General features: G+C 52.4%; 3 protein-coding genes across 4 annotated transcripts in view; all 3 read left to right on the forward strand.

The window, feature by feature from the left end:
• The first annotated feature begins 2,816 nt into the window (after nt 1–2,816).
• On the forward strand, nt 2,817–79,680 carry Brd4 (bromodomain containing 4). Of its 2 annotated transcripts, XM_045139114.1 has the most exons (20): nt 2,817–2,893; nt 46,500–46,818; nt 50,569–50,706; nt 51,982–52,117; nt 53,876–54,165; nt 54,585–54,953; nt 55,642–55,770; nt 60,943–61,152; nt 61,826–62,025; nt 62,303–62,598; nt 63,746–63,856; nt 72,563–72,615; nt 72,739–73,114; nt 73,419–73,946; nt 76,617–76,729; nt 76,829–76,991; nt 77,088–77,218; nt 77,310–77,515; nt 77,598–77,835; nt 78,066–79,680. In XM_045139114.1, the coding sequence occupies exons 2-20, from the start codon at nt 46,534–46,536 to the stop codon at nt 78,132–78,134; spliced, it is 4,041 nt and encodes a 1,346-aa protein (XP_044995049.1). In that variant the 5' UTR covers nt 2,817–2,893; nt 46,500–46,533; the 3' UTR covers nt 78,135–79,680. The 2 variants fall into 2 exon arrangements, with proteins under 2 accessions (XP_044995049.1, XP_044995050.1); XM_045139115.1 differs by lacking the exons at nt 72,563–72,615; nt 72,739–73,114; nt 73,419–73,946; ... (4 more) ...; nt 77,598–77,835; nt 78,066–79,680 and adding an exon at nt 68,256–70,104.
• Nucleotides 79,681–83,852: 4,172 nt separating this feature from the next.
• On the forward strand, nt 83,853–89,203 carry Ephx3 (epoxide hydrolase 3). Its single transcript, XM_045139386.1, has 7 exons — nt 83,853–84,104; nt 84,927–85,012; nt 85,568–85,725; nt 86,566–86,694; nt 88,549–88,652; nt 88,745–88,881; nt 88,978–89,203. Exons 1-7 carry the CDS (start codon nt 83,862–83,864, stop codon nt 89,201–89,203), a joined length of 1,083 nt encoding a protein of 360 aa, XP_044995321.1. The 5' UTR covers nt 83,853–83,861.
• A 17,484-nt stretch (nt 89,204–106,687) lies between these two features.
• Notch3 (notch receptor 3) overlaps nt 106,688–121,230 on the forward strand; it is a 48,046-nt gene continuing 33,503 nt past the window's right edge. Inside the window, exons 1-8 of the mRNA XM_045139164.1 lie at nt 106,688–106,805; nt 110,126–110,204; nt 116,326–116,468; nt 116,553–116,891; nt 116,975–117,097; nt 117,200–117,433; nt 120,494–120,649; nt 120,756–120,941. Coding sequence (XP_044995099.1) covers nt 106,688–106,805; nt 110,126–110,204; nt 116,326–116,468; nt 116,553–116,891; nt 116,975–117,097; nt 117,200–117,433; nt 120,494–120,649; nt 120,756–120,941 — 1,378 coding nt within the window. The remainder of the gene's footprint in view (nt 106,806–110,125; nt 110,205–116,325; nt 116,469–116,552; nt 116,892–116,974; nt 117,098–117,199; nt 117,434–120,493; nt 120,650–120,755; nt 120,942–121,230) is intronic.

Consider the following 121,230-nt stretch of genomic DNA (forward strand, 5'->3'; position numbering starts at 1 on the left):
GAAAGAAAGAAAGAAAGAAAGAAAGAAATAGAATATTCTAGAAATAGAATGGGTGTGCCAGGGCTTCCAGTCATGGAAAACAAACTGCAGATGCATGGGTCAGCTTGTGCATTCTTATGTGGTTCCTGGGGAATCGAACCTGGGTCCTTCGGCTTTGCTGACAAGCACCTTAACAGCTAAGCCACCTGACTGTGCAGCCTACAAAGTAGGATCCTTCTGCTTCAGTCTCCTGTGTGCTGGGAATACATACATGTTTAACTATATATAGGAAATCTTTACAATGTTTGCTTTTTCTTTGTGGAGATGGAACTCATGACCTTCCATAGACATGCCAGTCAAGATCTCTACCACCTACATTACATCCCTAGTGTGCTTTCTATTCTTAAGAGATGAGACTAAGCCGGGCGTGGTGGTGCACGCCTTTAATCCCAGCACTCGGAAGGCAGAGGTAGGAGGATCATGGTGAGTTCAAGGCCACCCTGGGGCTACACAGTGAATTCCAGGTCAGCCTGGGCTAGAATGAAACCCTACCTTGAAAAACCAAAAATAAAAAAAGAGATGAGACTAAAAATGCTGGGTGAAGACAACGGCAAAAGGTGGAGTGGTTATGTTTACAGGTCTGAAAACCTTTACAGAAGAATCATATTAAGCTACAAGAGACCTAAGCCTAGCCTTGTAAAGATCACAAAAATACCCAGTGTCAAGCTCAGTGTGGTAATGCACACCTTTAATTCTACCCCTGGGGAGGCACAGATAGGATAGCCATGAGTTTGAGGCCACCCTGAGACTTCGTAGTGAATTCCAGGTCAGCTTGGGCTAGAGAGAGAGCCTACCTCGAAAACAAACAAACAGAAACCCAAACCCAATGTCTAGTAAGTGCTTCTGTGTTCCAGGCCAGCATGCTCTGCAAGCCCCCCATGGGTCTGTGACTGTGTCAGGCACATGTCTGCTCTAAGCTCATAGCAGGAGTTAGCTGAAGAATGAGGTCACCTGAGAGCGACCAGGAGGAGCACCCTAGGCTTGGAGATAAGCACTAACCAGTCTGTAGATCCTCTGCCGAGGCCAGCCTGGCTGTGCTGGTACACACCTGTAACCCCATCACTCAGCCGAGTTGTAAAGATTGTAAATTAAAAATCAAACTAAATTAAGAGTTGAGATTTCAATAGTGTTCTCAAGACCCTACCTTGAAATGAAATTTTTTTTTCCCCAAACAGCTCCTTACTACAGAAGAAAAAAAATAACTCTTTTCTTTTTTAAAAATATATTTTATTTTTTATTTGTTTGAGAGAGAAAGAAGCAGAGAGTGAGGGACAGGGAGAGAATGGTAGCGCCAGGGCTTCCTGCCACTGCAAATGAACTCCAGAAGCATGCGCCACCCTGTGCATCTGGCTTACATGGGTCCTGGGGAATCGAACTTGCGTCCTTTGGCTTTGCAGACAAGAGCCTTAACCGCTAAGCCATCTCTCCAGCCTTTTTGTTTTTTAAAAAAATACTACTTTATTTTTATTTATTCATTTGAGAGAGAGAGAGAGAGAGGGAGAGAATGGGCACGCCAAGGCTTCCAGCCACCGCAAACGAACTCCAGACGCGTGCACCCCCTTGTGCATCTGGCTAACGTGGGCCCTGGCGAATCGAACCTGGGTCCTTCTGGCTATGCAGGCAATTGCCTTAAGCGATAAGCCATCTCTCCAGCCCCGCTTTTCTTTCTTTGAGGTAGGGTGTCACTCGAGCCTAGGGTGACATGGAATTCACTACGTAGTCTCAGGCTGGCCTTGAACTTGTAGTGATCCTACCTCTGCCTCTCGAGTGCTGGGACTAAAGGCGAGCGCCACCACGCCGGGCTCCCCCTCCTATGGGCAAGGTGTGCGGGTCCGCTGCTAGGTGTGAACAGCTCCCGGGTTCAGACCAGTCCTACTTTCAGGGGGGTGCCCTCGGCCTCCTCCCTAGTTTTGTTGTTCGCGGGGGGGGGGCGGGGGGGATTGTCGTCTCCCGACTGTCCGATCCCCCCGCGTTCGCCCAGCTCCCTTACCTGCGCTTTCGGGGGTCCTCTGAGCCTGTCCAGTCGTCCGGCGGGATCCCCCCCACACACCCCCCGCGCCGCCACCTCCGCTCCACCTGCCAGCACCCGCGCGCGCCGCGGGGACGCGCACGCCGGGCGGCGGCGGGGCGGGGCCGCGCCCGTAAGCGCGCGCGGTGACGTCAGTGCGCTGGCGGCGGCGGCGGCGGCGGCGGCGGAGCTGTTTGTTCTGCTCTCCCGCAGCCGAGGAAGCCGAAGCATTGGCGGCCGTGGTGAGCGCGGCGGCGGCGGCGGCGGCGGGGGCTGCCGGCGGTGCCCGCGGTGGAGCGCGGCGTGTGAGCGCGGAGGAGCGGCGGGCGGGCCCCGGCTCGGCGCAGGTTAGCCGGAGGCTGGTGACGGCGGGGCGGGAGGGCGGCGGCGGCGGCCGGGCGCGCGGCCTAGCGTCGCAGGTGAAGGAGGACGGCGGCGGTGTGCGCGGTCGTTCCCGGTGCCCTTCGGGGGGCGGGGGACGGCGGGGCGCGTCGCCGGGGAGCCCGCGTAACCTGCATTGCGTAATGGGCCCGGTGCGCCGCCACCTACGCCACGGGCGCGGGGAGCGCAGGCCCGCGGGGGGGGGGGGAAGCCCGCGCCTGCGTACGGCGGCGGGGAGGGGACACGCCGGGTGTGTCGAAGCCGTCGTTGCGTGCGTGGTTCGGGTCGCCGCTCGCCGTGGGCCGCCGCCGCCGCCGGTGGCGGTGGTGGTGGGGGGCGACGACGACGACGCGGGCGGCGGGGGGCGGGCCTAAGGCGCCGGGCACTTCCTGCCGCCGCCATTTTGTCGGAGGAGGAGGGAGCGGCGGCATCTGCGGCGGGATCCGCGGCGCGCCGGAGGCCTGGGTGAGTCCCGGCCTCGGGGGCGACGCGTGCGCCCGCCGCGGTCTCCTCCGCCCGTGCGCCCCGATCCTGCGGCCCGGGCCGGGCATGGGCCCCCTCCCCGTCCCGCGCGCACACACACACACACACACGCACACACACACACACACCCGGGCCGCTCACGTGGGCAGTGCCCTGGCGCTCTTCTTCCGCCACCCGGGCCCTTCCGCCGGGGCTCCCGCTCCCCTTCCCCACTTCCCCCGCCGGTTCCTTCCCGCCGCCGTGCGCCGGGCTTGGCCTGCACGCGAGCTCGCGGCCTCCCCGGGGCCGGAGGGGCGCTAGGCCCGTTCCCCGGGGCGAGGGTAAGGCGGGCCCGGCGCTCGGCCCAGCCGCCGCCGCGTTCCCCTGGGCCTGCGGGCCCCCTCCGCCCGGTCTCCGGGGCGCTTTGTTGTGCCCGGGCCCGTGCTGCCCCGCTTCCCCCTTCCTCGGCCCGTGTGCATCGAGGGGTGTGTGGCGCTCTGGGGTGGGGATGCGGGGGAGTTGTGATTCAGCGAAATAATATGACCCCCCCCCCGTGCATGCACACACACACACACACACACACACACACACACAGGCGCGCGCGGACGTAGCACAACTTGGCCGGGCTGTCCCCGAGGCCCCGGTGCCCGGGGTGAAGACGGGGAGTCCCACGCGCACTCTGCAGTGTGCACGGTGGGAAGGCCTCCGCTTCTGGCCCGGGCCTGAGTCATGTGCTTGCTTGCATGGAGTAGGACTGACCTCCTTCTTTTGCACAATTCCGGACACCGGGGTTTTTTGTTGTTGTTGTTGTTGTTATTTGCTTGCTTGCTTGTTTATAAAGGTTGGTTTGTTTTTTTAAACCTGCTTGTCTACTTACTGTGGTTTGTGTGATGTGGTGAAATTTGTGTTCCTGGGCGTTTCTAAGTGACTTCTTGGAGTCTGCCTTGTGAGAATTGAAATGTCTTTGCTAGTCCTCAGTTACCGACGTGGGGGGGGGGGGGTGTCTCAGCCAATGTGTGCTCTTCGGTGCTGGAATAATGGTTGGGGGATTTTTTTCCTTATTTTTTAATAATCTGTGGGACTGTCAAGTATCCAAAAAGTTTTGGTCCCTGGACTTGGTAGATCCTGGGAGTTGTAAACCAAGTCGTGTTCAAAAAGGATTTGTTAATGTGCTTACAATTTCGAGAAGGCTTAGGATGGTACGTCCTATTTCATGATCTTACCAATAATTTAATCTCTTTCAGTTTGATTTGGGCAGGATTATCTTTACAGTCAACGCGTGGTACATAACCCCTTCCACAAGTTTCAACTGAGGGAGGAGAAACCCGTCAAGTGACCTATACTGAGCAAATCGGAAGGAAAAGTAGTCTCATCTAATCCGTTAGCTACTCTAGGAGACAGCGTCCAGCTCACCCAGGAGTCAGTCCCATGAACCCACCGGTCTTAGTTGGTCTTAGCTGGAAATAATCCACCACCTTGTGTCTTTTCTAGCATTCTGTATGCGCAGATGGTTTAAGATAAAACTGTGCCGAATGATGAAAGTTAGAATGAAAAAGTGGCTAAGGACAGTTTGTACTGAATGTCTACCCGAGTAGAAAAACAGCAAAGTTGTGAGAGAATCTTGGACCACTTAGTAAAATTTCCACCAAATTTATTGAATTGTTTAAAGGAATTTAGACTTTGTTTCCAAAAGTTGCCTTTTTGAGCCAGTTGTTTTGATCTTTGTACTAAAATGCTCTTTTACTTTTGGAGGTCAGGGAGAATGAAATATTTTTCAAGTTACACAATTCAGGTTATTCAATGACTTGAGTTACAAATTTTGTAGAATGGAGGTTTGGAGTTTTGTTTTGTCTTGTTTTTGACAGTTTCACTGTAACCCACGCTCACCCCAGACTTGGTAATTCTGCAGCCTTAGTTCTGAGATTGACGTCCTTAGCCACTAGTTCTTTTTCGGAGTTTCTTGTTTTTATTATTTAATTTGTCAGAGAGGTGGTAGATAGAGAATGGTCACACCAGAGCCTGCAGCCACTGCAAAAGAACACCAGATACTTGCAAGTCTGGCTTTATGTGGGTACTGGGGAAACGAACCTGGGTCCTTACACTTTGCAGGCAAGTACCTTAACTGCTGAGCAATCCCTCCAGCTTGCTTATTTTTCTAAAAAAAAAAATTATTTAATCTATTTGGTAGTAGAGAATGGGCATGCCTGGCCTCTTGCCACTTGAAACAAACTCCAGATACATCTTTGCATCTGGACTTATGGTTGGTACTGAGAATCTAACCTGGGATGTTAGGCTTTGCAAGAAAATGCAGAGCCATCTCACCAGCTTTCTGGAATTGTTTAAGCAAAAACTGTTAGATTAGATTTAATGTTTAAGTGACTTGAAGATCCAGGGTGTTAAATCTGCTTCTGTCAGCCCGCTGTTGTCATTTGTCAAGATTGTATGAATGTAAAATATTTTAATTATTATTTTTTTTTTTTGAGAGAGGGAGGTGAGTTTGGCACACCTGAGCCTCTGCTGCTGCAAACTCCAGGTGCATGCGCCACTTTGTGCACCTGGCTTTATGTGGGCATTGGAGAATTGAACCCTGGGCTGTCAGGCATTGCAAGCAAGTGCTTTTAACCACTGAGCCATCTCTCTCTGAATCATCTTGTCATTTGACTTTTGGGTTTATATAAGGAGAGTTGCTGGGAGAGGAGGCGGGTTTGAGGCCTGGGTTGTGTGCACATTTCCTATTCAGAAAGAAGCTTGTCATGGTAAGTTAGTCCTGGTGCTTCGCAGACTTCTGTGCTCGCTAGTGTTTAGAAAAGACTGCACATTCGCAAAGTGAGAATTGCTGTCTGTCTTCTGTTTAATATATGACATGCTTGTAAAAATAAAATTTTCTGGAGCTAGGGAGATTGCTCACTGTTTGAGGGTACTTGCTTGCCTACCCAGGTTCAATTCCCCAGCCACCCACATAAGCCAGAGGCAAAACTTGGTGCTCTTCAGTGGGGGTTGGGGTGGCGCGTGTGCATGGGGGAAGGGTTCTTGCTGCTGCAGACACATGCCCCCTGTGCTGGGCTTTATGGCTCTGGAGAGTGGAGCCCAGGACGCCATGCTCGGCAAGCAGGCGCCTCCAACCCCGTTTAGCCATCTCCGCAGCCCGCTACTGTAAGCCTGCGCTGGTGGGCTGGAGGAGGGGTCAGTAGTTAGGGTGCTTGCCTGCGAAGCCCAGCAACCCAGACTTGACCACCCAGCACCACATAAAGCCAGAAGCACGAAGTGAGTTTGCAGCAGCTAGAGGCACTGGCATGCCCATTCTCCCTCCCTCCTTCTCAGTGTCTGTCTCTATCTGTCTCTCCCTCTCTGTGTTTGCCAACAATTAACAAATACTAAAAACCGTAATGGAGTTCCACAAGAGAGGGTATGCTTTTCTTATTCTGTTACACTCAGCTCCTAGAGAGCGTTTTTGTTCCTGTTTTTTTTCAAGGTAGGTATTCTAGCCCAGGCTGTCTTCAAACTTAAGCCATCCTCTTTAACATTGGTCAGCCAGATGGTGCTGCAGTTAAGGCATGCCTGTGCGCCCAACCTAGGAGAGCATCTTAAAATCCTTGAGGTTTGGAGAGGGCACAGAGAGGTCTTGCCAATGAGAAGGCCAGTGGGTTAAGCCTTTGAGTTTTGGTTTTCAGAGGTAGGGTCTGTAGCCCAGGCTGGCCTGGACCGTGCTGTAGCCCAGGCTGGCCTCAGGTTCACAGCCCTCGTGGAGGCCAAGCACTCACAGCCAGGCCTGGCTTCGAGTCTCTGAAGGAGTAAGATGGGGCAGGGTTTTTCCAGGGTCTCACTCTAGCCCAGGCTGACCAGGCATGCACTGTGCCTGGCCCTGATCTCATAGACCCTCCTCCCCCTTCGCCTTGCTTGTGCTGGGATTAATAGACGTGAGCCAGCACTCCTGGTTACGTGATTATTTTTATTTATTTTTTGAGGTAGGGTCTCACTCTAGCTCAGGCTGACCTGGAATTCGCTTTGTAGTCTTTAGGGTGCCCTTGAACTCTTGCAGTCCTCCTACCTCTGCCTCCCGAGTGCTGGGATTAAAGGCGTGCGCCACTACACCCGGCAAATATTTGCAAATATCTTTAAAACATTATCAGTGAACAAAATTGGTCAATAGTGACTTCTAAGAAGTAGGCTTCTTTCTTTTTCCTCTCTCAAGATAGGGTCTCGCTCTAGCCCAGGCTACGTGGAATTCATTACATAGTCTCAGGATGGCCTCGAACTCACAGCGGTCTTCCCCCAAACCTACCACCTTGGCTGCCCGAGTGCTGGGATTAAAGGTATTCACAGCCACATCTGGCAAGTTTCTTTTATTTAAAAAAAAAAAAAAAATTGAGGGTTTAGTGGGTAAGATGCTTGCCTGTGAAGCCCAAGGGCTCAGGTTCAATTTCCCGATACCCACATAAGCCAGATGCACAAGGTGCCCATGTGTCTGGAGTTCATTTGTAGTCCCCCTGCATGCCCATATTTATCATTCATTCACTCTGTCTCTCTCTCTCTCAAATAAGTCAAACATGTTTAAAAGTACTTGAAGTCCAGACATCTGTCCAGGCTTTTTGTAATTTTTGAGGTAGGGACTTGCTCTAGCCCAACCTGTCCTGGAACTATGTAGTCTCAGGCTGGTCTCAAACTCAGCGATCCTCCTGCCTCTGTTTCCTGAGTGCATGCCACCAAACATGCCCCCCCCCATTTTTAATATTTTCAGCTGGGCGTGTTGGTGCATGCTTTAATAATCCCAGCGCTTGGGAGGCAGAGGTAGGAGAATCGCTATGAGTTCGAGGCCACCCTAAGACTACATAGTGAATTTTAGGACAGCCTGAACTACAGTGAGACCCTGCCTTCAAAAAAAAAAAATACTTTTTTCATTCAGTTATTTATTTGGCAAACAGAGAGGGAAAAAATCTGAATGAATGAGAACTCCAGGTGCACCCACCCGTTTGCAGACAAGTGCCTTAATCTCTGAGTCTCTCTTCAACCCAAAGGATGATTTTAAAAGAAATTATTTGTACATGTGTTTTTGTGCACGCCAGGTTTTTTTTTTCCTGCTATAGAGAAAGGCCAGATGCACAGGCTACTGTTTGTGTCTGGCTTTCCGTGGGTGTTGGGGACGCAAACCCGGGCTGGCAGGCTTTATGAGCAGCCCTCCAGGATGGTTTCCTAACAGCCCGTCATCTTTTCTCTTCCAGCCTGTACAGTGTCTGCCACACTCCTTTCAAACTGCATCCACATGTCCCAGCACAAGGTGTGGTGGGATAGATTCCATTCTGAACACAGAAGAGAGTCTGAGTTAGCGTGCCTCCTCTTAGCGCCTGGCAGGAGATGGAAGCCAGGCCTCACACAGTCCACACACCTTTGTCCGTGACCTTGCCTGCTCTTGTTGCTTCCATGAAGGGCTTTACTTTCAGTCCATCGCCTTAACCCACCACGCCACCTCATCCATCCCATCCCATCCCATGTGTCTTTATTGCTGCTGCTGTTTGGTTTTGTTTTCTGAGGTACCGTCTTGCTTTAGCCCAGGCTAAACTAGATGCACAAAGTGGTGCGTGTGTCTGGAGTTCCTTTACAGTGGCTGGAGGCCCTCGTGTGCCCATTGTATCTCTGTATATGCCCGCCCCTCCCTCCCTCCCTCCCTCCCTCCCTCCCTCCCTCCCTCCCAAGTAACAATAAAATATTTAAAAATGATTAATTACTTGAGAGAGAGAAAGGCAGATAGAGAACCTGGGCCTGCAGGAATTGCAAGCAAGTGCCTTTAGCTATTGAGCCGTCTTTCCGGTCTCACAATTTTTCTTAAAAAGTGTGTGTGTGTCAGTGTCAGAACCTCCTGCCACTGTAAACAAACTCCAGACTCATTTACCACTTTATGTCTCTGGCTTTATGTGGGTACCAAGGAATGGCACCCAGGCCATAAGGCTTTGCAAGCAAGTGCCTTTAACTGCTGAGCTGTCTCTCCAGCTTGCCCATCTTTTAAGTTTGTTGTTTTGAGGTAGGTTCTCTAGCCCAGGCTGAACTGGAATTCACTATGTAGTCTCAGGATGGCCTTGAACTCATGGCATGATCCTCCTACCTCTGCCTCCCAAGTGCCAAGATTAAAGGTTTATGTCACTGATCAGCCAGTCTTTTTTTTTTTTGAGGTAGGTTCTCACTCTAGCCCAAGCTGACCTGGAATTCACTATGTTGTCCCAGGGTAGCCCCAAACTCACAGCGATCCTCCTACCTTTGCCTCCCAAGTACTGGGATCAAATGCATGCGCCACCACACCCTGCTGATCAGCCATTCTCGATCCCCAAATTCTTACTGTGTACAAGAAAATAAAAAGGGGGCTGGAGAGATGGCTTAGCGGTTAAGTGCTTGCCTGTGAAGCCTAAGGACCCCGGTTCGAGGCTCAGTTCCCCAGGTCCCACGTTAGCCAGATGCACAAGGGGGCGCACGCGTCTGGAGTTCGTTTGCAGAGGCTGGAAGCCCTGGCGCCCCCATTCTCTCTCTCTCCCTCTATCTGTCTTTCTCTCTGTGTCTGTCGCTCTCAAATAAATAAATAAAAAATTTAAAAAAAAAAAAGAAAAGAAAAAGGCATTTTCTGTTGTGATGTTACTTTGGTATAGATGTAGCATATTACTGTGTTCATCTCCCAGGAGTTTGAGTATCACTTATAGGTTATTTGAGAATGGCACTATTATAAAATATCAGTTGGGGATCTTGGGGGGAGGTTCCAAGGTAGGGTCTCACAGTGATCTTGCTACCTCTGCCTCCCTAATGCTGGGATTAAGGGATTGAAGCTACCAATGCTGTGTTTTCAAGAAACTATGTATGTAGCCGGGCGTGGTGGTGCACACCTTTAATCCCACACTCTAGGAGGTAGAAGGAGGAGGATTGCTGTGAGTTTAGGTCACCGAGACTACATAGTGAATTCCAAGTCATCCTGGACTAGAGCAAGACCTTACCTTGAAAAATCAAAGATAAAATAAGAATGAGGTATGTACGTAAGGTAGAATTAAGAATAGCCATACCTGAACCTCCTGCCGCTGCAAACAAATGCCACACATGAGGCATTATAGGTACCAGGGTATTGAATCCAGGCCATCAGGCTTTTGCAAACAAGCACTTTTAACCACTGAGCCAACTTTCTCACTGCGCGTGTGGGGTGGTGGGGTTTGGGGGGATTGGTATGCCAATGCCTTCAGCCACAGCAAAGGGAACTCCGCATGCGTCACATTGTCCTTAGGTTCCATGGGCAAGTACCTTAACTGGTGAGTTGTCTCTCCAGCCTGGATGTGTGTGTTTAAATTTTTTAATTAATTAATTTATTTGAGAGAGAGAGAATGGGCACGCTAGGGCCTCTAGCCACTGCAAACAAACTCCAGATGCATGTGTCCCATCAAGCATTTGTGCATCTGGCTTTAGAGGGTCTTGGAGAATCAAACTGGGATCCTTTAGCTTTGCAGGCAAATAACGTAACTGCTAAGCCACCTCTCCAGCCTCCAAAGTGTATCTTTTTGATTTTTTGAAGTAGGATCTCACTCTACCCCTGACTGACCTGGAATTCACCATGTCATCTCAGGGTGGCCTCGAACTTATGGCGATCCTTCTACCTCTGCCTCCTGAATGCTGGGATTAAAGGTGTTGCCACCACACCTGGCCAAAGTGTACTTATTTGTTGCTGTTGCTGTTGGTTTTTCGAGGTAGGGTCTCACTCTAGCCCAGGCTGACCTGGAGTTCACTATGTAGTCTCAGGGAAAAGTGTACTTTTTAAGATGGTCTCGATGAAGAATTGCTTTCTCCAGTAACTTGGTCTTGCTAATTTGTAAGGAAAAACCCCAAGCTCAAGCATACCATGAAGTAATTTCCTAATATCTTTTAACCTTAGGAACTCTAGCTTATACGGACATGTGGTTTGCTGGTGTGAGACAAATGGACGCTTCCTTTTAAAATCTGTGGGTACAACTGACAAGCGCTGTGTTCTGAGAACAGTGGTCTAACACCATCCTCAGTTGATAGGCAAGCATGCATAGTTCATGTGAATGAGTGCCTAGGAAGACTATCTTTATTTGGTTTTTTTTGTTTGTTTGTTTTTTGTTTTTGTTTTTTTTCTAGGTAGGGTCTTACTCTAGCCCAGGCTGACCTGGAATTCACTATGGAGTCTCTCAGGGTGGCCTCGAACTCACGGCGATCCTCCTACCTCTGCCTCCCAAGTGCTGGGATTAAAGGCGTGCGCCACCACGCCTGGCTTGTTTTTTTTTTAGGTAGGGTCTCAATCTAGCCCATGCTGACCTGGAATTCACAATGTAGTCTCAGGTTGGTCTCAAACTCACAGCAGTCCCTATCTCTGCCTCCCCAGTGCTGGGACTAACGGTGTTTGCCTGCAAGAGTGGTGCACCAGTAACTAGAAACACAATATTAGTGTTACAAAGGTGCAGGTGTGTGGGCTGCGGGAAAACTTGGTTTTGGAGGGGAGTTTTGCATTGAAGGCCCAGAGAAGTAAAGGAAACAGGAAAATTTATTCCACAGTATCCAGGAGAGCCTGTATTCTGTCTCTATGGCCTTACAACATTGATCATACAAGATAATGTAAAGCATTCAAGATTAAAGTACAAAGATCAGGGCTGAAGGGATGGCTTAGCTGTTAAGACTCTTGCCTGCAAAGCCAGAGGACCCAGGTTCGATGCCCCAGGACCCACGTAAGTCAGATGTACAAGGTGGCGCATGTGTCTGGAGTTTGTTTGCAGTGGCTGGAGGCCCTAGCACATCCTTTCTTTTTCTATCTGCCTTTTTCCTCTCCTCCCCGCCCCCAAATAATAAAATAAATTTTAAAAGAAAGGGCAAAGATGACATTTTTCTGTGAGCATAGTGAAATGAAGAGGTGGTTTATTGTGTTAAAAGCTTGACTTTGAGGGCTGGAGAGATGGCTTAGCGGTTAAGCGCTTGCCTGTGAAGCTTAAGGACCCCGGTTCGAGGCTCGGTTCCCCAGGTCCCACGTTAGCCAGATGCACAAGGGGGCGCACGCGTCTGGAGTTCGTTTGCAGAGGCTGGAAGCCCTGGCGCGCCCATTCTCTCTCTCTCCCTCTATCTGTCTTTCTCTCTGCGCCTGTCGTACTCAAATAAATAAATAATTAATTAATTTAAAAAAAAAAGCTTGACTTTGAGGTAAGGCAGACCTAACTTTGAATTTCTGTTCTGCCACTGCTAGTGTAGCCCTAAGACTTTGTGGGGGTTTTGTTTGTTTGTTTTTGTTTCTCGAAGTAGCATCTCACTCTAGCCCAGAGTGACCTGGAATTCACTATGTATGTAGTCTTATGGTGGCCTCTAACTCACAGGAGATCCTCCTACCTCTGCTGGATTAAAGGCGTGCACCACCACGCCTGGTTACCTCCCCCCCCCTTTTTTTTAAAAATTCTTTTGAGCTAGAAAATAGGCATTCCAGGGCCTCTAGCCACTGCAAATGAACAGCAAGGGAGTGAAGTGAAGATGATGACGAACATGTGTGTCGGAAATCTGAAAGGCATGGTCAGGTCCGCTGTGGGGACTCTGCTCTGAAGGAGGGCTGTGACGCCGTCTTGAGTGGCTGGTGGGCTGGAGGACTCTGGCTCTGGTAATAGGGCTCAGTTTGAAAGGCAGTAGCCCTCAGAGAGCCCAAAGATGAGGTTAGTTTAAACCAGGCATTGCAGCCGAGTCCTGGGCCAGGTAGATACTGTGTTCCAGCAAGCGCCTGTATGACAGTGTGCTGGGGGACGTTTCAGTGCTTTCGATCGAGAGGGAGTGGGTGAGGTGTGTTAGGGACGTGCAGTCTGAAAACAAAGAAAGGCCTGGTTCTGGTTCTGTTCCCTGAGCTCCTGTCCTCAGTGTAACTGCCGGCAGTGTTGGCCTGGAGTGAAGCTTTGCCGCCGAAGGGAACGCAGTGGCCCTGGCCAGCCAGTCTGGTGTTTGTGTGGTGCTCTTGGCGGGGGGGGGGGGGGGGGGGGGGTGGACTCAGAAACTTGGAATTTACGACCTGTGGTCTCTTAAGTTGCCTAGTGCCTGCTCTCGACGAAAGGACAGTTAGTCAAGCACTCTACTAACATGGCAGCTGGAACAGGTAGCTTGTGGAAAGTAGTGTGTGCACGTGTGCGTAAGGAAGCCAGAGGATGTCCCTGCACATCCTCAGGTGTCACGGTTCCTATCAATGCTGCTCACCTTTTTTAGTCATGCCTGGAACTTGCCTGTTTTGGCTAAAGTGGTTGTCCTGTAAGTACGTCTCCATCTCCCTAGTACTGGGGTTTACAAGTGCTTTCCACCTCACCCACTTTTCTATGTGGGTTATGGGAATCAAACTCGGGTCCTCGTGCTTACAAGGCAAGCACTTTACTAACTGAGCTCTCTCCAGCCCAAAAGTAACAGGCTGCTCAATAGCATTGGCTATGTTTGAGAAAATGAACAGCTAGTCGAGGTGCCACATGCCTTTAACCCTAGCACCTAGGAGATGGGTGGGAAGACCACCTTGAGTGCAGTGTTAGCCGAGTCTGGAGTGAGACCCTACCTCAACCCCTCCAGAAAAGCGACGTCTTTGCTCACCACCCAGGGTAGTGCGTTTATTACTTTCTTTTTTGTTGTTTTTCCAAGTAGGGTCTCACTGAAACCCAAGGCTGGCCTTGAACTTGCAGTGGTCCTCCTGCCTCTGCCTGCTGAGTACTGGGATTAAAGGCGTTTAATCTTTAAATTTAGCCTTACCTGGCTCAGTTTCCCTTTTCTAGTCTGGAAGAGACATAAGATGGTCTACCATGTGCAGGTTGCTTTCAGTTATGGAACCTTGTGAGAGCATGTGTGTTCGTGTGTGTGAATCACTTGTTTCCTATTTGACAGTAGGAAAATATTGCCATCTTACTCATCTGTTTCAAGGTAATAGCTGTGTGTGGTCCCAGGAAGGTGGCTTTGCATTTCCATTGCCTGAGCTGGTCCTCTTACACCCTAGACCCTTTCCACTTGAAATGTGCATACGGCCTGCACCTTCGCTACTTCAGTGATGTCTCACGGGGGTCTCGTGGCCTCTTTGTTCTGCTAAGTTCTTGTTTGAGAGCTTTGTGCCCCCTTTGGCCCGCTGCTCTTTCTGCCTGCTTTCCTTCCTACCCGTGCCATCTTTCACCTTAATGTGGACTCAGCAACACTCAGGGCATGTGTTCAGCAAGCTGCTTTCCTGTAAAGATTACAACTACATTTTCTCAGTGGTGCTTGACATCTCACTTTATTTTTTATTTGTTTAGTGGAGAGAGAATGGGGACTCCAGCCACTGCAAACGAACTCCAGAAGTATGCACCCCTTTGTGCATCTGGTTTTACGTAAGTACTGGAGAATTGAACCCAGGTTGTTAGGTTTTGCAGGCAAGTGCCTTAACCACTCTCTCTAGACCCTCCCTTTATTTATTTATTTTTTTTTTTTTAAGTTTTTTGGGGTTTTTGAGATAGGGTTTCACTCTAGCCCAGGCTGACCTGGAATTCACTATGTAGTGTCAGGATGGCCTCAAACTCAAGGCAATCCTCCTACTTCTGCCTCCCTCCTGAGTGCTGGGATTAAAGGTGTGGGCTACCACACCCTGCTTAAAGATTTACCTTTATTTACTTATTTTTGAGACAGAGGAGGGGAAGAGAGACATGGGCACACCAGGGCCCTCTAACCACTGAAGATGAACTCCATGTGTGTCTGGCTTACATGGGACCTGAAGAATTAAACCTGGGTCCTTAGGCTTCACAGGCATGTGCCTTAACCGCTAAGTCATCTCTCCAGCCCCCTCCCTTTATTATTGATTATGTCTTATTTATTTATTTTTTTGAGTTAAGGTCTCACTCTTAACAGTGAATCCGCATGGTAATCCTACTTCTTTTTGCCTCCCAAGTGCTGGGATTAAAGGTGTGCACCACCTCGTCCAAGCTCTCCTTCATTTTTATTACTTTGTGCCTGTCCGAAATGGCAATACCACATACAGCCACTCTGATTTCCAGGTTAAATTCTAGTTCATGGGTGCTTTCTCCACCCACTTAAGAACACTCTCATTAAAAAGGAATTTCCTGGGCTGGAGAAATGGTCCAGTGGTTAAGGTGCTTGCCTGCAAAGCCAGCAACGTGGGTTCAATTCCCCAAGACCCACATGAACCAGGTATACAAGGTGGCATGTGCATGTGGAGTTCCTTTGCAGTGGCGGGAGGCCCTGGCGTGCCCATTTTCTGCCTCTCCCCCCTCAAATAGATTAGTTAAGAAAAGAAAGGAAGAAAATGACTGAGAGAAGCCAGGCATGCTCTTGGGAGGCAGAGGATGGAGAAGTGTGATTTCAGTGCCATACTTGGCGGCATCAGTTCAGGCAAGCCTGGATTAACATGAGTGAGGCCTTGTCTCAAAACACACCAAACGGCAGCGGAAGTGCCTAGCTGCAGAGTGAACCCCTATCTCAATGTAGTGGTTGATTCGCTCTGTGTCGGTGGAAGCTGGCTCCTTAGGGTTGAGGCAGAGCGGTCGTTAGGAGAGCAGAGCTGCTGTGAAGTTGTATCTAAAGTGTGTGGGTCAGTTGAGTAGGCTTCTCAGCAAATGCCCCTGAGTGGAGTTTGGGCCAGCAGGGACGTTGAAATCCGTGAAGTTTCAAAGCAGTTGTAGCAGTTTGCTGTATCTTAAAATGTTTAGCCCCATTTTCACTGTCAACAAATCAATAGTTTTTGCCAGTCTTTACAGATCTGAAATGCCGTCATGACTTTACTTACAGAGAAGTGGATAGTAATGAGGCTGCACATCCGTTCTTGTATTGATTCGTTGTCTTTATCCAGACAGCTGTTCCTCACTTTCATGTATTTTCGTTTAGGCTGTCACAGTTGTCATAATCGATTTGTAGTTCCTTGTAGGGTCTGAGGATCAGGTCTTTGTGTGTCATACTTAGTTAGGTCTGTAGTGAACTCAAGGGCATCTTCCCACGTAGCCTCCTGAGTTCTGGAATTAAAGGTGGGTACATTATACCCAGCTTGAGTAACAAATTTTGCAAATACTTTCCCATAATTTGGTGTTCCCCTTCCCACTATTAAGGATTTTTTTTTTAAATCAAAATACTTTATGAGCTTTAAATTTGTGCTTACTTAGGGGGGGAACTACCATGTTATCAATTATATTTTGTATCAAAAAAATTAAGTTCTACCTTTCAGGTTTATTCCTGTGATCTCTCTGGAAATAGATTTTTAGGTGTGAGGGGTCATGCAGACTTCAAATCTCTTAGGGGCTATATGACATCATATAAGTTCCCCCCTCCCCCCCCCATATAAGCTTGGCTGGCTATAAAACTTGAGATCCTAGACCTTGTCAAGTTGAAGTTCCTCGTGAGGTTGCATTCCACCCCAAGGTATACAGTTAGTAATTACATCTTGGTTCAGCTGCATTTCCCAAGTTTGTGAAGACTCAAGAAAAGTTACACTTAAACTGAGAAAATTGCTGCTAGTGCATGATTGCCAATGCAGCTATCCTGGGCAAATTCCCCACTGTGGCACTTGTGGCCTGCAGAATGTGTGGCTGCTTTCAGAGCGTTCTTGGTGAGTGAAAACATAGGTAGTCAGTCAGTCAGTCCTAGAGCTGGTTTTGTGTAATATAGCTATGCAATCTAAAAATGCAAGTGTACGAATATCCTCTTGTTTCCTGTGCCCCTGCTTGGGTCATAAGGCTGTGTCTGCTTCAAGTTGTGGGAAGCCTGAAGACATTGAGTGGAGCGAGGTGCTGCCGTAGACCATGTGGGTGGAGACGCTGTGTGCTCCTCTGGGACCCAGACAGACCTCGAGGCATCTGGTGCTTGTCTGGCATTTGTGTCACAGCATGTAGAACGGGTGGAATTGTGAGGTAGGTTTAAAGATGCATAAGCAGTGAGAAAGGATGAGGGGATGTGTTTGCTCTGAGTTCTTTCTTAACCACCATTTGTGCTGCATGTTCTCGCTACCTTGGGTTTATTTGGAGACTGGGTCTTGTGATGTTACCCAGATCGCCCTTAAATTTCTGTCATCTGGCTTTCATGTAGACACATGCCACTGTGTCTAATCTTGCTGCATCTTTCGGTTTACAAGGTAGGGTCTCACTGTAGCCCAGGCTAACCTGGAATTCACTGTGTAGTCTCAGGATGGCCTCCAACTACTCATGATGATTCTCCTCCCTCTGGCACCTGAATGCTGGGATTAAAGATGTGCGCCACCAAACCCGGCTTTCATTTGCTTCTTTTTTAAAAATACTTTCATTTATTTATGTGACAGAGAAAGAGAAAGAGAATGGGCATGCCAGGGCCTCCAGCCACTGTAAATGAATTCCAGGTGCATGTGCCCCCTTGTGCATCTGGCTAACTTGGGATCTGGGGAATTGAACCAGGGTCCTTTGGTTTTGCAGGCAAATACCTGAACTGCTAAGCCATCCCTCCAGCCCTCGTTTGTTTGTTTATTATTGCTGGAGTTTCATTTCATTTCTTCATGTTGGATGACTAAACCCAGATGATAGTAAAGATGGAAGACAGTAAGCACGGCATTTGCTCGGCCTTGGAGCAGATGAACTTTCAGCTGCTTTTGTCTCTTTGCCATCTTGTGGTTTCGGGTTTTCTGGGCGTCTGCCTTGGTAATTGAAGTTGTGTTGGTACTGAGGCTGAGGTGGTGGGGAACCATTGCCTTTCTTTAGGAGCGCTCTTGGCTCCTTTGTTCTTGACCCACTCTCGCTGTTGTGGTAACTCTAGTAATTAGCGGAGGACCCCCGCGATGCGGGCGGCGTCTCTAATGGAGTCTGCTGCGTGTGCTGCCCTGGCCTGGGACCGGTGCTGCCACCTCAGCAGCATCAAACTCCAGTCTCTCCATCTCCTGCACTGCCCAGGTACTTACTGGGGTTACTCTTCCCCGTGGTGGTCAGTGTGCAAATGCTTCTTCCTTGGTGGTGTTCCGGTATATGAAGCCATGTCAGAACATACCCACTGCTAACCTTGAGTCCTGTACTGTCCCCAGACCCTCCATTGCTATGGCCTTGGTGCCCAGCTCAGTGTTGGCAGCGCTGGGGTTGGGGGCGAGGGTGCGGCTGCCCAGGGCTCTGCGCTCATCCTCCCAGCTGCCAACCGAGCGGTTCTGGTTTGATGCTGGCATTTCCCTCCTGCTGGTCGCGTGTTGGTCGTGTCGGGCACTGGGAGGTCGTGGACATCCAGGCCGCTTCGTGTCTGCAGGACTGCGCAGGCCATTTTTGAGTCACCCCAGTGGTCACTGCCACCTGCAAAGAAGCTTCTCTAGCCAAAAGTGAGAGTAAGCATTAATATATGGGCATAAGCAGGTGTTCAGAGGGCAGAATATGTCTGTTTAGCCAGACGGTTGTATTTGTTTCCCCCTTAGGGATTATGACCTCCTTAGCAATAGGTTTTTGACTAGGTTTTCAATACTGGACATGAATTCCCTCCCACTGGCCTCAAATCCAATTAGGTAGCAGTTGTTTTTCCGAAATGGACATGCCACTATTGCACCAGTGGCTACACTGGGCCTGGCTGGCCAGCTGTAAAGCTTGCAGGTCCACTGCTGGTTAAGACCTTCCATGACTTCCTTCTCCCAAAGGCCGTGCGCTGCCCAGCTCCGCTCCAGCTCACTTTCTCAGTGATCTGCAGCCCACGCATGCGCATGGGAAGTCTTCAGCAGTAGGGTCTTCCAGTTCTGGTGGGCCACCAAGAGCTTTGGCCTATAATGTTTTCAGGACTCCCTGGCCAGCAACTTGCTGGAAGGTATCCCACTCCTGGCACTGCAAATTTTCTCGTCTGTGGCTGTGTCTGTCTGAACTGTAGTGATCGCGGGGTTTTGTTCTTCTGTGTTGAGGACGGAGCCAGGATCTGGGCGTGCTAGGCGAGTGCTTTGTCGCTGAGCCACATCAGCACCCTTTCACTGGTAGTCTTCTAGGAGGTGGGGAGCCGCCTCCTGGTAAGGCACACGCGTCCCTCCCGCAGCCCCTGGCCACAGAGCCTTCTCTCTCTCTGCCAGTGTCATGTGATGCTGAGGCGGGGAAGGGCTCTGGCAGCACAGGTGGGATGTCTGTCACATTTAAGAGCGTGACCCAGGAAATGCCATCAAAATGTACCAGGGGTTAGCTGGTGCCGGGATCTTAGGAAGGTAACCAGGAATGCTTGGATATTTCTTGATGTGAGATTCATTTCTTTTCTTCCTGTTTTTGAGACAGGGTCTTAATGTAGTCCACTCTAGTTTTGAAGTATTGATCCTTCTGAGTGAAAATCCGTTCGTTCTTTAGGCCTCAAGAGATCACTGAATTACTTTGTGAGGGAAAGAGGATTGGCCATTGTTTCTGTTAATTTTTGAGTCAGTGTCTCATTCCCAGCTGTGCTGGCCTTGAACTCATCTTGATCCTGTTACAATCTCGTCAAGAGTGCTGGCTCTTTTTTTTTTAAAAAAAAAGATTTATTTATTTATTTGGGAAGGAGAAGGATTGACAGAGAATGGGCACCTCAGGTCCTCTAGCCACTGCAGAGGAACTCCAGACGCATGCGGCATCTTGTGTGTATGATTTATGTGGGCCCTGGGGAATCAAACCTGGGTCCTTAGGCTTCGCAGGCAAGAGCCTTAACTGCTAACGCATCTGTCTCTCCAGTCCCTACGTCAACTTTCACCATCATCCCCCTACTAGACCTGAGCCCTGAGCAAAGGCAGGGCGAGAGCATTGACACGCCGGAAAGAGAACGGCAGCCGAGCATGCATAAAGTTCCTTGTACTTGCCCGTCCCAGACACCGCAGAGGCAGCTGTGGTACTGAAGGCTTGACAGGCCACGCCCCCATATGTAGTCCTCGGTGTTCTGTGTTTATCTGGGAAGGTTAGAGAGCAGTGCATCGCGCCTGCCGAAAAAGCAGCGTGGGGGGCCGGCGGCTGTGCTGCTTGTCAGGTGGGGGGCCCAGTAGAGATCCTGCACTGCATGTCCTGGGATGGTGCCGTCCTGTCTCGGCACTCGCTAGCTGACTGTTTTCTGCTTTAGGCATCCGCACCCCAACTCGGCTTAAGTGACTGACAAGGCAAAGGGTCAGGGTCTGTACCAAGCTCTTGCTGGTTCTGAAGTGTGTATTTCCTCTGGGGTGGGTGGGGGGTGAAGGGATCCACTGTCAAGAGGGGCACCGCTGCAACCGAGGCGGCACGGCATCTTAGAAACCAGAGAAGCAGATGTGTCTTGAGAATGGGGAGGTCTCCACAGCCACCTTCTTTGTGAATTGGGGTTAAAGAGGATTTAAAGATTTTGCTTGTTTTCCTTTATGCCAGAACTTTTTAAACTCAAAACTGATTAAATAGAGTAGTGCTTCAAAAACTGGTCAGAATGTTTGCAGACTTGGTATGTTAGGTTAAACCAAATACCGTGCATTAGTTCTCTCTCTCTTTGGTTTTTTGAGGTAGGGTCTCACTCTAGCCCAGACTGACCTGGAACTCACTGTGTAGTCTCAGGTGTCCTCGAACTCATGGCGATCCTCCTACCTCTGTTGGGATTAAAGGCGTGCACCACCATGCCTGGCATTCTCTTGTGTCTTCCCTTCCATTTATTTATTTCCTATGTTACCGTTCTATTTGTCACTTTGTTTCTTAGTTCCAGAAGTTTTCTGTTGGCTCTTTAGTATCTTGTAGGAAATCATGTTGTCTGCAAAGTTTTTTTTTTCCTGCCCAAATAGTGTCCCTTTGATTTCAAACTTGTTGTATTAGTTACAATTTTGAACATAATTTAGGAGACATCTTTGCTTCTTCCAGATAATAGCAAAGCACCTGGTTTCTGAGTGCTGGGTGGGTCTTGTGATTCTGAGATGATAAAAATCTAGCCACAGGAACAGCTGGAAAGACCACTTGAGGTGGGTAGGCGAGGCTCTGCAAGGGCAGAGTATTTTAGGCAGAGGAAGCCTCGTAGTGTATTCAGAAGGGGAAAAGTCTTACAGGGTGAGAGAGAACGAGCTGACTGGAGCCTGGGCTCCTACTGTGTATCAGGTGTAGCCCTGATGTGCCAGGGATATCGTCTGGAAGATACCAGACCCGAGGCTGGCGTCCCTGGGTGCTGTAGAATGATAGCGCCTCCCTCGGCCCGCTGGTTCTTGTGGGTGGGTTGTTTGTTGAGGTGCAGTTGATTGGTGCCTTTGACTGTGGTCCCCTCCCGGGACCTCTAATGGACAGCAGAGTAGGAAACTACAAAGAGAAGGATGGCACGGAGTGTGGAGACGTGAAGCATGATTTTACCTCCGTTTTAGAGGTGGACGGGGTAGTGTGTTCTGTGAATCACCCTTTGAGCATGGAGTTTGTGGGGGCCTGTTCACCTCCCTAAACGTGATTGCCATGTCAGGTCACCACTCAGGGCCCAGTGCCCAGCCTTCCCAGGGTCTTGGATGTCAGCCAGGCTGGGGCCCTGGGCTCCAAGGGGACTGGTGGTTCTGCTCATTTCAGAGCAGTCTTGGCATCCATAGCTAGCTGTGTTCTTCCCTGGGAACCAAGCAGAGAAGGCTCAGGAACTGGTTCAGTGTGCTCTGGGGGAGGGGGGGTAGAGAGGGGGAAGTAATTACCTCTGGATCGCCAAGCAGCTTGACAGTTTGTTACGTCATCGTGCACCGTCCGTTCCCCTCCGCCCCATCCTGACCAGGTGGTAATGTTTTAGTTAGAGCCAGTTCTGGTAGCAAAACTCAGCATTCATTATGCCTCCTTTTTTTTTTTTTTTTTTAAGAGAACCAGTGGCTGATTCAAGAAATGGGTTTGTGAAGGGCGTTTATATGTATATGCCCTTACGTGCTATGCAGAGCCTCCTGTAAACTGCACACCCAGGCCTTTATCAGTTATTGCTGCAGAAATGCAAAGAAAGCAATCCTTATTCTTTATCATTTCCATATATGTTTTACTTAATACAGAAATATTGAACTTCATAATATGAGAAAATTGTTCCATTTGTGAAAACTCATAGGCTAGCCAGGATTGGTGGCACACACCTTTCATCCTAGTGTTGGAACGCAGAGGTAGGAGTATCACCATGGGTTTGAGGCTCCCCTGAGACTGCATAGTGAATTCTGGGCTAGAATGAGACCCTACCTAAAAAAAAAAAAACAAAAAACAAACCGTGGACTTGTGATTTGTCTTGACATGACGCTTTGTTTAATGTTCTCAATTGTAGAGTGTTTCAAAAATCATGCCTTGAAACACCAGGGAACGATGACAATTTTTCTTAACCACCCACTATGGACCTTTACCTTTGGAATCTCAGTGGAGAGGGTCCCAAGCAAGTTTAGGGATATGGCTCAGCAGTTAAAGGTCTTGTTTGCAAAGCCTAGGTTCAATTTCCAAACACCCATGCAAAATCCAGACACCAAATTTAGCACAAGCATTTGGTGTTTGCTTGCAGTGCTAAGAAACTACAGTGCATGCATGCAGATAATTTTTTACTTTTATTTATTTATTTAAATTTTTTTGCTGTTTATTTTCATTTATTTATTTGAGAGCAACAGACAGAGAAAGAGGCAGATAGAGAACAGTGCGCCCACCAGGGCCTCCAGCCACTGCAAATGACTCCAGATGTGTGTGCCCCCTTGTGCATCTGGCTAACATGGGTCCTGGGGAATCAAGCCTTGAACCAGGGTCCTTAGGCTTCACAGGCAAGTGCTTAACCACTAAGCCATCTCTCCAGCCCCTTTTATTTATTTTTATTATCGGTTTCACACTCTAGTCCAGGCTGACCTGAAATTCACTATGTAGTGTTAGGGAGGCCTTGAACTCACCGCCATCCTCCTACCTCAGCCTTCCAAGTGGTGGGATGAAAGGCGTGCGCCACCACGCCCGGCTGTGAGCTGTGCAGTTCTGTACACTGCTGCTTTGTGCTAGATCTGACCCCCTGGGTCAGAAGCCTGGTCCTGATTCCAAGAGCCATCCAGTCTTGTGAGGCAAGACACATACCATACTGGAAAAGTTGTAGACTGCTGAATTTGCTTGGCTAAACATTTTCTGGTGCTTTTTTTGCTTTTTCCCAAGGTAGGGTCTTACTCTAGCTCAGGCTGACCTGGCACTCACTCTGTAGACCCAGCCTAGCCTCAAACTCACAGTGATCCTCCTGTCTCCACCTTCTGTGTGCCACTTTCTGCATTCAGTGTGTGGCTTGGAAATTGAACTTGGGCCTGCAAGCTTCACAGATAGGCATCTGTACCCATCAAGCCATCTGATCTTCCCAGCCTCTTGTTAAGGTTTATCCTTAATTTGTTGTTGCTTTTTGGTTTAATAATTTTATTTATTTTATTTTATTTTTATTTACTTATTTGAGAGATACAGACAGAGAGAGAAAGAGTCAGAGAGAGAGAAAGAGAGATAGGATGGGCGTGCCAGGGCTTCCAGCCTCTGCAAACTACAGATACGTGGGCCCCTTGTGCATCTGGCTAATGTGGGTCCTGGGGAATCGAGCCTTGAACCGGGGTCCTTAGGCTCCACAGGCAAGCACTTAACCTCTAAGCCATCTCACCAGCCCGGCTTAATAATTTTAAAAAGTTATTTATATATTAGAGAGAGAGAATGGGTGCGTCAGGTCCTCCAGCCAATGCAGATGAGCTCCAGACATGTGCACCACCTTGTGCATCTGGCTTATGTAGGTCCTTGGGAATCAAACCTGGGTGTTTTGGCATTAGAGGTATGCTCCTTAATCTCTGAGCCATCTGTCCAGCCCTGCTTTTTTTTTTTTTCAATACTTTATTTTTATTTATTTGATAAAGAGGGAGGGGGAGAGTGTGAATGAATGGGTGCACCAGGGTCTCCAGACACTGCAAATGAACTCCGGCCGCATGTGCCCCCTTGTGCATCTGGCTAATGTAGGTCCTGGGGAATCGAACTTGGGTCCTTAGGCTTTGCGGGCCACTGCCTTAACCGTTAAGCCGTCCCACCAATCAGCTTTTTTATTTTTGAGACAGAATCCTGTATGTACTGAGGCTGTCTTTAAACTTGAGGTCTTCCTACCTTAATCTTATTTACCTTTGAGAGCCAGATGCTGTGTACCACAAGTGCCTTTTCAGACGGACTAACGGAAACCAGTTAGGTCTGAGATGGCTGTCAAGGTGACTGTCAGACGACCTCTAGCTTCTTCGTTGTAATTCCATCTTTATGCTAAGTGGCTGACATACACACACACCCTAGTGCCGTGACAGTTGATGGTTGTTATGGGCTCTTTACTAGACAGATGGGTGAATTCCCAGAAAATTTCTACCTGCTTCCAGGAAAGATAGGAATATTCCTTCCCAGGCTGGAGAGATGGCTTAGCGGTTTAAGGTGCTTTCTGGAAAAGCCAAAGGACCCAGGTTCCATTCCCCAGGACCCGTGCAAGCCAGATGCACAAGGTGGTGCATGCATCTAGAGTTTGTAGATAAGTAAGTCAATAAATGAATAAATAAAGTAGAATATTTCTTCTCATTATTGACCTATCCACCCCCATCATTTCTTTTTCCCGACATCTGTAACTTTCCTATCCCCGAGGGTTGAGAACTTGATTTGGGAGTCCCTTCTGTTCTTAGTCAACAATCAGTCTTGCTGGCATGGTGGCACCTGCCTTTCATCACCGCACAGTGGGGTGGGTAGGAGGAGGGCTGTGAGTTTGAGGCCACCCTGAAGCTGCAATAGTGAATTCCAGGTCAGCCAGGGCCCAAGGGAGACTCCACCTGGGAAGGCTGGTGGTCTGCACTGCTCCACCGATGCTTGGCCTTGTGACTGGCCCCACGGGGTCCAGAGGGCCGCTGAAGTGCAGGCATATTTACAGCCCGTGGTTCTTGGGGCAGAGAACAGGCGTGCAGGCACCACTTTGTGCGCCCAGCTGTGTGTGGGTACTGGAATCAAACTGGGGTCGTTAGGCTTTGCAGGATCCCTACCTTTCTCTGCCTCCCAGCTCTGGGCTGACAGCTCATTTACCACCACATTTACATTTTAACAGATGATGGGGGCCCAAACACAGGCCCACATGCTGGTGTGGCAAACGCTTTGCCCACTGAACCACCTCCCTGTGCCTGTATTGGTTGTTTTTTATTCCTTATTGTTTGTCCCCGTGAACCCACAGGTGTAGATCTTTGTGTTCAGTCCCAAGCCCTGTATTGTTGGAAGATGCTTAGAAGACTGTCGCATGGGTCAGAAAAGTCCCCCACCTGATCCAGGGCAAGCACCTGGGACAGGTGACAGTGAGGGGCTGCTGAGGCGTCACGGTCAGAAGCAGGCCCAGTAGCCATTTGCTACTGATCAAGAGTCTGTGAGCAACAGCAGCTTACAGGATGTCGTGGGAAATTTTTCCCCTTGGAAGATGGGGACACACTTTCTCTTTTCTCCCTCCCCCCCCCCCCAGGTAGGGTCTCATTCTATAGCTCAGAGTGGCCTCGAACTCATGGCTATCCTCCTACTTCTGCCTCCCAAATGCTGGGACTAAAGCGTGTGCCACCACACTCGGCTTGTTTTCATCCCAAATATAGCTTAGGTGGCAGACCAAACTGATCACACCAATATCAGTTCATTGAACCAGTGAGTTTGATAGAGGGGGGGGTCACTTACAGAGCATAAAGAGGGGTTACTTGCAGGAACATGAGACCCCCAAAGCAGCCACTTCACTGAAGATTACTGTAAAATACTCCCTGGATGCTTCTCCCTCCTCGGGATGAGGGCTTACTTACAGAACATGGGGACCCCAGAGACACCACCTCAGTGAAGCTCACTGTTCCTACATCTTTTACTCTCTTTGTACTCTGTCATCCCCCTGCGGTGACAAGATCCTGTATACTATTGTATCCAATTGGCTCTGGGGTACCTGAATCTCTGGAGGGTGTCTGTTGACCCTCCCCACGCCTTTGCAATAGTTGTTTATACCCCTCAGTACTGAGGAAATTTGCCACACAACACAGGAACAAAAATACAACCAAGTTTTTACCATAACTCTCTGATTATGCAGGGGTCGTGCAGGGTCTGCAGTGCTGGAGACCTGGGTGGCTTTGCTAGCGCTGGCACTTCTTTTGGCCCTTGGCTGGGCTCTAGCCCAGGAGTTAGGGCGCCGGACTGCCAGTCACACAAAACTTCCACTGACGCAGTTGCATTTGGGGGTTTGACGTTCACAGGACAGAAGGGTAAAGTTTAGAGTAAAAATGTCAAGGCAGGGCTGGAGAGATGGCTTAGCGGTTAAGTGCTTGCCTGTGAAGCCTAAGGACCCCGGTTCGAGGCTTGGTTCCCCAGGTCCCACGTTAGCTAGATGCACAAGGGGGCGCACGCGTCTGGAGTTCGTTTGCAGAGGCTGGAAGCCCTGGCGCGCCCATTCTCTCTCTCTCCCTCTATCTGACTTTCTCTCTGTGTCTGTCGCTCTCAAATAAATAAATTAAAAAAAAATTAAAAATAAAAAAAAATGTCAAGGCAAAGCTCCTGTACTGCAGGAAGCATCTTCCAGAAATGGAGAATCCCACCTGGAGACCTAGACTGGAGTCTTTTTTAGGCTCCAGGTACTGGCTAGCAATGCCCACCGTTTCCCCTCTTGCCTGGTGTCTACTTAGGGGTTCAGGTTTAGTCTTTCCAGGTATCTTAATCCCCCAGAAAAGGTGGCTCTTTTCTAGGGTGGAACAGGTGGGAAGAAGCTGTACTCTTCTCTGACCTCTAGAACAGTGTAGGCTGCAAGGCCCTGCCACCTCCTAACTGCCTCACCGTCATGCTGGCTTCTCATTTACTATCTCAGTAGACTGCTTCTTCCCTCCGCCGCCTCTGATTTTTGAGGTGGGATCTCATTTTAGCCCCAGGCTGGCCTTGAACTCCCAGAGTTATCCTCCTACCTCTACCTCCCAAGTGCTGGGATTAAAGGTGTGTACCACCATGCTGGCAACTTCTTTTTCTTTTGGGGACGTGGGGAGGGTTGGGGTTTTCAAGGTAGGGTCTCACTTTAGCCCAGGGTGGCCTTGAACTTATGGCGCTCCTCCTACCTCTGCCTTCCAAGTGTTGTTACTAAAGGTGTGCTCCCTCATGCCTGGCATTGTTTTTTTTTTTTTTTTTAATTTATTTTGAGAGAGAGAGACTGAAAACGAATTGAAGCACCAGGGCCTCTAGCCACTGTTATCCAAATCCAACTCCAGACGTGTGTGCCTCCTTGTGCACATGGCTCACGTGGGTTCTGGGGAGTTGAACCTGGGTCCTTAGGCTTTGCAAGCATCTTAACCGCTAAGCCATCTCTCCAACTTTCTTTCTTAATTCATTCTCATTCACCCTCCTCCCAATAAGTGTTTTGTTTTTTTTTTTAAAGAGGAAGCCAAATCTAAGAGAAGTTAGATCAATGGGTCACGGTGAGAAAGGAGCAAGCCGGAAAAAAAGAAAACTGTATGCTTGATGAGGGGAAGGAGTTATGTGTTCTGTCAGCTGGGTCCCCCAGAGCTAAAGCCAAGAAGGTGTGGACAATATGGTTCACCTTGGAGGGGAGGGCAACCCCACTGAGCCATGTATTTGCCTAGTCTAGTCTTCAAGAGTTGGTGTTTTATATATTAACATATATTAGGCTTAGAGCGTGTATTTTTTGTTATGGGTTGTATGTGCAACCATTGCTTACTACTATTCCAAACATCTTCGTTTATTTGCAGAGAGAAGAGAGAGAATGGGGACACCCGTGCCTCTTGCCTCTGACAAGCTCCACTTGTGCAGCTGGTTTACATGGCTACTGGGGAATTAAACCCAAGCCAGCTGGCTCTGCAGGCAAGTGCCTTAAACTGCTGAGCCATCTCCCTGTTTATTATTAAATGGGTGTGAGTTTTGGATGGAGAGATGGTTTAGCTAAATTAAGGGCTTAACCTGCAGAGCCTAACGACCTGGGTTGGATTCCCCAATACCCACGTAAAAGCAGATGCATGAAGTAGCAGATGCACAAAGTGGTGCATGCGTCTGGAGTCCATTTGCAAATAAATAAATAAGTGGGAGGGATAAGGTTGTGTGTGTGTGTGTGTGTGTGTGTGTGTGTATTTTAAGGCAGGGCCTCTATTTTACATCTGTCCTCCTACTTGGGCCTCCCAAGTGCTAGGATTGCATGGGAGAGCCAGCACGCCTGGCTACAGGGTGTAAGTTTATGCTAGATTTAATAAGGTTTTTCTTCAGCACCCTAGTACATTTTTTCACCTGGAAAGTATAATGCATTTTTATGCCATTTCTATGGCAACCAGTGAACTCCAAGGGAACAAATTCTATTTTTGTGACTAACATGGTAACAGGATTAGTGAAGGCACATTTAAAATTCCATTATCAGTCAGTACTACTTTTCAAACAAAATTAGCTCATTCGGAACTCAGCTTTTTACATTAGCTCTGTTTATGTATCCTCCTAATTATGTATGCATATATCTTCATTGTCATTAAGGGCTTAGGCTGAGCGCCTTGATGGGAGGGTGAATTTTTTTTTAGACACCCCTCCCCCAGTCAATTTTCAGTAAATCATTAGTGACTTCATTTTCTGGGTTTCAGAGGTATTCAAATCTTGGTGCATTGGATGTCTCCAAAAACCCAGGGCTAGAAAGGGTCCGGAGTTTGCCGCCGTGGGAGGGGAGGAGATGGGTCGGGAAGGAGCACGCACTTCTCCTTGTGTGCTCACGTACCCGGGCGCTTCCTCCCCCAGTGCATTAGTAGAGAGGGCAAGGTTTTGTTTTGGGGTTAAGCGCTTACTTGCAGCCTGCTAAGGCTGGCCTGGATCCCTTCACCATTTCTTCAGTCTGGGATGACAGCTGTGTGCTGCATGCAGGACCCAGCGCAAGAGGTCAGTTTGTCTTCTGGCTTACCCTTGGGGTAGGGTCTCACTCTAGCCCAGGCTGGCCTTGAATTCAGTGGTGATTCTCCTACCTCTGGAGAGCTGGGATGGAAGGCCTGGCTTTGTCTGCCCCCAGCCCCTTAAGTAAGCGCTCGGCCTCAGTAGTCCTCCTTGGGTAGCTGAGGCTGACCTGGGCTTTTGTTCCTCCTGCCTCCTCCTGCAGAGCGCTGCGATTATAAGTGCCAGCACCGCCATGCCCCGCTAAAACCCCCGTTTTGGAGATTACACTTAGTTCTCATTGGGGCCTGGCTGGTTCTGGATGTGGAACTAGTCCAGTAGCTGAGGGGGAGCAGAAGCGCACTGAGGTGGAAGTTCTTGGCTTGTGCTCCCCGGGCTGTGAACAGGTCGGGGACGGCTTCCTGTTGCACTTGCTTTGGCAGAGGTCCCGGACTTGCTCAGTTACTTTTGCCTGACTGGATCGCCCAGGGCTCAGTACCTAGTCTCCCTGCGTAGATGGTGCTGTATGTAGCATGTTTTCCAGCAATGGAAGAACTCAGTTGTGCCATTCATTGAGCAGTGTATGCTCAGAGTTCTGTCCTCAGTCTTTCGGGGAGAAGCGCCTTAATGGTCACGCAGGCACTGAATGCTCCCGCGTCCATGACTGAGTACTGGCTTGTCTAGCACCAGCTGCTGGGGCCCAAATGGAATGCTGTAAAGTGGGTCCTGGATCTGCCCTCTTAAGCCATCTGTGTGAAGAATTTCAACTCAGTGTAAGTAGTTTAGGATAATTCTGTGTGTGCCTTATGAATAGCAGTGAGCAAGTTTTTATGGTATTTTACTTACAAGGAAAAAAGCTGAGTTAACAGAAAACTATCTTGGGCTGGAGAGATGGCTTAGTGCCTAAGGCACTTGCCTGTGAAGGCTAAGGACCCAGGTTTGACTCCCCAGTACCTACATAAGGTGGTACATATATCTGGTGTTTGCTTGCAGTGGGTAGATGCCCTGCTGTGCCCACTCGCTCTGCACCTCCCGCTATTCATAAATGACATTTTTTTAAAAACTATCTTGCATCTGTTTCATTACCATGCTCTACTCTGAATTTTCTCTCACACTATGTGTGTGCATGCATGTGCCCACATGCCAGGGCCTCTGACTCTGCAAATGAACCCCATGCACTTGTGCCACTTCTTGCTTTTGGCTCATATGGGTGGCTTGGGAATTGAATCCAGGAAGTTATGCTTTGCAGGCACGCGCCTTTAACCACTGATTCATCTCCATGCCCCTCTCTTAATTCTTCAGTAATGCATGCTCCCACCCATTTCATTGAAGGAAGTCTTCACACGGGCTATTTTATCTTTATCCTTCAGCAAGCATCTCCTTGGAGAATAAAGGCATTCTGAGCTGAAGACAAGCATAGTGTTTAAGGTGCTTGCCTGCAAAGCCTAACAGTCTGGGTTCAGTTCCCCAGTACCCACATAAAGACAGCTTTACTTCTGCATTAGGGCAGGTGTGTTGGATCTCAAGGGCAAGGCACCAAGCCCATCCAGCATGTGGTCTTCTGTCCCAAACACAAGGTGTGTGGGGGGAGGAGGGGAATCTGACTCCTGAGAATTTAAGCAATTCTTAGAATTCCCCTGCACAGGGCTGGAGAGGTGACTTAGCAGTTAGGGCACTTGCCTGCAAAGCCAAAGGACCTAGTTTCTATTCCCCAGGACCCACGTAAGCCAGATGCACAAGATGGCGTATGCGTCTGGAGTTCATTTGCAGTGGCTGGATGCTCTGGCGCACCCATTCTCACTCTCCTGTCCCTCTGTCTGACTCTTTCTCTCTCAAATAAATAAATAAAGAATTCCCCTGCACAAAATGGAGAATGGTTATACTCCAAACTAGAGCTACTCACGCTGGAGAGATGGCTTAGCAGTTAAGGGGCTTGCCTCCAAAGCCAAAGGACCCAGATTCAATTCCCCAGGACCAAGTTAAAACCAGATGCACAATGTGGCACATGCATCTGGAGTTTCTTTAAAAAAAAAAAAAAGCCAGGCATTGTGGTGCCCGCCTTTAATCCCAGCACTCGGGAAGCAAAGGGTAGGAGAGATCCTCAACACCACCACCAGACTAATGTCCAGGTTAGTCCAGCTCCTCAAAGGTTTTAGTGTATGGTGCCACGCTCTCAGTGAACTCTTGGTTGTCCAGATAGAGGGTTGTCGTGCAGTTCATGCCACCAGGCTCAGAACCACTCCGCTGGGAATGGAACCACTTGATTTCCAGTCTTACTGCACTAGTGTAACAGTGGCTCCTATTTAATGTGCCAACAGAATATTTGATCCGCTCCAGCCAGATGTTCTATCCTTGTATCCTGTCTTTACCTCCGTCGTCTGCCTTAGTTCTTTGAGTTCAGCTTTTGTGATCTGGGTGGAGTTGTTAGCAGTGTAAGAAAGGGTTTCTAGGACTGGAGAGATGGCTTAGTGATTAAGGTGTTTGTCTGAGAAGGACCCAGATTCGGTCTCCAGGACCCATACACAAGGTGGCGCATGTATCTGGAGTTTGTTTACAGTGGCTGAAAGCTCTGACATGCCCATTCCCTCCCTCCTTCCCCCTCGTCCTTTCTCTCCCTCCCCCTTCTCTCAAAATAAAATAAAATAAAATAAAATAAAATGAAAAGAGTTTCTAAGCATCATGTGAGATTGGTCAAGGGCTGGAGAGGCAAGTAGGGTCAGGGTGGATATGGCAAGAGTGCAGGTCTTGGTGAAGCAACTAGTTAATTCAGAGATCCCGGTAGGATCTGAGTTAGGTACATGAGCCTGAACCTGTATTATTTCCTGACCACCCAGGATGGGTGGGTCTTGGTCGAGGAGCCATCGATAACCAGTAGGATAGGGTTACATTGTAAAGTCTGACAGTTTGGAACAAGGAATCTCTACTGATGCGAATTAGCTGGGCAACTCTTATCAAACTCTTTATCCTCTGGGGAGGTCCACCATAATATTGTGTATCTAATCAATTACAGCAAATGTAACTGGCATAATACGCGACAAAAGTGGGACCAGAGTATGGATATGTGGACATACCATAAGTCTGTAGCTACCATTGCTTGTGTAGGCTAACACCAGATAAGACATGACTGGAATCAAACTTGGTACTTTGAGGAGCTTGAGAGATGGCTCATTGGTTAAGGCACTTGCCTGCAAAGCCTAAGGACCCATGTTCCACTTCAGATCCCAAGGAAGCCAGGCGCAGGGGTGAGGCAAGCACAAGGTCGGATATGGCCACTAGGTGGCGCAAGTGTCTGGAGTTCAGTTGTAGTCTCTGAGGCCCTGGAATGACAATTGTCTCTTTCTCTCTCTTGCTCTCTAAAATAAAATTAAAAAGCCTAGTACTTGGAGTGATATGAATAACAAGGTGGCAGGTTGCGAAGGGAAACAGAACAAGAAACAGGTTTGCTAAAGGTAGGTGAGTGTGCTGTCTGGTGCTCCAGAGTGCATTACCCACTGTTGTCCTGGCTTGGTGTGGACTGGCTTTATTTACATGGGTGTGATGAGTCCAGCCTTGTTGCACTGCTCTGACTGCAGCCTATGTGCTCCGGGGGACTGGGTGGGGGGTGTTTCCAGTGTGCACAAGTTTCTCTTCCTCCTGTGCTTTGATCATCTGTCATCTCGGGCCTTGAGGGGATGGACTGGGAACTCAAGGAGTGAGACCTGTGCTAGAATGCAGAAGACAAACCAAGTGTGGGACTCTTCAGAAGACTGTCCTTGATCTCAGGGGTTGGCACTTGAGGAGTCAGACCATAGAATGGCAGTCTACTTAACATTTCAGGTGGGGAGGCACCATTGTTTTAAATTGTCTAGGACTTGAATTCTCCATGTGTTAATCACTGTCCTTTGCTGTGATCAGTCCCCGTTGTGCCTAAAGTTTTCCAAAGGTGTGGATGACCCCAAAGTTACAGCTGGAGTTGTGGTCACCTCTTTCTTCCTTAGGTGTTTGGAGTAGTCTACCAGGCTCTACAATAGAAAGGGCTTCCGCATTTTCAAGGGAATATCCATTGTGCTTTTCTATGATGCTAGGTGACCCATCTATAGAAAGGTGAGATCTTGTTGAAAGGTGAGATCCTGTTGGCCTAATGTTGCTTTGATAGTCAATAGTATTTAGGCACTAGTGATCAGGAATCTGGGGTGGCTCCTCCCCTTCCCTCCCCTAGTAAGGACAGTGCCTGGGTCTAAAAGCCTGTCTCTGGTTACGCTTGTCACCTCATTCAAATAGGATAGCATCATATTGAGGTCCTAACATCTTCAGCCACCCTTCTGGATGAGATAGTCCTGGCTTGACGAGGGGCATGGTTGGTTGTCCCACCAAGGGTTGGTTTTGAACTTGCTTCAGTCAGGAGAGTGGTGGTTGCTATCGATTGAATGCATCCTGGCCACCACCTAGTTGGCAGGGTCTAGGAGTTTAGATAGGAAAACAACAGGTTGGTGTTTCCTTCGTGTTCTTGAATTAAGACTTCAAAACTACTCCCTTATTTATGTTGACAAACAGGTGGAAGAGTTGTAAGGCTAAAACAGGTAATTAGATCATGTTTGAGGGCAGGGGAGACGGGTCTGTAATCAAGAGCTTTTACATTCTGCCAGTGCCTACCTAAAGTCGCATGCACAAAGTGGGCCATGTTTCTGGAGTTTGCTTGGAGTGTCCCCAGGGCCTGTTGCCAGCGTCCATTTTCACTCCGTGCCCTCCCCTCAATTGAGAGATACTTAAGTCTAGGTTACTGTAACCTAAAGGCACTGGAGGCAGGGATGTAGACGGATACCCACACAGCTACACCCGTTTATAACAGCGCGGTTTACAGTGACCACACAGCGGGAGAGACTCAACGAACGGTGCTGTAACTGATGACAGGACAGGTCAGATGTGGCGCACACGCACGTGCACGGAGCCGGAAAGTAGTGAGCCTTACATGTTACAACGTGAGTCATGCTAGGTAACACAGGCCAGTCATAAAGGACAAGCACCATGAGCTCAGTCTCACTGGGGTGAGCTCTCTAGACTGCTCAGAAGCACATCTCAGTGGCCGAGTACTTGCCCAGCATGCAGGAGGCCCTTGGCCTAGGCTGGATCGCCAGCCTCACAGACTTGGCCGGGTGTGATGGTGGGGTGTGATGGTGGTGCACGCCTTGGCAGAGATAGGATGATCTATGTGAGTTTGAGATGGTCCTGGTCTGGAGTGAGAGAGAGCCCACCACCACAAGGAAGGAGAAGCGGCCTAAGGATGTAAAAGTGGTCGCCAGGGGAGTGGAAGTGATGAGTGTGCACTTGACACGGTGGAAGCTTCAGAAGCTGTCTGGAGGTGGAGGCTGCGCGGCAGAACGAGTGCCCCTCCAGCTGTCAGCGCTTCGGAGGCCAGTGGACTTGGCATGACACGTGCCTGTAGTGCCAGTCACTGCTGCGGCTGGAGCAGAAGAATCCCAGTTTGCGGCCCAGGTTGTGCTGTGTGGGGACAGTGTCCCAGAAGGGCAGGAGGTGGGCCTTGTCCTCTGAACCTGTGACATTCCGAGAAAACCCAGTAATTGCTTCCATATCAAGATTTTCCATGCTGACGCCCTCATTCATGCAGCCTCACACCTTACAGATCGTTTGTCTCCTTTAAATGTGCGTGCTCCTGGGGCTGGCAAGATGGCTCAATGGTTAGAACAGACCCTGTTCGCTGAGGAGTCTGGGGAAGGGAAGGGAAGGCTGCAGGTTCCACTGGATGTCAGTCCTGTGCCTTGAGTTTTAGTTTCCTTTGAGCTGAAACCTCCCCACCAATGGATAACTCTTTTCCTTAATTCAACTCACCAGACAAGGGTAGTCTGTGCATTATTGAGTTGGGGTGACAGCGTGGCTGCCCCTGGTGTTGAGGCCTAGCTTGTGAAGAGCAGAGGGAAGAGCTGGTAGGTAAAACCCCATAAGGAAACGAGGCACACCTTGAACTGTTTAATTTTTTGTTGTTTGTTTATTTAAGAGCGACAGACAGACAGAGAGAGGCAGAGAGAATGGGTGCTCCAGGGCCTCCAGCCACTGCATACAAACTCCAGACACATGCGCCCCCTTGTGCATCTGGATAATGTGGGTCCTGGGGAATGAACCCGGGTCCTTAGGCTTCACAGGCAAGCAAGTGCTTAAATGCTAAGCCATCTCTCCAGCTCTGAACTGTTTGTATCTGTCTCTGCCACCACCATCTCCCCTTGATAGTATCAGAAGTTAGACTGTTGACTTCTGTGGATTACTTTGTGAAGGTAGAATTAATGGTAAATAGCAACATAATTTCTTACAAAGTGATAGGTCTTGGTCAAGTGCTTATCTTTCACCTGACATAGTGTGGGGCTTGTCCCCCATTCAGTTTCTGCACTCTAGAAATTGCAGAGGTTGAAAGGGTGTTAGGCTGTGTTGGATTGTCTGCGCATTAAACCTCAGGGCATCCTTGTGCTATATAGATATGCTTGTGTGCGTGCTTAGGAAGTCGGGACTCCTTGACCTCTTTTCCTAGGGCCTACCAGTTGTTAAAGGCTTCTGTGAAAATGTGTGCCTGCCTTTTCTTTTATTTATTTACTTTGAGAGGGAGAAAGAGGAAAGAGGCAGACAGAATGGGTGTGCGTCTAGCCTCTACAAACGGAAGATGCCCGTGCCACCTTGTCTATCCAGCTGTATGTAGGTACTGGGGATTTGAACCTTGCACCTTTGTCTTTTGAGGTCCAGGGTGGCCTCAAACTCACAGTGATCCTCTAAATCAGCCTCCCGAGTGCTGGGATTAAAGGCGTGTACCTGCAATGCCCTGCATGGGTCTGGCTTGTTCTCTACCTTGGGGTTTGTGTTGAATGTCAAGCTCACGTTTCAGACACTGTCGGGCGACTGGAACCTTAGCGCCTTTTGTCGGGTCTGTCATCATTCCTGCTTTGTGAACTGGGGCTTGGGTCCCTTTCTGGCTCTGTTCTCTTATTTTTATTTTTTTATTGACAACTTCCATAATTGTAGACGACAAACCATGATGATTCCCTCCCTTTCTCAGTCAGTCTCTCTCTTATTTTGATGTCATCATCTTTCCCTCATATTATGATGATCTTGTGTAGGTAGTGCCAGGCACCGCAAGGTCATGGATATCCAGGCCATTTTGTATCTGGGGAGGAAGAATGCATTGAGGAGTCCTACCCTTCCTTTGGCTCCTACATTCTCGTGATAGATGTTTCAGTGCTGAGCATCCTCTGTCACGTCTCAGCACTTTGGTGCCTTTTGAGTCATCCCAGAGGTCACTGTTATCTGAAAAGAGAAGCTTCTCTAACCAAAAGTGACAGTAGCAGCATTAATATATGAGCAGAAACATCACCAGGCAGTTTGGTGAGTGCAATATATGCATGTAGTCAGACACCAGCAGGTGTAACACCCCTAGGGTTCATGACTTCCACTGTCACAGGTTTTCAGTGCCAGGGATGTGTTCCCTCCCAGGGATCAGGCCTCTGGTTCAGGCTGTGTTCCCTTTGAGAAGAGCGCTACGCTTCCTCCCCCACCTTCAGTGGAGAGGAGATACCTCTGCCCCGTGAAAGAGGAGGCAAGGAGGACGGAAGAGGTCTCTTTCCTGGAGCCACTGTACAGCCTGGAAACCGGTCCGTGTAACCAGTTTCTGCTGATGTGTCTGAAATAGCAAACAACTTTATCACATACCTTTTCTTTGGTTTCAGCAGTGTAGGAATCTGTGGAAAAGAGTCTACAGACAGTGGTTCTCGGGCCAGTCAGGTTTTTAAAAACATATTTATTCATTTGAGAAAGAGAAAGGCAGATAGAGAGAACGGGCACACCAAGCCTAGCAGCCACTGCAGATGAACTCTAGGTGCATGTGCCACCTCGTGTATCAGGCTTGACATGGGTATTGGAGAAATGTACTTAGGGGAGAGTGGAGGGAAAACAGACAGGAGTGTGGTGCACCAGAGCCTGTTGCTGCTGCAAATGAACTTCAGTCTTCATCTTGTCCACATTAGTGTTAGGTTTGGTTTAGTTTCTACTTAATCTTCTCCAGTAAACATTTTGTGTATTGTTTTTTCTTTATTTCAACCAGAAACATTTCAGATTGATCCTACTGCCCAAAATTAGCACTCAGTACCAAGATGTGCTCTGTATATAACAGCAGAACCTTTTATTTCACCCGAGCTGCTCATTACTCCTGGCCTGCTAACTCACTCCTCTCGCGGGGAGGAGCATGGGTGTGGCGTGTGGCCTGCTCGTGTCCAGAACGTGTGGCTTAGTGTGGCTTACCGTTGACTTGTAAAGGACAGGTGTGCACAGCCAGCCTAGGTAGACCTGATTCCTGGTCTTCCTGGCTGCGAGATCTGTGTGGGCTTGTGTCCCCTCCAGTGTGGAGACACAGCATGAATGTGTCGCACTCCCCTAGCCAGAAGGTTGGCTCCTCTCCCCCTGGCTTGTCCAGCTCCAGGGAAGCTGCAGAGTCTGAGGTAACGGGCCCCAGCTTGGCAGGTCCAGGAGGGAAGAAGCAGTACTGCCAAGCTGCGCAGAGAGGGTTGGCTCCCGAGCGCCGCCTCGGCACTGCTGCCGGCCTGGCTCCAGGCACAGGGAGAAGTGATCCTGCTTGTGCTTCCCACTGACAGGGCAGCTGTTACGAGTGGAGTAACCACTGTCACACGTTCTCTCAAGTAAGAAAAAGTGTTTGCGATAGATAAATCATGCCACTAACTGACTCATATTAAGAAATTACCTTTTTCAAAAATCGTTCATTTATTTAAGAGAGAGAGAGAGAGAGAGAGAATGGGCATGCCAGGGCCTCCAGTTGCTGCAAACGAACTCCAGACACGTGCAGCACCACCTTGTGCATCCTTTGACTTTGTAAGCAGGCGCCTCAACTGCTAAACCATCCCTCCAGTCCTAGAAATTACCTTCAAAAACATAATAATGCAGGCCAGGCATGGTGGCTTGTGCCTTTATTCTCAGCACTCGGGAGGCAGAGGTAGGAGGATCTCTGTGAGTTTGAGGCCACCCTGAGACTATATAGTGAATTGCAGCTCAGCCTGGTGTAGGGGATCTTAAATTAGGGGGAAAAAAAAAAACCTAAAAAAGTGGCAATGTCCTCCACCCCTCCTTTTTGTTCCTGAGTGGAAAACTCTGATTGCCTCAGGTGCTTTATGCAAGAACCTTGAAGTGACAGAAGATGACTTCTTGTGTGTGAACCACAGGCTGGGGGCCAGCCACAGTGCCGTGGAGGAAGCCAGTGCACGCCTTGCCCCGCAGGCCTCTTCCTGCGTCCCATGCTTGGCTGCACACTTCGCAGTCTCAGCTTGTGCGCTCCTGCAGTTGGTCGCAGTTGGCAGCTGACCGGAGCCACGTGGCCTTTCGGTAGCTCTTGCAGGGAGGGTGGACAGGGCTCTGCCCTCATGGGGCTTTCCTCGTGCTTGGTGAGGGAGCCAAGCAGGCCGCTTCCTACGCCGCTGCTGATTTTTAATTGTGTGTGTGTGCGCGCGTGTGTGGTTTGTGAGAGCGAGAATTTGAGTTGGAGGCCAGAATCTCCAGCGCTGCGGTGGAGCGGCAGACGAGTGCGCCGTCGTGAGCACACGCGCCACCTCATGCACGCGGCTTGCGTGGGTTTCGGGAGCCAGACTCGGGCCCTTAGGCTTCGCAGGTAAGCCCCCTAACCGCTAAGCCCTCTCTCCGGCTCTCTTTTTTTTTTAAAAATTTGTTTGGTTTATTCTTATTTATGGCTCGACATTGAAATGATTGTTTGCTTTGTGGTAAAAGTGACTGCCATGTCCTCTGTTTACTACGGCATCATGGGACACCTTGGCACTAGCTACCACAGTGTGCCCTTGCCATCTTTTTCTCTTTCACGTCGTTGCCGTCAGAGGAGGGTTAGATACCGAAAGTTGTCTGTGCTGCTGCTGACTCCGCATTGCTTGGAGCTGTCCCGTTCAGTCAGCGCGGGTCCTTCTCTCCCCGGTCATGACCGGGCCAGCTGCCAGCCCTCCCCTTCTTCATGGGGTTGTGTCGCCACTCGGGAGGCTGGCGTGCCCACTGCTACATCCCATGGCCTGCTCTGGGTAGAGATGCCATCAAGACCGACTTGCTGTTCTCAGATGTGCGCCTTCAAGGCTCACGGGAAGCCAACGAGGTGGAGATGGAGGAAACCTCTTTATGTGTATTGTTTTAGCAAGAGTAGCAAATAAAAGGCCTAAGGAAGCCCAGCGTGGTGGCGCACGCCTTTAATCCCAGCACTTGGGTGGGAGGCAGTAGAAGGGTCGCTGTGAGTTCAAGGCCACCCTGAAACTCCATAGTGAATTCCCGGTCAGCCTGAGCTGGAGTGAGAACCAACCTCGATAAACCAAATAGAATACTAATCCCAGCACTTGGGTGGGAGGCAGTAGAAGGATCGCTGTGAGTTCAAGGTCAGCCTGAGCTAGAGTGAGAACCCACCTCAAAAAACAAATAAAATACAAGGCCCAAAGAGTTGCGTGCTCGGCAGAGGATTGGGGCAGCACGGGGTGAAAGTGACACTTGGCGAAGAACTCGCCCAAGGAAGCCGACCCTGGTCCTCTGCGGACTTCGGAAGAGTCGAGGTATCCGCGGCACCCACTGGCCTCACCTCCTTGCCAGGTGATAAATTGGAAAGGTGATTGGGTTGTATAGGAAGGTTCTTGAGGTGATGCCCAGGCCAGAGAATGAGTCTTTGGCATCTTGTGGTGACTCTTGGCCTGGGTCGTTATTACCTAATGATCTTTTTCATGGGGACTATGAGTGACAGTTCTGTTGCTGGCTGTCCTCAGGGATTCCTAAACAGTTTGAAGTACCAGTGCTTTCTCTGCTGACTGTCATGCTTGTGTAAGGGTCTGAAGACCACTGAGACCCTGGACTGAAACTGTATGTACAAGCCAAGCGCATTCATTCTGCAGAATCAGCCGGCGTGCAGGGGTCAAGCATTCATGCAAAATGGTGCCCCCGAGAGGAGCATGCAGGCCCCTTTTAAGCACAGCTAGGGGAATCCCAGGTGGGTTAGGTAATCTTAGTGATTGGCTAGGCAGGCAGCAGTTAGTTACAGTTGTCCATCTCTGATTGGTTGGGGTGAAAAGCATGAAAGGGACATGTTTGGGCAACTTTGGCAGCAGGGGCGGAGCAACCTGGGATGCTGCCTCTCGTGCCGCATTGTCGGCCTGTGAGGTAGGTTTGCTCTGGTGCCAGGCAACTCGTGATTGATTCCCCTCAGGTAGCCATGTGGCTTGCAGGAGGTCCAAAATCTCCTGTTTGTTTTTAATGGTTTTTCCTTCTGCTGTCAGTGGTCCCCTTTCTTTATAAGTGGCCCCATGAACTTGTACTGTTGCAAAGGCATAACAGCTATCAGGATAGATACTAAGTCTCTTTCCTTGGCCTAGTTTTAAGGCCTTGGTCAGGGCTGTCAGTTCAGCTTTCTGGGCAGATGTACCTGGAGGGGAGGGCACCTGACCACACAGTTGCTTCCATCTGTAAACCAGGTCTGGTTGGGTCCCTTGTAAACTGCTCAAGATCTCTGAGCAGTTGTGTATGGGACTGTCCAGATCCGGATCAGGTAACAGCGTTGCGGGATTGAGGGTCTGACTGGTGACAACTTGGACCTGTGGAGGGTTGAGAAGAGTCTGATAATGAGTCAGTGTGGCGTTGATCCTCCACCTGTCGGAGGCTGCTTTAGCACTCCCTCAATAGCATGAGGAGTAGTCACTGTCGGGGTTTGGCCCAAAGACAGTTTATCTGAATCTTTGACCGATAAATTGGTGGCTGCTATTATTTGGATCCCATTGCCACTGGGTCTAATTTCTTTGATTGTTAAGCAGTTGTCCTCTTCCAAGGGCCAAGAGTTTGAGTCAGTACACCTTTAGCTGTGCCGGGGCTTCAATCAGAGGAAGGCTGCCTCCATTTCTGGGGCCCATTTTAGGGAGCACTCTTGTCCCCTCATGGCCTCATAGAGAGGCTTGGCAATCTCTGTGAATCTGGGTATCCAGAGTCTACACAACCCCGCTGACCCCAAGAACTCACGTATCTGTCTGGGTTCTAGGGTGGGGGTTGTTGAGGATTGTCTCTTTGCGGGCTTGAGACAACAGGCGTTGGCCCCCCCCTTGAGCATGTACCCAAGGTAAGTTACATCCCTCTGGCAGAGCTGCGCCTTTCTGGCTGTCCAGTTCTCACAGCACGTCCTCTGTGGCTGAGTGGCAGCCTTCTTCATCTGTGGCTGCCATGAGAAGGTCATCTACGTACTGCAAGCAGGTTATTTTGAGGATGGGCTGGGGCGTCCTCACCCCAATCCTGATGGAGTGCCTCGTCAAAAATGGTGGGTGAGTTCTTGAATCCTTGTGGCAATCTGGTCCATGTTAATTGTCCATTGAATCCATGTTCTGGATCATTCCATTCAAAGGCAAACAGAGGCTGGCTGGCCAGGGCCAGCCACAGACTGAAGACCGCATCCCTAAGGTCCAGCACTGTGTATACATTGTGTTCAGGTGTTGAAGCGCTCAGCGGTGTGTGCGGGTTCAGCACCAAGGGGTGGATGTCTTCCACCCTTTTAGTTTCCCTCAGGTCCTGTATGGGTCTGCAGCCATTGGAGTGGGGCTTCCTTATTGGCAGAAGGGGGTACTCGGGGCTGGAGAGATGGCTTAGCGGTTAAGGCACTTGCCTGCAAAGCCAAAGGACCTCGGTTCCTTTCCCCAGTACCCATGTAAGCCAGATGCACAAGGTGGTGCATGCATCTGGAGTTTGTTTGCAGTGGCTGGGAGCAGTGGAAGCCCTGGTCTCCCATTCTCTCTCTCCCGCTCTTTCCTCTCTCAAATAAATAAAAACAAAAATAGTTAAGAAGAAGGGGTAACCCAGCAGACTGACAAGGTACTAATATCCCTTGTTCCCAAAGTTGGTTTAAGTGAGGTGTTAAACTTTGGGGTATAGGGTATTGGCAGACTTGGATTTGGCTGCCATTAGCCCTCAGATGGACCTCAGTTCGGGCCTGATGCTTGGCCAGCCCAGTCTGACTTCTTTATGCCCATACACCTGGAATCCTTTTCTATAATTCCCTCAGATAAGGGCTTTCAGGGGTAGTGCGGTAGGGTGAGGTATAGAGTTTATATTCTTCTCCAGGGACACAGCCAACACATGCACAGGACCATACTGATTAGAATCTCTACTCCCTTGGGACTGAAATGGATATGGGCACCCAGAGATGGCTAACGGTGGCCGATCCTGTGAACGGGCTCTGCCAGACAGGAGCAATCTGTCAGTATTCATCAAAACTGCAGTCAAGCTGGAGCTCTCAGGCTCCAGCAGATGGGGGTCCAGGGTGTCCTCAGAAATCACATCTGGAAGGAGGCTGGAGAGGGGCCTATGGATACAGACTACTGAATCTGTTGGACTAGAGGCAAAGAAGAGGCTAACTGGGTGTGGGCACTCTTATCATATAGGGGAATAAATTACATGTCAGAGACAGAATAGGTTTAATTTAACTTGAAGGGAATAGAGCTGTGAGATTTCTTAACTTACAGCAATGTATCTTAGCTGGTCACAGAGACATCAGATCATATACAGAAAAATAATATTTATTGGCCATTAAAAAGGCTAATATAGGGTTGGGGAGATGGCTTAGTGGTTAAGGAACTTGTCTGTGAAGCCTAAGGACCCAGGTTCTATTCCCCAGAACCCACATAAGCCAGATGCTCAAAGTGGTTCATACATCTGGAGTTCATTTGCTGTAGTGCGCCTATTCTCACACTTCTCTCTCTCAAGTAAATAAAACATTTAAAAAAAACTAATATAGCCCAAAATATTACTGGCTCTGGACTGTTAACATTTATTTCTCCACAATTGCTGCAGTCCATAGTCTTATGGATGAGATTGAATCAGGCCTTGAAGAAGCCTCTTCAGGAGAGTGGTGGTAACCAAAGCTTTATGAAGAAACTCCTAGTGTGTAATAAATCTACTGGCCGTTGTGATCTGGTCACGTGTCTGCATGAATTTTCTTCTATGTGACATGACTGTTAACAGATGACACACGAGTGTTATATCCAATATTGAAAAATACTAATATAGGTGGTAGGCAAGGAAATAAGGAATGCTGTCTGCAAAAGTAAGGAAGAAAGAATTGTTAACTTGGATGGGGAGTTAAAAGTTTTTTTGCAAGTCTTAATATAGAAGGCTCATAGGGTATTTTTGTTTTGTTTCGGTTTTGTTTTTTAAGAGAAAAAACTGGTGCATCAGGGCCTCAAGGCACTGAAATCGAACTCTGGGCTCTTGCGCCACCTGGTGGGCGTGTGTGACCTTACCCTTGCCTCGCTTTTGTGCATCTTTTTTGTGGGATCTGGAGAGTTGAACCTTGCTTAGGCTTCGCAGGCCAGCGCCTTAACCACTAGTCTGACTTAGAGTTTTCGTTTATGTAATGCAGGGATCAAAAGATCTTAGCTTTAGAAGAATTAATGAAAGTATGCTCGGCTGAAAAGGTAAAAATTTGATTATTCTTGATGATTTGTTATTGTCAGTTACTCATTTTACAAATGCTGAAATTTTATGTAGTTTTAATCTATTAGATAGAATAAGTTTATAGGAAAACAAGAATTGAACACTTAAGAACTGCCTTACAAATAAAATGCCTAGACATGACGGTGACTTGGCCCACTGTCTCGGGAAACTTTCCCTGCCACGATGCACAGGGCACATACAGACCGACCGACCATCCAGAGAACAGTTACACTGAAAACAGTTTGGCAAACCAGTGGCTTTATTGGGGTTAGAGATTGGTGATGGGTTACTACAGGAAAATGGGCGACTGAAGCCCGGCTGCACTCCCACAGAATCTGCTCTGAGCTAACTTCCTACTTCCTGTAAACAGTCTGGTTCAAAGCTCGAGGAGGGCAGTCAGGAGCAATTGCTGTAACTGCTGGTGAAGGTCTTCTGACTCTCCAGGCCTTCCCTCTGTACTTGGGGGTTGTTCATAGTTTTATTACCATTACTAGAGACGTTGTATTCAGTGTTGTGATTCAAAATTGCCTTAGCTACTGGGCCAACAATCTCACAATGGTAAACGCCATACTACAGGATCTTCCTTAACTTGTCCCTCTGCCTAACTTGTAATGGGAGTTGGGGTTCTTTGCCAATATTCCAACGTACCAATAAATTTGGCGTGCCCATGGATCCATGTCTTACGAATTTGAAGGATTAAAATCCATAGATGAAGAAGATAAGAGTACAGAGGACAGTGTAGGTAGATCTGCCGTGCGGAAGGAAGAAGGGTTAGAACCCGATGGGAATAGGAGTGCTTGCCAGAGGAGGGCCTAGAGGTCCAGGGGAGATTAGCAGCCTCAGAAGCTGGGGTCCCCACGTGCTGCGCAGCTGCTTATGAACTTACTGTGGTGGGCTGATTCTGCGAGCTGCTTGGTGTGTACCCAGGCGCAGGCCCAGGAAAGAGGCCATGGCACCGAGTCTTGGGGATGAGCTTAACCTACCAGAATGCCAGAATCAGATTTAAACTTTAATGATAGGGCAGGGGATCACTCCATCCTAGGGAGGGCTTAGGTTGTCTATGGAAAACAGATCTCGGTGATGCAGTTGCCGAGCTTGCACAAAACCCCAGGTTCAGTCCCAATATTTATCTTCCTAACCACCCCCTCTCAAAGGAAAGGGAAGCCTGGAAACTGGCCCTCTGGCAGGGAAAAGGAGGGCACCTACAGACAACCCGGATGCGGTGTGAAGTGAGCCAGACCACATCTGAACAGCCACTCTTCTAGTCGACTGAGTGTCGGCTGCGGCAACGCAGAAGGGGCTGGTCACTGTTTCTGGAGGGCAGTGGGCAATTAAAAAACAATAGGTCACGTAGTTTGGAGCTTGTTCCAGTGGAATAACTCAGTGAGCACAGCGCAGGGTTTGCGGGTGCTGAGGGGGTGTTTCCAGTGAAGCGGCCTTGAGGGCTTGTAGTAAGTGTCCTGTGTGGGCGCTCCCAGAGTCGCCGGCGAGCCTGCTCTCCCTGCTCCTCCCTGGCCCTGCGACTCCCTCTGCAAGCACCAAGTGTTCAGCCACGGTCTGGAACTGGAATGTGGTGTCGAGTACGGTGGAGAGGGGGTGCGCAGTGCCGCGGTCTGGAACTGGAATGTGGGTGCCGAGTACGGTGGGGAGGGGCTGCGCAGTGCCGCGGTCTGGAACTGGAATGTGGTGTCGAGTACGGTGGAGAGGGGCTGCGCAGTGCCGCGGTCTGGAACTGGAATGTGGTGTCGAGTACGGTGGAGAGGGGCTGCGCAGTGCCGCGGTCTGGAACTGGAATGTGGTGTCGAGTACGGTGGGGAGGGGCTGCGCAGTGCCGCGGTCTGGAACTGGAATGTGGTGTCGAGTACGGTGGGGAGGGGGCTGCGCAGTGCCGCGGTCTGGAACTGGAATGTGGTGTCGAGTACGGTGGAGAGGGGCTGCGCAGTGCCGCGGTCTGGAACTGGAATGTGGTGTCGAGTACGGTGGGGAGGGGCTGCGCAGTGCCGCGGTCTGGAACTGGAATGTGGTGTCGAGTACGGTGGGGAGGGGATGCGCAGTGCCGCGGTCTGGAACTGGAATGTGGTGGCGAGTACGGTGGAGAGGGGGCTGCGCAGTGCCGCGGTCTGGAACTGGAATGTGGTGCCGAGTACGATGGAGAGGGGCTGCGCAGTGCCGCGGTCTGGAACTGGAATGTGGTGCCGAGTACGATGGAGAGGGGCTGCGCAGTGCCGCGGTCTGGAACTGGAATGTGGGTGTCGAGTACGGTGGGGAGGGGCTGCGCAGTGCCGCGGTCTGGAACTGGAATGTGGTGCCGAGTACGATGGAGAGGGGCTGCGCAGTGCCGCGGTCTGGAACTGGAATGTAGTGTCGAGTACGGTGGGGAGGGGGTGCGCAGTGCCGCGGTCTGGAACTGGAATGTGGGTGTCGAGTACGGTGGAGAGGGGCTGCGCAGTGCCGCGGTCTGGAACTGGAATGTGGGTGCCGAGTACGGTGGAGAGGGCCTGCGCAGTGCCGCGGTCTGGAACTGGAATGTGGTGTCGAGTACGGTGGAGAGGGGCTGCGCAGTGCCGCGGTCTGGAACTGGAATGTGGGTGCCGAGTACGGTGGAGAGGGGCTGCGCAGTGCCGCGGTCTGGAACTGGAATGTGGGTGCCGAGTACGGTGGAGAGGGCCTGCGCAGTGCCGCGGTCTGGAACTGGAATGTGGGTGCCGAGTACGGTGGAGAGGGGCTGCGCAGTGCCGCGGTCTGGAACTGGAATGTGGGTGCCGAGTACGGTGGAGAGGGCCTGCGCAGTGCCGCGGTAGGGAGCATGCCGTCTTGCGCCTCCTCCTGCGGGCCCTAGCGCTGGAGCCTCTGCTGGCTCCTGGTCATGGTGACGCCCTTCCCTGGCTGTTGGTGGGTGATCTAGGCTTTCTCTGAATTGTCTGTCTGTGGGATTGAGCTTAGAGCTTTGCTCACACGAGGCAAGCACCCTACCACCACGGTGTACTGCTGAGTACTCTCAGTTTTCCTTTGAGAACAGGACCGCCTTGAGTTGTCCAGCTAGGTTCAACTAAGCAGCCAGTCTTGGAGGCCAGTGGATGCTGAGTCTACTTATTTGCAGAGAGAGAGGATGGGCACTCCAGTGCCTCCAATCACTGCAAATAAAGCCGAGACGCACACACCGCTTTGTACATCTTTGTGTGGTTACTGAGGAATCGAACCCAGGTTGTTTGACTTTGCATGCAAGCGCCTTAACTGCTGAGCCAGCTCTCTGGACTTTTTTTCATTTAGGGCATAAAGTGGCTTCACTGACCAGTTTTGATGAAGGAATGTGACCGTTGGCGTGCATCGGGGAGGACTTACCTGCGCCCTGGTCTTTAACGGACTCTCCGTTTCCCTTGTAGAGTGCCTGGCGAAGAATGTGATGGGATCTTTAGAATGTCTGCGGAGAGCGGCCCTGGGACGAGATTGAGAAATCTGCCAGTAATGGGGGATGGACTAGAAACCTCCCAAATGTCTACAACGCAGGCCCAGGCCCAACCCCAGCCAGCCAATGCAGCCAGCACCAATCCCCCACCTCCAGAGACCTCCAACCCCAATAAGCCCAAGAGGCAGACTAACCAACTGCAATATCTGCTCAGAGTGGTGCTCAAGACACTATGGAAACACCAGTTTGCATGGCCTTTCCAGCAGCCTGTGGACGCTGTCAAGCTGAACCTCCCTGTGAGTAGCTTGGGCCCAGCCTGTGGCCACCACCCGTCCTCGTTGCTCCCGGTGTGGGCAGAGTGAGGGAGAGTAGAGGTGGTTTGGACCTGTGCTAAGAACCGCCTGCAAAGGGCTTTCAGTGCAAAGCCGCGTGCAGAAAGAACAAACCAAGTGGTTGCTTAGGTGCTCGGGGTCCCAAGGACAGCTCTATAGAGAGCTGTGCAACAAGTGGGGGCGTCTGCTTACATATTTTCCTCAGGCGCAAGGTGAGCTGAAGTCAGCCCCGACCAGAGACCCCAGCCCACAGGAAGGAGACTGGTGTACTGCATGGGCCAGTGTCTCCTGGGGAGCTGCTTTGCACCCTCCCCATGACTACATGGTACTTGCTGCCGTTTATTTTCTCTGGACATTTTCCCATTTGTCCACATCTTGAGCAGCAAGCTCTGAGGGCTGGGCTCCTTAGCCTCGGGAGACAGTTGGAATGTGTTTGCCCTGGTCTAGCTGGGATAGAGACCCAGGGTCCACAGATAAGGGTGGCTTTCTTGGAGTAAATGTGAGGTGCCCTGGGACCGAGGAGACTGGGGGTAGACACAGGGCTCCTCTTGTCACTGTGGACGGCAGGCGAGGAGGTAGAAAAATGACAAGCAGAGCGTGCTTCTGTATCAGACGGCGAGGCCAAGGACAGGTTCCTACCTGCCCGCCCCGTCAGTAACCTGGGTTCGATTCCCCAGTACTTACATAAAGCCAGATGCACAAAATGCCTTAAGCGTCTAGAGGTGGTTTGCAGCTGCAAGAGGCATGGCTTTCCCCTCCCTTTAAATAAATAAAATATGTCCTTTTACCATCTTGTGCATCTGGCTTACATGAGTCCAGGAGAATGGAGCCCGGACCCTTTGGCTTTACAGGCAAATGCCTTAACTGCTAAGCCATCTCTCCAGCCCATAATTTTTTTTTTTTTTTAATGACCCAAGAAAGCTTTGACACAGAAGTACAGACCCATGGGCTAGGGAGATCTCTCCGCAATGAAAGTCACTTGCTTGCAAAGCCTGCCAGCTCAGTCTAGATTTCCCCAGTATCCACATCAGACCAGAGTGTGTTTCTGGAAATCACTGCGGCTGCTTGAGGTCTGGTATGTCCGTATTTATTCGTATTCCTATTCCCCCACAAATAAATTAAAAAATTGTTTCGGTTCTTTTGAGGTAGGGTCTCACTCTGGCTCATAGAATTCACTGTAGTCTCCAGGTGGCCTTGAACTCAAAGCGATCCTCCTACGTCTGCCTCCCTAATGCTGGGATTAAAGGCATGTGCCACCACACCTGGCTTTTTTTTTTTAAGTAGAGATGCTGGTTGTGGTGGTACATGCGGGTACAAAGTTGCTGAAGAGGTGGAGACAGGAGGGTCAGTAGTTCAAGGCCAGCCTTGGCTACATATTTAAATTTTTTTTTTTAAAGGTAGGGCTGGAGAGATGGCTTAGCGGTTAAGGCACTTGCCTGCAAAGCCAAAGGGCCCAGGTTCAATTCCCCAGGACTGACATAAGCCAGATGCACAAGCTTTAGCATACGTCTGGAATTCGTTTGCAGTAGCTGGAAGCTCTAGTGTGCCCATTCTCTCTCTCCCATCTCTCATGTCTCTCAATAAATAAAGATGAAATATTACAAAAAAACAAACAGTGGAGACCAGATTTGTGAAGGTATGAATGAGATGGTAAGGATGTGAGGCCACCATTTGAAGAAACTTGGCTTTAAAGGGGGAAAGTATGTCAAGGGCAGAATAGAGGAAGGATCACTTTGTTTAGGAAGTTTCAGGGGTTGAGGGGCAGAGGCTGAGAGGGTTGCCTGGGGGACATGAAGCCTCTGTGCAGACAACGTCTCAGGGGAAATTGAGGGAGCAGGCTGTCAGCGAGTCTCTTGTGAAGTTGAGACTAGGCTTCAGAAGGTTGTCGGGAGCCTGCTCTGGGCTGTGTCAGCCCTCCTGTGTCCGTGAACAGCTTTTTGTTTGCATGTGTGCCTTGTTCCTGCTGGCTCTGAATTCCTGGTCCTGTTGATCAGGTGGCTCGTACCACCCACCCAGGTACTGGGGCAGCTGATTGCTGAAAACACTGCCCCTTGTCCTTCACAGTGAAGACGGTACTTGTCTCCTGGCCCCTTAGCTTGTGTGGACCCAAAGAATCTGGTCAACTGGCAGGATTTTCTGTTAGCTGAAAAGAAAAGTACCTGCTTTTCAGGAGCTATTACAGAGTTACCTTCCAGAATGTCTCCCTTTTTGTTTTCTGATGCTTTCCAGATCTTCTCGTGTTGGCGTCTTGTCGTAGCCTAAACCCGCCACCGCTCAGGGCTCCTCCTGCCTCCCTCCTGCATGAGCCCTCGGCTGTCATTCTGGTTGACCTGAGTGACTTGACACTGGCCAGCGTTGTTTGTGGAGAACTTTGGCCATAGAGTAAAATCTTAGGTTTCTGGGATGGAGAGATGGCTCAGTGAAAGGTTAAAGGCATTTGCTTGCAAAGCCTGATGACCTAGGTTCGATTCCTCCCCCACTTCTCCAGTTGTGATGGCACTGAAATAGGAGACTACATAGTGAATTCCAGGTCAGCCTAGGCTAAAGAGTTGAGGCCCTACCTTGGAAAAAAAATTTTTTTTTAATTTATTTGAGAGAGAAAGAAACAGAATGGGCACACATGGGCCACATTGTGCATCTGACTTACATGTGTCCTGGAGAATTGAACTTGGTTCCTTTGGTTTTACAGGCAAGTGCTTTAACTAGTGATCCATCTCTCCAGCCCCAGATAGTTGGATTTTTGTTTTTCATGGGAGATTTTGAAGGATGTCAGGACTTTGCATTTGATTGTTTGCTTTGTTGTTCAACCATTTCGGTATACTGAGGAATTCTTTATGGTAGAATGGATACAAGTGAAGGAAATAGAAACCCAGTGGACTTGCCTAAGGGTGTAGTTTTTATGTGATGGAGCAGAGGGTACAGTTATTAAAGGGATGTTTGACACTGGTGCCGTGAGAATTTCTAAGTTTAAAATGGTGACTGTTCTCACCCGCTGTGACTGGTAAATGGATTTTGAGTGGGTAGGGTTCCTGGAGTTGGAACCCAAGGCCTTCAACTTTACTCCCAGCCCAACTAGTTATTTTATTTAGTAAACACTGGCTTCTTGTTATTACTGTTGGTGTACAAGATAAAAGATTTCATTGCTGCTTTCATACATGTATATCATTGTTCTTTTCCCGTGTTGCCCTTCTCATTATCCGCCTCTCCTCTCCTAAGAACTGCTTTTTATTTATTAATTTTTACTTTTTGTGTGGTTTGGGGAGGCCAGGCAGAGATGGGGTAGGGGAGTAGATATAGGCACACCAGGGCTTCCCATCATTCCAAACTCCGGGCACTGGGGAATCACACCTAAGCTACCAAGCTTTGCAAGCAAGTGCCTTTAACTACTGAGCCATCTCTCCAGCCCAATAACTGCTTTTTCAAGCGCTGTGTGCTTTCCTCGTATTCATTTGAAGTGAAAGGATGCGTTAACATTGGAAAAGAAAGAATGAATTTCTGTAGAGAATATGTTCTGAGCCAAGAGCAATTGGAAATTTGTGTCCTTTCCCTCCAAATTGCCACCCAGTACTTGGGAATCTGTTCCTCGCCCACTTTATCTTGGTTTGCCTATGGGATTGCAAGGATCCAGACCCACAGACATAGCCATCCGTCCAGCTGCCCAGCACGGCTCCTCTGGTGACACAGTGGCCTTGGCTCTCTTTCCTCCCTCCGCAGGATTACTATAAGATCATAAAGACGCCTATGGATATGGGAACAATAAAAAAGCGCTTGGAGAACAACTATTACTGGAACGCTCAGGAATGTATCCAGGACTTCAACACTATGTTTACAAACTGTTACATCTACAACAAGGTGAGATGTAGGGCAGCTGCCTAGCTGCTGGGGGGAAGTACAAATTGCAAGGCTCACGGGCCTCTCAGGACCCAAGGGGCAGAATTGCTGGGAGCAGCTGAGCTGTTAAGTGTGTCGACGGGACTGGAGGTGGGGAGATGGGGCCTACGGCTGTGCCTGGGATTGGGTGCGTCTCTTCTGCGGGGAGGAGGGTGCTGGCCACAGTAAGCTGTCCTTACTGTCCTGGAGCGTCTGCTTCTAATGCCCTTGGGGTTTTAGTTCTTTAATGCCTAGTTGAGAAGGTGTGAGGACATTGGGACGGTGCAAGTTGTCAGGAAAGAGTCTACAGCAGCTGGAGTCTTACAGGGAAGTCTGCTCAGACAGAAGCCTTGATGTGAGAGGGTGCAGTGGGGCTGGCTGCAGACCCCGCTGCTCTGTGGGTCACGGTCTCCTGGAACTGTGGACATGACCGTCAATAAATCTTGGCCACAGAATCGAGTGTTCCCCTGGTCATACACAATAGACCCAAGGGTCGCTTCCTAACCCCGTAGCCAAACCTTTCGGCTCGGCTGTGCCATGAAGCCAGATCATTTGTTTACAGTTCAGACCACAGATGTGATTAAAACCAACCCTTTCAAATAGAACGACTCTGGAGGGAGACACTATACAGAACTCAGCTTTTGACCTCTGCTGGTGTAGTGGGTAAAATTGCCCAGAAGAGATGGGTAGGTGAGTTTCTTGAAGTTTACTGTGTTTTGTAAAGCCTTAGTTTTCACCACTTAGGTGGAAGTGAAATGTTCAGTCCAGGCCCTCAGCTTAGAGCTGAATGGGGACAGCATGTTCTGGATGAGATGACAGTGTGGGGACCCACAAGGCAGTGTGAAGTGGGCTTTCTCCAGACCCTGCTGAGCTGCCTTAGGGTACGTTGGGGAGCATTGATGGAGCCCTACTAAAGTATTCATTGTGAGAAATGCTGAATAATTGAATTCAGTTGACTTTTGTCCATGGAGGCCCTAAAGAAAAGAGGGCCCCTGTCAGAGATTGGCTGCATTGGTAGATACTTGAGGCACAAGGATCTTTTTTCAGTGGAGCTTAAACAAGGAGAGGGAGGTGCAGGTAGACAGGTCTTGTTAGGGACACCTCGTAGCATAACTGCTGTGGCCCCTTGGTGTCCAGATCTGGAAAGGCGCCTGGATACGATGCTCCATGTGCTGGGGCAGGGGGTGGCCTGGGTTCCCGTCCACGGAGGCGGGGAGGGGGGACTCCCAGCTCTACCCCAACTGTCTCCTCATCCAGCCTGGAGACGACATCGTGTTAATGGCAGAAGCTCTGGAGAAGCTCTTCTTGCAAAAAATCAACGAACTGCCGACAGAAGAGACTGAGATCATGATCGTCCAGGCGAAAGGTCGAGGACGGGGGAGGAAGGAAGCAGGTAGAGTATCGACGCTGGGCGCCGGCGGTGCCGCTCCGGGGCTGCCCGCTTCCCAGGCGGCGTGGGGGCCGGGCTCCGCGTACTGCAGCGCCGTGTTCCTGAGCACGATGGGACCAGTTTCGGAACTGACTGCCTGCAGGACCTGGGACTCAGGGGTGTCTCAGGTCGAAATCATTGGACCCTAGATGGTTCATACGCTTAAGTCAAAAAGAAACTGAGGTCGGGGAGCTAGCACAGTAAGTAAAGCACTTGTCACATACGCTTATAAGGCACCTGAGTTTGGATCCTCATCACCCATGAAAGAGGCAGGGTGTGTTGTTGTGATCCTGGTGCTGGGGAGTCAGAGGCAGATGGGCAAGCAGCTCCCTGTGTCCTGCTGGCTAATTTGGGTTGAGTAAGAGATCCTTGTCTCCCCACCACCATCAAAAAGTGACTTTTCCAAGTACTTTACTGTTTTCTGCTGAGTTACGTGGCTGCTGGGTGATCAGACCTAGACTGCCAGGTTTGCAAGCCAGTGTCTTCCAGCACTGAGTCCTTTTCTCAGCCCCTCCTGTGAGCTCTTAATCCCATCGGTGTTTTCGGAGCTCTGCTCGTTTGTTTGGTAGTACTAGGGCTCAGACCCAGCCTGAGGCGCATGCTGCACGCCCAGCTTGAATCTCAGGGAATGAAGTTGGTCTGGCCCGTGCAGTGGTAGTACGCAGATTCGGACCCTTAAGAGCTGTTACCTGAATTGACTCAGGTCCATACCCACCTTTCTGCTGCTCTGAAGCCAGGACCCACCCTTGTCTGTCACTGCCTGTGGCGCCTGCCCCACTCAATCACTGCTGACAGGATTCCAGCGAGCAGCTGGCAGGGCTGCCCACAGAAGAGATTCCTGCCTGGGAAAGTGTCTGTTTTATCTTATTTATTGTTACTGTTAGTTTTTTGGTTTTTGTGGTTTTTTTGAGGTTAGAGTTTTACTCTAACCCACGGCAGTCCTCCTGCTTCTGGCTCCCCGGTGCTGAGATTGAAGGCATGCACCATCACGCCTGACTGGGAAAGTCTCTTTAATGGGTGCTTTCATTACCTCGTCCTTGGTGACACGCTGGCTGTGGAGGCTGGTATCATTGGGTGTTGATGGTGTTTCCTTTCCATGGCAGCTAGCAGGCTTCATGAAGAGTATGGGTATGGACTGCCGGGTCCCTGGTCTACCAAGTCACGTCAGAGCTCTGGCCAAAATGACCCTTTCTTTAGAGCTCTTGGGTATGGCACGTGGACATTATCTGTTTGGCACACTGTACAGAGGCTGCATTGGCTGTGCTTAGGAAAGGCAGCCAGCGTGCGTGCCCATCCACAGTGACTCTTGAGAGGTGGGACCACAGAGACCTTGGCTTATAAGGTAGCCATGGCCAGACCCTGCCAAAAGTAGTTACTCAGAAATTTAAAACTCTGGGTCGTACTTCAAGGAATGTTCTTGTAATGCCTGCAGTCCTGGTGCTGACATTCAGCATGGATTTCCCACCCTATTTTAGCCTAGTCCTCCCCTTCTCACAGAGAGAGGGGGGGAAAAAAGCCCTCGTGTCCAAGGAGCTATAGCCAAGACACCTCAGGAAATGCAAAGTGTGGCGTACCCTTCCTCCTGAACTCTTGGAACACACGGATGAGTTGGGTGTGTGAGGTGCTGCATCTGAAGTGAGTGTGCCACACAGGTGTATGCTGGTGTCCTGGCAAGGGTGTCAGCACAGCCTCCTAAGTCCCTGTCCTTTTTATGACTGGCAGGGACTGCCAAGCCTGGTGTTTCCACGGTACCCAGCACAACTCAAGCATCAACTCCTCCGCAGACGCAGACCCCTCAGCAGAACCCTCCACCTGTGCAGGCCACGCCTCACCCCTTCCCCGCCGTCACCCCCGACCTCATCGTCCAGACCCCTGTCATGACAGTGGTGCCGCCCCAGCCACTACAGACGCCGCCACCAGCGCCCCCCCAGCCACCCCTCCCGCCGGTTCCAGCTCCGCAGCCTGTGCAGAGCCACCCGCCCATCATTGCAGCCACCCCGCAGCCCGTGAAGGTGAGCGTGCTGGCACGTAGCAGACCGTGCCGCCAGCAATGGGGGTGGCCTTGTTCAGGCCAGTCTCTGGTCCTGTCAGGTAACCGTAGCCCAGAAGCAGGTGTCCTGCTGGCCCGAAGATTTCATTACCTTGCCAGGTGCCCAGTGAGTGTCCGTGATCTGGCCAGTGCGTGTCTGCAGGCCATCTGAGTAGTCTTCTGTGGGAGGGGTCTTCTGGGGAGGGGTCTTGGCAGTAGACGGAAGCGACCTGACCTCAGGAGCTTCTTTGGCCTCTGCAGAATGCCCTGGTGAGGCAGGCTGTCCTGTCCTCCATCCTCTACCGCCCCTTTGGGAGTCCCTGTCACGGGGCAGCACGGAAGAGCAGGTGCTCTGCTGCACAGGCACCTCGGGTTGAGCCTTTGTGTCTGTGTTCATGGCAGACAAAGAAAGGAGTGAAAAGGAAAGCAGACACCACCACCCCCACCACAATCGACCCCATTCACGAGCCGCCCTCACTGGCCCCAGAGCCCAAGACCACCAAGCTGGGTCCCCGGCGGGAGAGCAGCCGGCCTGTGAAGCCCCCCAAGAAGGACGTGCCCGACTCTCAGCAGCACCCGAACCCGGCTCCAGAGAAGGGCAGCAAGGTCTCCGAGCAGCTTAAGTGCTGCAGCGGCATCCTCAAGGAGATGTTCGCCAAGAAGCACGCCGCCTACGCCTGGCCCTTCTACAAGCCTGTGGACGTGGAGGCTCTGGGCCTGCACGACTACTGCGACATCATCAAGCACCCCATGGACATGAGCACCATCAAGGTTAGACTGCGTGTACCTGGCGCAGGGCCCGTCGGCAGAGGCGACACCCTCCGCCCTTAGGCCCTTCCTTCCGGTTCTGCCTGGGCACCCCGCAGGGCCCCGTGGGACATGCACCAGTGCAGGGTGCCGGCCTGCTTTGAGTCCACACCGTGCTTCCCAGCTCCTCACAGTGCCCTGTGGCACCTTGAGTGTGACCCATGCGTAGGAGCTGCTGGCTCCCGTGGGAAGGGGCTCCCTCGTCATAAATGCGAACATCCCAGCAGGGTGTCCTGGAGGCCTTTTTCAACTTAAGACTTTTTCTTTCAATTTTCCTCTGGAAATAGGCCAAGCAGGAGACAGTACGGTGTCTCTTCACCAGGAGTCTTGTGTGACCCCAGTACAGTTGTATGCAAAATCAGGCCTGGACCCACACTGTCCTCTTCTCTGCCTGAGGCCTCTGTTCCCTTTCCCTTTAGCCTTCATAGTGGCTTCAGTAGGTAAGCTTGGCGTGCCAGCAGGACAGTGCCCAGCCCGACACCTAGTGTCCTTACCTGTCCTGCGACCCGCACCCAGATTTGAGCGAAGCTGAGAGCCCTTGATGAGGCCAGCCGACTTTTCCCCAGCAGTCCTCGCCGCGCGGGTCCCGTACCACGCCCACTGCCGGCTGTTGGCACGGCGTTGCTAACGGGGACCTTTCTTGCTCTTCCAGTCTAAACTAGAGTCCCGTGAGTACCGAGATGCTCAGGAATTTGGTGCCGATGTGCGATTGATGTTCTCCAACTGCTACAAGTACAACCCCCCTGACCACGAGGTGGTAGCCATGGCTCGGAAGCTGCAGGTGAGGCCCGGGGAGGCAGGACAGGCCTCCTGCAGTCATGTCCCGTCGAAATACGGCGTATGACTTTAGGAAAGTGAAAATTACTCAGGTGGCTGGTTTTGTTCTGGGTTCTCCTACTAAATGCCCACTCTTGCTGCCTGGTAAGCACAAGAATCTAATCTCTTTTCCAAAATGGACCTATCTCAAGGGAGAAGGGGACACTTGCTAGTAGACAAATAAATGGGCATGCTTGTGAGCACATGTAACTGCTCACCTGTGTTTATCAGAGCCTTGAATACTTTGTTTGCCTTCCAGCTGCATCGTGGTTGTTTCTAGACTGTCACGTGACCACACTCCCTAGTGCACAGAGCTCTTGGGCTCTGCTGAGAGCCTTGGGTATGGTGCACAATGTAAATACGAAGCTCAATGCGAATGTGCAAACTATTTTCACATTTTTGATGCATTTATGTATGGCCAGAGGAGTCTTAGGTGTCTCCCTCAAGAATGCTGGCCACCTCCTTTGAGATGGGGTCTCTCACTATCCTGGAGCTCACCAACTATGTTATACTGCTGTCCATTGATCCTAGTGATCCTCCTGTGTCCACCTCGCCAGTGTTGGAATTACGGATAGACACACACACACACCCCTCACTGAGTGAGCCTGGGGCCTGCCATTTCTGGTTGAGCTCAGGATGAGTCAGGCTTTCTTTCATGCTTACTCTCCGGTGCTCTGGCCTGCTTGGCCATTTCCCCATCCCTTTATTTTAAAGAAGGGAAAGCATGCCTGACTTTAAAATAGGGTTGCTGATTGAGTGGGTAGTTAACAGATTAATAAGGTTAACGTTGAATATCTTTGTGACCTGCTTTTCTAATTCTTTGAAAGGAGATACATAAGGTCATAAACATCGCTAATTATTTCTCCCAAAATGATAGGTTGCTTCTGCTGTCAGATCTAAGTGTTCTTAGGTACTAGGAGACGTGGATGTGGTCTTGTGGGCTCAGGCTTTCTCCCTCCTGCCTGCCTGCCTGCCCAGCAGTCTGTAGGTGCTTCCACGGCAGACCTGACGACTTGCAAAAAGCCGTTAGGACCTGGGGTTCTGTGCCAGACTCACTCTGGAGTGAGGTCACTGTCTTGTCTACCTGTCGCACCATTTGGCCTCTAATCCTGGGCTGAATTCCATAAAGACATGTCGGAGTAGGTGGTCAAAACATTTTTTATTTCAAGTGCTTGTTCCTGGGTTTTGTTTTTCTCTGGCTGATTAGTGAAAGAGGAGTTCCCTCTCAGTTTGTTGTTGCCTGTCCTGTGTCTTCATGAATGAGGCTGGCTTTGAACTCACAGCAGTCCTAATTCTACTCTTCCCAGGACTGGGAGCCTCCACGCCCTGCTGGAATTCAGCTGCATAACTGTTTGTTGCAGTTCTTGCACAAGTCCACTCCGTGGCACTGTGTCTTCAAACTCGAGCATTAGGTTGCACCCTCTCCCAGTTTCTTGTGAAGGAAGCCAGGGCGGCCTTTGCTCACACTGTCCACAGTTGATGCTCACGCCCCTTATGTGCCCTCGTGGAAACTGCGCTGTCCATGCTGTCTGCAGCGTGAGGGCATGGCCTTGAGCTGCTCACTTACAGAAGGGGGGGAGCCTGTGTTCTCGCTCGTCGTCTGCTCTCCCTTTGGCTTTGGCACGTGTGTGGGTGCACATAGGGTGCAGGGTCCAGAGGTCAGAATGGTGGGCTGGGAGATGACTCCACAGTTAAAGGCACTTGTTTGCATAGTCTGCTGGCCTAGGCTCATTTCCCCAGTACCCAAGTAAAGCCAGATGCACAAGGTGATGCCTGTGTCTGGAGTGTGTGTGCAGCTGTAAGAGGGCCCCGGAATAACCTTTTTTTCTCTTTCCTCAAATTTCAATATTCATTTGTTTCTTGTAAAGGATGGGTACACTAGAGCCTTCTGTCTCTCCTAAATGAACTGTAGATGCATGTGCCGCTTGGTGCATCTGGCTTCATGTGGGCACTGGTGAACTGAACCCTGGCCATCGAATTTTGCAAGCAGGTAACTTAGTCGCTGAGCCATTGCTCCAGCCCTCCAGGGTGGGGGGTAATTATGGGTTGTCTCCATCGAAGTCCAAAGCAAGCCCGACCCCCTTAGCTTGCGAGGTCAGACGAGGGTGGTGCTGTGGCCTTCGGCTCCTCAGTCACTCTGTACTTGTCTCACTCAACCAAGAGCCCACCGGCTTGCTAGAGTGGCTGTCACGTAAGCCCTGGGGACATCCTGTCTCTTCTTCCCCAGCTCGGGGACTACAGGTATTTACCATCATACCCAGCATCTTAATGTGGGTGTTGGGAATCCAGACCTTGGATCCCCATTGAGCCAGCCCATTTCTTCATTGGTGAATCTGATTGTCCATCCTCCACTGGTATCTTGTAGCCTTCTCTGGAAGTGGCCAATCCTCCGTTTTCACCTATACTGTGGCCACCAAGATGTCTGACGCACAGCAATCTCTTGAGCTGAGTTCTTCCTCCTAATCATTATCTGGTGCCAGGCTGGACTTAGATAAGGCTCCCACCCTGAAGAGGGGTGAGTTCAGGCAAGGTCAGCAGGTTATGCCATGGGGGGGGGAGGTCAGCACGTTTCCAAACCTCAATGCCACTTCTGTTTGGCAGGCATATCTTCTGGAAAGAAGTTACGTTATTTTGTGTCTTGTGCTTTTTTTTTCTCCAAATGCTCATGATAAAGGCACATCCAGTCTGTCCAACATCCCACCACCACCTCTTAGAAACACTGGTCTGCACGTTGCACAGCCTAACAGCCATAGTCACGGAGGGGCCATTGCTGCGGATTGTCTGCCCGCTTCGCGGGACATTTGGTAGTGATTGCAGCTCACCTGACCAGCACAGTTATATTTCATGGGGTGGGGTTGTGAAGCATAACTGCCCAGGCCGATTCCCCAGGACCCATGTAAAGCAGATGCACAAGGTGGAGCATGCGTCTGGAGTTAGTGTGCAGTGGCTGGAGGTTCTGGTGCGCCCATTTCTCCCCCATCCCCTCCCCACCTGTTGCTCTTAAATAAAGGGATGAAGGGTGTGAACACATTTAAGGTAGCTGTTTGGTTTTTTCGAGGTAGGATCTCAGTCTAGCCCAGGCTGGCCTCAAACTCAATCCTCCTACATCTACCTTTGGAGTACTGGGGTTAAAGGCGTGCACACCACACCTGGCGATTGTTTTTACGTGGAGAAAAATGAACTGTAAAGCATACTGGGAACCACCATGGGAAGCCCAAAGGTCTTGAGGTAGATGGGCGAGTGTCTCTGTCTTCTGCTGCGGCTCTGTCCGCAGTGCGCGGCAGCACCCGCTGAGCTTCCTCGGTCCTGTGTCCCCCGGCCCAGCTGGGCTCCAGGCCGGTGCCTCCTGGTCTGGCTTACCTGAATGTTAAAGGGAAGGGGGGACAGCTTTCCTGGTGGATCAAATACTGTGTGCGGTAGGTAAGACTGGGCCGCACTGTCACAAGAAAAGAGAACTTACTCTGGCCGCAGTGGGCAGCCATGACGCGGAGGAGCTGACCGTGACCTGCAGGCGCCGTCAGCCTAACAGCGGAAGGGGTCCTCACTGTTGCTCTGGGAAACCTCCTGGAGTAAGAACATGGTTCTAAAGTCTTGCCACAGAGAGAGGAGAAGAAAGGAGTCACACCACTGGACATAGAAAGTCAGTAGCTCCAGCCTACGCCTGATGTTGCTTTCCCATCTCAACTGCCTTCCTGTCTTGTAATCATGCCTGGTCTTGGCCATACTAGAGCTGGGAGCACTCATGAGTGAAGGAGGCAACAGTATCTCAAGTGTAAATGCTTCTTCCCCCACCCCCCTCCCCCTGCACCACCACCACCAACTCAACATGTCTGCTGGGGAGACGGAGCAGGAATGTCCTCATGGGCACAGGGTAGAGCTGTCTCAACGCTGGGCGTGGACACGGAGCCTCAGGCAGCTCCTGCCTTGAGCCTCCCAAGGAGAGTTGGTCACCTCCTTTCGTGATGTCCTGACATTTCTCAGGCATGCTTCTCCACTATCCTGCCCTCTCCTGCTTGGCTATAGGCGTGCCTCTTACAGAAGCCCGAGGTTCTGGCTGCCTTCTGGGGAGGCTGAACCTCCCTCCATGTAATGCACTGTGCTAGTAACTTAGGGTTGTCCTGGCACATGTCATGTGCTTGTGAAGCTAGAGGCTCAACTGCTGTCCTCCTGGGGACATCTGCTGCTGTGTGAAGCTCTTTTCTTACTGGTCCACTCTTCCCGGCACATGTTAGTCATTCCCTCCTGTGTACATTTACTGAGATCTGCTCTTAGATCTATTTTCTGAGTAAATTAGAACTAGCGCTTGATTAGCCAAACAACTTGAATGGAGCAGAGTCCAGGGGAAGGCCTTGGTATAGGGGAAGGAAGCTAAGTGATGCAGACTGTTATTTGGGGTTGGAAAGCCACACCAGTTACATAGGCTGCCTGTTGTAAACGGCGCATTCTCTTAGCTGCCTGTTTCCTGAGTTGGGAGAGCAATTTCAGTCCTCAGCCACCACACCATACCCCAACCCTGACGACGCGTGCTGCCGTCGAAAGCATTGACTCACAGTAGAGGGGAGTGTTCCTTCTAGTGTATGCAGCGCAGCGTTGATCGTTTCATTCCCTTCTTAAAGGGAGTCATCCCTGCATTGATCGTGGCGTCCGTGCGGTAGGGGACTCGCCAGCTGGGTGGCTACGTGGCGGCCTGATGCTAGGAGCACTGGCACGGCTGCTGCTCCCGCCACCACCTGGCTCTGTCTGATCTCTGGATCTGAACGGTCAGGAGGTGTGGGGTCTGCTCAAGTTGATGACACCTCAGTTTGGTATTCCGTGACCAACCCAAGGGGCATGGGCCTGACAGGTGCCTCAGGTCATTGTTTCTTAGGGGTATTAACCCCTGGCAAGTTACTGACTAAGCCCTCTCAGAGCAGTGTTTTTAGTGAGCCAGCCATGTGGGGACGATGGTGCTCTTGGAAGTGAGGTTTGAGAAAGCAATGTTGGAAGACCCAGATCAATAAAATAGTGCTGTAGGTCCACACAGGCAGAGAGGGGACCCATCCTTGGAGCTGTCTCTGTCCTCTGGCTCGTTTTGTTGATTGGCTCCAGCAGTTGCTGAGGCCAAGGCAGTCCTCATGGGCACGGCTCCCCTCCCTAGGACGTGTTTGAAATGCGCTTTGCCAAGATGCCGGATGAGCCTGAGGAGCCGGTGGTGGCCGTGTCTTCTCCTGCAGTGCCACCCCCTACCAAGGTGGTGGCCCCACCCTCGTCCAGCGACAGCAGTAGTGACAGCTCCTCGGACAGCGACAGCTCCACCGACGACTCTGAGGAAGAGCGAGCCCAGCGGCTGGCTGAGCTCCAGGAGCAGGTGAGGGCGCCTGTGGCTCCGTTCCCATCCCTGGAACTCCCGACTGGGCAGTCAGGGCAGTCCCCAGAGCTTTGCTCACCTCTGTGCCCATGGGGCCTCTTGTGGGCTGCTGGCCTTTCCCTTTGCCAGGCCAACTTCATGTGGTCATACACGGTATATGCTGTGGGTTTGGGTGTTGGGGGAGACTACAGTAATTATGTGGGCAGATTACAGGCCTTTGAGCCCTTACAATATCTGGAGGAGCCCAAGCCCAGTGTCCCTCTCCTGCTGCTGTTGCCTGGTCCTTCCCTCTGCGCTGCTCGTGCAGTCCTTGTGCCCAGTGTCTGATGTGCCCTCTTGCCCAGCCTCCTAAGACCTTCCTTGGGAATATCCTGGGACTAGGGTGGCCCAGAAGATTGACTGTCTTATCCATTTGTGCAGCTCTTCTGGTGTGGAGGACACTGGCAATCACTGGAGTTAGGGCAGTGGGTGGACATGACCGCTTTAGGTCTCTTGCTAGTAACGGGTCAGTGGCTAACGGCCAGCCCACCCTTTGCCTTCCTCCTAGTCACACCTGCTGCCTGGGCTTTGGCATTGTCCTGCTTGACGCAGAGCCTTGCTCAGACTCAGGTGATGGAGGGCAGGGCAGGGCAGGGCAGCCTGGTAGGAACTTTCTCCCTCGTCTGCTCAACAGCTCAAAGCCGTGCATGAGCAGCTTGCAGCCCTGTCGCAGCCCCAGCAGAACAAACCAAAGAAAAAGGAGAAAGATAAGAAGGAAAAGAAGAAGGAGAAGCACAAAAAGAAAGAGGAGGCAGAGGAGAACAAGAAGAACAAAGCCAAGGAACTTCCTCCCAAAAAGACAAAGAAAAACAGCAGCAGCAACAGCAATGTGAGGTCTGTGCTTCCTGAGTCTGCCTTGGGGCGGGGGGGACCTTTATCCCAGACACGCTTGGAGGGCCAGGTCAGTGCATGCCAGTGTCCAGGGCAGAGCCACGCTTTCTGCTCTTGCGAGTTTACTGCCAGTGCTGGTGGGTGATACTGGGGTGAAGTTGGCTTGAGTCCTGTTTCAGAGTGAGTGTGGGAAGATGGTCGCACTGCATCTCCCCATCTTCGCACACCACACACCCCTTAGGGGACCCACCCTTGACCATGTCTACACCATCCCTCATAGCAAGAAGGAGGCAGCACCCTTGAAGAGCAAGCCCCCTCCTGCCTATGAGTCGGAGGAGGAGGACAAATGCAAGCCCATGTCCTACGAGGAGAAGCGGCAGCTGAGCCTGGACATCAACAAGCTCCCTGGTGAGAAGCTGGGCCGCGTGGTGCACATCATCCAGTCCAGGGAGCCCTCGCTCAAGAACTCCAACCCTGATGAGATTGAGATTGACTTTGAGACCCTGAAGCCGTCCACGCTCCGGGAGCTGGAGCGCTATGTCACCTCCTGTTTGCGGAAGAAAAGGAAGCCTCAAGGTACATTTGAGCCTTGGGGGGGGGGTGTCAGTCCTATGGTTACCTTCAGGTACTTTCTGTTCTTGAGTCAGCCCTGGCCCTCTGTAGACTTTCTGCTCCCCCCATTATAAAAGCTGTGCCCTTGACATAGGACCCCCAAGAAGTTAGGTTACAAAAACTGGCCTTGGAGCCTGATGTGGTGGTGCACACCTTTAATCCCAGCACTGGGGAGGCAGAGGTAGAAGGATCGCCGTGAGTTCAAGGCCATCCTGAGACCACAGAGTGAATTCCAGGTCATCCTGAGCTAGAGTGAGACCCTACCTCGAAAAACAAACTGGCCTGGGATTGTCAGCGCCCCTCTCGACCTTGCTGTCTTGTGGTGTCTGGAACACGCCTGCCCTCGTGTTTAAGCCTAGCTGCCCTGTTTTCGAGGCTGCCACTCAAGTGTGCCAGCACCTGGCATACCTCTTCTTCGGCAGCTAGGGTGGCACCCTGCCCCTCTGGCCACAGTCTCTCAAACTGCCTGTTCGTGTAACATGTGCCTCGCCTGGCACAAAACTTTACCCTTACCTTTGGTTTTTTTTGTTGTTGTTGTTGTTTTGTTTTTAAGTTTTTCAAGGCAGGGTCTCACTCTAACTGGAATTAAGGTGTCCACCACCATGTCCAGCTCTCCCCTTAGTTTTATAATCCAGAGGACTTGGGATCTAAGTGAGCATTTTGCACACTGCCTTCTCGGCCCATCCTAACTCTTGGTGCCCTCAGGTCCCCCTTAGATGGGTTGCTGAGAAGACACTGGAGCACCCCATTTGTCTTGCTGTGTCTCTGAGCATGAAACATTCTCTACCGCAGCCAGGAGGGCCTTGTACTAGGAATCTGCCCTGCTGGCTCTCCCGAGGCCTTGCGGTTTCAGGACAAGTCGCATTTTGACTTTGTGTGTGTGTGTGTGTGTGTGTGTGTGTGTGTGTGTGTGTCTGTCTGTCTGTCTCATAGGCTACCAGTGGGAAGCTTTGAACCACTAAGGGCTTGAGCCGGTTGGTGGTGACTGCCAGTTAGGAGCAGCCCTTAGGCTTCGCAGCGGTCCGGCCGCTAGGCAGTCGGGACACACCATGACATGAGCAGCCTCTGGGACTGAAGCTGCCTGACACTGTTCTTGTCGTTTGGGTTGTAGCTGAAAAGACCGATGTGATTGCTGGCTCCTCCAAGATGAAGGGCTTCTCATCCTCCGACTCGGAGAGCACCAGCGAGTCCAGCTCCTCTGACAGCGAAGACTCCGAAACAGGTTAGCTAACTCCTCCTCAAGGGTCCTGTCAAGCTGTCCCACACTGTGCCTGGGCTCAGCCCAGTCCTGGGTCCAGGCTGCTTGAGAACCTAGAGACAGTGGTCATGAGAACTTCTGTCTGCCCATCAGGTGTGTTGGCTCTGTTCCTGGGGTGGTGAGGGTCCCATGCACCTGCAGTCTGTTCTCTGTATGTCCTCCACACTGAAACTACCCAGGCTTGACGTCCGGAGGCTGGGTGGGTGGGAGGGAGGCAGGCCGGCCTTGGATGACTGTCACCAACAGTCACGCATCTATGGAAACCAATTGGTGTTGAGGCCCCAAGTAGTGTTTTTGGTCGTGGTGTGGCACACTCTACCCCCCCCCCCCAAAGTACCCAGAAACAGTGTGTTTCAAGGGAGTTTCATAAGGTGTTGGGCTGCTTCTGGCTCTGTTCTAGCTGCGTGCACCTGGGCAGGTGTGCTGCCCGCTCGCCGTTTCTTCTCCAGGCCTCCCCCCTCCCACAGTCTGTCCGGCCCCAGCTGCTCCAGAACTCCACGGCGCTCCTCCCACCTCTGCCCCGAGGGCTGGGATGAAGGGCGCGCCACTGCACCCGTTCTGCTCTGTCTGACACGCTCTGCCAGCTGGGCTGGGGCTATGAGGGTCCACGGGGAGGGGAGTGGGTGGACAGAAAGGTTTCTGCGCAGTCATCTTGATGGATGTCTTCACGTCTGCAGTGGCGTCTCACTGGAGAGAAACGCGCAGTGGACACATGGAAACGGTGTCCTTTCCTGTCCATGGAAGGTCAAAGCTTCCTCAGCAGCTGACAGTTGCCACCTTGGAAGGTGGACTCAGGGCCACCTGGGTTCCAGGGAAAGTGCACATGGGGGAGGTGTGGTGCTGGGGCTGTCCCCACGACTGCCATCCTGGACTGCCTTGTTGTTGAGAGACCAGGACGAGCAAGAAACCCACTGCAGAAGCTGCCTGGGTCGAGGTTGGCCGGCCCTTTCCATTTCCCTGGCCTTTCTAACACTGCCCTGCTCTCTCACCCCATCAGCCAGCAGGGGGCACTCCTCCCCCGCCTGCAGGGAGAGGCTGGCCTGAGCAGGGGCCGCAGTGAGGCTTCCTCTCAGGACGCTAGCGTTCTCTCTCTGCCTTTCCCCCGGGCCTTCTTCCTGAGCCTCCTGTGCTTTCCGCGACGTTCCGGGTGAGCTCGGCAGCCTTCCCCTGTGGAGCACGAAGGAAGAAAGGGCGCCCCACGGCAACGTGCCAAGGGACGTGGTGCTAAAACAACTTAGCTTGCTGTGTTGGGGGCTGTGACAGTCGGCTTGGCTGTGGGTCTGTGACATCGGGCTTTCAGTCCCTGGGTTCCCCTCCTGCCACCACGTCCGCCACAGCAGCCTTTCCCGCGTCTGTGCTGCTGCTGTTACAGAGCCGTGTGGCGCGTGTGTGCCCACTGGGCAGACCGCCCCAGCGCTTTGTTGCTTTTCCAAGGTCTCCTGTAGCCCAGGCTGACCTGGAATTCACTGTGGAGTCTCAGGGTGGCCTTGAGCTCACGGTGATCCTCCAATCTCTGCCTCTCAAGGGCTAGAATTAAAGGTGTGCCCCACCATGCCTGACTTTTTTTTTTTAATTGCATTTTCTGTTTGTTTATTATTCATTAGGGAGAGAAAGCGACAGAGAATGAGTATGCAGGGCCTCCAGCCACTGCAAATGAACTTCAGGCACATGTGCCACCCTGAGCATCTGGCCTACATGGGGTCCTGGGGAATCGAACCTGGGTCCTTAGGCTTTGCAGGCAAGCACTTTAATCTTTGAGGCATCTCTCCAGACCTTGAGGCCTTGAGGGAGCTCTGAAGTCTTGGGTCTCTGCCCTCCTTTAGGAGTAGGTGTACAGGCGTGCGAGGCAACACCTACCTGGACAATCTCAGGCCGTCATTCTTGTGCAGAAAGTACACTTAACCACTTCATCTTTTGTTGGGGGTGTTGTGGGTTGTTTGTGAACCAGGGTTTCCCTGTAGCCCAGGCTGAACTTGAACTCACTGTAATTCTACGTCAGCCTCCTGAGTTCCAGGACTACAGGTATTCAGCGCCATACCCAGCTTTTGTTTTTAGACCCCGTCACCACCACCCAGAAAAGAAAGAGAGCGGAAAGATTGTGCAACTAGTAACGTGAGAGTCCTGGGAACCGCGGCCGTGGCCAGCAGGAAGGAGAGGGACGAGAGCTGGCGGGCTGCGGCCTGGCCCTGAATAGCTGCTGGCCCGCCGCTCCTCAGCTGCCCGCTGCCCAGGCCGGCCCTCTTTCCCCTTGTTCCTTTTGGTGGCTGTGAAGTTGTCCTTTGCCTCTGCATGCAGTGAGCATGACGACCTCAAAGCTGGGTGGGCACGCACCAGTGAACTTCCCACGGTGAAGTACGGCTTCTGCCGCCCCATGCCACCCAGACGCTGCTAGAGATGGGCTGCAGGGTGGGTGCCTAACGGGAGGGAGGGCAGCGAAGGTGTTCCCTTCGGTCGGTTAGGCCTTAACTGTGTTTGCCTTCCTAGTTCTCCCATTTGAATTGGAGCTAAAATTCCCCAAATCATCTATTTTTGTCATTTGTACTAAGGATCAGTTCTGCTGGAATGACCCCAAGACATGAGTCTCTAAGAGAAACTGCAGAGAAGCGGCAAAACTGGGGCTGGAAGGGGTGGGACAAGAAACCTTCCACTGGCAGCTCCATGACAGGCGTGGGGTACGCAGTGTTGACCAGGGCAGTTTGTGGAGGCCATGGCCAGATGAGTACATGGGGTCACAGCCACCGTGTGTGGTGTTCCCATCCTTGTCGGCACCTCTTCCTCTCAGCCTAGCTGTTGGTTATGCTTGATACTCATTCGTTGAGCTTGGATTATACCTCGAGTCTGGAGCTGCTCAAGGGCTTAGTATTTGGGTGGGTTGAGTAGAGCCCAAGTGCCATCTCTTCACCCCAGCTGCTCAGGAGTGTGCAGACGTAGGTTGGACAGGCCCAAGGAAGGGTAATGTGTTCCCTTCACTGTTCTCACCAGCAAAGACCCCGGGTCTGGCACGTGGAGTGAAGGATGTCTGAAGGATGTCTGTCCCAGCGCTCTCCTCCTCACCGTACTGCTAATGCCTGCCTCTTTGCCGCGGGTCTCCAGGCCGCAGGGGCTGCACAGCTCATGCCCCTTTCCCCACCCATGTGCAGCTTCCTAGCCTGGAGTGAGTCTGCAGAGGTGCAGCAAGGAGATTTTCTCAGACTTTGGCCTTCTGTTCACACAAGAGCACAGTCCAGCTATTTTAGTCTCCTGGTTTCCTTTTCCCAGGATTGAACATGTGGGTGTTCCTTAATAGCTCCAGGGGAAAGAGGAATGCTTAATGTTTTGGAAAGGCTAGGGCTAGAGACTGCAGAGGCCATGGGACACTGAGCCCCGGCCAAAAAGCCAGTTTCATTTCCCTGGCCCCAGGGTCTTTGGGGGATTCATACCAATCCCAGCTCTGGGGCCCTGGCCTGACTGCCAGGGTGTGGTGCTTACCTAGAAAGGAGTGCAGCTCCTGGAAGGACCTGGAGTCGCAAGGCCAGGTGACACGTCTTGGAGAGATAGGAGCTTTCTTGGGGTGAGGGCCAGCTTTGTGGAATGTGGCCCCAGCATGAGGCATGGTGGGCGGAGTTTTCCCAGGCCGGGTTGCATGCATGTCTCCCGCGGCCCTGTCCTGCGACCATGTGTTAGCAGCCAGCCCAGCATACCTCCCTGGTCCACGGGCTATGTTGAACCCTAGAAAAGGACAGAGAGGTCAAGGCTTTTCCTCTTGGGTCCGTTCCCATCAGTGTGTGTCTGTCTGGCTTTCTCCCCGCCTCCCCCGCCCCCAACAAATCTTGTCACAGATTCTTCCTTTTATATAGTTGATGTTTTCTGCTTGGGGGCTGCACAAGAATTCAGAGACGGTCCTGCTCTTAGCCTCTCTGCAGGAAGTTCTGTCTTCCACCCCTCCCTTCTTAGGGCTTTTCTTGCGGGCCGCACTGTGAGAGGGCTGGCACTGCCTGAGACACAAGTCGCTGGTGCCTGGTGAGCGTGATACACCTCCCTGCAGTGAGAGGCCATGGACACTGGGAGTAACAAGAACATAGAGCCAGGCCGGGCGGGCACACCCGAGAACTGGCTGGCAGAGGCATTTCAGTTAGCCTGTGAGACGGCCGGAGAGAGTTTTGGAGATTTGTACACATAGTAGACCTGTGATCTCTCTAAGGCGTAGGTCAGTTTGTCCCCACTGAGGCAGGCCAGGGCTCCTGGTCTCCACCTAGGCTCTCTTGTGCCCTCTTAGCCTCCAGGGCACAAAGTCTGGCTTGGTCTGCAGTTCTTCTGTTCTTGTGACTTGAACGGTACATTCCACACCATTCTCTCACACTGGTTTCTCTTTCCCTCTATGTAGGTCCTGCCTAATCATTGGACACGGACTCTTAATAAAACGGTCTTCAGTTCCAGATTCCTTCCCAGCAAGCTATAGCTTAAGTCCCATTTTCTACTGTGAAAGGGACAGGACTCCATCAAGTTATGGAATTGCTCAGAGCTCTGGGCCTATCCCCCGGGTGGATAGTCATTTCCAGCAGCACATGCCTAGCCCCACCTTCGGGAAGGCTGCCTGCCTGGTCGACTACCTGGGCCTCCCTGTGCAAAGACTGCCTGGCTGTCATACCCAGCCTCTCTGGTCCTCTGGGTGGGTGGTGTCTCCGACAGGGTGAGGACAGTCCCACTCCACGTGCGCCCGTGAGGTGCTGCTTCCCGGACACAGCCCGGTCCCGCTGCGTCTGCCCCCCCCCCCCCCAAGACTCCCAGTCCTGACTGCTTTGCCCTTAGACTTTGTGGTGACTTTAGCACAAGGACTGCCTTGGTGGTACCTGAGGAAGAATGGATACTCTGACCTTCCAAGTGGGGCTCAGAGGAAAGGTCAGCTAGGCCCGAGGCTGTGGGGTGGTAGCCGAGTGTAGTGGTGTAGTGGTGCACTTGCCCTTGGAAGGCTGAAATAGGAGGGTCACTAGGAGTTCAAGGCCAGCCTGCGTTGGGGTAAGACCCTGTCTGCAAAACGAAGTAGCCTGGGAGACATTCCCTGAGTTCTTGGGTCTTTTCTCCTCAGGTTAGATGGGAAGGGAGACATGCAGGAGCAGCAGCCCATCCCCAGCGTCCCGGGCAGGACAGCCACTTCGTGGCTCCCCACCATGCATCTCTGGGGGCCGCCCTCCTCCGCATCGGCAGCCACCTAGAATGACAGCAGCAGCTAGGGCAGGCAAGACTGGGGCCACGTCATCCAAACCCTTCAAGGGTTCACCAAGGCGGCCCTTTGGCTCTAAAAATAAGTACCAGCCCTTTTTTGGTCATAAATCTAGCATCTCACCAGAAAACTGCCTGACATGAAAAATCCTCTAAGGAATTGCATCTGCATTTTAGGGGGCTCTTTTGCTCTTCTAAAGCATTCTTTGTGTGCGCTTCTGACAAGCCTGGCTTTCTCCTGTGACCTTGGAGCCTGCCTCCTGGTACTGAAATCGTGCCACAAACATACCACCTCTCTTAGGCTAGGGAGACCTGGGAGCCCTCCTCACATCCCCGAGTTCTTCCTCAGGGCTGCTCACTGCCATAGACTTGCCGTGGCTTTAGGGTCCCGGGCTCCCCAGAACATCTCACGGCCATGAGGACAGGCTGCTGAGCTCCTAGAGCCTTTCAAGTTCTCTCTGGGCATCCGTCTTCCAGTCAGCTCCGTTTACCAGACTATTCTGAGCTGCCCTTTGGCCTGCGCCTGACCTGTCCCCAGTGAACTTGTCTAGGCAGGGGGCTCTGTGCCCAGAGATTCCCATAGGACAGTTGGGAAGCTGCTTGGCATTATTTTCCTGGGAAGATTGTGCTATCTTGGACCAAATGGCATTCTAGATTCCCAGTGTCTTCTCCTCCCCGAACCTCCCTCCACACCCGAGTGCCCACAGCCTGACTGTCCTGCAGAGTGCTCTCGTCCTTGCTGTCTGAGGACCCTGACCCTAGCTCTGTGACAGAGGACACTCACACCTGCTGGACTTGAAAGCTCTGTGTTTAAACCATCATTTGTACAAGTGAACACAGCCCAGAGAGGACAGTGCCACCCATCCTTCCTGGCTAACCACTCCCTGTTCCTGGGCACTGGGGGTACCACCCGGGAGGGTCTCTGTGCACCAGCGGACTCTGGGTTCTGTGGGGTCGCCAACCAGGGTAGTGGAGGGTTCCTCTCTACACTCATTAACCCTGTCTGTCTCCTTTCCTCAAGTGGGGGTGGGTTGGGTTGGGGTGAAAAAACAATCAGTGTTTTAATCAGATTTTACAGAAACATTTTATTTCTTTGTACAATTACCATCCTGTGTAAAGATGAAATTTGTGTTGAGTTGAAGATTGTCGTGGAATAAAGATACACAGTTCTTGAGGCCATCTCCATGTAACCCTTTCTAGAGAGTTGTGTGTGGGTATCTGGGGACCGGTGTGTCGCAAAGCTGTGCACTCACTGTCTTGTTGTCTTGCTGGGCTTGGGCCACACAAGCCAGACAGGGCTGCGCCACCACATGCTCTGCTCCCTCTGTGTCACTTCCTCCCGGTGCTCTGCCTCATACCTCTCCCTTCTCTTTCCCTCTCTGGAGGTGAACCCAGGATAACTTCTGTGACGTTCCTTTCCTGGAGTCCCACTGCACTGGGCCCCAGGGCTGCTCTTGTGGGCCTTGGCTCACAGCCTGCAGGCAAGTGAGGAGCTGGAGCCGCCGCCCTGCGTCACGGAGAAGCAGTAACCAGGCATCTCCAGCCCTCCTAGCGCCTCCTCGCCACTCATTCAGCTGACATCTGGGGCTCCTCCCTGAGGCGTCACATGTCGCGTTGGACCCCTAGCTTTGTCTCCATGGCCAGGTCCCCTCAAGAGTGCACCCAGCGTTTGATTTGAGCAGCCATACTCCTCCCTGGCCCACCTCCTCCCACTGGGATAGTTGCTGGGAGAAGAGCCCGTTCCCCGGCTGCCCTTGCCATCCCCACCACATAAGTCCCTCTGCTTGTGAGGTCAGCCATTGCTCCTCCCTCACCCTTACTCCACAGCAGCCGAAGGGACTGTTCTGGTCCTGCAGATCTTCACACGTTTGTGTGTGGCTTGCCAGCAAAAGGTCCCTCGGCAGGTTTTTTTTGTTGTTGTTATTTTTACTTATTTGAGAGCGACACAGAGAGAAAGGCAGATAGACAGTGGGCATGCCAGGGCCTCCAGCCACTGCAGATGAACTCCAGATGCGTGCGCCCCCTTGTGCATCTGGCTAACGTGGGTCCTGGGGAATGGAGCCTCGAACCAGGGTCCTCAGGCTCCGCAGGCAAGCGCTAAGCCACCTCTCCAGCCCCTTCACAGGTTTTTTATCCAGCTCAGAGTGATCTATAGCCCTGGACCTAAGCATTGAGGCTTGAGGCCTGCTCTTATTCCCTGCGTCCACACGGGCTGCCTTCTCTGTGTGCGTGTCAGTGTTACCTGAAGCAGTGAGCTCCTACAGAGCACAAAGTCCCTTCTCATCCCTGTTGGTGTCGTGTTCTGTCTCAAGGACCATGCGTCCTAAAAAAATGCGTGGCACAGTCCTCAGTGAACAGCCATGCGCAGAGAGGTAGGCTCGGTTTGGATAAGGCTATGCTCTCAGCGCTCCCCAGCAAAGCCAGTAGGTGCCTCCGGGCATCAGGAGTCCGGAAGTCCAGCTTCCCACCTGATAGCAGACGCGGTATTGTCTGTCAGCCCTCGACCACTGGCCAGGGTCTTCTCCCTCCCTCCCCCCCCAGTCCTTACACCCCCATCCTGTTTGTCAGGGGAGGCGTCCAGCTGGCAAACGTTGTTGGGTGTGAACCTCTGAGGTGAGAGCAAAGGTCGCCAGCCAGGTTTTTACGCACCTCTCGCAGAAGCAGACATGCTGACGTACTGCAGCACCAGCAGGCCGCACAGCAGAAAGGCTCCTGAGGAGCCAAGGCACCTGCTGCCCTGCCCCCGCAGAAAGGGGTCTTTCTGAGGTCCGTCTCCACACGCGGAGACGGTAGCCAGTGTCATCCCCGGGTGGCAGTGAGTACCTGCCTTTCTGCTCACGGGCCTTTGGTGTGAGGCATACTTTCTTCACCAGTACTAATGCCAAGGCCCTTGACTGCGTTGGCATGCTTACAGTTTTCTTAGCCTTCCTGTGGCTCTGGCTCAGTAATCAGGCTGTATCCCGTGCCAACATCACTAGTTTCTGAGGTGAAAACCTCGGTATGCCACGTCGTGCCACCAGAGATCCCAACTAGTAGTGTCTTAGTTGAGTGTAACCCTGAATCTTCAGAGGCATCTTGCTCTTCTCAACTGTCCAACAAATTGGGATTATCTGAAACTTCCCAGGTGGTTCCAAAACCACAGGTTGTCATCCAGAGCATGTGTTGACCCTCCGTTTTACCCAAGGCCTAACCCTTGAAATGGGCACGTACTGGGCAAGGTCTCCGCAGCTTAATTAGCCAGTGACCGGAACCTTGCTCGGAGGCACCTTCCAGGCGTAGCTCTGGGAAGAGCCGCGGGCAGATGGGGAGGTAACCCCTGCTCATCTCCCTCCCGTGTGGCGACCCAGCCCAGGCACCCTTGCCCACTGTCACCAGTCCTTGTCCCCAGCTAATATGCCCTCTTTCTCTTCGGCACCCACGGCTGGTTTTTAACGTCCCCTGGAGCCTCACCACCTTCTCTTTTCTCTGTAGAGATGGCTCCAAAGGCAAAGAAGAAGGGGCACCCTGGGAGGGACCAAAAAAAGGTGCGTGTCTGGTGCCTTGGCGGTGCCCCTCTTCTAGATGGCGGCCGTTCTTGAAGCTCCGTGGTGGGTTCCCCTTGCCCTGCAGCAGCCTAAATGTCCTTCTGTCTGTCTGCCTGCCTGCAGCACCATCACCACCACCATCCGCAGATGCAGCCAGCCCCGACTCCAGTGCCCCAGCAGCCACCTCCACCTCCCCAACAGCCTCCACCGCCCCCACCGCCGCAGCAGCAGCAGCAGCAGCAGCCCCCGGCCCCTCCAGCACCGCCCTCCATGCCACCGCAGACTGCCCCAGCGATGAAGTCTTCTCCCCCGGCCTTCATCACCGCCCAGGTGCCTGTCCTGGAGCCTCAGCTGCCAGGCAGTGTCTTCGACCCCATCGGCCACTTCACCCAGCCCATCCTGCACCTGCCGCAGCCTGAGCTGCCCCCTCACCTGCCCCAGCCGCCTGAGCACAGCACTCCGCCCCATCTCAACCAGCACGCCGTGGTCTCTCCTCCAGGTGAGCTGTGGCCATTGACCAACCTGTCGGCACTAAAGGCCAGGTCGTGTTAGGTCAGAATCGTTCAGAGGAAGTCAGTCCGTGGGCTGAGGGCTGAGGACTGGCTGCAAGAACAGGGAACAAGAAGGGACAGGAGCAGACTAGACGGCAGCGCCCTCCCATAGTTCTCACTGGAAGTTGTCCTTGCGGTGGAGGTTGTGGCCCCCGCTGGAGCGTGAGGGAAGACTGCTCGCTGGAGACCCCTGAGGTGGTCCCCGGGCGACGCGGGGCGCTCGGCCTCAGCTCCGTGTTTGTGTCGTTGCAGCCCTGCACAACGCCCTGCCCCAGCAGCCTTCGCGGCCCAGCAACCGAGCCGCTGCCCTTCCCCCGAAGCCGGCCCGTCCCCCAGCCGTGTCCCCTGCCCTAGCCCAGCCACCCCTGCTCCCACAGCCCCCCATGGCTCAGCCCCCCCAGGTGCTGCTGGAGGATGAAGAGCCACCTACCCCGCCCCTCACGTCCATGCAGATGCAGCTGTACCTGCAGCAGCTGCAGAAGGCGCAGCCCCCCACGCCGCTCCTCCCTTCCGTGAAGGTGCAGCCCCCGCCCCCGCCGCCACCCCACCCTCCTGCGCAGCCGCCGTTGCAGCCACCACCGCCACCGCCTCCCCAAGCCCAGCCCCCACCACGGCCCGTGCACTTACAGTACATCCAGCAGCCACCACCAGCCCCGGGACAGCAGCCCTCCCATCCCGCCCCGGGACAGCAGCCCCCTCCACCCCAGCCTGCCAAGCCTCAGCAAGTCATCCAGCATCACCCTTCTCCCCGACACCACAAGTCAGACCCCTACGCAGCCGGTAAGTGGTCCTGGACGAAGGAAAGCTGGGGCCTACTGTGCTTCAGGCTATGGTGGGTTCATGGGCAAGCCCCACGGGCCTTTGGAGAAAAGCTGGCTCCCAGAAAGCATTGTTACTGCTTGGCTTGCAAGTCAAGATGGCCCAGAATGACCTTCCTGGCCCTTCCTTTAGAATATGTAGTAAGAAGCACATTGCAGTGCACAGTGCCTCCTGCTGGTGGGCGCCTGGGAAACACAGAGTGCACCCTCTGGAGGTCAGGGTGGGCCTCTCTGAGGTCAGCAGGAGCTAATTCAGTGGACAGAGAGATGGCCTCGCGGTTAAGGCACTTGCCGGTGAAGCTGAAAGACCCATGGTTCAACTCTCCAGATCCCACGTAAGCCTTACAAAGGTGAGGCGAGCACAGGGTTGCACGTGGCCACTAGGCAGCACAGGCGTCTGCAACTCAGGGACTGAGGCCCAGGCGTGCCAGTTCATTCTCATTCTCTCTCGCAAAAACATACATATATATATTTTTTAATAATGGGAACTGTGCTTATTTAAGTGGAAATGCTTGGAGTGTGGGCAGGGTCTAGAAAGCAATTTGGGAGTTTTCAGGGGTCTTGCCACTGCAAATGAACTCCAGATGCAAGTGCTGCTTTGGAAGCAAGGGCCTTTTGTGTTTTGTTTTGTTTTCGAGGTAGGGTCTCACTCTAGCCCAGACTGACCTGGAATTCACTATGTAGTCTCAGGGTGGACTTTAACTCACAGCCTCCCAAGTGCTGGAAATAAAGATGTGCACCACCACGCCCAGCTCTTTCTTAAAGTGTTTTAATTGTCCAGGAGAGAAAGAAGAAAGGGGGAGATAGGGAATGAGCGTGCCAGAGCCCCCAGCCTCCACAAACGAACCCCACGTGCACTCGCCGCTCTGTGCACCTGGCTCTACATGAGAACTGGTCAGTCCGACCTGGGTCCTTAGGCTTTATAAGCAAGGGCCTAGCCATTAAGCCACCGCTCCAGCCCTGACATTGGACTTTTAAAAGTCTTGACCAGTGTTGTGGCCTGCTGCATCTGGAGAATGTCCCATCGAGCCCATATGGCATGCGGTGACATTTGGGGGTCGGTGTGGAGTGCCTCGGTTCAGAGGTGCAGACATGCGCTTGGCTGTGGGGCACACCTAAGTTCTGTCTGCAGACTGAGCAGCAGAGCAGGGCCGTGACTGCCCTGGAGCCCCTGTCTGGCCTCCCATGTGGCTGTGCTGGTCTTGGCTGAGGGAAGGAGATGTTAGCACAGGTCCTCTGTCCATCCCCACTTCTAGTACCCATCCGCAGTCCCATCCAAGTTCCTGTGCTCTGGGATGACATAAAGGAAAGTGGTTTGGGACCCGGGTATTCGACCTCTCAACTTTCCAAGGCCATCCCTTGACGGCCGAGCCAGCCCTCGAAAGCCACCAGCATGGGGGAAGGGGGCTTGACAGCCAGGCCTGAGGGTCGTCTTTTGTCCGGATCAGCCTCAGCAGGTGCCCTTAAGGATACAGCCACAGATAAGAGGCTGTTACTGGCATGGGCCTGTGCCCTGCTGGCAAGCTGGAGTGAGCGTGGTGTCTTCCAAAGGGTCCTGACATGCCAGGACAGGAGGAAGGCCAGCTCTGCACAGCCCACGGGGCTGCGCGTCTGAGAGGCCTTGCCACCCTGCTAGCTCCCTGACCGACCTGCTCTTGGACCTGGCGGTGGTGAGGCCTGCCACACCTACGGCTGCCTTCGTGCTGCCAGAGTAGGCGCCTTTGGCTAGAGGTGGTCAGGGCTACCCGTGCCGGTCCACAGTTGCTTAGAAGTGGGACTTGATGAGCCAGCAGAAGTTGTGAGGTGGGCCTGGAGCAAAGGCTCTGTAGAGACACCCTGTGGGAGCATGTGACTAGTCCTCAGTGGAAGCTAGGCCGGCTGGCGAGTCCTCCGCCAGGGAGTCAAGCAGGGGAGCATCTGTGTGCTGGCAGGGACAGGACAGCTGCTCCTGTGGACTCCGTCTCTTCCGTGGTGCAGTTTAGAGTCAGAATTAGGTAGTCTGCAGTTCCCCAGCTCCTCTGGCCAAACTGAGTGCTTCAAAGTCCTGTGGGTGACTGTGAGCCCCAGGGTCTACTGTGCTTTGTTTGCCCTGCTGGGAGCCAGTCCTGAGCTTCTGTCTACTGTAGGCTGGGCCCTGAGAATTACCATTCTCCCCACTTCCTCTGCTGCCATTCTTGAGGCAGCCTATAAGCTACAAGGAAACAAAGTGTTTTCCCTGCGTTGAGTCTTTGGAGTGATGTTGCCATATTTAACCCAAGTGAACTTGAGGGCCTGTGCAAAGCTTGTGTAAAATACTGGTGCGCAGGCCTCGTGTGACATTGAGTGCGTCACACTAAGTTTCCTGTCTGATTCCGATGTGTGTAAGGATCAAGCACCATGGGGCTCCACAAAGCTGTGTTCAGGGGCATGACTGACTGGACTCCACATACTGGGGCTGGGGGCATTCTGCATCCAAGGTCGGGGTCACTTCTCTGCTAGGCTCAGTAAGGTTCTGTGCATCTTCACCCTTTCAGGCCTGGTTGGACCACATGACTCCACACCCAGACTAACGGCTTCTCCGTGACAGTCTTCTCGTGGCCCAGGGCTGGTGGCCTCTACCTCAGCCCCTTGACACACTACTTGTCCCTTCTAGGTCACCTTCGTGAAGCCCCCTCCCCGCTTATGATACATTCCCCCCAGATGCCACAGTTCCAGAGCCTGACTCATCAGTCTCCACCCCAGCAAAATGTCCAGCCTAAGAAGCAGGTAAAGGGCAGGGCTGGGCCTTGATCCTCAGCACCAGGCATGGGCTAGGGCTGGGAACGCCTGCTCGCCTCACGGGCCACCATGCCTGTCCTGTCCCAGGAGCTGCGTCCGCCCTCGGTGGTCCAGCCGCAGCCCCTGGTGGTGGTGAAGGAGGAGAAGATTCACTCGCCCATCGTCCGCAGTGAGCCCTTCAGCCCCTCGCTGCGGCCAGAGCCCCCCAAGCACCCTGAGAGCATCAAGGCCCCGATCCATCTGGCCCAGCGTGAGTGCCCTCCCCCCCCCCCAGCCCATGGGCTGCGAGTCACACCCCCCCACCCCAGTGTGCAGCCCAGCCAGACCCCCTGGTGTTGCATTCCAGGGCCTGAGATGAAGCCCGTTGATGTCGGGAGGCCTGTGATCCGGCCGCCTGAGCAGAGTGCGCCCCCGCCGGGAGCCCCCGACAAGGACAAGCAGAAACAGGAGCCCAAAACGCCAGTAGCACCAAAAAAGGTAGGGGCACCTAAGTCACCTCCTGGCGGTGAGGACCGGCCGTGCTTTGCAGGATCAGCGGGCCCTCATGGTGGCCCCTTGTGCCCTGCAGGACCTGAAAATCAAGAACATGGGCTCCTGGGCCAGCCTGGTGCAGAAGCATCCCACCACCCCGTCCTCCACAGCCAAGTCATCAAGCGACAGCTTTGAGCAGTTCCGCCGCGCCGCTCGCGAGAAGGAGGAGCGGGAGAAAGCCCTGAAGGCCCAGGCCGAGCACGCTGAGAAGGAGAAAGAACGGCTGCGGCAGGAGCGCATGAGGTGGGCTGGGGTCCAAGCAGGGCACTGAGGCTCCCAGGGCCACCCGGTCCAGGCTGACCTGGGCACCCTCCGCTCTGCCCAGGAGCCGAGAGGATGAGGACGCACTGGAACAGGCACGGCGCGCCCACGAGGAGGCACGGCGGCGCCAGGAGCAGCAGCAGCAGAGGCAGGAGCAGCAGCAGCAGCAGCAGCAGCAGCAGGCCGCCGCTGTGGCCGCAGCCGCCGCCCCCCAGGCACAGAGCTCCCAGCCCCAGTCCATGTTGGACCAGCAGAGGGAGTTGGCCCGGAAGCGGGAGCAAGAGCGGAGGCGCCGGGAGGCAGTGAGTCAGGGTCCCGGGTGGGCAGGAGTGCCCCTGGGGGAAAGGACCTGTGGTCTCAGAAGGAAAGGGTAGACTTGGGCCTGTGCTCTGCACCAGGATGTGCTCCGAGTTCACGTGGCTCCGTTTGGATGTAAAAAGGCCCAAGCGGCTGTAGGGTGGGCATTGAGGGCCGAGTGCGACAGGTGAGACAGGGTGCCCCATTCACCCCTCCTCTTTCTCTTTCTTCCTAGATGGCAGCTACAATTGACATGAATTTCCAGAGTGATCTTCTGTCAATATTTGAAGAAAATCTTTTCTGAGAGCACCTAGGTGACTTCTGGCTTTGATTTTCTGGCAAAGCGTTGACTCGGTAGTGTTAGGGCTGCAGTGAGGTGGGAGCCGCGGCCAGCTCTCTGCTCCTGGCTCTCCTGCATGCTATGCCCGGGGCAGGCCTGACGGGCAACGGAGGACCGCAGAGCCCATCTGCCTTATAGCCAGCCGGACCGACGTCCCTCCCCACCACGCTCTCGCAGGACGTCAGCTCAGAGCACGCCGCGATAAGAGCAGGTGCCGGCCGGACCCAAGGCCTGTGTCCCTGCGTGTGAGGCAGAGACCCTCCTCTGCGCCAAATGTCTACACAGTATACACAGGACGTGGCTGCCGCCGCCGCCGTGACTGGTTCTGTCCTGAGAACGTGACGTTCCTGCCCTGCTCGTTGGGAGTCTTTCCCCACACCCCAGCCCAGGAGACCAGGGCCAGCCGGCGTGAGCTGGAGCAGCAGGGCACCGGCCCACCCCTTTTCCGGCACTGACTTTGCCTTGAACAGACCCCTCTCCTCCCCCACAAGCCTTTAATTGAGAGCTGCTCTCTATAAGTGTTCGCTTGTGCAAAAGGGAATAGTGCCATGGAAGTGTGTGTGTGTCCGTGGCAATTCGGATTAAGGCGACTGTCCACGTGTGGGCAGGCCTCAACTGGGGAGTAAGGCCACCAACCAAAGTCAGTTCCTTCCCGCCTGTGTTTCTGGGGTTTTTTGTTGTTCTCGTTGTTCGTTTGTTTTGTTTTGTTTTGGGGGTTATGTTTGTTTAGTTTTTTCCCCTATATATATATAAATATATATATATTTTTGTTGTTGTTGTTGAAATTCTATTTTATTTTTGATTCTCTCTTTTCCTCCAGACACAATGGCACTGCTTATCTCCAAAATGGTGTGATCGTCTCATTGAGCAGCGGCTCCCACCGATGCCGTGGGTAGTGTGTGACCGTGGCTGTACTGTATAGTGAACATAGTTGGCATATCTTTCTTTGAAGTTTGTTGGTGTTTAAAAAAAAAACCCACAAAACTTAATCCACAAAACACACACAAAAAGAAAACATACACACACACACAAAAAAAAAAAAAAACCTGCCTATATGCAGTTACAAACTTTATTAGTCTATTTTTTAATTATAAATCCAGAAAGATGCAATATCTTTCCCTCCTTCCCCCTTATTTGTTGGCCTTTGTTTTTTAATGTCAATCCGTTTGTTTTTACATGAAAGGAAGAGCTTGGGGATGAGGTGGGTGCCAGGCACTGGGGAGGGGCCAAACAGAGCCTCCCCCGCGCCCCTCCCCACACACACACGGCACCTGGTCTAACCAGCCAGCTGCTCCTTCCTTTCCATCCTTTTTTTTTTTTTTTTTTTTTTTTGAGTTCATCATGGGGCCCTTGGTGAGGTTATACGTGCCATGAGAACCCATTCTACACCACAATGCTGGTGCCTCAGTGTTGGCCAAACTCTGGAGTCACTGACTGGTTTGACTTTCATACGGTGAATATGCATTTGGTCTGTACTGATCATGGAATAAACACATCTCTCTTTTTTTAATGCTGGTGTCTCCCGGACATTTCTTTGTGAAACACTTTGGCTTGCTGAGGGTGAGCCCAAGGTCCTAGGCCACCTTTGTGCAGGGGCTACCCACGGTGGCCGCAGAACCCCCTCTCTGGTCCTAGTGTAGCCTCTCCTGGGCAGGAACCGCGGCAGGGAGCCCAGATGCCCACGTCCCCCTGTACCCAAGGCGGTTGACGTGCGGAACCGCAGCCCCCACGTTCTCGCTGGATGCCATCGAACGCGCTTCTCCCACCCAAGGCCTGGGGCCACTGCTCCCTCCTTGCTTGCGTCTGGTTCCTCATTTCATTTAAGCTCAGGGGTTAGCCACACACTCTTAGGTAAGTGTGTATTTCCCGCCCCACCCCACCCCCGCTCCCCGAAAATATCCCTGTATCTTCACACATGGGCACATTTTTACCAAGAAAGCCCCATGGGGCTTCCCTCCTGTGTGCCCAGCAGTGTGTGCAGGGACGGGCAGAAACACGGGTGGCACGGACTGACAACCCACATTCCCGTTTCAATCCAGAAGGACCCTATTCCTGTCTCGCGTTGGACAATTGCCATACCTCCCAAAGAAGGTGTAGGTAGTCAGAGCGCCCCCCCCCCCCCCCCCCCCCCCCCCCCGGCCCACGGTCCCATCCTGCCCCAGCACTTGACCGGCCTCTGCGGGAGCCGTGGTGTTCTAGAACTCATCCTCCCTCCCTGTATTTGCTTCCCGCTCGGTTCAGAAACTTCCCCAGGCTGCGTCCTCCTACAGAGCTATAGAGGGGTTTCCCCCGAACCTTCCCACTCAAGACTGAATCCCACCATGTGGGCCTCCTGCACAGCTTCCTCGTGGGCGTTTCTCTAACTGGGTTGTCATTAGACCTGAGGGTTTATTTAATTTTCCTGGCCACTTCCACACCCTTCCTGCAGAACTAGAGGTAGTCCTATATGGAGGCGTGCGAGCCCCCACTATACGGATCGCTTGGCCAGTAATGATGTCAGTGAACGTGAGACTTGTATTAAAACACATGGTCATCTGTAGAGGGGATTGGTAGACTTTTCACTTATATACTAAAGGTTCTTTTTTTTTGTGCAGTTCTCATTGCAAAAAAATAAACATTTGTACTGAATATGAAAGAAATTCCCCTCCTGTGATTACTGCTGTCTTTTTTGAGGATAGAGTCGGTGGGGGCGGGGGTTCTGAGGCAGGGCCTGTATAGTGGACTTCAAAGAAAGGAGGTTCTCCGACGCCCACCAGATCTTCAGCCAGAGACCAGAACATATATAAAGTACACGGTGTTTGGCGCCTGGGGTCCATACAAGGCGTTGGAAGCCACCAAAACAGTAATAATAACAGTGCTTGCTGGCTAATCATGCAAGAAAAGAAAGGCTAAGTGCTGGGAGAAGGAGCTAGCACCATCCAGTCTTTGAAGTGCTATGCTGATGGTATCGCTCACTGGGGTAGGAAGATGCACCACGGGTTTCATGAGGGCCCCTGGACAAGCGCTGTGTTTATTGGCCTGTTACGGTCCAGTGGGAAGAGGCAGGAGGATGAGTGATGTGCTCAGAGGCCACAAACCAGAGGAGATCCGATGTTCCCAGTGGCGGTGGTGTGACTCCATAGTTGGCAAATCAAATGTCTTCTTGGCCAGGCTACTACTCCCAAGGCAGGAGCAGGGAGTTTAAGGCCAGCCTGGGCAATTTAGCAAGATGACATTCTTCCCCCTCCCCTCAAAAAAGAAAAGCAGCCCTTCTGAAAAGCCAGCACTGAAGAAGGTTCCTATGAGTTCAGAGAGGGCTTGGAGTCCCGAGATACTTAACCCTACCATGCACAATTCCCTGGAGTCTCCCTAGTGCGGTAATAGACCCACGGACACGTGAGAAGATGTCTGCTTAGAAACTTGCAGATGACGCGGCTGGAGAGACTGCTAAGCAGAGAAGGCACTTGCCTGCGAAGCCAAAGGACCCAGGTTCAATTCCACGTAAGCCAGATGCACGTGGTGGCACATGCGTCTGGAGTTCACTGGCAGTGGCTGGAGGCCCTGGTGTGCCCATAAATAAATAAACGAAAGTATTCTTTCAAAAAAAAATACCAGGTAAGGCCAGGTGTGGTGGCACACGTCTTGAATCCCAGCGCTTGGGAGGCAGAGGTAGGAGGATCGACATGGATTCGAAGCCACCCTGAGACTCAGTAAATTCCAGGTTAGCCTGAGCTAGAGACTACCTCGAAAAACTAGAAGAAGAAAAAAAAAAAAAAAAAAGTTGAAAACGCCCCAGTGACAATAGGGATGAGTCACAGATGGTCGGGGAAATGGTCCTGAATTCCTTGTTCGTCCAGATGAATGACTTCAGGCCAATGACTACGTCCTCGAATTTCAGGTTCATGGGCCGGCAGCGCGAGGATGTGATAAAGCTACCCAGATACACTTTGCAAAGTTACTTATGGGTTAAATATTGGGTGTCCCTAAAATGGCTGAAAAGGGGTTGCCAAAGCAGCAGCAGCTGTCTTTCAGGACCAGATCTCACGATGATGAGAACAGCTTCCAGTATTCTGGTATTCACGCCTTTCCTGTTTCCCCTTTGGACCAGAGAGCCCTGGTGACCCAATTTGTCTGCTCTTCACCCCACAAGTCATGGTCTCCCTCTACCCCCACCAGCACACAGCCACCAAACACCGGAGCCCCCTTCCCCAGCACACCCGCGATGGGGCGCCCCGGCTAAGACCAGTGGCTCGCACATCATTGGCAGGCAGAAAGGGGCGGTCCGTGGTCCCACTACAGTGACCAACGCAGGGCTTGGGAGGCCCGGGGACGACCGCCCCAGGTCAGTCCTGGTGGAGGTGCGGATGGATGGACTCGCAGCCTGGTCCGGGACAGCGTGGTGTGCTCCGAGACAGGAGGCATTGCCTCTCGCTTCCGGGCGCAGCAGACATTAGGTTGCCCTGCCACCCACCACCCCCCCCTTCCCACACACACACACACACACCCCACTTCATGGCCCAGCCTCCACATTCGGGTTCCACCCACTTCCAGGCCTTTGGCATGAGCCACACCCCGAGCTCTTGCTAGCCATGTACACTCCCTAGATCGCAGGCCGCGCCTACTTTGCACCCCGCACCACCACCACCCAAGGTTTCAACTGTCCTTCCCACGGTGTTTTTTGGTTGGTTGTTTTTTGTCAGGTTCCAGCTCTCCTTTAGTTCCTTTATTATTTTATTTTACATATTTTTATTTACCTCTTTGCAAACAGAGATAAGATAGAAGAGAGAAAGACACAGAGAAGGAATGCGCCAGGGCCTCCAGCCACTGCCGAAGATCTCCAGATGCACGCGCCCCCTTGTGCATCTGGCTGATGTGCGTCCTGGGGAATCAAGCCTGAGTCCTTGGGCTTTGCAGACAAACGCCTTAACCACCAAACCATCTCTCCAGCCCTGATTGGGCTTTTCGATGTACGGTCTCACTTTGGGTCCATTCTCTCTGCAGTCTCAGGCTGGCCTCGAACTCACACAGCAATCCTGAGTGCTGGGATTAAAAGCATGCGCCAGCCACCGCGCCCCGGCTTTTTTATTTTATTTTTATCTACTTATTCGAAAGAGAGAGAAAATGCGCGCGAGCTGCGAAGGAACTCCAGACGCCTGTGTGCCGCCTTGTGCGTCTTGGCTTTACGTGGCTCCTGGGGAATCGAACCTGAGTCCTTTGACTTTGCAGGCAAGCGCCTTAACCGCTGAGCCATCTCTCCAGCCCCTCTACTCAGCCCCTCCGCGCTCTCTCTCCTTTAAAACCCCCCACCCATCATCATCATCACCTGCTGCTGGAATCCTCTTATCTCTTATCTCCCTGTCTCAAGCCCCACCCGGGTCTTCCCAGGGCCCGGCCCACAGGTCCAGCCGTCTCCTCCCCACCCATCCCCCAGCATCCTAGACCTGTTCCCCCACGTCCCCGTCGCGCCCAGGTGTGTTTACCTGCCACTTTGGGGCTGAGTCAGTCATGTGCGGCTGCAGGTGCTGCTGCGGGCGGCCGTCGGCTCCGTCGGACGCGGACGCTGGCAGCGCCCGGGGCACGGCGGGCGGTGGCCAGGGCAAGCAGGACGGTGCGCTCCCGGGGCCGGACCCCGTCACCCCGCTGCTGCCGCCGCCGTCCCCCCAGACCCACCTCGCCGTCGACGTGCCCCCGCCACCGCCGCAGCAGGAGGCCATGCCCGAGCTGGTGGTGACGGCGCTGCTGGCGCCGTCGCGCGCCTCGCTGCGGCTGCTGCGCGCCCTGGTGCGGGGCCTCGTGCTGGCCGCCGCGCTGCTGGCCGCCGCCGTCTACGGGTGCGGGGCGCTCGCGCGCGCGCTCTGCCGCCCGAGCCGGGGCTGCTGCGGACGCCCGCGGCCCTCGGCGCCCGCCTGCCTGCGAGACCCGGAGCTGGGCGAGCACGCCTTCCTCCGCCTGGCCGTGAGTGCGCGCTGCTGCGGGCGCGGAGGGATGGAGGGAGGGAGGGCACCCCAGCCCATGGCTTGACGCCTTCGTTTGGGGGTCTTGGGGGTCTGGGGGAGGGAGGCTGTCGCTGTAGCCCAGGCTGACCTGGAGCTTACAATGTAGTCTCAGGCTGGCCTGTCGAACTCACGGAGATCCTCCCGCCTCCTTCGTGTGCGTGTGCGTGTGCGTGTGCGTGTGCGTGTGCGTGTGTGTGTGCGTGTGTGTGTGTGTGTGTGTGTGTGTTGAGGTAGGGTCTCCCTCTAGCTCCGGCTGACTCTGTAGTCTCAGGGTGGCCTCCAACTCACAGTGATCCTCCTACCTCTGCCTCCCAAGTGCTGGGATTAAAGGCGTGCACCATCATACTCCATCCCCCCCCCCAAGTGGTATGTACATACGTATGTATGTATGTATGTATGTATGTATGTATGTAAGTAAGTAAGTATATTTTGGTTTTTCAAGGTAGGGTCTCCCTCTAGCCCAGGCTGACCTGCAACTCACTCTGTAGTCTCAGACTGGCTTCAAACTCATGGAGATCCTCCTGCCTCTGCCTCCTGAGTCCTGGGATTAAAGGCGTGCGCCACCACGCTCCGAATCCCCCCCCACACACCACCATCGGTGAGTGTGAGTGTGTATGTATGTGTGTGTGTGTGTATTTTGGTTTTTCAAGGTAGGGTCTCCCTCTAGCCCAGGCTGACCTGGAACTCACCCTGTAGTCTCAGGCTGGGCTCGAACTGGCGGCGATCCTCCTGCCTCTGCCTCCCCAGCGCTGCTTTTGACACTTGCCTCCCATGCCCGCAGAGCTCAGGCCTGCGTCTGCACTATGTTTCTGCTGGACGAGGCAACGGGCCCCTCATGCTGTTTCTTCATGGCTTTCCCGAGAACTGGTAATGTTGGCATCGCGTGTTCCTGGTGCTTGCCCCGGGAGTGGCGGGTGAGAAGTGGAGCTCTGCGCGCTAGGATTAACCTGAGGGGGTGAGGATAGACAGGCCTGTAGATGGCAGAGCATTATCGGGCCCAAGTAATGTGCAAAAAGAGACAGGGGGCTGGAGATAGATGGCTGAGTGGTCAAGGCACTTGCCGACAAAGCCAAAGGACCCAGGTTCGGTTCCCCAGGACCCACTTAAGCCAGATGCACAGGGTGGCGCAGGCGTCTGGAGGTCTTTGCACGAGCATTAAAGGTAAAGAAAAGGCACATTGGCTACAGCCTGCCTGGTATCCGTAGGGGCTCCAAGGGATGGGACCGAGGAGGGGCTGTGGAGATGGACGTGGTCCTGGATCTAAGGTGAACCCTGCCTCGCCTGAGGCTCCTCTCTCCTCCCTTCTGGTAAACCCGGGGCGGAGAGGCAGAGTCAGCCAAGGCTCTGGCTGGGTGTGGGAGGTGCAAGCCTGGGGGGCTCTGACTCGACTGCCCCCCACCCACCCCCACTCCCACTGGACAGGTTCTCCTGGCGTTACCAGCTGCGGGAGTTCCAGAGCCGCTTCCACGTGGTGGCCGTGGACCTTCGAGGCTACGGCCCCTCCGATGCGCCCACGGACGTGGACTGCTATACCACTGACCTGCTGGTGGCTGACGTCCGGGATATCATCCTGGGCCTTGGTACTGAACGAGCCCTTCCCCATTCTGTACACACCCCATCTGCTCACGCTTGTTTTGGGTTGGGTAGGACCCACTCCTCCACCCGGACCTCAAACTTACTGGTAACCTTTTTTTTTTTTTTTTTTTGGTTTTTCGAGGTAGGGTCTCACTCTAGCCCAGGCTGACCTGGAATTCACTATGGAGTCTCAGGGTGGCCTCGAACTCACGGCGATCCTCCTACCTCTGCCTCTCCCGAGTGCCGGGATTAAAGGCGTGCACCACCACGCCCGGCTTGGTAACCATTTTTTAAATATTTATTTATTTACTTATCTAAGAGAGAGAGAGAGAGAGAGAGAGAGAATGGGCAGGACTCTAGCCACTGCAAATGAACTCCAGATGCATACGCCCCCCCCTTTGTTTAGCTGGCTTACATATGGGTCCTGGAGAATCGAACCTGGGTCCTTATGCTTTGCAGGCAAATGCTTTAACCGCTAAGCCATCTCTCCAGCCCTACCTTAGGAAAGTTTTAAGGGACACCCACCCCTTCTAGTCTCTGGGGCTTCCTGGACCTTGTCTATGCACTTGAGGTGGGAACTTAGGCTCAAGCCTGCATAACTTTTCTCATTTATTTATTTGAGACAGAGAAAGGGAGGGAGAGAGAGAGAGAGTGAGAATGGGTGTGCCAGGGCCTTCAGCCCCTGCAAACGAACTCTAGATGCCCTCTTGTGCATCTGGCTAACGTTAGGTCCTGGGGAATCGAACCTGGGTCCTTTGGCTTTTATGGAAAATGCCTTAACCACTGAGCCATTGCTCCAGCCGCCCCCCCCATAACCATTTCGCACCGGGGTGTCTGCTCCCCAGGTTACTCCAACTGCATCCTTGTAAGCCATGACTGGGGGGCTCTCATCGCCTGGAATCTCTCCATCTACTTCCCATCCCTAGTGGAGCGGATGGTTGTGATCAGTGGAGCGCCTATGTCAGTGTACCAAGGTGTGTTGAGCATACCGGGGTGTGTCTTCAGAGCTTGGATGTGTGTGTGTGTGCGCGTGTGCGCGTTTCTCCACTCACCTGGCAGGGCAACAGGTCCTGAAGGCACTCCTTCATCTAGACTCACTGTGGGTACACTTACGAGTGACCCCCCATTTGCTGAGGACTTCATAGATACAAGGTCAGCCCTGGGTGTGCAGTTTGGTTGCAGAGAGTGGGCTTGGGCTTTTTCTTGTTTTTTTGAGACAGGGTCTCACTCTAGGCCAGGCTGACCTGGAATTCACTATGTAAATATGAGTTAAAGGCGCGTGCCACCACGGCCTGCGCATGTCTTGTCTCTCCTTTATTTTGGGATATTTGTACATACAGCGGGGATATCTGGCGGATGGAACCTGTGTAAACGTGAAGTTAGCTTCTGTTTCGCATGCCCTTGTACACACAGACTGAAGGCAATCTAATATTTTGTTTGTAAAATAAAATTTAAAAAAAAAAAAAAGTTTGCGCCGGGCGTGGTGGCGCACGCCTTTCATCCCAGCCCTCGGGAGGCAGAGGTAGGAGGATCGCCGTGAGTTCGAGGCCATCCTGAGACTACAGAATGAATTCCAGTTCAGCCTGAGCTACTGGGAGACCCTACCTTAAAGAACCAAAAAAAAAAAAAAAAATAGTTTGTGAGGTTGGGCATGGTAGAATACAGCTATAATCTCAAGAATTGTGAAGTTGAGACCAAGAACCTAGAGTCTCATAATGCTAACCACGCTCTCTGCCACTGAGCTACGCACCCAAGGCTTGATGTGGTCATGTAGTATTGAGGCAGCATTGTAATCTTCATTGTACTCAATCTCTCCCTGTCTCCCCCTCTTCTGGTTCTTGTCTGCCTTTCCCCGTAAACTGTCAGCCAGCTCCCTAAGAGCGGCAGTTTTCTTTCCCGTGAACTCACTGCTGTAGCTGCAGGGTCTAGAACTGGGCCTGGCAGAGAATAGGTGCTTAAGAAACGTTTATTGCCGGGCGGGCGTGGTGGCTCACGCCTTTAACGCCAGCACTTGGGAGGCCAAGATAGGAGGACTGCCCTGAGTTTCATTGCCATCCTGAGACCACAGAGTGAATTCAAGGTTTGCCTGGACTAGAGCAAGACCCTACCTCAGAAAGAAAGCAAGAAAGAAAGAGAGAGATGGGCTGGAGAGATGGCTTAGCGGTTAAGCGCTTGCCTGTGAAGCCTAAGGACCCTGGTTCGAGGCTCGGTTCCCCAGGTCCCACGTTAGCCAGATGCACAAGGGGGCGCACGCGTCTGGAGTTCGTTTGCAGAGGCTGGAAGCCCTGGCGCGCCCATTCTCTCTCTCTCCCTCTATCTGTCTTTCTCTCTCTGTGTCTGTCGCTCTCAAATAAATAAATAAAAATTTAAAAAAAAAAGAGAGAGAGGAAGGAAGGAAGGAAGGGAGAAAGAGAAGAGAAAGGAAGAGAAAGGGAGGGAGGGAGAAGAGAGAAGAGAAAGGGAAAGAGGGAGGGAGGAAGGAAGGAAAGGAAAGAAGGAAGGAGAGAGGGAAGGAGAAAGAAATGTTTATTGAATGAAGCAGGGAAATACATCTGGATTTGGGCAGGAGAAGTACAATGGTAGCTATAGCGTTTTCTAGAAGCTGCAGAGGGAGCCATCCCCCATCCCCCCCATCCAATAGCTACAGAGCAACGTGGTGGGAAGGGCCGCTGGAGGCCAGCCAACAGGTGGCCAGTGTCTCCACAGACTGACAGTGACAACATTGCAGAGGCTGATGTGCCCTCAGCTGGGTGTGTGCAGGGAACGCAGGGGCGCAGGGCCACCGCGGCTCCCGGCCTCACGCTCCCGTCCCCTTGTGCTCTTTCCAGAATATTCAATCCACCACGTCGGTCAGTTGTTCCAGTCAAACTACATGTTCCTCTTCCAGCTTCCCTGGCTGCCGGAGAAGCTGCTGTCCATGTCTGACTTCCAAGTGCGGTGTGGGGCGAGGGTGTTGGGGGTGGCAGTGGGACCCGGGCACCCTGGGGCTGGGCCACTGAAGCCGGCACCGTCCTGTGTCCGCAGATCCTCAAGTCCACCCTGTCCAACCGCAAGACTGGCATCCCACACCTGACCCCCAGTGAGCTAGAGGCCTTCCTCTATCACTTCTCTCAGCCTGGTGGCCTCAGGGGGCCCATCAACTACTACCGGAACATCTTCAGGTGAGGTCACAGCCGCCGGTCAGAGCGCCCAGGGGCTGGGAGTCGTGGTCATGGCAGCCATCCTTCCTTCCCTCTGCCCGTCTGTCTTGGCCACAGGAACTTCCCTCTGGAGCCCCAGGAGCTGGCCACACCCACGCTGCTGCTGTGGGGGGAGAAAGACCCCTACCTGCAACACGGACTGGTGGGGGCCATCAGCAGCCGATTTGTCCCCGACCGGCTGGAGGCCCACATCCTGCCCGGTGCTGGCCACTGGATCCCACAGAGCCATCCGCGGGAGCTGCACCGGTACATGTGGACCTTCCTGCGAGACCTGCTGGACTAGTGGCCCGGGTGGATTGCCTGGCTCACCCCATGAGCATGTGACTCATGGCACCAAAGTCACACCCCCCCCCCCCCAAACACACACATCATGGCCGCTTAAACCAGAAGCTGACATTCCTGCCCCCATTTGTCACTTACATCTGCAACTTGGCTTCTCCAGTGGCATGTTCAATGTGGCATTTCCACCTACATAGAATACTTTTAATTTGAATAGAAATGAAATACTAAGCTGTACGCCTTTAATCACATAGAGAGAGAGAGAGAGAGAGAGGATGGGCGTGCCAGGGCTTCCAGCCACTGCAAATGAACTCCAGACGCGTGCGCCCCCTTGTGCATCTGGCTTATGTGGGTCCCGGGGAATCGAACCGGGTGGGGTCCTTAGGCTTTGCAGGCAAACGCCTTAACCGCTCAGCCGTTTCACCAGGCCCTACATTTTTGTCTTCTGAGATAGAGTCTTGTCTGCATGCTCACATTGCTCATCACCGCATTGCATTCGCCTTCCTTTTTTAAAACAATTATTTTTATTTTTATTTATTTATTTGAGAGCAACAGACAGAGAGAGAAAAAGGCAGATTGATTGAGAGAGAATGGGCGCACCAGGGCCTCCAGCCACTGCAAAGGACCTCCAGATGCGTGTTCCCCTTTGTGCATCTGGCTAACGTGGATCCTGGGGAATCAAGCCTTGAACCGGGGTCCTTAGGCTTCTCAGGCAAGCGCTTAATCGCTAAGCCATCTCTCTAGCCTGCTTCCCTTCTTGATTAGGCATGCTGGAATTACAGATGCTACAGTGCTTTTAAAGCGCCTGGCTTTACCCAGCAAGCCCTTTTGTTGTGTGTGTGTGGTGGCGCACATTTTTAGTCCCAGCACTCAGGAGGCAGAGGTAGGAGAATCACTGTGAGTTGGAGGTCAGCCCTGGGGATACAGAATGAATTCTAACTCCATCTGAGGTAGAGTGAGATGGTTCCTTGAAAATGCACCTCCCCCTCACCGAAAAAAGCAAGCCCCCTGAGCCATTTTGACAGTCCTTAGTGGCGTTTGTTTGTTTAAAGGAAGGATCTTGGGCTGGAAGGATGGCTTAGTGGTTAACGTGTTTGCCTGCAAAGCCAAAGGACCCAGGTTCGATTCCCCAGGACCCACGTAAGCCAGATGCACAAGGGGGCACATGCGTCTGGAGTTCCTTTGCAGTGGCTGGAGGCCCTGGCACACCCATTCATTCCCTCTCTCTGTCTTTCTGACTCTCTCAAATAAATTAAGTAAAAAAAACTTAAAAAACAAAGGAAGGATCTTGCTGTGTACCCCATAAGTGGCCTGGAACTCCTAAGCATCCCATGTGCTGGGGTTACATGGGTGTGTCCCCAATGTCCTGGCTTTTGCTCATCCCTTGAGGACCTGCCACGTGAGGGTTTAGGGGTTCTACTTTGGGGGTGTGCCTGCCAGACCAAAGCTTGGTCTGCTGGTCATCACCCTCTGCCCTCCCTTTGTCTCCAAAAAGACACAGGTACTAGCCACTGTTGTGGGTCCTGGGGATGTGAACCAGGAGGTAATCTTGTAGCTCTGGAGTTCAGACAGGAGAGGAGAATGGGGTGAGGGGGCGGGGGGAACTCTGCAAGTGAGTGACAGAGCTCAGCTAAGGCTTCCCAGAGGAACCACAGTGGCTGAACTTTTCCTGAGACTGGGAAACAGACACCAACGGTCCAAGGAGGGAATGAGCTTGGGCTATTGGCATAAGGATGCGGAGCCAGTAGCTGCTAACCAGACGAAGGCTGTGAGCAGTGTGAACTAGATCCTCAAAGGGCAGGAGGGGTTTTCAGCAGGGGAGGGACATGGCTTGAATTTTGAAGAGCTCCCTGTGGTGGCTGGGCAGTTCAGGAGACAGGCAGCCGGCTTTTAGAGCACAGCGCAGTCTCTGGCCTCTCTGCAAAGCCCGGACCCGCCCCTCTCAAGGGTGAGGGGGCGGGGAGGGGGTAGGAGCCAGACGGGCCTCCCTGGATGGAAGTCTCAGGAGGGGACAGAGTCTGGGCTGAGGGATGGGTGGGATCCAGGTCTGTCTCCCCGGATGGAGGTCTCAGGAGGGGACAGAGTCTGGGCTGAGGGATGGGTGGGATCCAGGACTGTCTCCCCGGATGGAGGTCTCAGGAGGGAACAGAGTCTGGGCTGAGGGATGGGTGGGATCCAGGTCTGTCTCCCCGGATGGAGGTCTCAGGAGGGGACAGATTCTGGGCTGAGGGATGGGTGGGATCCAGGTCTGTCTCCCCAGATGGAGGTCTCAGGAGGGGACAGAGTCTGGGACGAGGGATGGGTGGGATCCAGGCCTGTCTCCCCGGATGGAGGTCTCAGGAGGGGACAGAGTCTGGGCTGAGGGATGGGTGGAATCCAGGCCTGTCTCCCCGGATGGAGGTCTCAGGAGGGGACAGAGTCTGGGCTGAGGGATGGGTGGGATCCAGGCCTGTCTCCCTGGATGGAGGTCTCAGGAGGGATCAGAGTCTGGGCTGAGGGATGGGTGGGATCCAGGTCTGTCTCCCCGGATGGAGGTCTCAGGAGGGGACAGAGTCTGGGCTGAGGGATGGGTGGGATCCAGGCCTGTCTCCCTGGATGGAGGTCTCAGGAGGGATCAGAGTCTGGGCTGAGGGATGGGTGGGATCCAGGCCTGTCTCCCTAGATGGAGGTCTCAGGAGGGACCAGAGTCTGGGATGCGGGATGGGTGGGATCCAGGCCTATCTCCCCGGATGGAGGTCTCAGGAGGGGACAGAGTCTGGGCTGAGGGATGCGTGGGATCCAGGCCTGTCTCCCCGGATGGAGGTCTCAGGAGGGGACAGAGTCTGGGCTGAGGGATGCGTGGGATCCAGGCCTGTCTCCCTGGATGGAGGTCTCAGAAGGGGACCAGAGTCTGGGATGAGGGATGCGTAGGGGGATTATGCGGGCGGATAAGCACCGAGTCCAGGGGAAGATGGGTCTGTGGTAGGTTACCAGGGTGACGGAAGGAGGGTTTGATGGTTGTCTAGAGCGGGTAGCGGTTGTCCGGGTGACTTGAGGGGCCCAGGCCAAGGCTGACCAGAGGCATTGGGGGCAGTTGCCCCGGGCGACTGGGTCGGTTGGCTGACGGTTGCCAGGGTAACAAGAGGCTGGGCTGCGCGCTGGCGGCGGGATGGGGGGAAGGGAGGATGTCTTCCGAAGGAAACCCTCTGGTTTGGGGGTACGGTCCTGGCCAATGGGATGCCCGGAGCTAGATGAGGCCGGCCTTCTGCGACTAGCCTGAGTTTATCCAGGAGCTAGTTTCTTGAGGGCTGCAGGGCAGGCGGAGCGCATCACCCCGGGGAGCGAGCCGGCTCCCCCTTGGGCGGGTACCCCTGCATTCCATTGTCCCCAGCCCCTGTCGCCAGCATTATTTCTTTCTTTTTTTTTCATTATTATTTATTTGTTTGTTTATTTTGGTTTTTGAGGTAGGGTCTCACTGTAGTCCGGGCTGACCTGGAATTCACTATGGAGTCTCAGGGTGACCTCGAACTCATGGCGATCCTCCTACCTCTGCCTCCCCAGTGCTGAGATTAAAGGCGTGTGCCACCACACGCCCGTCTTTTTTTTTTTTTTAATTACTTATTAGCAAGCAGGGAGGGAGAGAGACAGACAGACAGACTGAATGGGGACAACAGGACCACTTTTAAAAAATATGTTTATCAGGCTGGAGAGATGGCTTAGTGGTTAAGGCGAAGTCTAAGAACCCGGGTTCGAATCCCCAGAACCGACGGTAAGACAGATAGATGCACAAGATGGCCCATGTGTCTGGATTTAATCTGCACTGGCTAAGGCCCTGGTGCATCCAGCCCATTCTCTCTCTCTCTCTCTCTCTCTGTTCACCCCCCTCACTCTCTCTTTTGGTATTGTATATATGTAAGTACAATGATTGAGATGGGGAGGTAATATGATGGAGAATGGAATCTCAAAGGGGAAAGTGCGGGAGGGCGGAGGGTATTATCATGGGATATTTTTTATAATCATGGAAAATGTCAATAAAAATTGTGAAAAGATAAAAAATAAAAGTAAATAAAAATATTTTGAGGAAGTTACTTATCTGTTTTTTAAAGATTTATTTTTATTTATTTATTGGAGACAGAGAGAGGCGGGGGGAGAGAGTGAGAGACGGAATGGGTGCACCAGGTCCTCCAGCCACTGCAAACCAACTCCAGATGCATGCGCCCCCTTGTGCATCTGGCTCACGTGGGTCCTGCGGAATCGAACCTGGGTCCTTAGGCTTCCCAGGCAAGTCTCACACGCTCACCCACCGTTCATCCATCCACGCACTCATCTGTGATCGGTCTCCAATGGAATGAGGAACTGGGGAGGAAGAGAGCAATGACTGGGGAGGGACGGCTTCAAGTCTTCCTGGAAGAGGCAGTCCACAGGCACACATCGCTCCCACGCATGATTCCCGAGTGCCGGGATTAAAGGCGTGCACCACCACGCCCAGCTTCCAATCCTAACTATTGATTCATCCAATGGACACTCACAAGGACTTGACGGTGTAACTCAGTGGCCGAGTGCTTACCTAGCATGTGTAAAACCCCACATTCCACCCCAACATGGAACCCCCAAATAAGAAAGTCATATCACCTCCTTTGCACTAGGGCTTCACCGCTGAGCAAGATGGACGCCGACAGAGCTCCTAATCTCACGGGGGATCCACGTGGGATCATATTGAAGGGGGAGACCATGGAGGTTCAGAGGAGCCAAGGCAGAACTTCAGAGTGGTCAGACCAGTTTATTCAACTAAAAGCCCTCTGGTAGCCGTGTGTGGTGGCGCGCACCTTTAATCCCAGCACTCGGGAGGCAGAGGTAGGAGGATCGCCATGAGTTCGAGGCCACCCTGAGACTCCATAGTGAATCCCAGGTCAGCCTGGGCTAGAGTGAGACCCTACCTCGAAACACCAAAGAAACAAAAAACAAAAACCGCCCTCTGATGACTTCACATTCTTGGGGTAAAATCCCAAACTCTGTTGGCCCCTTGGGACTCAGCCAGACAGTTTCCCTGACCTCTTGCTAACTACCCATGAAGTCCCGCCTCCTCACCATCCTCTTCCCCATCCTCCTCCAGTACAATCCGTTCCCTCGTTCCCTCCGTGCAGAATGCCCTTCCCCTTGCTGAGTACCTCACCGACTTATTTGCCTTAGCTATACATAGCATTAGCAATAATGAATGTTTCCTCTTCAGGAGGAAATTCGTAGTTTCTCCCCACTCTATCACACTCAACTGTCTTTTCTCAATAGCTGTTGCGTCACTGGCCCCGCCCCCTCCCCTCACCAACACACACTGATGATTGGACACATGACTAGGCAAATGCTCTGCCAGTGAAGCTACAATCCCAGATCCCTTTTTTTATTCCTTTGGTTTTTCGAGGTAGGGTCTCACCGTGGCCCAGGCTAACCTGGAATTCATTCATTGATTGTGTCGTCTCAGGGTGGCCTTGAATTCATGGGGATCTTCCTGCCTCTGCTTCCTGGGTGCTGGGATTAAAGGCGTGAGCCACCACACCCAGCCTCCCAGCCCTTTTAATTATTATTATTTTTGAAAAATTTGAAACCTGGGTCCTTTGGCTTTGCAAGAAAATGCCTTAACTGCTAAGCCATCCTTCCAGCCTTCTTCCTTCTTTCTTGAGAAGGAGTCAGGTAGCTCTTTTAGGCAGTTAGGATGACCCCTAAAGTTAAAAAGTTAAAAGGTGCTTGTTAGAAATCAAAGGGTGGGGGCTGGGGAGATGGCTTAGCAGTTAAGGAGCTTGCCTACAAAGCCAAAGGACCCAGGTTCAATTCCTCAGGACCCACATAAGCCAGATGTACAAGGGGGTGCACATGTCTGGCCACCAAAGGCCTTGATGTGCCCATTCTCTCTCACTCTCTTTTCTTGCCTATTTCTTTCTCTTTCTCAAATAAATAGAAATTTAAAAAAAAAATAATTGAGAAAAAGAAACTCCTTGCTTTTATTCTTTCTCCTCAACACTTTCTTCCAAGATGATCTTCCTGTACTCCATAAATACACTTTTCCCTTCTTTCTTTCTTTTTTTTTTTTTTTTTGAGGTAGGGTCTTGCTGTAGTATAGGCTGACCTGGAATTCACTATGTAGTCTCAGTGTGGCCTCCAACTCACAGCGATCCTCCTACCTCTGCCTTCTGAGTCCTCCTGGGTCTATACGCTTTCTTGATTCCCCAGGGCCTACATAAACCAGGTGCACAAGGTGGTACATGTGTTTGGAGTTTGATTGTAGTGGCTAGAAACCCTGGAGTGCGCATTTTCTCTTTCTCTCTTTTTTCCCTCTCTCTGCCTCCTTCTCACTCTCTAATAAATAAGTAAATAAAATATTTAAAAGTAAATAAATATAATGATTTAATAATTATCCTTCTCAGTCTAATTTTATTCAATTCTTTCATTAACAGTAGACACAGACCTGGTGTTTAGGGCTCAAGAACTTTCCTGAACCCCTAACACCCCATTCCATTCCTTCCTTCCTTGTTTGTTAGGCAGAGAAAGAGCGAGGAACACTCCAGGGCCTCCTGACACTGCAAAAAAAAAAAAAACACTGCAGACACATGGGCCACTCTGCTTGTGACTTTACATGGGAACTGGGGAATCGAACCCAGGCATTAGGCTTTGTAAGCAAGTACCTGTAACCACTGAGAAATCACTGCAGTACCCCCATTCTCTACCTTAAATTCATTTCTTAATTTCTTTATTTTAGTTTTACCAGGTAAGGTCTCACTCTAGCCCATGCTGACCTGGAATTCACTATGTAGTCTCAAGCTGGCCTTGAACTCACAGCGATCCTCCTGACCCTGCCTCCTGAGTGCTGGGATTAAAGGCGTGCGCCACCACACCTGGCTATTTTATTTTATTCTTTAAAGCAGGGGCTCAACCTAGCCCACGCTGGTCTTGAACTCACAGCAATCACCCCTACCTTTGCTTCCTGAGCACTGGGGTTAAAGGCATGTGGGCCACTGTGTCCAGCTAACTTCATTTATTTATTTTTATTATTCATTATTTATTTTTGTTTTTCTGAGGCAGAGTCTTGCTGTAGCCCAGGTTGACCTGGAATTCACTATGTAGTCTCAGGGTGGCCTTGAACTCATGGAGATCCTCCTACCTCTGCCTCCCGAGTGCTGGGATTACAGGCTTGTGCCACCACGCCCGGCTAAATTCCTTTATTTTTGTGGTGCTAGGGATCAAATCCAAGGTCCAATACATGCTAAGCAAGAGCTCTACCACTGAGCCACACCCCCAGCTGCTTTTTTATTTTCTAAGATGGGGTGTCGCTATGTAACCCAGGCTGGCCTTGAAGTCACAATCCTCGTGCCTCGGCCTCCACGGGGCTCAGATGATAATTATGCATGACCACAGCCATCACCTTGTATTTTGCCTGTCTCATTGAGGAACTGGCTCTGTCTTAAGCCAGCTCTGTCATCAAGAAGGCCTGGCACCAAGCAGGTGTTGACTAACATCTATCAAGCTGGGTATGTTGGGACATGTTTACAACCCTAGCGCTCAGTAGGTTAAGGCAAGGTGGATCTACAGTTCAAAACCAGCCTGGGCTACAGTAAGACTGCCTCTCCGCTCCTCACCCCTGCCGCCTCCCCCCTCCCCCCAAAAAAGGCCAGAATTGGTGGTTTAAGCCTGTAATCCCAGCATTGAGAAGAGGAAGGCAGGGGATCTCTACACATTTGAGCCCAGCCTGGACTACACAGTGAGGCTCTTGTCTCAGACAAAGCAACAAAGAGTGACTGAATGAAGGTGTTAAAAAGGTGGAGAGTCAGGGGGCTGGAAAGATGGCTTAGCGGTTAAGACCTTTGCCTGCAAAGCCAAAGGACCCAGGTTTGACTCCCCAGGACCCACATAAGCCAGAAGCACAAGGTGGCACTTGGGTCTGGAGCTCATTTATAGTGGCTGGAGGCCCTGGTGCACCCATATAAATTTTATATGTGTGTGTGTGTATTTTTTTAAGTGGAGAGTTGGAATGAACAGCTGGCTGGTTGGTGGGGTCCTCACAGAGCACCCACCCAGCAGCTTGCCGGCAAGCATGGCTGGGTACCCAGCCTATCTGTCCTGGGGTCCCGTGTCCCCAGAGCCACCCGGGCGGTCCTCATCCTGCTGAATCCCACGGCTCCCATCCTGGTCTTAAGGACCAAGGCCAGTTTTCCGCACATGGGCCAGGGGGTGGGATTGTGGTCCCTGGGATCCCAAGAGGAAGAGGAGGAGGAGCAGGAGCTGAGGCTGTATGCTGAGATTCCAGTCAGCATGCCTGTCCCTGTGTCTTGGCCCGGCCCCAGATCCCCAGTCCCGAGGGGCTGAGCTCATGCAGGAGAAATGTGTTCTCCAGCTAATGCAGCCAACAAGGGGCAGAAGAGGGGCCGCGTGCCCACGCCACAGGGACGAGGGCCTCCAGGCCGTGGGAATGGCTGCTGTGACGGGCCCCCGGGGACTCGAACACCTTGGGTGGGTCCTCCCTCCGTGTCTGGAGGGCATGCAGTATAAGCGTAGCTTCCTTTCCACGCCAACCTCAGCCTGTCTTGTCTTCGCTGCTCCGTCTCCCAGAGGCCAGCGGCCCCTGCATCGGCCGACTAATGAACTCTGAACTAGCTGCCTGGTGAACCATATGCCGGGTTCCTCCCTTGCTTTTGTTGTTGTTTTATTATTATTATTATTATTATTTGGTCTTCCTTCCTTCCCTTCCTCCTCTCTCTTCCTCCCTTCTTTCTTTCTTTGCTTTTGGCTTTTGGAGGTAAGGTCTCACTCTAGCCCAGGCTGACCCGGAATTCACCATGTAGTCTCAGAGTGGCCTCGAACTCACGACGACTCTCCTACCTCTGCCTCCTGCGTGCTGGGATTACAGGCGTGCGCCACCGCGCCCGGCTGTCACTTGCTTCTTGTAATGGGGAGTTCAGTCCCTGCTACAACATTGATCCATTCTGCCTCAGGGGAGAACACGGCTTATTCTAATGGTTCTTGCTTTGCCTCCTCCAGCCACAAACCCTTCTCTGGACCCCACGGTCCCCAGAAAGGATTGAAAAAGATGATTTAGGGCAGGAGAAGATGGCTCAGTGGTTAAGGCGTTTGCCTGTAAAGCCAAAGGACCCTGGTTCTATTCCCCAGGTCCCACGTAAGCCAGATGCACAAGGTGGCACATGTGTGTCTGGAGTTCGTTTGCAGTGGCTGGAGGCCCTGGAACACCCGTGTTCTCTCTCTCTCTCTCTCTCTACTTCTTTCTCTCTTTCAAGTAAATAAATAAATAAATTTTTTAAAAAAGATGATTCAGTTTCCCGGAGGCAGCTCTGTGGGCACCCCAACTCCTTTAGTTACTTCCCGAGAGTAACCAAACCTTGAAATGTCACCACCTACATGTTCATTCCCTGCTTGGGGACTGTGGGACCCTCACCCCCCATCTGATCCTTTAGGAATCCCTAGTTTCCTGTGGGAAGAGGATGGCAACAGACAATTCCAGCTCCTTATGAACAAGACTGAGCGAACATGGGTAGACACAGTGAGCTTAGGGGCCAGAGGGCTCTGTCGGTTACCCCCAGGGACTGAAGACAGGATGTGATGCGTTAGGATGTCCTCCTGGGAAGGGACTTGAATCATACCCTCCTCACAGCCAGATGACTCAGCACACTTATAGTGAGTCAGTCTGTAATCCCTTAAAAAAAATTTATTTAGGAGCTAGAGTGATGTCTCAGCAGTTAAAGGTGCTTGCTTGCAAAGCCTGATGGCCTGGGTTCAAGTCCCCACATGTACAAAGTGGTGCATGTGTCTGAAGTTTATTTACAGTGGTAAGAGAGCCTTGCTTGTGCCCAGTCTCTGTCTCTCTTTGCTTGCAAATAAAAAGTAAATAAATAAAAATATAAAAAAACTATTTATGGGCTGGAGAGATGGCTTAGCAGTTTAGGCACTTGTCTGCGAAGCCTAAGGACCCATGCTCAACTCTTCAGATCCCATGGAAGCCAGGCACACAGGTGATGCATGCAAAAGGTCCCACATGCACACAAGGTGGCGCATGCATCTGGAGTTCCGATTGCAGTGGCTGGCATCCCTGCCATACAATTATTTATAGTTCTGTACATGGGGGCTGTGGGGAGAAGCTCTGGACACTCAAACAAATGCCAGATGCTTGTATCACTTTTTTGTTTGTTTCTTTTGATTTTCATGGTAGGGTCTAGCTCTAGCCCAGGATGACCTGGAATTCACTATGTAGCCTCAGGGTGGCCTTGGATTTAGGACAATCCTCCTACCTCTGCTTCCCAAATGTTGGGATTAAGGGTGTGCGCCACCACGCCCAGCTTTCTGTCACTTCTTGCGAGTGGCTTGGGAAGTGAACCCTGGCAGACTTTGTAAGCAAGCTCCTTTAACCACTGAACCATCTTCCCAACCCCCGTGCCTCTTCTTAGAGAATTTTTTGTTTGTTTGTTTGTTTTGGTTTTTTAAGGCAGGGTCTTGCTGTAGCCCAGGCTACATAGTCTCTGGCTGGCCTTGAACACATGGCAATCCTCCTACCTCTGCCTCCCAACTGTTGGGACCACCAAGCCTGGCTTAGACAACTTTATTTTTTTGTCTCTATTTTTTTGTTATTCAAAAGTTACTGGGCTGGAGAGATGGCTTAGTGGTTAAGGGCTTGCCTGTGAAGCCTAAGGACCCCGGGTCGAGGCTCAGTTCTCCAGGACCCACACTAGCCAGATGCACAAGGGGTTGTACGCATCTGGAGTTTGTTTGCAGTGGCTAGAGGCCCTGGGGCATCCATTCTCTCTCTCTTTCTGCCTTTCTCTGTCTGTCACTCTCAAATAAGTAAATAAAAATAAACAAAAAATATGTTAAAAAGAAGGTGTGCACCACCATACCCTGGCCTATTTAAAAAAAAAAAAAAAAAGTTACTCCTTTCTCACTCCACCTCTGAACTCCATATTGCCTGGAGTCACCTAGATCCAAGTTCATCTCAGTTCCTGGGCAGGGATGCAGCTTACTGGGACCGCTCTGCGTATCTGGCATGCATAAGGCCATGAATTCCATCCTTAGCACAGCAAGACAAGAAAACTACAACAGCAAAACCAACTCCTAAGTTCTCTTACAAAATCTTTTTTTTTTTTTTTTTTGCTCAGGCTGGCCTCGAACTCCTATCCTCCTGCCTCTACAGCAATTTATTACTGTCATGCACCACCACAGCTGGCACAAATTCTATTTTTTTAAAATTATTTATTTATTTATTTGAGAGCGACAGACACAGAGAGAAAGACAGATAGAGGGAGAGAGAGAGAATGGGCGCGCCAGGGCTTCCAGCCTCTGCAAACGAACTCCAGACGCGTGCGCCCCCTTGTGCATCTGGCTAACGGGGTCCTTAGGCTTCACAGGCAAGCGCTTAACCGCTAAGCCATCTCTCCAGCCCAAATTCTATTTTTTAAATATCATTTTAAAATTTATATTTGAGAGAGAAAAAGGCAGAGAGAGAGAGACAGAGAGAGGAAGATAGAGAGAGAGAATGGGTGCACCAGGGCCTTCAGTCACTGCAAATGAACTCCAGAAGCATGTGCCAACTTACATGTTTATGTGGGTCCTGGGGAATCAAACCTGGTTCCTCTGGCTTTGTAGGCGAGTACCTTAATCACTAAGCCATCCCTCCAGCTGACACATACCTTTAGTCACAGCACTCTGGAGGCCACGGTGGGTGGATCCCTGTGAGTTCAAGGCCACTCTGACACTACATAGTGAATTCCAGGTCAGCCTGGGCTAGAGCGAGACCCTACCTTGAAAAAAACATAGTGAGCTGGACAGATGCCTTAGTAGTTACGGTGCTTGCCTGCCTGCAAAGCCTATGGACCCATGTTCAACTGTCCAGATCCCACATAAGCCAGTTGCACAAAGGCAAGCACAAGGTTGCATATGCCCACTAGGTGGCGGAAGCATCTGGAGTTTGCAGTGGCTGAGGCCCTGGTGCACCAATCCTCTCTCTCTCCCTGTCCTTCTCTCTGAAATTAAAAAATAGAAACAAGAAGTAGTCTGGAGAGATTGCTCAGTGGTTAAAGGTGCTTGTTGGCAAAGCCTGACTTCTGGGTTCAATTTCCCAGTAAAACCAGATGCACAGAGTGGTGCGTGCATCTTGAGTTCATCTGCCGTGGCAAGAGATCCTGGTGCACCCTCCCTCTCTCTCTCTCTCCTTGCAAATAAATAAGAAAAAAATTTAAAATCATCTAGCTGGATGTGGTGGCACAGGCCTTTAATCCCAGCACTCAGGAGGCAGAGGTAGGAGGATTGCTATGCGTTCAAGGCCACCCTGAGACTACATAGTGAATTCCAGGTCAGCCTGGGCTAGAACAAGATCCTACCTCAAAAAAATTTTTTTTAAATAAATAAAATGCTTTTTTTTTTTTAAAGTGGGGGGGGGGCTGGAGAGATGGCTTAGCGGTTAAGGCATTTGCTGACAAAGCCAAAGGACCCAGGTTTGATTCCCCAGGTTCCACCTAAGCCAGGTGCACAAGGTGACACATATATCAGGATTTTGTTTGCAGGGGCTGGAGGCCTGGTGAACACATACTCCGTCAGCCTCACTCACTCTTTTTCTCAACTATACAAATAAAAGATATTAGCTGCGAGCTGGGCGTGGTGATGCACGCCTTTAATCCCAGCACTCGGGAGGCAGAAGTAGGAGGATTGCTGTGAGTTCAAGGCTGGCCTGCTGAGACTACATAGTGAATTCTAGGTCAGCCTGAGCTAGAGTGAGATCCTACCTCGTAAAACCAAAAATAAACAAATAAAGAAATAAAAAGATGTTAAAAAAAGAAATTATGGGCTGGAGAGATAGCTGAGCTGATAAGGTGATTGACTGCAAAAACCCAATGGCCCAAATTCTATTCCCCAGTTCCCACATAAAGCAACATGCGGGCTGGGGGATGGCCTAGTTAGTGGTTAAGGCACTTGCCTGCAAGGTTCAGTCTCCCAGAACTCACGTAAACCAGATGCACAAGGTGGCGCATGTGTCTGGAGTTTATTTGCAGTGATTGGAGGCCCTGATGCATGTTTTTTCTCTCTCTCCCTCTCCAATAAATAAAAATAAAAATAAAAATAAATTACTTAGAGAAAGCAACATGCACAAAGTGGCACATGCATCTGGAGTTTGCAGTTGCTGGAGGCTCTGGTACGCCCATTCTCTCTCTGTGTCTCTCTTCTATCTCTCTCTGCTTGCAAATAAATAAATAAATATTAAAAAAAAATTATTAGCTGGGTGTGGTGGTGTAAGTCTTTAATCCCAGCACTTGGGAGGCAGAGGTAGGAGGATCACTGTGAGTTCGAGACCACCCTGAGACTACAAAGTGAATTCCAGGTCAGCCTGAGCTAGAGTGAGACCCTACCTTGAAAAAAAGAAAGAAAGAAAGAAGAAAGAGAGAGAGAGAGAGAGAGAGAGAAGTTATTAGTAAATGTCAAAACCCGGTGAGCAAAGATTTAATGGCACCAGGGAATTCACATAGTCAGGGATTATTTCCTTATAGGATACTTGTTCAGGATAATGAAGGGTGGCATTCGTGGTGGCACACTCCAGTTCAAGAGCAGCTTGACCTACATAAAAACTGTCTGAAAAGGGCTGGAGAGATGGCTTAGCGGTTAAGCGCTTGCCTGTGAAGCCTAAGGACCCCGGTTCGAGGCTCGCTTCCCCAGGTCCCACGTTAGCCAGATGCACAAGGGGGCGCACGCGTCTGGAGTTCGTTTGCAGAGGCTGGAAGCCCTGGCGCGCCCATTCTCTCTCTCTCCCTCTATCTGTCTTTCTCTCTGTGTCTGTCGCTCTCAAATAAATAAATAAATAATTAAAAAAAAAAAAAAAACTGTCTGAAAAAAAAGGCGGGGGGCTTGGAATGTAGCTCAGTGGTAGAGCATTTGCCCAGCATGCTCAAGACCCTGGGTTCCATCTCAGGCCCTTTAAATAAATAAGTAAGCAAGCAAAGAAATAGTGAGGATTGAGATAAGAAAGAAACCATCCCTTTCCCAGCACTGCACAGTAAATAAATATATACATGGATACAGGAAAGGGGGGGAGGAGAAGGAGGGAGGGAAGGAAAGAAAGAGAGGGAGGATTGGGATAGGAAGAAAACAGCTTTTTGTTGTTGTTTGTTTGTTTTTCAAGGTAGGGTCTCACTCTAGCCCAGGCTGATTTGGAATTCACTATGTGAATTCAGGGTGGCCTTGAACTCACGGCGATCCTCCTACCTCTTTGCCTCCGGAAGGCTGAGATTAAAGGCGTGTGCCACCACGCCCCGCTGAATATGGGCTTTGATTTAGGAAACACTCAGTGATGTCTCTGAAGGCAAAAGAATATGCCTGTGACTTACTCTCAGTTAGTTTAATTTTCCAAATGTATGTCCTTCTGTGTGCATTTGTTTAAAATTATGAGGCAGAGCCGGGAGCGGTGGTGCATGCCTTTAATCCCAGCACTCTGGAGGCAGAGGTAGGAGGATCGTGGCGAGTTCGAGGCCACCCTGAGACTACATGGTGAATTCCAGTCAGCCTGAGTTAGAGTGAGACCCTACCTCAAAAAAACAAAATAAATAAATAAAACTATAAGGCAAGTGTGACAAGGTGGTTGGTTGGTGAATCTGGACAAAGGACTTACGGAGGTTGTTGACTGTTCTGTAACTTCTTGCTTAAAATGATTTCATAAATTAAAATAGCCGGGCGCATTGGCACATGCCATGCCTTTTAATCCCAGCACTTGGGAAGCAGAGGTAGGAGGTTCAGTGTGAGTTCGAGGCCAGTCTGAGACTACATAGTGAATTACAGGTCAGCCTGGGCTACAGTGAGATCCTAACTGAAAAAAAAAAAGTAATTTTTTAAAAGTTTTATTTATTTATTTGAGAGGGTGAGAGAGGAAAGAGGCAGAGAGAGAGAGAGAGAGAGAGAGAGAGAGAGAGAGAGAGAGAGAATGGGCACGCCCAGGCCTCCAGCCACTGCAAACGAACTCCAGATGTGTGCGCTCCCTCATGCATCTAGCATGCATCTGGTCCTGGGGAATGGAACTGAGATCCTTTCACTTTGCAGGCAAACGCCTTAACCGCTAAGCCATCTCTCCAGGCCATAAAAGTTTATTTTATTCCACGTGACGGAATCCCACCGGGCGGCCCTTCCTCCAGGGCTCAGCTCCAGCACTGAGCTGTCTTTGCTCCTTGGCTGCAAGCATCTCATGTCACTGCCCTCCAGTCAGCTCACTGCTCCCCTCAACAGCCTCTTCGCCAGGGCAGATGCCAGGGGCTCGGCTCCGTCCCTCCGTTTGCTGACGCCTTGCCTGCCTATCTGTCCTTTGCGCTGAGGCAGTTTCCTCTACCAAGATGCCTTCGTTTCAGCTCATCGTCTGGTGTCAAGCCCTGGGTTTTCCTCTGGGAAGCCCTTCTTAGGGAAGCTGAGTGTATCATTGTCCCCTCCCCCAGCATGGAGACGGAGCTGGACACCCTTTTGGGGTCCACGAATGCTCAAATACCCCAACGGACAGCCCTCCCCTACTGGTGACCCCTTCTCGGATTCTGTGGCTCCTCCGGCCCAGCCCTCAGTTCTCCGTGTTGAGGATGAGAGTAACTGGTTTTATTTATTGATTTTCCTCCAAGAATTGTGATTCCCTCCAAGGCTGGGCTTGGGACCACTGAAGCTCTTCACTCTCACCCAGACACAGAGGGGGCTGTCAGGAGGTGTTTTTTTTTTTTTTTTTTTTTTTTAAAGTAGGGTCTCACTCTAGCCCAGGCTGACCTGGAATTCACTATGTAGTCTCAGGGAGGCCTTGAACTCATGGCGATCCTCCTACATCTGCCTCCTGAGTGCTAGGATTAAAGGTGTGCACCACCACATCCAGCTAAGTATTTTATTTTATTTTTAAATTTTATTAGGTTTTTTTTTTTTTTAATTTTATTTGAGGTAGGGTCTCGCTTTAGCTCAGACTGACCTGGAATTCACTATGGACTCTCAGGGTGGCCTCGGACTCATGGCGATCCTCCTACCTCTGCCTCCCGAGGGCTGGATTAAAGGTGTGCGCCACCGTGCCCAACCTGCCAGGAGGTTTTGCAAGTAGATTGAGTTTTGTAAACTGCAATCTGTTAATGGCATTGGCCAAGAGGTGCTGAGTGGCAAAATTGTAAAGGGCGTGGAGTGGAGCTGGGGATTGGTGTGAGAACTCTGGATTTCACAAGGTTGTAAACAGAAAGTGAGTTTTCTTTTCTTTTTGGCTTTGGCTTTTTTGTTGTTGTTTGTGTGTTTTCCTTTTCTTTTCAAAGTAGGGTCTCACTCTAGCCCAGGCTAACCTAGAATTTACTATGGAGTCTCAGGGTGGCCTCAAACTCATGGCTATCCTCCTACCTCTGCCTCCCGAGTGCTGGGATTTAAGAAGGTGCGTGCTGTACCACCATGCCTGGCCCTTTCTTCTCTTTTCTTTTGGTTTTTCGAGGCAGGGTCTCACTCTAGCCCAGGCTGACCTGGAATTCACTATGGAGTCTCAGGGTGGCCTCGAACTCACGGCGATCCTCCTACCTCTGCTTCCTGAGTGGTGTGCTGGAATTAAAGGCATGGGCCACTATGCCCGGCTCTTTCTCCTTTTCTCTTTCTTGCCTTCCTTCCTTCCCTCCTTCCTTCCTCCTTTCCCTTCTTCTTTCTCTCTCTCCCTCTTTCCCTTCTTTCCTTTCTCTCTCTCTCTCTCTCTCTCTCTCTCTTTCTTTCTCTCTCCCGCTCTCTCTCTTTCTTTCTTCCTTTCTTCTTTTCCTTTTTCTAGGTAGGGTGTCACTGTAGCCCAGGCTGACCTGGAACTCACCATGTAGTCTCAGGGTGGCCTCGAACTCACGGCGATCCTCCTACCTCTGCCTGCAGGCCTGCGCCACCACGCCCGGCTCGAAAGGGGGGGTGGAGTGGGTGGGTGGGTGCTTTCCACGGAGGGCTGCACACACGTGCAGGCAGAGAGTCATGTGCCCGACCTGGGAGCCCATGCTCTTTCTGCACTGGGTTTGTGGCCTGGCTGGGCCCCAGTTTCAGGTTGGCCAGCGTTGGCGTTTTTTTTTCAGTGTCCGGGTGCATGAAGCTCTTGCCCCGATCTTGCATTCGCTGCAGGACGGCTAAGTGTGTGTGTGTGTGTGGGGGGGGGGGGGGGCTGCTGCCCCCATGTCCCCTCCCTGGCTGGGCGGTGGAGGAGGCTGGGGGTGGGGTGGGGGGCCAGCATCTGTGTCTCCGCGTGCGTGCCGGGGCCCGACTTTCCCAGGCCGTGCAGGTCCAGGGGTTTGGCGGTGGAGGCGGGGGGGGGGTCGGGAGGCCGGTGGCGCGGGGAGGCGGTGGATGCGCGCGGGGCCGGCCCCGGGGGCGGGGCGATCGGTCCAGGCTGGGGGCGGGGCGGCCCCCGAGGACTCACTCGGGCGAAGTTGGCGGCGGGGCGGAGGCTGTCCCGGGACGTGCCCGGAGCCGGGCCGACGGAGGAGGAAGGGAGGAGGGAGGAGGGTCGCGGCCGGCCGCCATGGGGCCGGGGGCCCGAGGTCTCCTTCGCCGCCGTCGCCCGATGGCCCTGCCGCGGTCACCACCGCCCATGGGGGCGCTGCCCCTGCTGCTGTTGCTGGCGGGGCCGGGGGCTGCAGGTGAGGGGGGATCCGGGGTGGGGCTAGGGGTGGTGGTCGCGGGGGGGGGGGAGGGTGGGGGAGGGTGGAGAACCCCAACCCTTGAGTCTGGGACTTGTGGTTTCTTTTTTTTTTTTTATTTCTCTGCAAGCGGAGGACCAGAGCCGGGGGCCGTGGTGCAGGAGTTGGGGGACCGTGTGCCAGTTCTGGGAAAGTGGGGTGCGCAGGGACTGCAGGATGGGGGGGGGTGTGTGTGTGGCGGGTGGAGGTGCAGATCCCAGAGGACCGTGGAGTAGTTAGTTAGTTGCCCTTGAGCGCTGCGTTAAGGCTGGAGATGAAGGCACCCAGAGATTGGGAATCCCGGGAGCGGGAATCAGGGATTCAAGTTTTTTCTTTTCTTTTCTTTTCTTTTTTTTTTTTTTTTTTAGGGGGGCGGTGCCAAGAGTTCTCCCCCCCCCCTCTCCCTTGCAACCCTGCCTGGAGTCCTGGGAAGGTGACGATTGTGGGGGGGGGGGGGAAGAGAGTGGGCTTAAGAAACCCCACTCCCAAGTTGCAGTTCCCCCCCCACCCCCTTGCACAAAGCTCACCCCTCCTCTGCATCCCGGGCCGGTGGGGGGCGGGGAGGGGCGCGAAGTTCTGGGCGCTCGGAGCTCCCGAGAAAACTTCCCAGGCCGGTGCGCCGTAAGACCCGGAGCCGGAGCCTCCGAGCGCGCGCGCCCCTCCCCTCCCCTCCTCCCTCCCTCCTCTCTTAGGGTGCAAGGATCCTGCGACACCCGCCCCTCCCGAACCCCGACTTCTGTGCCGGGAGGGCGAGGGGCGAGGCCCACGTGTGCTTTCCCTGGGACCTCTGCGCCCCCTCCGTGCGGCCCTAGCCCCTCCCCAGCCGGTCCCGGGGGGGGGGCCCCCAGTCCCTCCTCCTCCTCCTCCTCCTCCTCTGCTCTCCCCTCCCCCAGCTCTGGACAATGGCTGCGCCGTCTAGACACCCCCTCCCCCCGGCCGGCCTCGCGCTCTCTCGGCCAGACAAAGCGGGACCCTCCGCAGGGCCTGAGCTAGGGCATTGGGGTGTGTGTGTGTGGGGAGTGGGGGCGCACCACCCCTGCCACGGGAGATCGGGTGGGCACGGGAGGGGCGCAGCCTGGAGCTCAGGCCGGGGGTCTCAGGGCACCACGAGGGTTGAGGGGGAGGAGGGTCTGGCCTCTCCTAGCCTAGCGCCTGGGGCCAGGACCCAGCAGGAGCCATCATCCTTGAGGGGACCAAGCACCCCCTTTTGGCCTGTCACACTTACAGGGACACAGATATGCGTGCACACAGGGCCAGCACACTCGCACATGTTCACACTTGGCTCACACCAGACACACCCAGATGCACGTCTTTCTCTCTCTCTCTCACTGGCATGTATTGCTGTCAGAAGAACCAAGCTCATAGTACACCCTGCCCAGAGGTACCCATCCACAGACACACCTGTGTGTCTCCCCAACAACGCTGTGCACGCCACGCTCGCCCGTGGGCTCTGTGAATGTGGGGTGTGCGGCAACACACGCGCGATGCATATGCAGATGCCCCTCTCTTAGCTGCAGGAAGACCTCACTGAGTCCCCATATCGACTGACTGCCATGTAGGTTCACGTACATGCGGCTCACGTCCCCATGACGCTTGACATATACTCCCTCCCGCCATCGTGATGTCACAGAAAATTATCTCTGGGCGATAATGTCCCATTGGCATCTCATGAGGAAAAGCAGACGCGTTATGTTGTGCCATTCTTTTTTTAAAAAATTTTAATTAATTAATTAATTTATTTGCAAGCAGAGAGGAGAGAGAGAAGAGAGACAGACACACAGAGAACGGGCATGCCAGGGCCTCCAGCCACTGCAAACAAACTCCAGATGCGTGCGCCCCCTTGTGCATCTGGCTTATGTGGGTCCTGGGGAATCAAACCCGTGTCCTTTGGCTTTGCAGGCAGACACCTTAACCGCTAAATCTTACTATCGATTTTTTTTTTTCTCCCTGTCTCCTCTCTGCCTGCTTCTAGTTCCTTTTTTTTTTTTTTTTTTTGTTTGTTTCTTGAGGTAGGGTCTCACTCTGGCCCAGGCTGACTTGGAATTAAAATCTATGTATTCTTAGGGTGGCCTTGAACTCAGGGCCACCCTCCTACCTCTGCCTCCCAAGTTCTGGGATTAAAGGCGTGCGCCACCATACCTGGCTTAGATTCTCCTTTTATGTCTGTCCATTTGTTCTTTCTTTCTTTCTTTATAATTTATTTGAGAGTGACAGAGAGAGAAAGAGGCAGAGAGAGAGAGAGAAAGAGAGAATGGGCGCATCAGGGCCTCTGGCCACTGCAAATGAACTCCAGACACGTGTGCCACCTTGTGCATCTGACTAACATGGGTCCTGGGGGTCCTTAGGCTTTACAGGCAAATGCTTAACCTCTAAGCCATCTCTCCAGCCCTTTTTATTTATTTATTTTTTTAATTTAAATTTTTTGGTTTTACGAAGTAGGGTCTCACTCTAGCCCGGGCTGTCCTGGAATTCACTATGTAGTCTTAGGGTGGCCTCGAACTCACAGCGATCTTCTGACCTCTGGCTCCCGGGTGCTGGGATTAAAGGCGCCCGCCACCACGCCCGGGCTTCATCTGTTGTTCTTCGACTCCTTCTTTCCACCTCTCTCAGCGACACGCCTGCGGTGGTCCCACACCTTTAGAGAACACACAATGCTTCACTAGCTCTGGCCCAGCCACACCCCTTGCTTGGCTGGCAGGACAGTTAGGTTGTGCCACACCCCAGAGGGCCAGTCCTGTGGCGCGGAGACACTGGACAGGGCAGCTTCCTCTCCTTTGCACCACAGTTTCTCTGTCTAGTGCCCGAGGCTGGCTGTCATCCGTCCCTCCTGGGTTGAAGCAAAGAGTAAAGGTGGACATCAGAGGAAGAAGACCCAGAGCCCTAACGTTCCCTGCCCCCCCACCCCCGTGATCCTAAGATTTGGGGTGTGTAGCTTCAGAGGCCACTTCACTTGTAGCACCCTCACTCCTTGACTCTGCACCCCCTCCCCGATCTGCACACCTTAGCTCTGGCAGCTTCCCAAGTCCCCACATCTGGCACAAGCCAGCCCCTCCTCCTGCCCACCCCTGCCTGTGGTTCCCAGGGCTCCGAGCTGGTAGGGACAGCTGCAAGCTGACAGCTGGAGCCGAGGCAGGGGCCGTGGGAACCGTGGACGGGGGCCTCTCGGCACCCTCAGCCCAGTGCAGCTGTTGCTGGGTAGAGGGAGGGGGGAATCTATCGGTATGGTTTGGGGGTCCTAGGTGTCTGGCTGACCCTCCTACCTTCCTTTGCCCCCCACACAGCTCCTCCTTGCCTGGACGGAAGCCCGTGTGCCAATGGAGGACGTTGTACCCAGCTGCCTTCCGGGGAGGCTGCCTGCCTGTGAGTGCCTGGCCCGGTGCCATCGGTGGGCCCTCCAGGGGAGGGCGCCTGTCTCCTTCCTCCGTGTCCACCGAGGGTGCCTTGCACCAACCACCTCCTCCCTCGATGTGTGTGGCTTGGACAACCTCTCATATTTCAGGGTTTGGAGTCAGTCCGGGATGGGTTCAAATTCCACACGTCATGTTGCTCACTGACTGGGAATTAAGCCCTTTTAAAGCCTCCGTGCCCTGGCATGGAGGATGGACCCAGGAACCCCGACTTCACAGAGCTCCCGGTCTCTTTGGGTCATACGTCATACCCCTGACGGGGACAACCGTGATCCCCATAAGTCAGCTTTCGGGAACGACCCTTGCCACTGGGGTACGTGCGCTTGTAATGCGGTCCTGCCCTGGCAGCTTTCTGGCGGTGTGACCTTTGGCTAGTCATTTCCCCTCCCTGAGCCTCGCTGTATTTGTGAAATAGGCGTGTGTCTCCCTGGCTTGTGACCACAAATAAGCCCCCCCCCCACATTTCACTGTTCCATAATGCAAGGAAAGGCAAGGTATGGGTGGGGAAGGGGCAGCCCACCAGAGGCAGACCTCCGACACTTTGAGCAAGAGCTTGAAACTTTCTTTCTTTAAAAAACAAATGAACAGACATTTTATCTATTTATGAGAGAGAGGGAGAGAGGGGGGAGACAGGGTTTCCTGCCTCTGCAAACATGCACCACTTTGCGCATCTGGTTGTCCATGGGTACCGGGGAATCGAACTCTGGGCCATCATGTTTTGCAACTGAGCAAATTCAGTAGCTAAGCTGTCTCCAACCTGAGCTTGGGGCTTTCTGAGTGCCAGGTTTTTTTTTGTTGTTGTTTTTGTTTTACGAGGCAGGGTCTCACTCTGGCCCAGGCTGACCTGGAATTCACTACATAGTCTCAGGGTGGCCTCGAACTCACGGCGATCCTCCTACCTCTGCCTCCTGAGTGCCGGGATTAAAAGCGTGTGCCACTGCACCTGGTGAGCCCCAGCTTTTACATCTGAAATATGGGGCTGTCTAACTTCTTATATAAGTTTGGTTGTGATTTAAAAACAAAACAAAAAAAAGCCTGGTTGGGAGATGGCTCTGCGAGTGAGCGCTTGCTGCGCAGTCTGAAGACCTGAATTTGATCGCTAGCATCCTTGCCACAAGATGGGTGTGTGGGACGCTGCAGCGATGGCTCAGCCGTTGAGGCGCTTGCTTGGAAAGCCTCAGGACCCATGGCTTGGCTGTCCAGGTCCCACGTAAGCCGGATGCCCAAGGTGATGCACGCGCCTGACTTTGATTGCAGTGTCTGGAGGGCCTGAGTTGCCAATTCTCTCTCTCTCTCTCTCTCTCAAAAGAAAAAAACGTTTTATAAAAAGAAGGGTGTGGTCTCGCATGCCTGTGACTCCTGTGCCGAAGGGTGGTGATGCTGGGATCCCTGCGACTCGCTGGTCTACAAAATAAGTCACAGCTCCAGGGGCGGTGAGAGAGACCCTTGTCTCTGGGAAGGACACCTAATGCTGCCCTCTGGCCTCTACGTGTGTGAACAGGGCACACGCCTGTACACACACGTGTTCACGAGCCTCAAACTACCGCGACACCACACACGCACGCCGTCTATTTTGTTTAAACATCTGTTAGTGTATGCCCATAATTCCAGCACTTAGGAAGCTGATGCAGGAGGATTACCCCCCAACTTCTAGGTTAGTCTGGACTATGTAATGAGTTTCAGGCCAGCCTGGTCTAGAGAGTGAGAAGTGCCTCCAACAACAAAACCACAAACAAACAAACAAACGAGAGACCCTTTGCACCATACGTGGGCGTGGTGGCGCGCGCCCTTGATCCCAGCTCTCGTGGAGGCAGAGATAGGAGAACCATGGCGAGTTCGAGGCCAGCCTGGGTCTACAGAGTGAATTCCAGATCAGCCTGGGCTAGAGCAAGATCCTATCTGGAAGGAGGGAAAAGGTGTGTGTGTGTGTGGGGGGGGGGGTCGCTTGGAGATCTGGGGTTGTTTATGGTGGGTCCAGCAGGTGCAGGGTCCTAGGTTTCATCCAGAGAGTCAGACCTGGGACCCAGTGTCGCAAGGACACTGGTGTGTCCTCATCAGTGCCAACGACGGGAACACAGGAGAGGGGGTGCTATAAGGGAGTGGGGGTGCGCTTGGCTTCTTCGGTGTCGCAATCCCTCCGAGCAGCTCACCCTGTACCTATTAGCTCATCCGTGTATTCATTTACCCAGGCCGTGGGTCGCCTCAAGTTGGGCGAGGCTGGGGGTTAACTTTAGACCTAGAAAAAGCTCCTTTCAAACGTACTGCGGGCGCACCCAAATGGCTGGCACCCCTCTCCAACTTGGATTCACCTGTTTTGGGGGTGGGCTGAGACTGGCCGAGGAGTGCATTGGGGTTGAGGGGGGGGGTGGTTTGGTGATGGTGGTGTGTGTGTGTGTGTGTGTGTGTCCTTGAACCCCCTCTCCCTGGAGGCTGAGCGCCTGCGCCATAAAAAGAACCGGGGTCTGGAATCCAGCCGACAGGTGGATGCGCCCCGAGGCCTCCCCGCCTCTCGACAGGTGAATCACCGGCGCGCACGGCCGCCCGGAGCCCGGATCCCCGGAGCGGAGCGGGCTCCGTGCCTGCTGCGGGCAGGGTCGCTGTCGGGGCCCTCCCTGCGTACCCCTCCGGCTCCCGGGGCACCACCTCAGCATCCTGATACTCTCCTACAGGGTCGCTCTCCCCCCACCACCACCCCTCCACCCACAGCAGGCTCCGCGCTCCCCCATCGCCCCGGTCGTCCCCGGGCGCCCCGCTCGGTCGGCGGGCCTCCAAGCCCCGCTCCCGCTCGGGCTCTTTTGGGGCGGGGCGCTGGGCTTGAACCAGCCCGACCGGTCGGCGGGGCTCGGAGCGTGGGAACCCGCCCCGGGGGTGGGAAGGGAGTCGGTGGGGGGGGGGGCGCTGGAGGTGGGAGCGCGGCCCGTGCGATGCGCCCTCTCCCGGCCACCCTGCGGGATTTGGGGAGGGGTGTCGAGGAGAGTGTCCTCCACCCTCCATCCACCCCACCTCCCACTACTGCACCCCTGAGGGGCTTTGGGGAGGGGTGTCGAGAGCAGTGTCCCCTCCACCCACCACCCGCTGGTGCACCCTGCGGGGCTGGGCCCGGACTTGTTCAGTTCTGATGGGGCCAGGTTGGGCACTGTGAGGGATGCTCAGGCCTGAGTCACCTGCTGGAGTTCAGTTCCTGGCGTTTTTTTGCCACCAGGCCAAGGAAGGCCCGGGCTCCAAGAGCTGGCTGTGTTTGCAGAATCCCACAGCACAGAGCTGGACCTTGCACCACATCAGCTCCCTTCCTCGGCCAGCCTGGTCCTCCACTCCCCACCTCCAGGGTTGCAAGCTTCAGACCAACTTCCCTCCTAGTTCTTTTTATTTATTTTTTTGAGGTAGGGTCTCACTCTGGCCCAGGCTGACCTGGAATTCACTACGTAGTCTCAGGCTGGCCTCGAACTCACGGTGATCCTCCTCTACCTCTGCCTCCGGAGTGCTGGGATTAAATATGTGCTCCACCACATGGGTGTGGGGGGGCTCCTAGCTCTTATTTCCTTGCGGTTTGGGTGGGATTGGGCTGCAGGTTGAAGGACTGGTCCCCCCACGCCTCACCAGAAGGGCAGAGGTGGCTACTTAACACCCCAGAAGCCATCCACAGGAAGAAGGCTTCGGGTGTCCAGGAGAAAGTTGCGGAGGGTTTGGGGCAGTCTCCCCGCTTGTCCATCGGAGTGAGTTGCCCAGATCCACATGGGGGGTGGGGAGCCTGTGGTTCCTTGGCCACATTTGCCAGGCCAGTGTGTCTACGGAGTTTCTGGGTCTGCTGGGTGAGCTGTCTTCTGGAGTCGGAGGACTTTTCCTCTGCTGTTCCTGTCCTCCACACCAGCCTTCCTTACCTGCTTTTTTTGTTTTGTTTTTTTTTCGAGGTAGGGTCTCAATCTAGCCCAGACTGACCTGGAATTCACTATGTAGTCTCAGGGTGGCCTCGAACTCACGGCGATCCTCCTACCTCTGCCTCCCGAGTGCTGGGATAAAAGGCGTGCGCCACCACGCCCTTTAGTCTGTCAAAATATAACACCCCCTCATCCCCATCCCATTTAGCCTGCCTTTGAGTTTCCTGTGGCTGCCTCCCAAGTTACCACAAACTGGATGGCTTAAAACGATAGAAACTGTATTCTGGAAGTTCCTGGAAGTTGGAAGTTAAGGCGTCTGTTAGGGCGGAGCGGCCTCCCTGTGGTTGCAGAAAAGCTGTCACCTGTCTTCCAGCTTCTGGTGGCTCAGGTGTCCTTGGTTTATAGCTGCTTCCCACGGCCCTGGTCTTCCTCCTCCCTCCCTCCCTCCATCTTTCTTTTGCTACACTTGGCTGGGAACCTGGAACCTTCCTTGCTTATGCTAGGCTGGGGCTCTGCCATTGAGCCTTTTTCTCCTAAGGACACCTGGCTTTTGGGGCCCTTTGGTAGTTCAGTATGAGCTCATCTTGAAATCCGTCATGTAATTACATCTGCAAAGACTCCTTTCCTAGCTGGGCGTGGTGGTGCACGCCTTTAATCCCAGCACTCGGGGGAGGCAGAGGTAGGAGGATCGCCGTGAGTTCGAGGCCACCCTGAGACTCCATAGTGAATTCCAGGTCAGCCTGGGCTAGAGTGAGACCCTACCTTGAAAAACAAACAAACAAAAAAAGACTCCTTTCGTTTTCCTCTTAACTTTTTTTTCTCGAGGTAGGGACTCGCTCTAGCCCAGGCTGACCTGGAACTCACTTTGTCATCTCAGGGTGGCTTCATATTTACAGCAGTACTGGTACCTCTGCCTCCTGAGTGCTGAGATCAACCACCACACCTGGCCCTTTTTATTTTTCTTTTGTGAATGTTTTTTTTTAATTTTTATTAACATTTTCCATGATTATAAAATATATCCCATGGTAATTCCCTCCCTCCCCACCCCCACACTTTCCCATTTGAAATTCCATTCTCCATCATATTACCTCCCCATTACAATCATTGTAATTACATATATACAATATCAACCTCTTAAGTATCCTCCTCCCTTCCTTTCTCTACCCTTTATGTCTCCTTTTTAACTTACTGGCCTCTGCTACTAAGTATTTTCATTCTCACGCAGAAGCCCAGTTTTTGTGAATGTTTTGTTTTTGTTTGTTTACTTGAAAGAAAGAAGCAGAGAGAGGTAGAGAGAGAATGGACACACCAGGGCCTCCAGCCACTGCAAACGAACTCCAGACGCATGTGCCACCTGGTGCATCTGGCTTGCATGGGTCCTGGAGAATTGAACCTGGGTCCTTTGGCTTTGCAGACAAGCGCCTTAACCGCTAAGCCATCTCTCCAGCCCCTTCCTTCCTTCCTTCCTTCCTTCCTTCCTTCCTTCCTTCCTTCCTTCCTTTCTTTCTTTCTTTCTTTCTTTCTTTTTCTTTTTTTCCTTCTTTCTTTTTTTCCTTCTTTCTTTCTTTCCTGCTTGCTTGCTTGCCCTGTTTCCTTCTTTCTTTCTTTCTTTCTTTCTTTCTTTCTTTCTTTCTTTCTTTCTTTCTTTCTTTCTTTTTCTTTCTTTCATTTTTTTGCTTTTTGAGGTAGGGTCTTACTCTAGCCCAGGCTAACCAGGAACTTACTCTGTAGACTCAGGTTGGCCTTGAACTCACGGTGAAGTCATCTGTCTACCTCAGCTTTCCAAGTACTGGGATGGAAGGCGCATGTTGCCACCCCTGCCTCTTTTCCTTTCTTTTTTCCTAAATAAGATGCCGGTGGCAGGTGCTGGGACATGGGCATGGGCCTTTTGGGGCTCATCACAAACACTTGCAAGCCCTCTGGGTTGACTGACGCTGTGAATTAACCTGTGACTTTTCTCTGTGCCTGGCCCCACTGTGAGGACGCACAGGGTAAGGACCACGTCTGCTGTGGGCAGCTCTGTCTGTGACTGACCATGTAACTGGCCCTCAGCAAATATCTGTTGCCAGAATGAATGAATGAATGAATGAATGAACGAATGATGTGCGTGTGGGTGCCAGTCTGCTTGCCAGCTATGCCTTGTGTCCGAGGTCACCCTGGCCTGTGCTGTCCCCATCATACATACATCTCTACCCACAGGTGCCGCCCAGGCTGGGTGGGTGAGTGGTGTCAGCTGGAAGACCCTTGCCACTCGGGCCCCTGCGCTAACCGCGGTGTGTGCCAGAGTTCAGTGGTGGCGGGCACTGCCCGCTTCTCCTGCCGCTGCACTCGTGGCTTCCGAGGTAAGGGGGTGCCTGCAGGGGGGCAGCGTCAGGGTGGGCGACGGTGCGGTCAATCTCCAACTTGTGCCACGCTGGTTTCTGCAGGCCCGGACTGCTCCCTGCCGGACCCCTGTCTCAGCAACCCCTGTGCCCACGGTGCCCGCTGCTCCGTGGGGTCCGACGGCCGCTTCGTGTGCTCCTGCCCGCCCGGCTACCAGGGCCGCAGCTGCCGGAGCGACGTGGATGAATGCCGGATGGGTGGCCCCTGCCGCCACGGTGGCACCTGCCTCAACACCCCCGGCTCCTTCCGCTGCCAGTGCCAGGCAGGCTACACGGGGCCTCTGTGTGAGAGCCCCACCCTTCCCTGTGCCCCCTCGCCCTGCCGTAACGGTGGCACCTGCAGGCAGAGTAGCGATGTCATCTATGACTGTGCCTGTCTTCCTGGTGAGTGAGTGGCACCCGGGCCGGGATGGGGGACAGCAGGCCAGCCCGGGAGTGGCCCTTCTCACCCCCTCCTTCCCCGCTAGGGTTTGAGGGCCAGAACTGTGAAGTGAACGTGGACGACTGCCCAGGGCACAGATGTCTCAATGGGGGGACATGTGTGGATGGTGTCAACACGTACAACTGCCAGTGCCCACCCGAGTGGACAGGTGGGCGCCAGAGCCAAAGGGAGCTGTGTGTGTGTTTGGGGGGAGACCGGCCTTGGGAGGGCACACGTGGCTAGTTCAGCCTGGCACACCTGTGTGTCACAGGCCAGTTCTGCACGGAGGACGTGGATGAGTGTCAGCTACAGCCCAACGCCTGCCACAACGGGGGCACCTGCTTCAACACCCTGGGGGGCCACAGCTGCGTGTGCGTCAACGGCTGGACGGGCGAGAGCTGCAACCAGAATATCGATGACTGCGCCACGGCTGTGTGCTTCCACGGGGCCACGTGCCATGACCGGGTGGCCTCGTTCTACTGTGCCTGTCCGATGGGCAAGACTGGTGAGTGGCTGTTTTCCTCGTAGGCGGCGGTGGGGGGGGTGGCGTTCCTGCTCCTGGGTGGAGGTGAAGGTAGATGCCGAGTTGAGCATCAGAGAGCTTAGAATGGGGCCCGAGGTGTGCCTTAGTGGAGGAGTATGTGCTTAAAGCATGTGGTAGGTCCTGAGTTCAACTCCCAGGACCAAGGAAGGAAAGGAAAAGAAGCAAGGAGAGGGAGGGAGGGTGTATCAAGAGACCTGAACTGGGGCTGGAGAGATGGTTTGGTGGTTGAGGTGAGCACACTGGCACCCACACGCACATCATTCGTTCATTCATTCATTCTGGCAACAGATATTTGCTGAGGGCCAGTTACATGGTCAGTCACAGACAGAGCTGCCCACAGCAGACGTGGTCCTTACCCTGTGCATCCTCACAGTGGGGCCAGGCACAGAGAAAAGTCACAGGTTAATTCACAGCGTCAGTCAACCCAGAGGGCTTGCAAGTGTTTGTGATGAGCCCCAAAAGGCCCATGCCCATGTCCCAGCACCTGCCACCGGCATCTTATTTAGGAAAAAAGAAAGGAAAAGAGGCAGGGGTGGCAACATGAGCCTTCCATCCCAGTACTTGGAAAGCTGAGGTAGACAGATGACTTCACCGTGAGTTCAAGGCCAGCCTGAGTCTACAGAGTAAGTTCCTGGTTAGCCTGGGCTAGAGTAAGACCCTACCTCAAAAAGCAAAAAAATGAAAGAAAGAAAGAGCAAAAGAAAGAAAGAAAGCAGGAAAGAAAGAAAGAAAGGGGGCTGGAGAGATGGCTTAGCGGTTAAGGCGCTTGTCTGCAAAGCCGAAGGACCCAGGTTCGATTCCCCAGGATCCACTTAAACCAGAGTTTGTTTGTGGCAACTAGAGACCCTAGCACACCCATTCTGTATCTGCCTCTCTCTCTCTCTCTCTCTCTCTCTCTCTCTCTCTCTCTCTCTCTCAAGTAAATAAATTAATTTACAGACAGAGAGGGAGAGTCAGCCTGGCACATGGCCCAAGGCAGAAGCCATTGGAATGGGGAATGAATGGGTGGGAAGGAGGGCCTTTGTAAGTCAAAAAGGGGCACTTGGGAGTGGTGGGAGGGCATGCTGAGTAGAGGAAACAGCTGCCACAGGCGCCTGAGGGCACGGGCCCTTTTAGAATCAGAAGTCAGATTTTAAAAGTGTTCCCACCTTATTTTCCAGTGGATCAAAAGAAACATATCAACAAGTTAACCGCAGTGGTATATGAGCGACCAACGTTTCTGTATTCTGAAAGCTTTCATAATATATAGATAAAAGCCAGGTGTGAAAGAAATTTTTAAAAATAAATAGAATTATGAATGAAAAAAAAAAAAAAGCCAGGTGTGGTGGCTGAGGTAGGACTTCTGTGAGTCTGAGGCCAGCCTGAGCTGCAGAGTGACTTGTTGGTCATCCAGGCCTAGAGTGAAACCGTGTCTCAAAAAAAAAAAAAATTATATATATATATATCCGATATATATCCGGGCATGGAGGCACATGCCTTTAATCCTAGCACTCCAGAGGCAGAGGCAGGCGGTTCAGCAAGAATTCAAGGCCACCCTGAGACTCCATAGTGAATTCCAGGTCAGCCTGGGCTACAGTGAGACCCTACCTCGAACCCCCCCCCCCCCACACACACACAAAATAAAAAGGGTGGAGAGATAGCTTCACGGTTAAGGCACTTGCCTGCAAATCCAAAGGACCCAGGTTCAAGTCCCTAGGACCCATGTAAGCCAGATGCACAAAGTGGCACATATATCTGGAGTTCGTTTGCAGTGGCTGGAAGCCCTGGCATGCCCATTCTCACCCTTATTCTTTTTTTTTTAAATTATTTTTTATTTTTTATTTTTATTTATTTTTTATTTTTTATTTATTTATTTGAGAGCAACAGACACAGAGAGAAAGACAGATAGAGGGAGAGAGAGAGAATGGGCGCGCCAGGGCTTCCAGCCTCTGCAAACGAACTCCAGACGCGTGCGCCCCCTTGTGCATCTGGCTAACGTGGGACCTGGGGAACCGAGCCTCGAACCGGGGTCCTTAGGCTTCACAGGCAAGCGCTTAACCGCTAAGCCATCTCTCCAGCCCTTTTTAAATTTTTATTAGCATTTTCCATGATTATAAAAAAAATCCCATGTTAATTCCCCCCCACCACTTTCTCCTCTCACCCTTATTCTATCTGCCTCTTTCTCTCTCTCTCTCTCAAATAAATAAAATATTAATTAAAAAAAAGCCAAGCAAACATGGGGCTGGAGAGATGGCTTAGCAGTTAAGGCACATGCCTCCGAAGGCTAAGGACCCAGGTTCGATTCTCCAGGTCCCGTGTAAGCCAGATGCACATGATGGTGCATACATCTGGAGTTCATTTGCAGTGGCTAGAGGCCCTGGTGCATCTGTTCTCCCTTTCTCCCTCTGCCTCTCCTTCTCTGTCTCAAATAAATAAAAATAAATCTTAAAAAAACTAAAACAGCCGGGCATGGTGGCGCACGCCTTTAATCCCAGCACTCGGGAGGCAGAGGTAGAGGATCGCCGTGAGTTCAAGGCCACCCTGAGACTACAGAGTTATTTCCAGGTCAGCCTGGACCAGAGTGAGACCCTACCTCGAAAAAGGAAAAAAAAAAACTAAAACAACAACAAAACAAACAAACAAAATAAAAAAAAAAACAGCTTAGCAAGTACACTTCAGTTTAATCAAAACTGAAAGGCGGGTTGGAGAGATGGCTTTGTGGTTAAGGCACTTGCCTCCAAAACCAAAGGACCTTGGTTCTAGTCCCCAGGAGCCAATGTAAGCCAGATGCACAAGGTGGTGCGTGCATCTAGAGCTCCCTCTCTCTCTCTCACGCACACACACTCCCTTTCTCTCTCAAATAGATAAAAAATAAAAATAAAACTGAAAGGAAGAGGCTGGGAAGGTTGCCTAGTGGTAGAGTTTATGCACAGGACCCGGGCTCCCATTCCCCAGTGCCAACCTCCTCGTCAGAGGGCGGCGTGTGGGCGCTTTGGGCAGGTCTGGAGAATTGGCTTTTGATCTCGCTCTACCCTTTGTCAGGTCTCCTGTGCCACTTGGACGATGCCTGTGTGAGCAACCCCTGTCATGAGGGTGCCATCTGTGACACCAACCCGGTGAATGGTCGGGCCATCTGCACCTGTCCCCCCGGCTTCACTGGAGGGGCCTGTGACCAGGACGTGGACGAATGCTCTATTGGTGGGTGAGAGGGGCACCCATGAGCCGAGAAGAGAGGGAGAGGTTTGTGGGGGGGGGGCTTCGCTTCGGCTGGCCACGTCCACGCTGCCTGTGCCCCATCCCACAGGCGCAAACCCCTGCGAACATCTGGGGCGCTGCGTGAACACGCAGGGCTCCTTCCTGTGCCAGTGTGGCCGTGGATACACCGGACCTCGCTGTGAGACGGACGTCAACGAGTGTCTGTCCGGGCCTTGCCGCAACCAGGCCACGTGCCTTGACCGCATAGGCCAGTTCACCTGCATCTGCATGGCTGGTACGCGGTGGGTGTGTTCTGGGTGGGTCCTGAAGTCTAGAGGTGGGGGAGAAGAGAAGTTCAAGGGTAGGAACCGTGTTTAAGAAGAGACCCTGGGCTGGGGATGTAGTTCAGCATGAAGCTTAGTATACAGCTGGAGGGATAGCTTAGTGGTTAAGACACTTGCCTACAAAGCCAAAGGACTCAGGTTCGATTCCCCAGGACCCACGTTAGCCAGATGCACAAGGGGGCGCACGCAGCTGGAGTTCGCTTGCAGTGGCTGGAGGCCCTGATGCGCCCGTTCTCTCAC

This window comes from Jaculus jaculus, chromosome 21 (genome assembly GCF_020740685.1).
Source record: "Jaculus jaculus isolate mJacJac1 chromosome 21, mJacJac1.mat.Y.cur, whole genome shotgun sequence".
NCBI lineage: Eukaryota > Metazoa > Chordata > Mammalia > Rodentia > Dipodidae > Jaculus > Jaculus jaculus.

What these genes read in the sequence shown, in the direction of transcription:
- Brd4 (XM_045139114.1), top strand. Translation starts at nt 46,534, where the DNA reads ATGTCTGCGGAGAGCGGCCCTGGGACGAGATTGAGAAATCTGCCAGTA. An exon ending in GAAGAAAAGGAAGCCTCAAG is followed by an intron (nt 62,599 to 63,745) that starts GTACATTTGAGC and finishes TTTGGGTTGTAG; the next exon opens with CTGAAAAGACCGATGTGATT. An exon ending in CTGGGAGGGACCAAAAAAAG is followed by an intron (nt 72,616 to 72,738) that starts GTGCGTGTCTGG and finishes GCCTGCCTGCAG; the next exon opens with CACCATCACCACCACCATCC.
- Ephx3 (XM_045139386.1), top strand. Translation starts at nt 83,862, where the DNA reads ATGCCCGAGCTGGTGGTGACGGCGCTGCTGGCGCCGTCGCGCGCCTCG. An exon ending in ACGCCTTCCTCCGCCTGGCC is followed by an intron (nt 84,105 to 84,926) that starts GTGAGTGCGCGC and finishes CCATGCCCGCAG; the next exon opens with AGCTCAGGCCTGCGTCTGCA. An exon ending in TGTCCATGTCTGACTTCCAA is followed by an intron (nt 88,653 to 88,744) that starts GTGCGGTGTGGG and finishes CTGTGTCCGCAG; the next exon opens with ATCCTCAAGTCCACCCTGTC.